Source organism: Atractosteus spatula, unplaced genomic scaffold (genome assembly GCF_055471065.1).
Source record: "Atractosteus spatula isolate fAtrSpa1 unplaced genomic scaffold, fAtrSpa1.hap1 Scaffold_13, whole genome shotgun sequence".
In the NCBI taxonomy this organism is placed as follows: domain Eukaryota; kingdom Metazoa; phylum Chordata; class Actinopteri; order Semionotiformes; family Lepisosteidae; genus Atractosteus; species Atractosteus spatula.
In genome coordinates, this window is record NW_028296686.1 from 22,416 (window position 1) to 166,594 (window position 144,179).

At 40.3% G+C, this 144,179-nt stretch overlaps 3 protein-coding genes and 1 pseudogene across 4 annotated transcripts in view; 3 read left to right on the forward strand and 1 right to left on the reverse strand.

Annotated features, from left to right (window-relative positions):
* The window catches only part of LOC148809453 (uncharacterized), a 22,423-nt pseudogene extending 19,643 nt beyond the window's left edge, over window positions 1-2,780 (forward strand).
* Window positions 2,781-20,775: 17,995 nt separating this feature from the next.
* Window positions 20,776-27,225, forward strand: LOC148809454 (uncharacterized). Its single transcript, XM_088909258.1, has 6 exons — window positions 20,776-20,816; window positions 22,278-22,328; window positions 24,172-24,279; window positions 24,552-24,850; window positions 25,000-25,110; window positions 26,599-27,225. The coding sequence occupies exons 2-5, from the start codon at window positions 22,319-22,321 to the stop codon at window positions 25,093-25,095; spliced, it is 513 nt and encodes a 170-aa protein (XP_088765384.1). The 5' UTR covers window positions 20,776-20,816; window positions 22,278-22,318; the 3' UTR covers window positions 25,096-25,110; window positions 26,599-27,225.
* A 10,352-nt stretch (window positions 27,226-37,577) lies between these two features.
* Window positions 37,578-120,872, reverse strand: LOC148809455 (uncharacterized). 2 transcript variants are annotated; one of them, XM_088909259.1, is made up of 25 exons: window positions 120,586-120,872; window positions 116,153-116,352; window positions 115,465-115,704; window positions 113,500-113,676; window positions 111,301-111,398; window positions 104,235-104,294; window positions 101,654-101,758; window positions 100,614-100,714; window positions 90,776-90,918; window positions 73,158-73,270; window positions 72,542-72,667; window positions 70,725-70,928; window positions 68,306-68,452; window positions 65,239-65,349; window positions 64,206-64,289; window positions 59,980-60,099; window positions 59,510-59,619; window positions 57,885-57,987; window positions 54,048-54,170; window positions 53,299-53,391; window positions 51,038-51,174; window positions 46,212-46,350; window positions 42,014-42,096; window positions 40,777-40,927; window positions 37,578-38,660 (listed from the first exon to the last, which is right to left on the reverse strand). In XM_088909259.1, exons 2-25 carry the CDS (start codon window positions 116,346-116,348, stop codon window positions 38,616-38,618), a joined length of 3,009 nt encoding a protein of 1,002 aa, XP_088765385.1. In that variant the 5' UTR covers window positions 116,349-116,352; window positions 120,586-120,872; the 3' UTR covers window positions 37,578-38,615. The 2 variants fall into 2 exon arrangements, with proteins under 2 accessions (XP_088765385.1, XP_088765386.1); XM_088909260.1 differs by lacking the exons at window positions 37,578-38,660; window positions 40,777-40,927; window positions 42,014-42,096; window positions 46,212-46,350 and adding an exon at window positions 47,424-47,482.
* A 19,612-nt stretch (window positions 120,873-140,484) lies between these two features.
* LOC148809456 (uncharacterized) overlaps window positions 140,485-144,179 on the forward strand; it is a 5,422-nt gene continuing 1,727 nt past the window's right edge. Inside the window, exon 1 of the mRNA XM_088909261.1 lies at window positions 140,485-140,670. The gene's annotated coding sequence lies outside the window, so the exon portion shown is untranslated. The remainder of the gene's footprint in view (window positions 140,671-144,179) is intronic.

The window sequence follows — 144,179 nt, forward strand, 5'->3', positions numbered from 1 at the left end:
ACTGAAGTGTGACCCTTTCCAAGAAAGGGTAAGTTGGAGATGGGGCGAAAATTGTTAAGGTTGTCAAGACCCATTTTAGGCTTTTTTGGCACGGGGGTAATAGCAGCAGTTTTGAGGACCGTTTGTGCAACGCCAGTGCTCATGGACTCATTTACAATATTGAGGACAATGGGACAGAGAGAAGAGAAACAGGACTGAAATAAAGTGGTGGGAATGGGATCTAAAATAGATGTGGTGGGTTTCATATGTGTAACTAGTTTATTGAGGGATGCCGAGTCAAGAAGAGAGAAGCTGGAGAGACGGGAACCAGAGAAGTTGGATGAGGAGGGAGGAGGTGTGGAAATGATATGCGTAGTGGAGAGAATGTGATGTCGGATATTGTCAATCTTGGAGCTAAAGAAATCTAAGAATGTGTTGCAAAGTTGCGATGAGGCAGGTAATGTGGTGGGGCAGTTTGGCTTTAGCAATATTTACTCAAATTACGTAATTACCGATAAAATTACGTAATTATCCTTCCTACTGTGCCCAACATGAAGTGGGTGTGTAAACGCCAACAGCCATATCACCCTGCAACTCACAACTGGCAGCCCACTGAAGCTCAGCAGGTGTGAGCCTGGTCAGTACCTGGATGGGAGACTTCCTGGGAAAATCTAAGGTTGCTGCTGGAAGAGGTGTTAGTGGGGCCAGCAGGGGGCGCTCACCCTGCGGTCCATGTGGGTCCTAATGCCCCAGTATAGTGATGGGGACACTATGCTGTAAACAGATGCCGTCCTTCGGATGAGACGTAAAACCGAGGTCCTGACTCTCTGTGGCCATTAAAAATCCCAGGGTGTTTCTCGAAAAGAGTAGGGGTGTAACCCTGGTGTCCTGGCCAAATTTCCCATTGGCCCTTACCAATCATAGCCTCCTAATAATCCCCCTCTATGAATTGGCTACATTATTCTGCTCTCCTCCCCACGGATACCTGATGTGTGGTGAGCGTTCTGGCGCACTATGGCTGCCGTCGCATCATCCAGGTGGATGCTGCACATTGGTGGTGGTGGAGGGGAGTCCCCATTACCTGTAAAGCGCTTTGAGTGGAGTGTCCAGAAAAGTGCTATATAAGTGTAAGCTATTATTATTATATTAATCAGATCTAGGCTGTCAGGTTATGACCTATTTGTAACCTAGATACTAGTAGTGAATATTTTCTACACCACAGAGAATATAATATCATACCAGCAGGTTTTGATTGTCCATGTTGTCAAGGACTCGCTCATGTGTACAGAACTCTTCCATTGTGCTCAGCCTCTTGATGTGGAGTCCAGCGGTTCTGTACACCTTCCCACATGCCTCAGGTCATCTCTGATCTCTGTCAGGAGACCTGATAGCCGCTTCTGAAACCCTGAAATTATTGTCATTTTGTATCAGCATTTAAAAGGATTTAGGTCAGGATTTTCTTACACCATTGTTACATTAGCATCACGGTAGTGTTGCTAATGTGCTACATGCAATTTATAATCTTGGATAGAGCACATCATTTAAACACATCATTTAAAAATTCCCACATTTGTAGTATTTAATAGTACTGTATTTTCTTCTGCAAGAGGATAAACTCCATCTCCCTTCTCTTCTGGTCTGGGCATGGTCTTCTGCATGGGAGACTCTGAAAAGAATTCAGTTACAGAAAACATTAAGTTTATTACACAAGACATCATTTTTTCATTTAGTCACTTGTCATTGAACTGGGATTCTATAAAACAAAGTAAACTGAACTCCATTGGTGTATTTATTAAAAACATTGCTGCAAATTTTGAATATGTTTCTGTCATTTGTAGCATTGTGGTAAAACACAAAATATTTTAATACTGTATATGAGACCACAAATATTCTGTGTAAAACTATAATATGGGTAGTATTATTTATTACTTTATACATTTATACAAAACAACAATTTACATACTTTTTCAACAGTCTTCTAGGATCATTTCTGCCATTTGGCCAATCCAAGTCCCAGTCCTGGTTTGCTACTAGAAATGAAAATGTTAGTAATAATCTCATACTGATCTGAATATCAGATGATCTGAATATCAAATCTGTCATATGCGGAGGGATCAGACACTATTCTTAATCTTAATAATTTAATTAATATGATGCACATAATGTACTATTTGTCATGTCTACAAAGCCATGTGCTAAAACATTTATGAAGCCATCATTTCCTCGCCGAGACGAAGGTGAGCAGGAAGCTGAGGAAGCATGCTGACTCTGGTGCTGTGTTGGAGACTTTGGTCTATAACAATTTGGACTACCTGGGCTGTTAATGTAATATTTAAGTATGGACGTTAAATGTTCACCAGTCCAGTAATCTTTTAATATAATTTGCTTAGGGTAGACAGTTCTCCAGATTTATGAAAGGACAGTGACATAACCTCAGTCCATGCTCAGTCCCCCGATCTAAAAGGGGTCCCCCTGCAGCGCAGATCGTAGTACCGCTTCTGCCGTACCCCCGCCTGAGTCAGCCGGCTTCGGGCGAGGCTGTGTACTCGCAGCATCCGCTGCTGCAGGTCCTGCTCGTAATCTGGCCCGGCTGGCTGTGCCAGCACTCATCCCGGCGGCGACCCGAATCCCAAATCCACCAGGGTGCGCAGATCCCGGCCCAGCAGAGCCAGGCGCTGGCACACCCCCGCGAACACCTGGGACTTGAAATTCCGCCCCGGTCGCTGTGGAGCTCCTCCGCCACCCCCTGCCTGACAAACATCCCCTCCAGCAGGACGTCTGCTACGGTGGACGTGCTCTGATCTGCAGGAGCTCGTGTTTTCCGGGGTTGAACCTCAACCGCTGGATGGAAGCCAACACTAACTGGAGGTCCACCAGGGCCTGTTCGAAATCCCGGGCATGCATGAGCAAATCGTCCAAGTACACCACGCACTTGCTCCGGGGAACCGACGCTAGCACTTGCTCCATCAACCGCTCAAACGTCACCAGGGCATTACACAGTCCGAAAGGCATGACTGTGAACTGCCAGAGCCCTTGGCCGATGGAGAAGGCCGTCTTCAGGGAGCGGAACCTGCCAGTAACCGCAGCAGAGGTCGAGCGAGCTGCACCAGGTTGGCCAGGTGGTCCAGCGCATCATCCATCCGGGGCAGCGGATAGGAGTTCTTCCGGGTGACCTCATTCAGCTTCTTGTAGTCCACACAAAACCTCCACGAGCCGTCCTTCTTCAGGACTAAAACGACCCGGGAAGACCATTGCCTCATCTCACCTATCTCACCACCTTATAGGTTATGTTGCACTAATACATGTACATACCTGTAGATTGTAACTGTAAATATCAAATCGAAATTTACAATAATTAATAGGAATTTGCTATTATTTTCAAAGAAAGCTATACCTGATGTATGTTTAACTTTAATGAGCTTAAAGGTAACCCAGGTATCTTTATTAGGGTTGGCTTTGTCTCTGTATAGTTTTGTGGCCTGCTTTGCATCATTTGGCCACCACACCACACTCTCTTCGGGCATCCACCCAGTTTGAGGGCAGGACTCCCTCAACCTCCCCCTCCTGCTCTATCCAAACAGTGCGCGTCCACCTCACCTGAAACAGACATATTGTTACGGATTCGGCCAGTGAAACCGAAACCAAGTAGTGAACCCACTTGCGGGAGCCGATAGAGGCAAGTCGTGATCCAAATACCGTAGCCGAAGGAGAGAGCCAAGAGTCCAGGGGAAGCTAGTGATCCAAACAGGGAGAGAGTAGCCAAAGCCAGACCGTAATCCAAAACCGTAGATGAAGGAGAGAGCCAAGAGTCCGGGGGAAGCCAGAGAACCAAACTAGGAGAAAGCAACCGAAGCCGAGCTGTAATCCAAAAGACATAGTAAAAGGGGATAAACCAAAGTCGGAACCAGAATAGTACGAGGAGGTAGAAGGCGTAGCGCAACTAAGTAGCTCGAAAGGGAAACCAATACTGAGCGAGGAGGTAGGGAAAGACTAATGCTTAAATAGCAGATGAGACGGAGGTGTGGTGGTGAAAGCGTACACTGATAGGTGGACTGATGACCTAAGGCTACGCCTTCTTCTGCCTCTTTCGTTGCCGAGAGGCAGGGATCGTAACACATATACATTTTAATTTTAAGTCTTAATTCAAATTGTGGTGCTGATTTACTAATCGAGACTTTTGAATTAAGACTCAAAATGAAGACTCAAACTTGTGTTCCTTTATAATGATTTTATTCAGTCAAACCTAACACATCATGCAATAATAAACATTCTGCATTACATATACATCTGTGGTTAGATGGTATTCACTACATGCAATTCCTCACAAACTTTAAAATAGAGCAGACAGAAGCCTCCTTTATGAATCAATCTTGCATTCTGTACTATGCCGTAGAGAAGTGGGAAAAGGACATAGCCAGTACCATATGGGAGACACTCTTCTTTTCTGTGCAGCTCTTTTACAGAGAGGATTTTCTCCCTTGCATGCACCTCCAGACTGTTAACATATACAATATTAAGCAGTTTTGACTCACATGGTTCCATGAAGAAGGTGCAAGTCTGACTCTGTTGTACAACATCACATAGAAGACTTCTGTCTGCACTTTTCTCCTTCACAAATGCAAAGTCCTCATTATCCAACAGGAAACAGCAGTCTTTTTGTCTTGAGGAAATATACATCTGTGAACCAGATGCTTCACAGTTGCTCTGAACTCTTTCCTTCCTCTTACAAATGATGTAATGCCGATACATCATTTAAGGAACAATTCTATCGTACCACATCCTGATGTAGATGTCTCAAACTGGGCACATTATATACAACAAATGTTGGTCCATACAAATGCTGAACATTGTCCACAAAGGTATCAAGCAGTTTTTGGACATAGTTGAGATAGGCATTTCTTTTTCTTTCATCTGAGTCCAACATAAAGGAAAGAGCAACTGTTAGCATCAGAAAAGGGGTGTATAGTTCCTTTGATACAACACTACGAAGCACAATGGGGCCTGTATACAAAAGGAACTGGCGGAATTCTGTAGCCTTTCATCTGTCAAGCGGAATCTGTCAAATTCCCCAGGCATCTTTCCGCCAAGAATTTCCAAATTCTCAGAAATGTCTTTCCTCTGTCTGACAGACAGTCGACATTTAGGTGGTCCCTGCTTTAAGAAAATAAGAATTCTTTTGCCAACATGAAGACAAGCTAGATGCATGTAGTCAAGGGAGAAATCCAAAAAAGACCAAAACGCTTTGGCAAGTGAAAATCAAAATAGCTGTACAGGAAAGATTAACAAAATCATCTTAAAAAACTTAATTATACAGATGGTAGATAAGTTTACAAAAGCAAAGCTGTGACTTATGTACCCAACTCCAGCAGCAGCTAAGGGAGAAAGTCTTTGTTGATGTTCCTTGTACTCCAAGTTCTTGAATTGTTTGTCTGTATGATCATTACATGCCTCTTCCTCTGTGAAAACAAGTCTTCCCTCCCTCCCAGCTCCCTTTTAATTTTGCATCTTTTGCAGCCGAAGTATGAATTGTGTCCTTTGCAGCTTTTCAGATATGAGCGTGCTGGGGCATCACATATATAAGCCTTCACAGTAACATTAAATACTCCATCTTCAAAATGAATGTCATTATTGGTGAGTCACTTTAACTGCTCTAAAAGTCACTCACATAATCATCAATGGGATCAGGCTCGGTCCCTCCACAACATAATGCTACAATGATTTGCTGGAATTGGTGAGAAGATAACAATATAGGAAAAAATTGCACGGATATAGATTTGAACCCCATCAACATTGATACACAGGTCTACAGAATGCATGCCTTCTTGCAATGTTTTAGAAGAAGATTTGTTTTACAGGATTCCTTTCTTTAATCCAAAGTAAATGTACTGACCACCGCATTTACTGTATCACTGATATGCACTTTTTTAGGTGTTTGTAAGACAGTCCTGCAATCCTTTGGAAGCTTGTGCCCCTGGCATCTCAATATCTCCAGTAAATCATCGATACACTCTCTTTTTCAACCGTGCTTAGCTGACCAAGCTACGAGTTCAGTAGATCAATTTGGCCCTGCTGGGTCAGTCTGTGCCTCGTCTACAAGGTCAGTAGGATTCAGGACTGGGGTCAGTTACATCAGATTCATCAGAGTCAGAAATGTGATCCTCGTTGAAGATTTCTTCTTCAGAAGAAAGAACATCTTCATTGTACCCATAGTCATCCGGGTTCTGATGTGCAGTGTCATCATTGACACTAGCACCCCATCACCAGAAGATTGTTCCACATCCTCATCCTTAGCGTCATCTTCGTGAAAACTGCCGTTGTGATCATCACTGCTGGATTCTGCAAGAGCATTTAGCTCTGCGCTTCCTCCATAGGGATAGATAGAGCTTTGAAACAATGGCCAACTTGATCTGCCCCCTGTGTGCTGATGTGACCCTCCAGATAACTTTAACGCATGCAGTTCGTAAGGACACGGTGACTGTTGTATGTAAGGTATTATAATGACTATGGAATATAAGAATGGGGGGGTGTCCAGGAAATGGTATCAACGTTTCTTAAATAAACAGAGAAAATCTGTAGGCATTCAAACAACATTGTACTACATTTTCTGAGGCAGGAGGGTCAAGACCCCTTCGGAAAACCCCTGTATGCAAAGCTGTGTAAATAAATTATGTACTGTGAAAATCATTTACTGTGTACACTATGCAGATTGCGGTCATACACAATCTGCAGGCCTGCTTGTGTCAGTGCACTGGTGTGTCTCTCCAGATGTGCAGAAAGACTGGGAGGGTGGAGGATCCAAGCTCTGGGAAGCTATTAATCAAAGAGAGAGAAAGGCACACATATTTCTGTATGTCTGACATTCAAAATGCTCATGACAATATTCTTTAAGTAGCTTGATAGCAACTTATGTATAGAATGCATTGCTAATACACTTCCCTGTGTACAAAAAAACAAAATAACATTACATGTAAATTTAATCAGGCAGATATTTTACTCTTCCAGTTTGTGACAGGAATGCAGATGTTGTACGGTGAATCCCAAATGATCTTCTATTGCTCCATCTAGCAAAAAGTGTGAAGTTCTCAGGACCCTTATGGACTCACTAAGCTTCTGTATTTGAGTCTGCAAATGGTGAACGTTTAAAACTGGTCAAAGGTATAACAGGATTGGAGTTGATACAATTCCATTCTTCGAATCAATTCCCTTATTTTCAGACATGTATCCCATTCAGGAGAGAGTCACCGAGTACTGTTGGAGATAACTTCCCATCTTAAACTCAGAGCGAAGGGCACCCTGAGTGCAGGACTCTGTCAGTGCTTCCTCTGCAGAGTGGATTTAATATACTGGGCCCTCTCTCTTCTTGTCCCTCCCATTGACTGCCGCAGGACTTCAGTAAGTGGCGTTCTTGTGTGGCACTCAGTTTTCATGCGATCCAGGTGGGTACTGATACTGTAATTATCCTCGCAAGAATCAGTCTGCATTAAAAAACAACAGCATTATGTCAGCTCTCAACTGATTTGTTGCCCCGGCTTCACTTTCATGCTGATGATATGTCAAAAGACAAAATCACCGTACTTTCTCTGGAGTGTCACCAGTCCTGTAGCACATTTACCTCTGCGAGCCTTGGCCTCTTCCTAAAGCCTCAGTCTAAATTAAAAGGCAAAAAGTCCAAATGAAGCACCAGTGCATATTAAAAGGTACGCTTTCACAGTGCTGATGTGTCAACAGACATACTGTAATCATTGTTATTTATCTTGAATGTGTTGCCATTTACAGCCAGAGCCTCTGGCTTTTGGCTTTGTTAGTCGTTTTTCTTTTAGCATCTCCTGCTATGGCTCCTTGAGAGGTAGTAATGTTATGAATTTTTAATTATTTGTATGAAACCATTACCTGTCTGAGCTCTGCTAAGTATTATGGAGATGTGAAACTAGAGGCCTGTTGCAGCATTTTGATGTTTTCTTATCCTTTGTCTGTCTTATTGTTCTGTTGTATTGTTCACTTGGTGACCTGTAAACAACAACAAAAAGAGATATCGAGTATTGTGCATTTCAGACCGTGAGATGTTGTATTGTGGAATTAAGGCTCCCAATGTGTAGGAAGACATCTGATCAACAGTGATTGTGCACATTTTGATCTCCATTTTGCCCCATTAATGAGATAAAGTCATTGCTTTCCTCATCCAAACCTTTTTGCAAAGCAACAGGAAATGTTGGCAGATAATATACGTTCTGACCACCATGTTTTTGTATTTTATTTGTTTGTAATTGACCCAGATGCATCTGCTGATGAGTTCCTAAAGAAGGAGAGTAAATGCAGGCAGTATCAGACAGTGTTGCATTTTACCCCTGGTCAAACTTATTTTTTTAAATTGATTATTTTATATACATACTCATGAGCAATTTGTGTGCTCTCTTGATCTTTCCCATTTTCCCAGTTACCTTTTATTTTCAAAAATTTTGCTTGGTTCTTTATGTTTGGGCATAGTGTTGCTGTCACTGTTTCAGTCAGATTAATTAGTGTTATCATTGATTTCATTTTCTGTTAAGAAAGGAGTTAGCGATCAAAACAAACAATGCAAAGTTACTTTGCACAATTGCACTGGCATTCTGAATGGCATTATGTTGGGAAACATGAAAATTTCTGCTGAAGTCGTTTTAATGATACAAATTCGGAGAGGGATTGAAAGACATCCTTCCAGGTCCTCATGGGAGTCCAGTCCATGGGGTGCAGGTGTAACCCTCTCTTAAGGCAAGCCGGGTTTTAGAACGAGCTATAGTTGCTCACGTACATCGCATTGGCTTACGAACTACAACACCCACAATGCACTGCTCAAGTTCCTGACAGCATCTACGTCACAGTCCCTATTCTGCCTGGCTGTGGTGACGTCTAACAGGTCCCTCCCAGTTCTGGCAGCTTCGCCGTTGATCGTGCGCAGTCACCAGCGTGCGCAGGAGGAATTCACACAGCACTCCTTTCTCTAAAGTTTGTTTTCTAAAAAAATAGCAAAATCCATAGGAGGGTTTCCAGAGATACGTACCAGTCAGGCGTACAGCAGGCTAGTAGCGAGGGCCTCACTCCCACACTCGTACCCGTTATTTTTCCCTGTTTAAAAAGTTTACTATAACATAACACATTTAAACATAACACAACTTAATAATTTCTAATATTGCTATTACAATACACTTAACTCACAACACACAGACACTTTTCACCTAGCGACTGAACACAATTAGTTAACTAAGTTCTGTATTAGTCTCTGAGAATCCGCAGCCCGCGAATACACTTTTGATACCCTTAAAACAAATATAAACGACTAAACCTTAAAACAGAACAGTGACATCAGCAAACATGAAAAATAAAGGACCTTGTTGTAACAGAAAGAATAAGGTTCTGGATCCCAAGATGAAGTTAAACAAATGAGTTTATTGCATGCAAGGAACAATATAGCCGAAGTCTTGTTTCCCGCAAGACACAACAAAACCGAAGTATTGTTCGATGTGCCGGTACAAACTTTTAGGTTATATAGTCCTTGCTTGCTGCTTCAGACGTCATTCGATGTTATGGTGGGGGGGGTCATAGTATTTGGCCAGTTAAGAGGACCTGGCCAAATGGTCAGTTTAAGATTATGCCCCCAGGGGGTTCCTTGCTCGCATCTGGAATCCTTATCAGTTAACCCCCTTTCCTGCCATAAACCTCTGTTGCTTAGAAGTCTAATTTTCAGGCAGAACTGACTTAAGTTATTAACCCTTTTAACATCTTGTCTCTTACTTCAACCTTATGACTCCGGGTTGACGGGTCTTACCTAAAAAATGAGAAAAAACAATGGAAGGGTTTCCAGAGATACGTACAAGTCAGGCACACACCAGGCAGGGTCTGATTACCAGCCTGCGCAGGGCCCTATTCCTGACTCTCGTGCCCCACACCTCATCACCTGGTTACACAAGCACTTCACCTGCTTTGAGAGAACATCATGATGTTCTTATGCATGGATGCTGATGGAACCAATCGTGTACCATGATACCCTGTAGCCAAATATAGCCTTGATCTTCAGGAAGATGGGAATCTTCTCTGTGTGAGGAGACATCAGTCGCCTTACGCCAGTGTGATAAGATGTGTTGTGAGATGTGATGGAATTCGTTGTTTGCAATAATTCATTTGTGAGAAGTTTGCTGATCTTTGCTTCCAGAGCAGCCAAAACACAAGCTGGAAGGTTCTTAAACAGAACTTCACATGAGCCTAAAGCATGGCACAGTTCATTTCCATGATAGGCCTTCCTTATCTGCTCCCAGCACCATCAGAGTTGACACCTTTTGGCACGTTATAAATGGCAGCGGACATCTTCTTAAAATACTGGTGCTTTCATTCAAAGTACATACAAGACAGCTGAATTAGTGGGCCAGCATCAGTAGAGGGTAGGGCACCAAAAATGAATTTTGTGGATGACTCCATTGATCTAAAGCTGATGAAATGCTGACAAAAAGATGCCTATGTTTTCTTCTAGATATGGCATCTACAGTCTTCTCACCATGATCACATCTACTATATCTTGCAAGTAAGAGGTAGCAGTCGTCTCCCTTTTTTGGATCCTAAGAGGCTAACAACCTCAAATTCATCTACCTAGAAATGTAGGCAGAGATTGTGCGAAGAGAGAGGACTGCTTTTAAACTGCTCTCCATCAGCGTAGTCATCCAAAACGGTGTGTTCCTTTGGCGTGTCCTCCTTGTTCAGCATTGCCCACACATCCTCATTTTGAGCAATCTTCATCAGAAAAGCCTGGAGAGACATACTGTATACTGGAAATGTGCACCATCTTCTTCTGATTGTTGCAACTGCAACTCTGGTGCAGTGAATTCCAGCCCATCTTCGCAGTAACACTCAGGCGTCCACTCCCTGCTGATAAGTCTGAAGCACCCATCAAAAATGTTCACTGATTAAGAAGTTTACAAAGGTCATCATTATTATCAGTGCCAATTTGTTGTGGATTTTGAGGATGAAATTTCATCATCTTCGTGTAGTGATCTTCTGTTCTGAGCTCTCTGTTGTTAACTGCTAGACAGTCTGTATCATCAATGATAGGAAGCTTCTCTTGTCATCAGCCTCCTCTTGTGAACTATCAAGCTCAACATCACAAGCTCCTTCACTACCACTGAGAGGCAGATTTTTTTCACCACAAAGATTCAATACACATGTGAATTCACAGTTAGGATTATTTTGATGATAAAGCTCGGTGTCGAATTTGCTTAGTTCGTGAGAAAGTCTGTATGCAGCAGAATGTGCACTTTGGTGAGTCAAACCTTGAAATGCTGTTACAAATTCTTGATGATTGAGGTCAACCAGTCTGACACTTAGATGGTCCACAGTGACACATCTGTGCTCATCACTAGTAGGTCTGCAGAGAGGATAAATTGGAAGGAAGTAATAATTACTTAAAAGTGGAAGTAGCCAACAGAGTTGTGGCCGATTTCAATTCCAATTGTAAAACCTAGTTTTACAGTAGTAGTAGGGACAGTAGTAATATCTGATTGCACACCTATAGCTCAAATGAATCGAAAATTAAGGGGTGGGGGCACTTTTACAATATGTCTTTGAAGTGTCTGAATCATTGCACTCAGTGAAAAAATATGACTTCAACTGAACTTTTCCTGTTGCTATTTCTTAGCCCATTGTTCTTTACAGAACTGCTTTAACCTGGTGACGTTTAAGGACTGTGAATGAGGGTCCAGGACTGGACGGCTGCTACTGCACTGGCTGTGGCCTTATCTCTGATAAACCCATCTTACTAAACTCCTGATATAAGCAGGAGTTCGGCTTGATAAACTCAATAGGAGAAATCTGTTGATAAATTCAATCTAAAACTTTCCTTGGGCTCCTCATACATAACTTTACAATTCCACAGTTCCCATGTCTACTATCTCCTAAGTTTCTCCACCGGTACACCTTCAGGACTGTTACCCGAAAATCTAAAATGTCGTGTGTAAGCTCCTCCACTTTTCCCTTTTTTAGGTTTTCCACGATGATTTAAACTGTCCTGTTTCAGCACATCCACTACTCTTGTTCCACCACCAGAGGGTGTCCTGTCTTGCTTCCTTCCATGCAGAGCGGTGGCTCTGTGGCTCAGGATCTGCACCTGTGGCTGGAAGGTTGCTGGTTTGAATCCCGTGGCCAGAAGAGGAATCCTACTCCGTTGGGCCCCTGAGCAAGGCCCTTCACCCCAGCTGCTCCAGGGGCGCTGTATAAATGGCTGACCCTGCGCTCTGACCCCAAACTCTTTGTCTGTGCTTCTCATAGAGAGCAAGCTGGGGTATGTGAAAAGACAAATTCCTGATGCAAGAACTTGTATATGGCCAATAAAGTGATCTTATCTTGAATCCAGCCTAACTCAATTTTCAGAGTAGTTGTCAGCAAATGTACTTCCTCCATAATCACATTTTAAGTTTTGTGTTCCTACAGAAACTTCTTTATCTGTATACTGATCATCCCTCCCACTTGCTACCCTCATCTATTTTTGGAGCTTATCCAGCAGAGTGTGTTTCTGTGCAGTCCTTTCACCCTGCAAAACTTCTTCAGAGCACGTCTGTCACAGAACATGGGGAATATGCTTTACTAAATTGACGTTATTCATGTGCCTAACTGCTTCATTGTTAATTCATTGTCAATCTTTAAAAAAAGATAAAATATAAAAATAGTGAATTTTAGTCATAGAATGTAGATAGATACTTTATTGATCCCGTGAGGGAAATTGCAGTGCAACATCAGCTTAACACAGACAACACAGCACAGTGTAACGAATGATACAATAATAATACAATACAATCAGTACAGTGAAAAGTGCACTAAGAAGAGTTACTCACAGTCCAGAACACACAAAGAACAAACCAGAACAGAACAGTACACAAAAAGTCATATTGCACAATATAAATATAAATAAATAAAAAAATACTAGAATATATTCAAGAAATCTGCATATTTAATATCAGTATGCCATTCTGTTTGCCATATTTGTGGTGATTATATTCCTGTTTTGTTCCTCTTGTGGGTTTTTCTGTATTGATGCTTGTAATGATATTTCAGGTGCAGTTTCATTCCGTTATGCAATGGTGTTTTTCTTGCTTTATTATAGTTGGTGCGTTACTTTGTACTTCTCTGCATTTGGCAGCTATTCTTTTGTTTCTCCTATGTGTTTGTTGGTTTTGGTGCTGAACTTATTGGCGTTGAGCAGGTTGGTGTTTTTGGTTTTAAATTTCAACATTCATCTTCATACCAAATCTTCAATGTTGTCATTGGCTTCTTGGATTCATTCTTCCTTTCAAATGTCAGGATGAACATGGCGTCTGTGTTGTGACAGCCTGTCTGGGTTTGGAAGTGCAAACTGCACGCATCGCATTGCAGTGGCTCTGTGGCTAAGTGGCTGTGCTTGTGGCTGGAAGGTTGCCAGTTCAAATCCTGCAGCCAGAAGAGGAATCCTACGCTGTTGGGCCCCTGAACAAGGCCCTTCACCCAAGCTGCTCCAGGGGTGCTGTACAATGGCTGACCCTGTGCTCTGACCCCAGGCTGCTCTCCCTGTCTGTGTCTCATGAAGAGCAAACTGGGGTGTGCAAAAAGATGAATTCCTGATAAAAGAAATTGTATAGGGCTAATAAAGTGATGTTATGTTATTTCCATTCTCCCTCACTATTCTTTACGATTGATCTTCCTTTGCACTTGGGGAGATGGCATTGGATGGAATGAAGGTTATCGCCTGTTTTGTGAGTCGTTGTGTTTGAGAGTATGGAGGTTCAATGCCCTCCTGGGCTTTCCTAGCAGATTTCACATGTGAGAGGTTGTCATCTGGAAGGAGGATGGTAATGGTTTGGCCACCTTGCCCACTCAGGAAGGCTGGTTCTTTGAATGACTTGTCGAGCGCCAGGGTGTCTCAGGTTCAAGGTAGGACATGGGGAGTCGTCAAGTCATCTTGGAAGTTAGTATTGTAGGCTTCTATATTGTCTTAGGTGTCTTTCAAGGTTATGATCTTAGCTCTGGTGTTGGGGAATCTCTTCTCTTGACTTGGGAATCACCTGGCTTGTTTTGTTCATGGCCAAATGGTTTTATGGCTGTGTCTGTACAACTCTTATCTCTCCTTGAGAGAAAGGGTCACAGTTCTCGTAGCCTTTGTGGCACCACAAAGAATTGAAGTGCCCCATTATTCAGGCATGTTCCCAGTGGGGAGTGCATGCAGACTTACTTGTTAGCAAGAACTGAGTACACACCCTAATATAAAATAGCATGACTTACAGTTTGTATATTTTGCTTTATACTGTTATTGTTCATATGATAATTATGGAACATATTTAATGGCAATAAGAAACTAATATAACAAATGCTTAAAAAACATATCACCTTTCAATTCAATTCAATTTATTTTTATATAGCGCCTAAGGTTGCCTCAAGGCGCTTAACAATGCAATTGACAATACATATAACTCTGTCTTCCCATGTGACACTGTCAAACTGAGACAGATTCCCAAATGCCTTCAGCTGCTGTTTCCTTCCAAGAATATATCAGCTGCTCTAGATGCCTTGATTTGTCAGATCGTATTTGATGTTGCCTTTAATTTGCTGATGTTACTCTTTTGTTTTACAGAACAGGCAGTTTTGATTAGTGTTGCCTTGGCCATTCAGCAAAAAAGAGTTTTCAAGAAGTGAAATGAGGACCATGAAGTGGGATGGTGTTTGTGTAAGACTGCAGCCGCAGTGACTTTAGAAATTTGCCAGCGAAGCTGTAAATTTGAAGTTGAAAAGAAGAAATGGTGAAGTACACTGCTAAGAAACAGGCATGGTTTGCTGTGCAAGAGCTGACATGAGGTGTTAGCACCTATAAGACAAGGTAGAGGCTTGGGAACAAGGGGGTGTCTGCTTAGATGCTATAGAGTCAATGACATTGAGTATGTTAGAAAGACAGGACAGAGGCCTAAGGATGAATGCGAATTTTAGTCATGATTCATTCTGTGGCACGTTGTTGTTAGCTCTTCACAGTCTTTCTCTTGCACAAGATTTTCAACCTGACTCACTCCATAGAGCCTAGCTCTCATTAAACACGCACTCTCACTATCTCGATTTCTTATTCTATATTTACAGTACGACTCTCACTCTTCTGTCTTGACTCACTCTTGTTCTTGGGGTTGTCGGAAACTCTTTCTCAGATCCCAGAATTCCTTCTCCCTCCCTCACCCATGCGCCTGCAGGTGATACAATACAAAGTATTCAATATCATTGACCTCATAGCATCTAGACAGATACCCCCTTATTACCCAAGCTTTCACCTTGTCTTACACACCTGAAGAGGCTGAACAGCCAAAATGTTGTGTCTTTTTTCTCATTTTAGCAGGAATGAACCTTTACCTGTTCCTTTGCAGCCTACACTACTTGCACTTCTTCAATTACAAAAGTATTACAAAGGGTTTTATAGTCCAGACATGGTCACCCTATGTTATTACCAGGAATAGGTAATGGCCCAGTGGCTCTTCCTGATGTGTTTGAGGTGTCACGTACAACAGCAAGTGTCTGATCAAAATTCTCTCAGGTCAGATCAGGAGTAATGACCCCAGACCAGAGTCAGATTTCTACAAACCATTGCTGTGAGACTGATTTTTGATGTTGATAAATTTGATGAATGTATCTGTGTGAGAATTATTCTATACAAGATTGATTGAGTTTAATCAATATTGATTAACCCTATTATTATTGTCACGACCACCAACCTGCCCAGACCAGTCCCCAGGAGGACTAATCAGTACCAGCAGCAGGGTGATAATTACAAACGCCCCCACACGTGTTAATTCAACATCAGACGCCCTACCGGGTGGCAGGCAGCGCTATTTAAGCCTCTCCAACCCGCGTATTGCTGCTCGGTATTGAGTAACTCCTCGAGAGCTCTACCTAGCGTTTACTATATCTTTTGTCTTCCTGGATTATCGACTACCCTTTTTGCCTTCGGTCTTCGGATTTCGCCTTGCTCCTCGGATAGTTTGCCACCAGTGTCTTTACCAGATTTCGACCTACCTTTCTCCCTCTGACTACGACCTGGCTCCTTGTTTCGGATTGTTAGCTCCCGTGACTCCCACCTACTCCTGCATCTGCACAGGATCCCTATCTCCTCTCCAGAGTATCGTTACAATTATTTAATGTGTAAACACAGATCCATATATATATATACTGTATATATTCACTCTATATATTCTCTCTTGATTTGGTTTATTTTAAAAACATTATTACTGTATTAATAACATTGTCTGTTGTATTGAATGAAAGCTGTTGTTTTTTTTGTGGCCACTGTTCAGGAATTTAAGTCTAAAGAATGAAAGAACGAGATGAGAGATGAGAGATATAAAAACTTTTCACAGGAGAAATGTAGGAAAGGACAAAGGAAAGAGTCTGAGATATAAAAAGATTATTCTGGATGATATATGACTAATACATTAAATAGTTCAGGTGGGGAGCTGCGTCAGCATGCGTAGGCTACAAAGGAACAAGTAACAGGTTTATTCCATGCTGAAAAGAGAAGAAAGGAAACACAACGTTTCGTCTGTGGAGCCTTCTTCAGGTGTGAGAAAGACAGGGCAGAGAGCAAAGAACATTAATACATGAAATATTCACTCAACAAGAAACATAGCAACAATATACATCAGGCTGAAGGGGTATATTAAATAACAATACCAAGGAAGAGGCAAAGGGTTACAGGTATTAGTAATATGTAAGACCTGAAGATATTCTACTACGTGAAGTTGAGAAAGAAGGAATTATAGGGTTATAGGCCAACAGTAAAATATTCAGTAGCAGCAGGTTTGGAAATCGAGCCGGGGTAGATACATGTGAGCAGGACGGAAAGAGAGCTGCAGTCGACAGTTCTAGTTCGGAAGGAGCCAAGAGACTGGGTGGAGGACTGAGGAGATGGCCGAGGTGTCGTCCTCAGATTGTGGGGTTTGCTGCTGAAGGGGACTTGGAATTGTTGTTATAACTGAGATAGATGAATACCTGAGTTCTGAAGCGCAATGAGTAAGAGTTTTGGCTCAGCATTAAGATAGTGGGTAAAAAGAAAACACGCATTTGGGGGCAGTTACAGGTCACCAATAATCATGTTGGACGCTAGGGGACAGGTGAAGAGAGGCCAGTATGGGTCAGAGAGAGAAGTAAGGAGAAAAGAGAAAGAGACAAATGTACTGGGAAAACAAGTGTGTGGTTGAAAGGAACAGATACAGGAAGGATCTCTTTACTGAAACTATTGCGGGTGAGGAGGAGAAGGGATGTTAGCAGAAAGGGGAACAGAAACAGAAGGACACGCAATGTAGTGACATCAACTCAACACACAGCAGTACACAGCAAGCCTATAAAAAAATTGTCCATGTGTAGTGTGTGTAAGTACCCTTACACTTATAGAGCACTCTCTGAGCAGTCAAAGCGCTTTACAGGTAATAGGGATCCCTTCCACCACCCCCGTGTGCAGCCCCACCTGGATGATGCAACGGCAGCCATAGTGCGCCAGAACGCTCCCCACACACCAGCTCTCAGTGGGGAGGAGAGCAGAGTAATGAAGCCAATTCATAGAAGGGGATTATTAGGAGGCCATGACTGATAAAGGCCAATGGAAAATTTGGCCAGGACACCAGGGTTACTGTGACAGGGCTTTTTCACCTTTTCTCATGTGACTTCCTCAGTCGCCTGCTGGTATATGTCCCTGATTATCAACCCACAGGTTGTGTGTTCAAATCCAGCTGGAGCTGTGACTTTTCTTTTAACAAACAGTTCTTTGAAACAATAGAATAGCAATATTATGGACAATTAATTGACTTTTTATATTTCTAAATATCACAGCATGATCAAATTTAAGTCATTTTTAATAACAATTAATAGTCACCTTTATTGTTAATAAAATGCTTTTATTCATTCAGCAGAGAGAGAGAGGCACACACACCGGTTTTCATTGACAAAAAGTAATTGTTTTTTTACATTCCTGTGTGTGGTCAAAAAATGGCATTAAGCACTTAAAATTAATATGGTTAATAATAGTAAACTGTAACATGCTGTAACAAGATCAGCTAAACTGGGATCTATCGCTTACGCCTGAAATTGGAGCTGCTCACCACGCGGTGAATAGCGACTAATAAGTCTGTCTTTCTGTGGGGGGAAGGGAATCCGATCTGATCTGCAAACCTCCAACAGAGCTGTTCAACCAGTTTTTATCGGGCACCTCAAGTGTCAGGTGTAAGCGATAAATATATTTAGACATTTCGTTTCTCTAGGTTTCGTGAAAATCACATTGTGCTGCTGTTATACAGTTTAAAATAATTAAAAGTCTAAACAGTATCAGCTTATGTATGGGCTGTAATTTAAAAAAAGTCAAAGACCGCACTCAAAATGCAATTTAGCGCTTTCTGGCAAGAGGAGACACCCAAATTAATAATGTAACATGGTACTGTTTGTGCATGAATACAATTATACTGCTATTTCCTTAGACACGCGATTCCATGTTTTATTTTGAATCCCCGGCAGAACCGGGCATCCATAAGAATCAAGTACTGTAATAGGTTTATTCCATGCTGAAAAAAAAGAAGAAAAAAAACACATTCTGTTGTGTATCTTAATAAAGAGCCGTTCTTATATTATTTTAACTATTTTATTAACTACACAGATCACGCCCTTACACCATATAGTCCCGCCTTCTACTCTCTCGTTCTGTTGTCTCGCGATGTCTACTCACTATACTACATCCCTTCCTTTGTTATTTTTAAAGTCCATAACTTTACCATACAATTGTAGCAATTCTATATCAACACACAGTAAACAGTTATTAACTATTACAACAAAATGTATGTAAAACCTTCCATTTCTGTTCAACACATTCAACTTTTTTTACAACTATTTCTATGCGTACCAACTCAAATTTTAGTTCAATTTCTACTTAAGTCACTTCTAAATATCACCTCATTTCTAGCAGTCTAAGCAACATCTACTTAGATAACAAACAAAATAGAGCAATTTAACATTTGGAGAGCTATGCAAGTCCTATATTTTTAAATCATAGATACTTGATTAATAGATATTGATAGATATTGATTGATACTAATATTGATTTGTTAATTGATTACTGATTATCATTTTTGATCATTTTTGTTCTCTTTCCATCCGTGTTTTTCCAGCAATATGCCTGTCCATAAGATCCGGAGATGGAGCTGAGGAAGACTGGAGCGGTGATATTATGGGATGGTGTTTGATGTAATCTAGGGTGGTGGGAGGTACTTGCACTGAGCAACATATCAACCAGTTAGAGTCAGAAAGTTGCAGTAGAGGTGGGCACCTGAAACCCACCTGAAAGTGTGTTTAATCCCAGGTGCTTGCTCCTATTCTTTGAGATTCCTTTGGTTTATGAGACTCCCGTTGTGCGCATTGTGATGTAATAAGATGCTCCTCCCTTAGTCTTTGGTCTGATTCATCTCTGGGGCTCTCCTGACTGCCTGCCTCTGATCCCCACAGACGAAGTGAGAAATCTGGAGGAAAAGGGCCGGAGGTCCAGAGTAGGAGGTGGGATCACAGGGAATATGGACAAATTGGAATCTTCCTGAAAGAAGACTGACATCTCTGTCACTGCTGACCCACAAGCAGGAGTTGTGGATAAGGGTCAAAACGCCTGATGAAAGCTGGGGTCCATTTAAAGACATCAATTCCTGGCTAGCAGTAATAGCCAGTGTAACTGTTGATGAAAGTGAGAATCAGATGTAATTAGAAATTTGTCAAATTGGTTCATTTCGTGCTGGAAGGTAAAAAAACTGCTTTTCAGCTGTGGAGCCTTCTTCGGGTGTGAGGGAGAGCAAGTTGAGAGATGGATACCAGTTCTTTTTGGTAGTTAGTGGTAGGATTCTGTGGAAGAGGATGGTGGGCAGAGGTTTTAGTAAACAACCTCTCTTGCAGGAGATGCTCAGCCTTTACATGGGTGACACAGGAAGAAGACTGGCAGACCGTTTCAGGGCCCTGAGCATCAAAGATCTCTCCAAACCAGTAGTTCCCCATTTCGCATTTCTCTTAACAGTCAGGATCTTTCTGTCCTCTCTGTCTGCGTCCTTACAAAGGGGTTTCGGGACTCCTACTGCAGAAACCAAAATGATTCTTGGACTTGGATCAACGCTGCTGCCTTCCCTCAATAACAGACTCATATCCTTTGACTTTCCATACCTCCCTCGTTCTCACCTGCATTACACCCACTGGCCTCCTGCTCCCGGAGCCTGCTTACAGTACCTCCTCTGTCTTTTGTTCTCTTACGGTTCTTTCTTTCCCTTCACTCCTGAAGAGGGCACCCCAGCCGAAACAGTTTCTCCTCTTGACGTTTCAGCATGGGCCCAACCTTTCCTTCCAGCCTGTGCATGCTGCAATTTCCAATCATGTATCTCCAAAACACTTAATCCTTCATTGTGAGCTGTATTTTAGTCTCCATTGTATTTTGTTGTCTTCTCTGACCTTCTGCTGGCCTTGCTCATTTGTCTTTGCCTGTACATGCAGTAAAGTGTGCTCCTTGGATGGGGTGATTTTTAATTACCTTTTGAACTGAGTATGTAGAGTATGTAGCATTGCAAGTTCACTCAATTCAAGATTATCATGCTGCTTCAAAAGGCATGGCTGTGTACTTCCTCATTTTTCAGGCTTAATCAGGCTGTTTTGGTTTCCCATCACAAAAACTTCGCTGGCTGCAGAACTGACTACCCCCCCTGTAGCTGTGTCTCACATGTTTCCAGCAGGGTATAAATTTAACATGTGGATAAGGTCTGACACTGGCTTCCACACTGCCGCAGGAAGCGAAGTCTTTGCATCCTGTAAGTTGCACTTTTCCTTTGTACTAAAAATGTAAGTCTTTTATGTGCGATACCACATAAGACACTGCAACACACAACACTGTATCATGTGTTTTTCTCCTGCTCTTTATTGTGTTGCTGTCCTGTATGTGCAATACATACTTTATACTGTACTGTGTGAATCTGCACTAATGTTTTGTACTGTTTAGGTCTGCACTCTAGTGTATACTATGTGTCTGTGATTACAATGAGTGTCTATACTGCACTGAACTGTTTAATGCACTCGGACATCCTGTACTTTACTACTCGGAAATGTAAACGAGTAATGTCATACATTCTAGGATCTGACGCCGCCAGGTGTAATACTGAACTTGTAATTGTGGAGCATTCATAGAATGCTGCTGTGTGTAAACCTCCATTTCCATTAATTACAAAACAGCTTTTTGCTGAGACATACCTGGTATGTGTCAGAGGAAAACAAAAACATTGATACTAATAGAAGCGGAGAGTGACTTTAATGTCTGAAAATGAGTTATTAAAATAATAACAATATTTTGAAACTGAAAAAATTTGTTACAGAAAAACTGGTGTGCCATCCAGGGTGTATCATACCTTGCTGCAGGTTGTGTCTCCACCATGACCATGAGCTGGAAAAAACAGTTTATAAAATGGACAGATGACTGGGTGGATTAAAACCTATTTATCAGCATCAACAAAAAATCATAAACTGACATTTTTCAAAATGTGTGTAAAAAACACTAATGACAAGTTCAGTTGTTGCGTGTGTGTTTACTTGATATAGATACATTATCATATAATTATATAATTAGGTTATTGTTACAAATAAGAAATATAAAAGGAATATCATGAAGTCCCACTTCACATGGTTTTCTTGTTTCTCTGGCCCAGCTTGGTAATAACCAGCAACAAACATTAATAGGAAAAACACATATTTATTTATAATGAATTTCACCACACAACACACGGCAATATTATTTACAGATATTTACAGATCTGTGACTCACAGTCCTGCCTTGTACAGACAAAGAAAACACACAGAAACAGGAATAAAAGTACCCTCAGGAAGAAAGTCCAGTCATGTAAAAGGTCCTATTAAGGACTGAATTTCTCTCTAAAATGGATTCAGTCAACTGGGAACTACTAAAAATCCAGTCAGTGCCTCACTAGACAATGAGAGCTTGCTTTTATGCTGTCCTTTATTGATGTTCTAAGGAGGCTATTATAAATATTCAACTGGAAAAAAAGCTTAATCTGGGTTAAAGTAGTACAGCTGTTCTTCAGTCATTGTAACTGTTCTCATTCACAGAATACACTGTCATAAGAAGAGATTTTGCACAAATACTCGATGAATGAAGAAACATAATTTACAAACAGTAATACGCAAACTATACAGTATATAAACATGGCATTAGCAGGTTGTAGTAGGTAAAGCAAATCTAACCTTTATGTTTTGTCCCATAGAGGGATTCTCGCTGAGCTCACGAAGCAAATTTACAGCCAATATGTCCAAAGGTAAGTCTTGTGCACAAAGTAGTAGCAGTACATCGATCGTGATGTAGTAGCTAAGGTATATCTTTAAATATTAAAAAGAGGAAAGTTTATATTATTTATATTTATAGGGTTCCCAAAGTACCAGGTTCTTTTTATTGGATAAGAAACCATGGTGTCAAAGGTCACATCATTCAAACCACTAGGTTTATTCTCAACAGCAAACGTTCTTCTACAGAGAATTGTGCACAAAAGTAACAGGTTTATTCCACGCTGAAAAGAGAAGAAAGAAAACACAGCGTTTCGGCAGTGGAGCCTTCTTCAGGTGTGAAGTGGATTTAGTAGACGCCTGAAGAAGGCTCCATGGCCAAAACGTTGTGTTCTCTTTCTTCTCTTTTCAGCGTGGAATAAACCTATTACTTGTTCCTTTGCAGCCTACGCATGCTGACGCAGCTCCCCACCTGAAGAAAAGAAAAAACGTTACATTTGTGCCAGGCAGTATCTCTTAACTAGTAGCCACAATGTCAAAGAGATTAAAAACAATATTCCTTATAATAGTTATAATATAAACTTTTCCAATTATAAATACACTCTTTATTATTATTATTATTAATGACATTTACCAGAATAAACTATGACAATGTCCCTACACAAACCAATATAAAAATGTTCTGCTGCATACGTTTTCCTTGGTCATGAAAAATCGCTGTTATTGTTATTCGCATCACTTTCAACCGCTGCACATCCAGACACAAACAGACACACAATCTCTGCTGCGTTTTTTTTCCCAATTATTTTTTAAACCAGTTGAGCGGGTCTGGTGCCTCCAGCGGCAGGCCTGTGGTTATAACAGGGCAAGCTGCCAGATGTCATGTCTCATCGCACGTCATACATGGTCAATTGCAACCTGCAACAAGCAGCATACTAACTGGGGATCCCATGGTTAGTGTGCAACTCTGTCCTTTAGGCTAATTCTCAGCTCTGTATTAAAATGTTCCCAATTGCAACACACCTGAAGTAATAACTGCTGCCCTTTAGAGGACACCAAAGTACAGAACTAAGTTAGAACATTTGCTAAGACTACGGAATTTTGTACAATACTAAGGAGGGCACTGGATCATATGAGAACGTTCTGAATAAAGTAGCAACTTACTACAGAAATAATATAATTAATATGTAATGATTTTAAGCATCAGTCACTGTGAAATTTATTGTAATAATCTATTAAAATTATAGTTCAGGTGGGTAGCTGCGGCAGCATATCTCAGTATGTCTCCATAACATGGATCAATGAAAATGAAAGTCACTGCGATATGCCACGTAATCAAATTCAGACAGCATCCAACAGCAGCTGTATTCATTAATTTTATGGTGAAATCTGTAGAATATTGTATAGGTTGTTACAGCGCATGCCTTCATCTGGAGGAGTTTATCATACAAACATGTATTTATTAAAACTAACTAAATTATAATGAGCATTCTGCTATATATGACAATGTAATACATACTGTATATTGTAATGTTGGCCCACATACAGTATTAGCTTAGAGATACAAATAACTCAAATATTCCAAATCAGAGCCCCCTTCAGTTTCCAGTTCCAGGTTAATCCTTGGTGCCAGACTAAGAACAGGACCAGCTAGCCTCCAGCTTTGTTCTGTAGTGCATTTCTTTACAATGGAGTGTACAGCTGGCATGATCCTGAAAGAGTACCATACTGGCTAGCACTTCGTGCAACTTAGTGCAGCACTGGGCTAAATTGGCCAGTTGGTTGCAATTGACCCATAATGTCTAAGTGGTTCATTAAAAAAAATTGTAGTGAAGAATACCGTAACTAATTGCTCTTTTTGTCTGACACATTAACCAGTCAAACCTGGAGATCTGGTAAGGATGAGTATCACAACTACCAGCAAATACTACAAAGACTTTATCATCTGTCTGAATGATCATTCTGGCATCTATCTGAAGCCTTCAAGTAAGTCAAACGTTTTCCTCATTGTATTAGCAAATTATTTTCAGAGACAACACATAACAATTTCATACCCTATACTTAAGAAGACTGCACTTGCTAAAACCTGTTAATTACTGTATACTAATTAATATAAGCCCAACATCCTAAGCAGTACAATACAAAGCACCACAACTGCTGTAGAACAGAAGTCATGTAGTAAAAGCTGATCTCAAAAACCTAAATTGGTTTTGAGGGCCTCTGATGATCCTGTTGAACTGTCCTCTTCTGTGCTCAAGGTGAACTGAAAATAATGATTGAAGACACAGAGAAGGAATCAACTGCCCAGAATGACTTCTGGAGAAAACTTGTCCAGAAGAGTGAAGAAAACAGCCATAAAATCTTTGTGGCACTGGATACTATAGATTTCACTCACGCCCAGAGAATTCCTCTGGAAAAACACCGGGATACAGCAAATTTCCAGAGCCTCACCAAGTTACTCGCCCAAATGGCTGGCACTTCTGTTGACTTTGATGCGTTCGCTAATGGAGAGCACCTGGCCATGTACGTGTGTTCAGACACAGCCTCCTCAGAGCAGGTGAGTCATGGTGCTGGGCACCTTCCCTGGCGATCCCACTTGGCGATTCACATGTTTATTGATTGTTTTTGTTTGCTTTGTTTTAAGAGCACCCAAGTCCTAACCATGTTCTGAATTAACGATTCTGTGTTGTGCCTGTTTTTATCAAGATCAATGCAGCATTCTCCAATGTTCCTGAGAAGGTGTTTAATGGCTACGCCAATCAGGCAGTGCAGAAGCTGTTCTTTTCCTGTACATGTATATAAAACACAGAGGCCAAGGTAAGGTGGTCATCGTCGTATTAACAGTCCGCTCTTGCGGTGTGTTGTCCCTCTAGGAGCCAGGCCCTGGTGAATGGGCAAGCAGTAGTATTCTGAAGTTGACTGTGTGAGTCTGTGTCAGTGTCAGGATTTTCAAAGAGTCCTGACAAATAGAGTGTGAGTCTATGTCAGTGGCAATATGCTCAAAGTATCCTGGAGATCAGTATGTGAGCTCATCTTAGTCTCAGATTGCTACAGAGTCTTACTGTGTTCTGAGGATGTGTCACAGGTAAGTGACCCCTCAAACAAGAAATTATTCCTGCCTCTTATATATAAAGGGTGCCCCTCCTTTCCTCTGTAACAGGTTCTTTAGTCTCCCAGAACCACCTGTGCACCCACAGACCAGACAAGACACTCACTCTACATAATATCCCATTTTATTTCTCTCTCGTTAAACCTATAACACACCAATTTCCATTACTGCCCACTCAACACACACAACGCGTACAACTCATTCACCAGAGGCTGTGACTAACAGTACAAAGACAACTAATGGACCCCCAGTTCCTCAAGCAGACCTCCCAAAAATATGCAGTCCAGCAGCTGAGCCCTCTGCAGTCTCAGTGTTGCTGGTGTACCCCCCTCTACCCAGTTTTGGGTAGGTGGAGTATGAGGGTCCTGGGGTCTTCCTCCACTGCTCCCAGTCCCTTGTGTCCAAGCCAAGTCCTCCTAGGTCCAACTGCTGCAGTCTGTTCCTCAAACATTGCTTCTCCCAAAAGGGGTTGACGTTCTGTGCTGACTGGGGCTAAAGAACTGCCTCTAGACAAAAGCTCCAGACTCTTCCACTGGGGAAAGAGGAGGCTTTGAGTGGGCTGGGCCCAGGGCTGCCCAGGGCTCTTTCAGGAACCGGCTATCCAGACACGTCCAAGTGTTCCATCGCAGGCCCCTCAGTCACAGGTCCTGTCAACTTTGTTTGCAAGCCCACACATGACCCCGGGAGGGTGTGGTAGTTGTCCAGCATGAATCTTAAAGTAGTTCCGGTGGGTAGCTGCGTCAGTCTGCAAAGGAACAAGTAATAGGTTTATTTCAGGCTGAAAAGAGAAGAGAGAAAACACAACGTTTCGGCTGTGAAGCCTTCTTCAGGCGTAAGCATCTTAATGGTCTTTGTTCGAGGCACAGAACTGAATCAACACTAAGGTGTCACTGACCCATCAAGACAATCACATTCCTAAAACCCTCCACACCTGGTGCCCACACACCCATTCATTCAGGAAATGTAAAATGTGCTAATATTACGTGTGGATGAGTATGTGTACCTGTCTAAGTGCCAGGAGGGTTAAGGTATGAACCAGAGTCAATAACCTGGGCTTTGGGAAGTCTTGCCACATCATGCAGAACTTGCGTTCTGATGCTTAAGTTGTATGAGTGTTTGTGTGTGTGTTGCTGTGAGGCCTGCAGTGTTAAATGCCTGCTGCAGTTTCTAGAAGGTATTTCTTTTTCTTTTTGGAGATCATTCTGGTTGGAGCCCCACTTCTGCTTCTTCTTCACTGTGTGTGACACTGCTCCTGAATAGACCTGGGGAATGGGAGATGGCTGATATGGAATACATCACGACATTTGCTTTCTAGGGAGGGAGAGGAGGAGTTGACGGTTATAGAAGTCATATGTGGTGTCAGGATGCAGATTAATCTAATATTCTCTTGTTTTGTTTTAGAATTCTTGGACTGATTTAGTGCTTCAGGGAGATTTGATTTTTTCTTACCTTTTCTTTTTCTATTGGAATGTATTACACACATACAAGAAGTACCTACTCAGTTACTAAATCTAAAAGGAAGAGACACAAGTTATTGTTAGATAATGAAGAAATTTGAGCAGTATTAGAAATGTGTTTTACACATATATTACAGATATGTTTGTAATGCATCCAATATTGATAGCAATTGTTAAAAATAGAAAAAAAAACATTTGTTACATCAACTTTTTTTTACACTTCAATAATATAAATCAACATAGAGGGTAACTAATGTATGAACATATCAAAAAGATAATCCTATCTAGCATTGTAAAAGAAGGGACAACTGAGTGATTGCAGCTGTGTGCCTCTGTAAGAAAAATGAATAAACATATAATTATGGCAGCATCCTTGTTCGTCTGTCCAAAATGAGTAGCAGTTAAATGCTTATCCATCCCTTGATATAACTCAGTGTTCAACAGGCCAAAAAGACAATTGATAAGTAGAATTTATGAAACAGCAGAATCCGTATAGCTCTAGGGAAATGCAGTATCTGCAGTATTCAGAACATCATGAAGGAGGGCATTTTAAAACAACTCCAAAACACATCGCACAAAACATAGCTGCAATCTTCAATAAACAGGACAATGAAAATACTGCAGCTAATCAGGCAATGCTGTATTTCTTACATTACATCGAAACAAGCCCTGTCTGCAGCCTCTAGCTCAGGGGTTGTCACCCTACAGCACACGTGGCAAGATCTGGCATGCAGATGGATTTTTAACGACATGCAATGAAAGCGGCACATGAAATAAAAGACTCATAAGCCACACAAAAAAAAACAACTTAAAAATGATGACTATAAATATAAAAACTTGACTTTTCTGTTATTCTCTACAACACGCAACCCAATGAAAGTTGCTGCATTATTTTTGGTGGGCTTAGGCAATTGTTTTCACATGAAAGATCCAATCAGGCAGTGAATCTCAAAATCAATCAGGCATTCGAACAGGTTATTTAAGACATTTTAACCACTGAACCAGAGCTTTCTGTGCTAACTTTTTATTCACTGTATGATTCCCCTAACAAACACAGAAACCTCAGACTTAGCAGGACAGTGATCGTACTGATCTGAAAAACATTTCCTGTTTCATCACATCCCAGCTACAGGCCCAAGAGTGTTAGTCTGACATTCCCCGAAGCTCACTATTGACTGCTGATTAATCACTGGAGGCTTCTCATAGTAGGCGAATTACAGTATATGTCACGATCGCAACCCCTCCTCTTAAGGGTGCTCCAGCCCTTCCTCGTTTGTATCATTTCTGGCACCTGTTCCTTGTTTCTTCCCTGTTTCTGTTTAAAAGCCAGGCGCTCCCTTCACTCGAGGCTCTGCATCTGATTTCCACATCGTGCGAGCCCGGGACCTGGTTGCGCCTGGCTCCGTTATGTTTTTAGCTTCCTGCTCCTGTCCTTGCTCCCCCCGCCGGTCTGGACCCGGCACCTGATTTTAATCTTCTGTTTGGACGGATTTAACAGCCTTGGACCTTTTGCTTTCGTTTTTGGATTCTCCCTTTTGGATTTATTATGGACTGTTCGCCTCGGCCACACCTCCTCGGATCACCAGCACCGTATGGACACGCCCCCCTGTTTTCATCCCTGTTCCTGCATGACTTTTCCGTAGTGTATTCCTTCCTCACTATTCTGGATTGTGTCGTCCGCATAGTGTCCAGAAAGAACTGTTCGTTACAGTATATAACTGGCAGAGAAACAACATTTCTTTTTTTTTTCTTCCCAGACAAAGCGATGAACAGCATATTCATAAAAATCGAAAGTAACTTTTAGCTTCATGTTCTGAGCTTCAAAAAACTGAAAGGATGCATGCATGAGTTTAACAAATATGCCAACAACATATTTCTGGGTTTTTCTTGTAGTATCTACAGTAAGCAATTCTGAATTTGGGACATGTTTTGTCTGAAAAACTCAAAATGTTCTATGCACAGTATTAATGGACCTTGGGTTTTATTAAAAAAAAGTATTCCATCATTTGTTTGTTTTAAAATTATTTCAGCTCTTAAATTAAGAGGGATTTGTATTTAGTATCACCCATGAACTAAGTCATAAGTTACTCATTCCACCGTGATACAAATGACTGATCATTCACCCATGACTGATCATTTACTGCCGATGAATTCTCCGTATTAAATGAGTGGATAAGGTCAGCACCTTATGCGTGTTGTAGATAGACCCCATCTAAGTCAAGATCTGGAAAAGAAGATTAAAAGGGTTGGCTGACAGCTCACAAGTACAAGGAATGGGCCCTGTGTGGGTTTCAACTGTTAAAAACCTCTAAGCAAAACAATTCATAGACAAGGTCTCGTAACAACCTGAAATCCAGAGCCAGAAAAACAACAAAAACAGAATCCAAGGCCAAAGTCCAAGGTGAGTAATCCAGGAAAAAACGACACAACAGGAGCAGGAAAAACAGCTTGGAAAAAATCCAAGAAGCACTAAGGGAACAAAACAAAAGGACAGAAATCAAGGAGTAGCAAACAAAAGAAGAAATCTGGGCAAGAAGGAAAAATACTAGAAAAAGATTGTCAGAATATGGAGCTTAATGCAGAGATAAACATTACTGACCATCAGGGGTTAATCAGGCCTGAGGAGGGGAGGCATGGTGATCTATGGTGTGAGCCTGGTTGGTACCTGGATGGGAAACCTCCTGGGAAAATCTAAGGTTGCTGCTGGAAGAGGTTTTAGTGGGGCCAGCAGGGGGCGCTCACCCTGTGGTCCACGTGGGTCCAAATGCCCCAGTATAGTGACGGGGACACTATACTGTAAACAGGCGCCATCCTTCAGATGAGATGTAAAACCGAGGTTCTGACTCTCTGTGGTCATTAAAAATTCCAGGGCGTTTCTCGAAAAGAGTAGGGGTGTAACCCTGGTGTCCTGGCCAAATTTCCCATTGGCCCTTACCAATAATTCCCATCTATGAATTGGTTACATTACTCTGCTCTCCTCCCCACTGAGAGCTGATGTGTGGTGAACGTTCTGGCGCACTATGGCTGCTGTCGCATCATCCAGGTGCAGCTGCACATTGGTGGTGGTGGAGGGGAGTCCCCATTACCTGTAAAGCGCTTTAAGTGGAGTGTCCAGATAAGCGCTATATAAGTGTAAGTAATTATTATTATTATTATTATTATTATTATTATTATTATCTAGGAACACTAAGCAACCAGGGATTGTCTAAAGATGTCTGCTTGGTCTGTGCCTCTGCTGCACAGTTGGATTAGACATCAGAGGTTGGGGTGCCCTCTGGTGGTGAGATAGTGGAACCGTAACAAAGCAGGACCAGGATTGGCCTCCACAACCCCACGTCAACATGGCAAAAGAGAGCTGGCACCCAGGCATCAAGTAAGAGGTAAAGAATATCAGAATGGGTTGAAAAGGAAAAGACTGCAGAGAACCACAATGGAGAAAGGTTGTTGATTGCTTATGGTCCACTGGGAGTTATGGGCCTAAGTGAAGTGATTACCTCTGTGCAGTAATGCAGGAGAAATCTAACCCAGTATAACTATTGAAATTCAAGAAACTTGGGATGGTCATTAAATGCTCAGAAATATTGCTAGATATAATAATCCTAGAATCCTTCTGCAAGCTGAATGGGCTCACAGCACAAGTGGAAAAATCACAGCTTTACCATCTAACACAAAGACTCTCTCTTTGTCTCGAAAGACAAGGGAGTTTTGCGCCGTGGTTAGTCAGTTTTTAGATTGGCATCACCTACTGTGACTGTACAGTCCAAGTCTGGAGTGGCAGGTCTTGTTGCAGTTTCCGCAGGTGAAGTCATGTCGCGTTTGCAGACATCTTTGTATCGCAGAGTAGGTCTGCCAGCAGGTCTGGTGCCAGTTCACCGTATAGCAAGTCCTTTGGTTTTCGGCTGTCTTCTATTCGGATGACATGGCCGAGCCAGCACAGGCGTCGCTGTGACAAGAGTGCGAACATCCTGGGGATGTGCGCTTGAGTGAAAACGTCTTTGTTGGGCACACAATCTTTCCATGTGATTCCCAAGATTCTCCTTAGACAGTGAATGTGGAAGGAGTTGAAGCAACGCTCCTGCCGTTTGTACAGGGTCCAGGTCTCGCTGCCATACAGTAGCACGCCGAGCACGTAGGCCTGGTACACCTTTATCGTAGTGTTGATGGTCAGCATCTGGTTCTCCCAGACCTTCGTGGAAACGCGTGCCATCGTGGGTGCTGCTTTACTGATGCATTTGTTGACCTCGGCATCCAAGGACAGGCTGATGGTGGAACCGAGTTAGGTGAACTCCTCCACGACTTCAAGGGTATGTCCCCCGATGATTATGCTTGAAGCACTACTGACGTCCTGACCCATGATGTTGGTCTTCTTCAGGCAAGTGACGAGGCCAAACTCACTGCAGGCACATGCAAATCTGCTTATGAGTCTCTGGAGACCTTCCTTGGAGCGTGTGACCAGCGCAGCGTTGTTGGCAAACAGCATTTCCCTGATCAAAACCTGGCGAACCTTCGTCTTTGCCCAGAGTTGCGCCAGGTTGAAAAGCTTCCTATCACTTCTAGTGCGAATATAGGCACCATCCTCAGAGGGACTGAAGGTGTACGAAAACAACAAGGAGAAGGAAATGCCGAAGAGTGTTGGTGCAAGCACGCAGCCCTGTTCTATCCCCACTGTTGATCGGGAAGGTATCTAAGGTTGAGCCTTTGTGCTGCACAGTGCCCTGCATGTTTTTGTGGAATGATGTAATCATCCTAAGAAGTTTAGATGGGCATCCAATCTTATGGAGGAGCATGAAGAGGCCTTTTCTGCTGACGAGGTCAAAGGCCTTCGTCAGGTCAATGGGCAAGGAACAGTGGTCTTCTCTTCTCCCTACACTTCTCCTGGAGTTGACGCAGTGAGAAGATCATGACGATGGTTAATCTCCTCGCCCTGAAGCCGCACTGAGATTCCGGGTACACATGGGCAGCAAGTAGCTGCAGTCTATTTAGAACTACCCGGGCAAATACCTTGCCAATGATGCTCAGGAGGGAGATTCCTCTGTAGTTATTACAGTCACTACGGTCTCCTTTGTTCCTGAAGGTGAGAGTTAGGGAGAGCAAGGTGGCTTATGGGAGGAAAATGGAGGACAGGCTGAGGGAAAGCAATGTGAGAGAACTGTGGAATGACATGAGGAAGATCTCTGGATACAAGCTGTCCGAAGGCCAATAGAGTGAGAGAGGGCAAATGAGCTGAATCTTTTCTTTAACAGATACGATACAAGGTCTACTGACCATTCACCTCACAGACCTTAACCTCAGACACCCTCTTCATATCCTCAGTCACCACATCATGAGATCCCTCCTACTCCTACTCCATCTTCCCCTGCCCTCCTCAGCCTATCCATCACAGCTGACCAGGTCTGAAGGGAGTTGAGGAGGCTCCATGCAGGAAAAGCAGCAGGTCCTGACTCTAGGGTGCTGAAGATCTGCGCTGACCAACTGGGGTCTGTGCTGCAGTACATCTTCAACCTCATCCTGAGATTAGAAAGGGTTCCGGTGCTCTGGAAGACATCTTGCCTGCTGCCAGTACCCAAAAAGGGGCACCCTAAAGTCTTGAATGACTATGGACCATTGGCACTGACATCACACCTAATAAACTCTGGAAAGGCTTGTACTGGACCACCTCAGAACCCTGGTGAGTACAGCACTGGACCCCTGCAGTTCGCCTACCAGTCACACTTGGGAGTGGAGGACGCAGTCATCTATCTGCTACACAGAGCTAACTCTTACCTGGAGAAGACGGGGAGCATTGTAAGAGTTATGTTCTTTGATTTCTCTAGTGCCTTTAACACCATCCATCCCCCATTACTGAGAGATAAGGTAAGGGTAGCGCAGGTGGACACTCCCCTGGTGTCCTGGATTATAGACTATCTGACCTGCAGGCCACAGTATGTACGGCTACAAAGCTGTGTGTCCGAACAGGTTGTTAGCAGTACTGGGGCCCCACAGGGGACTACCCTTGCTCCATTCCTCTTCACGTTTTACACCTCTGACTTCAACTACAACTCTGAGGCATGTCATCTGCAGACATTTTTGGATGACTCTGCAATTGTGGGGTGTATTAGTGAGGGGAGGGAGGATGAATATAGGAGCTTGACTACCAGCTTTGTGAAATGGTGTCATCTTAACCATCTCCAGCAAGACTAAAGAAATGATCATGGACTTTCAGAGGAATAAGTCTCCACCGAACCCTATTTCCATCCAGGGTGAGGACATAGAGGTGGTGCAGTCCTACAAGTACACCTGGATAAGATGGAGTGGACTGTTAACACTGATGCCCTGTACAAGAAAGGTCAGAGCTGACTATTTTCATAGGAGGCTCAGGTCCTGGAACACTGCTACACATTTATGAATCAGTGGTGGCAGCGGCCATCTTCTATGCTGTTGTGTGCTGTGGCAGCAGCATCATGACAAGAGATGTATTGTAAATAGACTCAAACTCAAGGCTGGTTCAGTTTTGGGGCTGAGCCTTGACTCCCCTGGAGGAGCTGGCGGAGAGAAGATTGCTGACCAAGTTCACAGCCATCATGAACAATGCCTCTCATCTGCTACATGGGACTCCATCCCATACTCCCCTCTCACCAGGTGATTTGTTTAATTCAATTAGTTTAATTTGGAAAACTCTAACACACTATGGTGATCCTACAGTATGTTGTGGAAAGGGACTCTCTCCTGTTTCTCCATGAAACTATCTCAAGATAATCCCTTCAGTTGTTTATTCTTAAACCAACAATCGTGTTTTAGATGCCCACAGTTATAACATATTGGAAACCTCCTGGCTTCTGGGCTTGAGGTCTCCAGTTCTTCCCATTAGAAATTTGATAGCCTCAACCAAGGCCTCCTGACTGATCCACCATTATCTTACTCACCTTACTATTTTCCACATTTTGTTCTGCTTAATCAGCTCTCTTCTTGTGACTTCCCAAGTTCGGTCAACTTACTTGCCTTAACAGAATCTTCTGCAATTACAGCTTTATAGCCACAAACACCTTTTACCCTGTGACAGTATTCCAGGAGTATCACACTCTACAGATCCTGCCTTACATAAATGCACCTCTCAACAGACCCACCTGTCCATCAACTCCCACACAGATTCATCTTTCTTTTGTGAACATGCTGTCATTTTCTCCTAACTCAGACACTTTGATTTAGTCAGCCTACTTCCATCATGTCTCAGACCATTATTTCACACTTATCAACTGTGTCACTATTTGCAATGAGAGCCTTCCTAGTCTGGACATTCCTTGACATTTTTCCTAACCCTCAGGTATCATTTTAGCCCTCAATATAGACTGCATGTCTATCTGATGAATTTCACTTACTTGTGCCCAAAATTCCACTGGATTTTTATACATTTTAGGCAAGTCTTTTACCAGACTTTACACCTCACTCGGCACTTAGTTCTAGTAACTGTTTTCATCTCTTCCGCCCAGTCTCCTTCCTCAAGCATCTTAGGGCTAGCTTTCTCCTTTTTTATCCTGACCATTTTTCCATCCTTGTCTACCCCTAACATACAGTACAGTACACCCTGTAGGTTCCTCCTGTTTCACGTTCCATTGCGACCAAACAGCCCTAATAAGAAATAAGGTTTTAACTCCCTCCACCAGATCACCCTCCTGTAGAGACTCAGTGGGTAATTCAGGATATAATCTTTGACAACCGGGGGGATTATCACTGCTGCTGTTTATTATAATACATTTTTCCAACTCATCGAAGCAAATTCGTTGATATTTCTAGGAGTCCAACACCCTAAGCAGGTAATCTCTTAAGTAGGTTTCTCACCGGTGAGTCCAGTTGTCTGATAACCTTGTACGTACGTATTAACGAATTTCCCTGTGTATCTGGGGTGTCTCCTCTGGCGGATCTGACACTCCAGATCCAGCTGCCCTGTTACAGGCAGATGGAAGATGCTGTTACTGCGCTACTACCTTTGCAACATCTTAACTAAACACCTGCAGCAACAAAATATCTTAGCTAAAGTTGTATCCATGGATAGCTTAGCTTGGCTTTTAACACAATGAAGACCCATATTTCATTATAATATTTTCCTGGGGGTGAATGGTGGGCTCACATATTGGATGAAAGAGTTCCTTAGAAACAGACCACAAAGTCTCCTTATGAATGGTATACACTTTGAGGAAATGGATTGAATGGATGGTCAATGATGGTGTTTCTAACTATCCTTCTGCAAGACTGCGATCAGACTGGTAAATAAACTAAGATCACTTTATTGCCCACATACAATTTCTTGTATGAGGAATATGTCTTTTTTGCATACCCCAACTTGTTCTCCATGAGACACACAGACAGTGAAAGAAGCTTGGGGTCAGAGCACAGGGTCAGCCATTTATACGGCGCCCCTGGAGCAGGGTACAAAGCAATCTGATCAGACCGCGATCAGACCGGTATACTCTTGAGCGGGGTGGGAGCAGACTGCGGTAATCTGATCAGACCGCGATCAGACCGGTATACTCTGGAGCGGGGTGGGAGCAGACTGTGGTAATCTGATCAGACCGCGATCAGACCGGTATACTCTGGAGCGGGGTGTGAGCAGATTGCAGTAATCTGACCAGACTGCGATCAGACCGGTATACTCTGGAGCGGGGTGTGAGCAGATTGCAGTAATCTGACCAGACTGCGATCAGACCGATATACTCTGGAGCGGGGTGGGAGCAGATTGTGGTATTCTGAGTGGACTGCGATCAGACTGCCTCAGCAGCGAGAAGCTGGTGGTCAGCATCTGGGGATCTCTACCCTGGCAAGACAGACCATCACAGATTTGAGCAGCTTCGGCTACAGAGTGGGATCTAAGCCAGGCTTCCAGGGCAGAACAGGACATTCGACTTTGGAGCAGTATCCTGGCGTCAAGAACCACAGGCAGGAATGCAGACAGGCTTCGGGATCCAGGGTGACACGACCACCAGGAGAGGGGTCTGAGGCTACTACTGGGGAATCAGAGTGCAGACGAGATCACACGGGACAGGGATAAAATAAAACTGGGACAAGGGAAAAATAAGTGCAGACGGGAAACTAGGATGGGGGTGAAAATACAATGACGGAGCCCCATTGGGTCTATCTTTAAATAGAGAGTGTTTAATTACAGAAAGAAATGCAGATCACCAGTAGAAAATTGGAATTACTCGATGAGTCCTAGAAACAGTTTCTCAGGGCAACCACTAGGTGAGAGATGGCTTGCAGGACACGATCGTAACAATTTCAAAACAGTTTTTTAACACCTCTAATGAAGCCATATAGTTGTAAAAACTACTAACATCATAATAGGATATATATGTGATATAATATAATTATAGCAACTATTAAGAAGACAAAAATAGCATCAAAATGTATAAAAAACTAATATTTAGATTTAAAATTTTATAATTTAAAAATATACATGTTTTTGCCGTTAAAAATTGTACTTGAAACTAAATGCTGTACACATGTAAAAAATACAATTGTGATTTCTGGGCATCTTTAAATTCCCTTGCTCTTTCTGAGCATTCTGGAGATTGTTGGTCTGGAGGTTAATTTATATCATTACTTTATTATTAGTTTTATTTTAATACTTGGCATATTGTGATAGGTAAAATAATCAGAAATGTGAATATAATGTACATATTATTTTATTGTGAGCAAAAGTCTTTATTATGCCCAAGGGACAATTTATTAAAACCAAACCTTTTTTGGTTTTGACTGGAATCAAACTCAAACCCCATCACATGATAGTGCAGAATTCTACCACTAAGCCACCCATATGTCTCTCTAAATGGTGTTTGATTTTCCACTACAACAGACCTAGTGAAAGGAGCAAGTCAACATCTTCCCAAAATAACCACAGCAAGTGACCAACTTAACAGACGTTGATGCAGAAAATGTTTATGAAGAAGGTGAAATACTGTTGTGTACCTTATTTTTTTTATTTTTTAGCCATACTCTTAAATTAATATTAATCACTTTCAGTGACTTGATTATAATTGTACTTCTGTTATTTTTAGCTACCAAAATTTTCCTTAAGTTGCTTCCATATAATATTCCATATTAGTATTCCCTATTAAGTGGATTTAAAAATGTATTACAACTTTTTTTGAAACAATAATTACAGCAAGCATTCATAGAAAAGGTTAAAACATAGGTTTTTATAAAGTATAAACTTAATAATAATAAGAAGGAGCATGTCAAAATGTTTCCAAAATAACCACAGTAAGTGTCTGAGATAAAGACTTTGATGCAGAAAATGTTTTTGAAGAAGGTGTAATATGGTAGTGTACTTAATTTTTATAACTACTACTACCAGCTATAAACAGTATGTATATTTATATTAATAAATTAATATTGTTTATGACATTCACAGACGTTATACTCCTGTTATTTTCTGTTGTCAGCTACCAAAATGTCCCTTTAGTTACATAATTTCATATAACTATATTCCACAGTGGATTTAAAGATGATAAACAGTAAGAAAAAAGATTAGATGATTTAATTATTTCACTAACATCTAATGCACCACATGTACCACCTATCAATGTTTTTGGACAATGAATCACACACCATAATCACAGTTCCACCAGTGGGTAAAAAGGATTAATGCACGTTCTGAGTGGCTGCATCTGTATATTACCAGGTTCCATGGTGAGGGTGAACTTTTAAATTCCTTGTAAATGAATATTTTTTAAAAAATGACATCATTTTTAAATGAATTTATGGTTTATTTTAAAAATCAAGTCATATATACACAAAACAGAAAAAGATTACTTACTGTATCAGTATTTTCATATAAGAATTTCACTTTGTTATAATGAAATCTGGCTATCATGAGTTTTAAGTATGAGATACATTTTTTATATATGAACCATGTAAATTTGCATGTGCCTTTCCTGATTAACACATAATTCTCACAGTTTAAACAAATACCATTAAACACTGTGAAAAAGAAGTTGCACTGTGAAAAAAGTTTAAAATTAAGTATGTGGTCCAATAAATTTCAAATTTATAAACATCAAACTTGCTGCTCTGTACCTATGGCAAATTACTAAAATTGTAATTCTGTAAATTACTGACATTAATGTAAAACAAGGCATTAACTCTTTGCAAAAATGTTTATTCTTGTCTATAATACTGTTACTAAACTATCTGTGAAAATGTGCAAAGAGTAAAATACGAAAAACTACTAGATGGCAAAGTTATACTACTGGCTGGTAACATTAACCATAAAGCTTTCCCCACCACTTGGTAACAACCACCCCTGCACAACATCTAGGAACTGACACACTGCTTAACACTGCTGGGCTATTAAGGCTGCTACTAACATGAGTATGTTTTGGCAAAAATCGATTTTGGTAGAAGCCACCCTTTTCTCTATTATGCTAATCTCATTCTTTAAAAATGTAAAGATGGTGGGCAATTGCAGCAAATCTGAAAATTGTTCTACAAAGCCTATAATAAACGTACCGTGCTGCCCACAGTATACATAGATATGGAAAATATGTAATGTCTTGTATGTTATTATTTAAATGATTATCAACTGCATGAAAAAAGCATCTGGATTCCTCATTTTTAGAAAGGTCACAAAAAGAAGAATCCCACTGTTAGCATTGCATTTAGTAAAGTAAATAAAGGACTGATTGTATGGCTTACAATTCACAAGGGTCACATTTGTCATAAAAACAAGTGTAAAATATTTGTCTAAAAGCCACAGCGCATAAAAATGCTTCTTTGTCAATAACCTACAGCAGTGTCCTTTTCTTCACTCCTTCATGAGCTTTGTCAACCTGCAAATAAAAAGAAGGGATTAAAATCTACTCCATCCTGACCCACCAATACGAGTTCAAAAAGGGAATCCAAATGTTATGGAAAACAAATCCTGTGAAAGTTTTCTTGCACTTGCTTTACATATCACAATATAGTGAAGGAAAATTTGTCATTTTTTGCATTGATAAACAGTTTTTTTTAACGGTTTTAAATATATATACTGATGGAAAAATGAAACACAACATTTTCTGAAATGAAAATACTAGAGTTATAGCTTATGTACTTTCACAAAAGGTTGTCAGTTTGTTTTAAGCCCTCTGGCCAGCAATACAGCTTGTGCAGTGAGGCATTGCAACTTGCCAATTACACGAAAGCTCGTTAGGTGCATTTTTAACCAACTACTGTAGGTCCAGGTGGAATTATGCCTGATGAGGTCACCTTTAAATAGGCCTTAATTCAAAGCTTAGGTCACTGCAAGAAAAAGGCCACACTTAGTCACTTTTCTGTGCATTCTGTAATGCCTTGAATGACACCAGAAGCAAGGGAAAGGACCACTGGCATGCTGCAGGCAGGCATGTCATGTGCCAACGTTGCCAGGCACTATGGAGTAAGCCACTCCACTGTATCCCAACTGCAGAGAGGGTTTCGGCAGACCGGCAGGACAGATGACCGTCCAAGATCCAGTCGCCCTCGAGTGATCACAACAGAGCAGGACCGACACATCAGACTGGTCCATTTGAGAGATCGTTTCAGATCTGCCACCCGTACTGCTGCTGAAAGTGTCGGCAGACACAATGCCCGCATCAGTGACAGGACAGTGAGACTCCATGCTGCTAGCCTTAGAGCAAGGAGACCTGTCAGAAGCCCTCTGCTCACACCTCCTAGATGTCACACCAGACTGGCTTGGGCCAGACAGAGGCTGTGATGGACTCGTCAGCAGAGGCATCAGGTCCTCTTCACAGATGAGTCTTCAGCATGTTCCACACTGATGGGAGTGTGGAGGTGGGGGTGTTGCATACTTTTTTCCATCAGTATGTATTTTAAATATAAATTAGAATAAAACATATCAAATAAATATGTCTATATATTTATCATACTGTATATAGACAGTTCTTTGTTTTACAAAACTGTAATGAATCAATTGAAAATTCTTAAATGGGTTAAATGAGTCTGAATGTCAGAAAAAGCTGCAAAGAAAACAAAGTTATTCAGTTCCTTAAAGCCAATGCTTATTTGGAGTACCAGCAAATAAACGTGTACAGTGAGCATCATGGTAATGAGCCATTCTTCCTGACAAAATTGCTCTAGTTCTGACTAGGGGGTATATTGGGGATAAATTACAATGAGCAAACCTGGTGATATATTTTTTAAATTCTTTCCTGAATTCAAGGCTCCTCAAGGACATTCACTTTCTTCTTGACAGATCACTTCAGTATAGATTTTGCTTTGAGATACTATGTCTTTGTCCTGCTGAATGGTGAATTTTTTTACCTGGGTTTAGGATCTTAGGAGATTTGTGTAAGTTTTCCACTGGGATTTGCCTATACTTTGCATCATCCATTTGTCTCTCAATACTGACAATTATCCTGGTCACTGCTGTGGAAAAGCATCTCTTAACATGATGCTGCCAACACAACGCTTGAGATTCGATGGCGTTGAGCATCACACTGCTGTATCACAGATTGCATGTAAAGATGGGTTTGCCACTATAAAGTCCCTTTTTGTGCAGTGACCGGGATATAGTTGGCACGTGGCACACTCTTGGAGTGAGAGAAAAAGAAAACAGCTTCTCTTATAAAACAGCAATGCGTGTCTTTGGATAGCTCTGTGTGTGTGGATGTTGGCAGGCTGGCCCAGCAGGAGTGCTGTATCAACAGCAGAGAAATCAACAGCAGCTACAGCCAGAGATGCCACTGGTTAGCTGGAGATTGGCATCTACTGAGGTACAAGGGAACCATTTAGTGGCTAAAGGATTTCTTTTTACAGGTAAATACATTTTTCCACATCTGACAGAATCACTATTTAATATTTTAAACATCACACAATCTGTGTGTGAACAATATAGGAGGAAGCATTCTGGAAGTGTTAAAAAAGGAGATTTTCAGTAATAATAATTTCTCAAAAAATAGTATTTACCACTTCTATCATGTGCTGAAACAGGTCTTTCAGCTGCTTGGTTTCCTTTTTCTGTTCATCTACCACTCGGAGATTTAATGTTGCCGCAGTAAATCGCACCAATATCGGAACCGACTTGTCATTGACAACTCTTCTCTTAAAGCTAACCCACCTGAGAAAAAAATCACATTGATATTTTAATAAGTCAATATTATTATTCAACAAAGTTAGATGGAACAATAATGCTGGGAAACACCTTTAAATACTACTAGCATTTTAGTGGTCAACAAGCTCACTCTCAGGTGATGCACCCACTTACAGTATTGGTTTACCTGCTGTGTCCCTGCAACTAAGAAAGATCCTTCAGCAGAAGGTGAATGAAAGGAAACAGTGGGCTGCAGCTCAACCCACTGGTTAAACTGCTTCAGCCTTGGAGTTTACAACAAAGGGTTAACGTACGGTCAACCTGCTTCATCCTCTGAAGGGAAAACTTATACACTGAATGTTCCGACAGCTCTGGAAGTAAGGACAGAACTGTATGTCCTAATCATTTTAAACTACTGTATACTAAACTAGACAGGGGGATCTTTTTTTTCTATTTCATCAGTTATTTGCAAGCAAGCCCAATCTTAATGTTAAAAAATAAAACTCTTAACAATGTCTGCATAGAGGCATAGAGGCAAAAATAGAAAGCTTCTATAAAGTACAGGAATTTATTTTCAAACAACATGATATGGCTGTTTGAATGTCTACAACCTTTACAGAACAGCAATGTGAAAAACGGCTATATTTCAGTCTGAACTTCACCAAGCAGCTGCTTAGTTGTAACAAAAGCACATTTTTCAATTAGTTTATTCGGGTTACCAAGAATACAAATGGTGTCACTGACTGTGCCTTGTAGAGGAAATGAATACTATTCATTAAGTCTTCTGTGCTGGATTCTGCCTTGCACATTCTCACTGTACTGAAAAAGGCTTGTGTCACAGTAGAAGTTTATGGTCTGTTAATCATCGATTGAGGAAGTTGTTTCCTAGTTTTGTGTGATCAGCACATCCTTTCCAAATGAAGAGTGTGTTATCAGTACTAACATAGATAGTATAGAAGTTCCATTATCTAACCACCTGTTCCCACCTGCAGTTGAATAAATTCATCCAGTGCCTGCCTGCAACAAGGTGTCCTGTGCCCACAACAATTTGATTCATACAAAACACATTAGATCCACAGTATATAACATCTGTGACTGGTTGCACTCATATACCTTTTATTGTGAAGATCTCTTTCCAGGTCAATCCTTAGGTAGTCGCTAGCTGCCATGATAGTACTTTCCAGTTTTTCTGTTACCTGGTCATTACATATGAAAAATAAAATACAGTAAGTTACACCTGGCTAGAAACTGTCTAAACATCCAGGTATTCAATCAATACAAATGATATGTCTTTTTTATTCTCTGCTTTTCCTTTTCTTGCCTTTACACAGATGCAGACACTCTGAATGCTCGTGTCCATGTGAATCCGTGTCTAGTGGACAGTAAATCTTATATCTTAAAGTAGGACAGCCTATTAAATGAACTTCATGTTTTCAGTAACAGCTAATGCACCACCAGTGTCACCCATCGTTCTTTTTTGACCAGTGAATCCGAGTCTGACATGCAATCTGAGTAGCTGCAGCAGTTACCCTTGTCCTCACAAACAGGACTCACTGACTCGCTGTGGACTCACTACTTCACAGGTCAGGTTCTTCAGTTCTAAAAAAATATTGACACAGATATGAAGTATTATGACATACTTCCTCGTGTCCTAGTAGTTACTGTAAATCTTTTTGTAAGTGAATGCAATTGTTTCCTAATGTTTTTAGGATAATATGGGTGTCATATCCAATTCAGTGCTCCTGGAAATCTGTGATCCCCTTTCAAAATGCCCATGCTCAGTGGAAATCTTTCTTTGTTCCACTCTCAATGGTACATGATTTGTCTGTCTGCCTGTGCACAGGAACTGTCTTGTCTGTTGTAAACATGTTGCCTTTCTTTTAGGATTACATATATATTTTCAATTATGTATACGTAACGAACAATATAGACATGCATATAGCCTTCGAATGCATGTGAAAGAACACAAGACCAACAATCAAGGAAGCTCGAGGAGAGTAAAAGAATTTAAAGACGCCCTTAAACAGAAACCAATTAACATGCAAATGAAACGTTGCTGTTTCAGTAAGGTAATGTAGGTGAGTCCAGCCAAAAGAGATCGACTGAGTCAAGGGTCATCCACTCTAACTCCCTGAAAGGGACGATCTAGAGGAAGTGAGAACCGGAGTTGTGTGAGTTGGTGGGTCTTATCGTCCACAAGCCAAGGACTCAGGGACATGAGTCAACTTTAAGTACACAATCTCTGAGGAGATCATAGAGGCGGCCATGGGATGAGTTAGAGAAAGACTGTGAGAACACGAGTAAGAGATACAATGACATGGAGAGTGATATCAGAAGTGCGAGTAAGAACTGAGAGAGAGCAGGGAGAAGATAAGATACAGCAAAGTGAGAAGGACATGTAAGTGAAATTATGCCTCATGTAGTAGTTCTGATGAGGAGGCCAAGTGACAACACCACTCTCAAAAGAAAGCGAGTGTCAAATTGGGGAAAATAGTGGAGCAGGCAAGCATTGTCCAGAGCTGAAATCCAGAACACAGAAGGGTCAAAATTGGGGAGTCACTGCAGTAAAGCACAAGAATGAATATACTGTAATTAAAAATAATAATCTGTGTTATATGATATTATGACATTTGGATTTGTGGTGGCCATGTGGTAACAACATCCTGTCTCAACACAGTAATCATTGTACTCAGATTGTTTTTTTGCTAGTATGCATGCAGTATGACTAGCACAGGAAAGCACTAATGGGGTTCAGAGAAGCAGCCTTCTCAGAGCAGAGGAAAGCTGTCTTAGCAATGTTGGGTTAGGTACTAGAATTTATTGAAGTCTGAGATGTTAAGATGCAAAATAGTCACAGACTCGATTGTTGCTGTGCCTAAGTCACCTTTCAAGGCGCTATATAAAATAAAGTTTATTACTATTATACGGCAGACCTGGCCAGATGGGATCAGTTGAGAGTGGGCTTACACTGCTAAGACTGGAGAAACTGAAAACAGTCTAGGTTCCTTTTCTCTCTCTTACCCCGCAAGGAGAACAGTAACATCATCTGGTTGTAAATCGTGGAGGGGATTTATCTACCCCCAAAGGGGGCAAAATAACCTGGATGGTTACTAGATTGAAAATAATGTGTTTCTAAAACCTGCAGGGGATTGTAGAGGAATAGTAAGATCAAGGTTTCCCAGCAGGAAAAAAAACAAGGTGTGAAAAGCAAAAGCTAGATCTCAGGCATGTTCAAGCTGAGCACAGTAAAATCAACTCAGTATAAGGGACAGAAGAACTGGTTAGGTTATCTAGATGGCAGATTTATTAAATGCTACATTGTCTCTGGAAACTATATTGTGAATAAAAAGGCTATCAGGAATAAAAGATTCTCCATACCCCACAAGGGTTGGGAAAAAAGTTCAACAGGGATCCAAACTCCAGATGGAGTTTGAATCATGTTTTGCTCTTGGGTAGAGTGAGGGAGCATGTTCATCAGTCACAATTCTTCTAGAAGTTGGAAGCAGCTGTGAGTCCATGAGTTAAGAGCTAGGGATGCTGTAGTAAGGCAAGAATCAGTGGAGAGGGACTACTTGTGATTTGGTTACTGAATAGTTAAGCCCGGTTTTTTCAGCAGATGGATGAGTGGTCTCCTTGTGAGACCTGTATAATACCTGACTGTCCTCGGATGAGGTTACCATAGCTAGAGCTGTACAGCCGAGGGGGGGATTGGGAGATTAGCTCTGCTAGGGGGCAGTGAAACTTCATAGATCACTGGGAATCCAAGGATGAAGGATTCAGAGATGTTATTCTACTAATGCTCAGGTTGGGAAGGTAAACTATAACAAGATTAGTCTCAGAGGAGTGTATGTCTTGTAACATCAGGCAGGTTCTTGCTTCTAAATTAATTAGACACCCTGAACTGGGCTTTTTAACAGTTTGTGAACAAAGTTGGACTTGGGGCCGGGCAAGGTTTGGAGCTATAAGTACAGTATATTCATGAGTCAACGAAAATCAAACTATATCGACTCAGGTGATCAAGCGGAATGACGGACAGCTAGTAAGTCACACAATCTCACTGTAAAGAGCAACCTGGCCAGATTTCTTTTACTGTATGTACTGGCTCACTCTCAACCTGATGGATGTGGTATCTGTAGAGAAAGAGGCACTAATAGGTCTATCTAAAAATCAATAAATATTAAAAATGATTGTTTAGATGCAAACATATTGATAACCACAGATATTAAAATATATAGAATACATAATGCTGTAGCCATTTAAAAAAAAGAAGAGGTGTTAATTTTTATTACTCATGGTATCTCTGAGGAATAGCTACTACAAATAAGTAAATATAGTACTATTGTTGAAAACCGTCCTGATTATATAGGAAGCCTTATGTTCAATAAGCAGAGATCTGTACTTGAACTCCTACAATTTCAGAACATAAGAAAAGTTGCAAATGCATCTTAATCTCTGTTAACCTCTGTTTCTTTGATCTTTTTTTAAGGCTTTGCTGTAACTCTGAAATGAGGCTTGAATAACATTTAAGAAGAAAATGACCTGTTTCTTATTCCTCTTCAAAGGACAAGGTTACTATTTAAGCAGATGCTATACAAAAGAGAACTTTTCTCCTTGCTTCAAACTGCAAAATGTTAAAGCAGCAAACATTTTCTTTATATAAGGAATATATATCTTCCACCAAAACTTTAAGGCAACAGTCCCTTTACAAAAACCTAAATTGGTCTCTTCGGTACTTATATTATTTTTTCAATCTTTGTATTCCTGCGTTTAAACTGGATTGAGCCCCATGTTTGCACTGTATCATTCATAAAAAGACTGGCTTGGTGACTAAGACTGATTGACTTAGAATGGCGCAGTCATTGTTCAATATTAGTAATGTTGCCTGGTCACTTAGATTCAAGCCATTGTGGACTGAGTCAATTATAATCAATGAATATTGTATTGACAAAACTCCAAACAATACCCATTGAATTAACTTAAAACTAACTTAATTTCTATATACCACTCATCACATTTAACAATATGATACCAAACATACCAAACAAATGCTTTGGTTATAAGTAATATCCTTATTTCTGGTCAAAAGAATTTGATGGATTCTGCATTCTATGGATTATGGGGACATAATTCTGGATTATATTTTTAATGATACAGTTAGTAAATATTTTCTTGTTACATATTTCTTGACACACTTTCAAACAATATATAGACAAAATCACTTTTTAAAAAAAGAAAATGGCTTTAGGTAATTGCTATTTAACATTCAATATCGAGAGTTTGTTAGCTTTAAAATATTCTATCAAATGTTTACCAGCTTCTTTGCTTCTTCAACTGAGGTGCAGGCATAGGCATTCTTCAGCAGCTTTGTTTTGAAGCACTCCTTGAAGCATCGATTCACAATTTCTGTCAATTTCTTCTCAGCAAATGGCATTTGGATTTTACCCATGTACCTAAAAAGAGATGGATTTATTTTTCAGAGCTATGAAAAAAAAACATCTTAGATTTACAATGGAAATAAACAACACATCTATTAATTGATGCTGACACCGTACAAGCACTGTTATGTTTCTATTGTTAACTGAATACTAGTTCCACTACACTAGATGCTGTTATTGGTCCTCCAGTAGCAGATTGTAAAATCAGTCCCTTCCGGACAGCTTGGTATTCTGGTTTCTTTAGGTATTTTGTGTGTCCTTCTTTTTGTAGCATCACACAGTAATTCCAACTCTGGAAAAGATGCAAAAGGAGCTTTATTTAACACTTGCTCCCTGATTTGTAGTGAACAAATTCATTACTGAGAATGGTCTGGACCTTTTATGTTTAACTGAAATTGTTTTCTGGATTTATCTCAGTCAATTCAGTTCAACTTGCACATTGTTTTACACAAATTTTTAACAGTTGCAAAACAACTTCCTGTTGCCTAGATCCTGCCCATCAGCAACAGTTCCCTTTCCCTACTGCCTTAAAGGTGACATCTATCACTCCTATATTGAAAAAAACCTGGCTTGGATTCTGATATAACGATGAACTAGACCAATTATTTCTAAGGTTTTAGAATATGTTGCACATCAATTACAGGCTCGTGTGATAGCCACTGATTTGTTTGAACCATTCCAATCCAGATGTCACTGTAATCATAGCACTGAGACTGTTCTGGTTAGGGTTGTGAATGATTAACTTATTGTGTCTGATCATATACAGTATATGAGATACAAGTATTCTTATGCTGCTTGATCTCAGTGCATCTTTTGATACAGTATTGCTCAATCGCTTGCAGACATTCTTGTGTATCAATGGCTCTGTCTTTGGTTCTGCTCTCATCTGTCTGGCAGGCAGCATTTTGGATTTTGTCTCCCCCATTCCTCATGTTCCCCCATTGTTTTACCAATCCTGGTGTGCTGCTGAATTCAGTCCTGGTCCACTTTCTTTTTATGATTTATATACTTCCTCTCAGCCAGATTATATGCAAACATGGTCCTCAAGTTTACTGTTTGCAGGTGATACTCAGATTTACATTACAACCTCTTCCTCCTCTGATCTCTCTGCTCCATCACTTATCCCGTCTGCATGACATCAAATTCTCTGAAGCGAAACAGTGACAAAAGAGAAATTCTACTGGCAGGCAGCATCTCAGCGGGATAAACTTAAGGGTTTCACAGTAATGGTGGATGGCTTCCCCATTCATGCGCAGTCAGGAATTTGGGTGTCACACTTGATCCTCTCCTGTCTTTTGAGCCCCCCATGAAAAAAACGATAAAGGTGTCTTTTTTCACAGCAGAAATCTTGTCCGTGTTAGGCAATTTCTATCAATGTCCGATGCTCAGCGCTTGATTCATGCATTTATAACATCAAGGTTCGATTTCTGCTCTGTGGGCTCCCTAACTCTGCTGTCAACACGTTACAATATATCCAAAACTCTGCAGCAAGCCTTCTAACTCACACCAGACCCTGGCAGCGTATCACTCCTACAGTAGGAACAGTTACAGTAAGTCTCTACATTGGTTAAGTTAAGTTAAGTTAAGTTGCAGCTGCCGTCAGGCAGAACTGCTGTCAGAGTCACCAGGCCCTCGCCGCCGCATTCCAACGTGCACTGTTCACCACAATGAATCAATTATCCAGCACCCAATCCAGCAATGATCCCAAACCCAAAGGCAAAGCAACCCTTGAGTGGCTTTAAAAGAAGAAGGTGGAAGTCATTGAGTGGCCCAGTTAAAGTCCAGATTTATGTCCCATAGAACATCTGTGAAAGGACCTGAAGATCGCTGTACTCCACCACTCCCCCAGGGAGCAACATGGGGCAATTCCGCAAGGAAGAGTGGGCAGAAATTAACCTCACAAGATGTGAAAAGCTGGGTACAACACACTGCAAAAGACATGAGCTTCTAACTGCTGCCTCAAAAGAGCAACTACTGTACATGTTAAATGCTTAAGGTCTCAGGGGGTGACTACTTGTCAAAGCTGGATTTTTCAGTTTTTTTTATTTTGCCTTAAAATGTTCTGTCACAATAAAAATGATAATGCCCCATTAAAATGTTACATATGTTTTATTAATCATACAAAAAATCCTGTTTAAATGTGTTACAATCTGATCTTGTAACAGCAAAATGTGGTAGACGTCCAAGAGGGGTCAATATTATAGCTATAATCATATACTGTAGCTCTTTATATAATATACAGTAATAATATTTACCTACATCCTATTCACAAGGTCCTTCTGCATTCACATTTTGAAATTCTCTGTCCCATTATCACCCATGTTTTCAATGAATCATTTCCATCAAGGTCTGAAGTTTTACTTCTGCTCTTCATCCCCCAATTACAAAACATAAAACATATACTCTAGCCTGCTCAGTAATTATCAGCCAGCATTTTTGGCAACAGTTGTGTGAACCATGTCTTTCTGTTTAGGGATTCTAATGATCCGTAACCCCGGCGTCCTGGCCAAACTTCCCATTGGCCCTTACCAATCATGGCCTCCTAATAATCCCCATCTATAAATTGGCTTCATTACTCTGCTCTCCTCCCCACTGATAGCTGATGTGTGGGGAGCGTTCTGGCGCACTATGGCTGCCGTCGCATCAGCCAGGTGGGGCTGCACACTGGTGGTGGTGGAGGGGAGTCCCCATTACCTGTAAAGTGCTTTGAGTGGAGTGTCCAGAAAAGCGCTATATAAGTCTAAGCAATTATTATTATTATTATTAATCTGTTGATGCCTGCTGCCTCTGGTTCATTATCTGTTTGTGCTGTAATTTTTAACCCAAGATAGACTGGTAAATAAATTAGATATGGATGTTGTAATTACTGTCATTGCTTTTTTAGGATTATTTTTAAAACTATTCTTCTATTCATGTAATAGAAAACAATTTGTTTTAAAGGGTTGTTGTTCTTTCTCAACACAGCTAGGTTACATGTTTTTACTATGTTTATGTTCCATTTTGGGTCAGATTCTTCATAGTTATAACATCATCTTTCATTGCTGCTCTGATTACACCCAAGTTCACTTGCACAAAGTGTAACATTACTTAAGAACTATCTGCCTTATCATTCTGCTTAGATGTAAAAAAATCAGATGAAACTGAACCAGACTCAGAGCTCTCCTTATCAACCTCAGTTTGGTTATTGACGGTGCGTTTTGATCCAGATCATGAATATAAAGCTCATGGTAATACTGTTTTGAAGGGTTTTTTTTTATCTTTGTAACATTCCACTTATCAGTAACAGTTATCTTTAGAAAAGTTAATGCATGCTTATTGTGTTTTGTTTTGTTATTGTAATTTAGCACTTGCTGCTGTATCCAAACAAATTCAGCAAAAAGGTTACAGCATGTGCAGACCTCAACTACTCAGACTTTAAGTCAACTTAAAAGGATGAGCATATATCAGCTGCTTGAGTTTCCTTGCATGCACTAGGAAGCTGTAGATTTTAGAATAACTGATTCCTACCTTTAAGTTGAATGGACTCTGGTCTTCTTTCAGATCCCAATATGTGACTCCAGACACTATGCTTTCTGTTCTGGGGCTCCAAGGCAATGGAATGACTACCCAGCCCATATAAGGTCACATTCAAATTCTGTCTTAAAACTCACTTTTATACTCAGGCTTTTAATTCAGTTGACAGTTTTAATTTGCATATGCCCGTGTCTTTTGGTTGACTGTTTTATTATACAATGCCTTGAGATTCATGAGAGGAACTATATGAAATAAAATTTATCAAATATTGTTCAATCAGACTTCTAATTAAGTTTTCATTTGATCATTTTTTTCCATAAATACTTCTAGAATTTGCAGAGACTGTATTTTGACATGTTTAAAAGCAGGACACCTGTCATGTAGCTCAGTACCAAAGGAGTCTGTGTTTAAACTGACTGAGAACATGAGAGGAAGGAATTATATGATAACTGTATACTTCTGGTGGTCAGATATATTCTTTCCAAAGCAGCATTTACTGTATGTTTATCATATCACTTTCGATAATCGCTTAGCCAATTCAGGGTCTCAGTGGCCTGCTGCCTGTCCCAGGAAGCATTTGGCAGGATACACCCTGCACAGGACACCTGTCTATCACCACACACACACACACTCGCACACTCTTTTACAGAAACCAAATAACCGACCATCAATGGACTGTGGGAGTGAAATGGAGCACCTAGACAAAACCCACATGAGCAAAACAAGAACATACAAATTCCACACATATAGTGCCCCAGGTCCCAGCACTGCAAGGTTGCAATGCTAATCACTGCACCACCATATTGCCCTGCTTAAATACACATTCTTCCCAAATATATCCTTCTGATTCTGAAGCTGTTCTTCTTCAAAGTTATGCCATGCAAGAGAACCTTGTTCTTGGTCTTGGACACCAGATTCTGGTTATGCAATCGGAGCAATATTATAGAGAGTGTCTGTCAAATTTATTTTAGGAACGTCTGATTACTAGACCTCTGACTTAAAACCTTCTCTCCTGGAGCCTCGGTCATGAATAGTCTGCCCAACACTGCCTCATTCTCTCTGCACATGGTTGTAGGGTTTGTAGCTGTGATCCACAGCATGAAAACACACAAATAAGGCATTCCAAAACCTAGCACAAATCAGGTAGGTATAAAAACTGATCTGCTATCATAATTTTAAAAATAATTACCATTCTATAGCATCATTTAATTCATACTGAGCTGACTTCAGGACGCAGGCTTTAATCTCATTTTTCATTTCAGGATCAATCTCATGTGCATCTACAAGTTCTTGTACTTTTGTATCCAGGAGTTTCAAAGCGTTGTCCTGCATAAAAAAAGAAACCGCATTGTGTCAGTTTTGAGAACTGTCAACGCTGCACATTTTCACCATGATGGGTTATCCATTGATGTGCTGTTTCCAGCTTCTGAAAGCCACACAATTCGATACTGTGTGATTCCCAGTTGAGCTTGTTTTAATATTTCCAGCACTGCTTGATGTCCCGGACCAAGGAAACACATTCGATGAGATGACGGACAATGATGGGAAAGACAGAGAAATCAGAGCAATATGAATTCTAATCTCCTGAACTTTCATTTGCAGTTTATTTTCAATAGCTTCAGGGAACCCTATATATTTTTAATCTGGACTGATCACCTGTTGACGAAATGTTGATCATTTATAATCATTTTGCAATTGTAGTGTTATTACTGTTATCACATGGTGCCTGAGACAGCACTATGTCATTGCAGAAAGGCAGTGTGCTGATGGTGCTAATAAGAACCAGAAGCGTATTTCAGAAGAAGCAGCAGTTGAAACCAGCTGGAAAGAATAAGTGAACAGTTGGTCAGTAGAGCAAGGACAGTGAGAGGAACAAGGGATTTACAAGCCAACTCAATATTTATTTAATTTGGACCCCAATAAAATCAGTCACCTACCCTACTTGGTATACCCATACTTTGTATGTTCTTGATCTTTTTATTCTAGTTTTGCTTAATTTTATTTAAGACTAAGAAGTGAGATAAGCGTGCTATAAATTAAAAGATTCACTGTCAGGTTTACTGTCATGGCAAAGCTGTGGAGTGAGCCAGCATTAGTCATGATAGGGCACCTGGTACTGTCAGCTGTCTCACGCAGCGTGTGGGTTCATCCTACTGTACATCTATCAGTACAGCAGCAGGGAACTTGTGCAGCAGTGCACTGTCCGGGAAAGCTGAGCAGTGGTGCGTCTGCCCAGAGCCTGGCCTGAGTGCAAAGAGGTGTGGACAGAGAATCTGCAGGCTGTTCAACTGTGCTGAAGTGCCGGGAAAGTTGTGCACACAAGTGGTGTGGTTCTGCAGTTGACTAGGGACTCACTGATGCAGTAGAGCAGTTTATCAGGTAGTGTAGTGGAAGGGTTGGTGTTGGCTGGTTGGTATTAGCAGCATGTTTGAATGTGACCATGAATGGTGTGCAGTATGAAGGTGAGCAGAAATACAGCAGGAGGAGAAGACCAGTGTGTGATATCTAAGAACCCAAAAGAGCTCGGACGGAAAAGAGCTTTTGAACTGAAGAAGGTATTCTCTTCTATCCTGTCATGTACCAGTGACAGAAATACAGTATGTGCACAACAGCCAGTGGGCTGGGCTGGCAAGGGAGGAAGTGGTCGTTGAGTTTGTGAAAATGGGCGATGCAAGTGTGGGGGAGATGGTGATGAACATCGGGCAATGGTGTTTCCTGCTGAAATCAGGGATCAGCTGATTGGAGATCAGGAAGTGTGGTGTGAAGACAGGGTGTGAAAGAAGGGATAGTTAGTGTGTTTGAGGACTGTGAGTGACTAGGTGTGTAAATAAAAAAGAGTGATAGTGAGTAAAAATATACAGTATGTGCAGTCATGTCTACAACAGGCTCACAGAGTGGTGGGGCCTGTCTGTTACAGTCACCTTGCAAATCCTGAGTTCAATGATAATTTTTCAGAAAGTTTCAGAACATTTTACGATGACAGAAAAAGCAAACAGTATATTATTTTCAGTAAAAATTCATGATCACTGAATGAGTCACCTCATTACTTTTTCCACGTTATATGGTGTTTATCTGTTGAATTAAACTAATTGCTATATGTGTATGTATATTGACTAATTAGTTGAAATATGAATGAGCTGTCTCTCTGTGTGAAAAGAAGAAAAAGAAAAGAAGTTTAAAAAATTCTGTTTAGTTTATGAAATTGAATAACTTACTGTTTTTATTTTAATTTCCTTAAGCCATTTTACACCCCTTTATATCCTAGATATGCAACAGATGTCCATAAAGCCCATAAAAAACACAATATCATAATCATAATAATGATTTTTTGCTTAGTGTCCATAAGTTTAGGGCGAAATTCTGTCAAGTTAATGTTATGCAGGTCTTATTTCAGAAGCAAAAGCAAAGCTTTGAGTGGTGTATCTTTGCATTGGCATGGCAATACAGTACCTTGTAGTTCTCCATGACTTTCCTAGTATCAGCCAGAAAATTACAGAAGTTCAGGTCTTCAATTTTTCCAAAAGCCATGTTAAACAACTTCAGCTGTAGGGGAACACACAATAAGAAACAATCTGTAAAATTCCTGTAATCAACACTCTTCAAGTGACTTATAAAGCATGCTAAAACAATTTGATATTTTCTAAAATATGTCTTTTGAGCCTGGAAAATTCATGAAACTTTCTCCTCTTTTTTGTCGTTTGTACCCTGATTTGAAAACGCTTAAGAGAAACTAACATTAATAAAGAGAATAGCAGCTTAAGTGTTAAATAATTGTACAACCTAAAACTTTCTCCTATGAGTTCAGTGGAATACGGATGGAAACATGTTAAAAGCTAATTTCAAAGTAAATCACAGTAGTGACGATGCTTTTTGATGCTTTTTGCTCTTTTGACCATAGTCTTCAGGACAGTGAGCAGCACTGTTAGATCCGTTCTTGTTATTTACTTTTATGTTTATGCCGAGATGTTAACTGATGAAAGAATCCGCAAATAATGTTGTTAAATAGCATGAAATATTTTATTTCTGTCACTTTGTACGGTAAGTGCAATTCTGACATATTTATGTAAATTGCTTGGCTCCGACCTAAGATATTTTCCACTTGTCTGCACTTTTGGTGAAACAACAATAATTAAAATGTTGGGCTAAGAAGTGAACATGATTACGACATTTAAATATTTAGGAAATACAAAATATACTACCTTATAACAGGGATGTCTTCCACTGTAGTAGGGATTAAATATCCCCAGATTATGTACACTTGCTTTGTTTTCATCCCACTGTGATTTTGCCTCCAGGGCACACTGACCCAGCAAACTGGCAACCTATAAAATAATTATAAGGCAAACATCAAAAATATAGCTGAAAGCAATATATTTATTCCAAGGTAAAACAAAAATCCTCATGTCAACTAAATGAAAGTGCAGCGTAGTAGCCAAGTCTAAAAAATATACCATATATTATGTTAAGTGATCAATGATTTTGGTGTGGAGGAAGGAAGAGTAAAGTACAGAATACAGGCCATTTTTCTGGCTTCTCCCAAACCTATTTCATTGAAATGCTGTTTTTTCTTAACTCTGAAGTTGATAAATAAACTGTGGTTATTCAGCATGGTGGTCACACAACACGCAGCAAGACCAAAGGACCCCTGAGCCCTTGAATCACTGCAAACCCAGGACAGCCCATTCTTCCTTCTTCCTATGTTTGTCATTCTTTCTCAGGCGTATCTGTTTTGTTTCTGCTTTCTCTTATTTTCCTTATTGTCCCGTCTAAACTCACTCTTCTGAATCTCAAGCCTCATGCTGTATCCTTTCCTTCTTTCTTCACGCCCGAAGAAGGCTCCACAGGCAAAATGTTTCTTTTCATCTCTTTTCAGCGTGGAATAAGCCTTTACTTGTTCCTTTGCAGCCTACGCATGCTGACACAGCTCCCTGCTTGAACGTCTTTCCTCCATGTTCTTTAATTTAATCTTGCCTCTTCTCCTGCTTCTGTTTTCCGGCGTCCGATTTGGCCCCAGGTTCCTCCCTCTTGTCCTCCGTTGCTCCTGTCAACACCTCCTCGGCCCAGGGTCTGTACGGTGTCCTACCTCTGGCTCAGTCAGCAGCTGCCCAATGACTTGGAATCCTGTCTTGTTTGTGCTTCTATCCTCAGCGTCCTCAAGTTCATTCCTCTTGTCCTCTGTTGCTCCTGATGCCACCTCCTCGGCCCCTGTTCCACTGTGGCTTTACCGAATTTCAGGCAGGCAGTGCCAAGCCACCTCTGCTTCTGGGGCAGTGTGGTGTCTTCTCAGTTACAGCATTACAGCTTGAATCCAGGGCCGGTGCCCAAACCCAATAAAATGTCTAGCTGCCCTGAGGAGGGGCATCCATTGGGCCAGGACCCCCAGAGTTTTTCTCCCAATGTGAGTTTTTGTTTTTCTCTCTCTACCCAGCAGTTAGTCCCCCACACTTAACTCACACCAGGAGTTTGCAAAGTCAACTGGTTAATATAGCTCAGCATCTCCTTTGAGCTGGCCGCTCCATTCCTTCACTATACAGTAGCTCCCTTCTTTTGCACTTCAATACCCGTTTAAACCACAGCCCAACCCACAACAGTAGTCTCCATTATCATGCCAGGTGTTCCGCTGCCTCATTACATTCTCATTTCCACTGACCCTACACTCTCTGCCCCATGACTGCATCCCACTGTGCTTTCCACCTTCTGTCACTCACAGTGGTGTTAGAAAGTTTGTGAACCCTTTAGAATTTTCTGAATTTCTGCATAAATGTGACCTAAAATATGATCAGATCTTCATCTAAGTCATAAAAATAGATAAAGAGAACCCAATAAAACAAAGATCACACAAAGGGTTATACGTTTTCATTCATTTATTCATCTAAAGACTTTGGGCTTCACCAGTCCACTGTCAGGCAGATAGTGTACAAATGGAGGAAATTCAACACCATTGTTGCTCTCCCCAGGGGTGGTTGTCCAACAAAAATCACTCCAAGAGCAAGGCGTATAATATTCCAGGAGATCACAAAGAACCCCAGGTAATGTCTAAGGATCTGCAGGCTCTCTAGCGCTGGCTAATATCAGTGTTCATGAGCCCACCATCAGGCAAACACTGAACAAGAATAGTGTGCATGGGAGGATAGCAAGAAGGAAGCCTCTACTCTCCAAGAAGAACACTGCTGCCAGTTTAAAGTTTGCTCAAGACCAGCTGGAGGAGCCAGAAGACTACGGGAAGAATGTTCTGTGGATGGATGAGTTGAAAATAGAACTTTTTGGCTTAAATGAGAAATGGAATGTTTGGCAAAAACCAAACACTGCATTCCAACATAAGAACCACATCCCAACCGTAAAACATGGTGGGGGCAGTATCATGGTGTGGGGCTGTTTTGCTGCCATGGGATCAGGATGGCTTGTCATCACTGATGGAACTGTGAATTCTGGATTGTACCAGCAAATTCTTATGGAGACTGTCAGGGTATCTGTCCGTGAACTGAAGCTCAACAGAAGATGGGTCTTGCAGTAAGACAACAACCCTAAACACACAAGTCTGTCAATGGCCGAGTCAAAGTCCAGACCTTAATTCAATAAAGATGTTGTGGCAGGACTGAAAGCGGGGAGTTTATGCTAGAAAGCCCCCCCAACATTACTGAGTTGAAGCAGTTCCGTAAAGAGGAATGGACCACAATTCCTCCAAGCTGACGTGCAGGACTGATCAACCGTTACCGTAAACGTTTCTTTGAAGTCATTGCTGCTCAAGGGGGTCACACTGGCTATGAAAGCATAGGTTCACATACTTTTTCCGACAAAGACATTTAATGTTGGATCATTTTGATCATTAAATGAATGAAAAAGTATATCCCTTTGTGTGTTCTTTGTTTTATTGGGTTCTCGTTATCTGTTTTTATGACTGAAATGAAGATCTGATCACATTTTTGCAGTCAAATTTATGTAGAAATTCAGAAAATTCTCAAACTTTCTAGCACCACTGTACGTTCTCCACACAATGAACTTCTGTCTCTGCTGAGTCACCTCAACTATGCCATGGAGGTTATACCCCACGGGTGATCTTTTATTTCATGTCTTTTCAAACTAGCTTCGGTAGTGTGGTCCTTACACCTCTCCTACTTGCAATTTGAAGTAAAAACCCTTCTTAGTCCTTAATTCTACCAGGATCTCTGTCCAGTTGCTCTTTATTCTGATTTTTCCCCTGAATTCCCCTTTATATCACTGCCTCCAGCTAACTTGAAATACTACACTATCTGGGTTTACACCTTGCACCCTCAGTTCTTCCTTGAAAAAAAGTTTTCAATCTTTCCACCTCTTCTCTAATGTAAACTTAACTTAAGATCTGAGCATAACCAGACCAAAGTCCACCTCCATCAGCCCTGACTCGCTCTGTTGGTAGAGCATGAGACTCATCATCTCAGGGTAGTGGGCTTGTGTCCCACGCCGGGTGCCAGGTTCTCCAATAACCCATATTGGGCAGCAGCAGTATGGGGCGGTGCTGACGGCACATTTCTGTGACAACGGCAACAACACTCACACTATCTGCACCGAAGAAATGCCTGGCGATCTACTTCCGTATCCTGCCATGAAAACTCTATGGATAGTGACGGGGGAGCTGTCCATAGGGTCGCCATGAGTCAACACCGACTCGCTAAGAGCTAACTGTGCTCTCCAAATGTCCAAATCCAGATAGGGAAAGACGGTGTTATAATCAACAAGCAATATTGATTAAACAACACATCCTGTCCTGAAACATCAGGCTTAAACATGCACGTAAAGGAGGTTTTGTCTGTGGGACTTTTATTGTATGTATTGCTGCTGAAATGTCTTAAACTTCCTAATGCCATCGCTGACGATTGCAGAGATGAAGACCAGCTTTTAAACCAGAGATTTTAGGTTTCTTTTAGAATTTATAGCAAATACAAAACAAACATCAATTTGCTAACAATAAAACTTATTACAACAAGGAACACATTAGATAAATGCATTTTGCATGGAAAATACTGCATAACAGTGCAAAAAAATCCGATTTTTTTTACCTCTTTAATGAATTTCTCTCTTGTTTCTTTCAGACTATGTTTAGTTTCTATCATTATTTGTTCATGCTGGTATGTAAAGTTGTCCTCCCAAACCTGTTTGAAACTAAACAAAGGGAAATGAACCGGAAAATGGGATAGCAAATTAGATTTGACATCATACACCACATTTTGAGCTTTGTTATAACATCATAAAAATAATATGCGAAAAAAAGTCCAGTCTGTAATTCCCTGTGTTCTAAATCACTCTTTCTCAAAATCCTACACTGTCACTATACTCTTAATGCTTTATCAATGTCTATATTCACCTATTGTTTTAATTGTCTATTTCCTGAACACAATATGGTTCCGTAAACAGCTGATTGTTTTAGTTGTACAAACAACAAGGAGGCCAATGGCCTGGATTTCTTGCATACAGGACTGGGAAAGTACTTTGGAGCACACGACAAACAGATCTGTTTCTGCCGAGTGTGTGACAAGCAGGTGGCCGGTGACATGTTCCTGAAGTATATGTTGTATAACAAAGAGAACACTCTTCCCATTATTTCAAAGTGACAACTGTAATGACCGGGCCGGGACCGACGTGTGTCCTGCTGTTCCCACGAGCGCTCAACCTGTCATTCAGACTAGGCTGGGACATCTTTCAGTCTTTCAATCAGACTCCTGATCCAGTTCCCAAGCACACCTAAATCTGTTCAGAACCCAAATCTTTGTGCCATCATTAGAGCTAACCGTTGCATACCTAGCCTGCACATTCCCCTTATAGTCTAGTTTATCCCTTTTTTTCTAATCTTTCTACTCCTATTCTTCATTTCTAAAACATTTTCTCCGTTTTAATTTTTCCCTTTTTTTTTGCATCGACTCGCCAGCCTCTTTTTTCTTCATCTCGGCTGGGAGCCAGGTGTCCCTTTTACTTTGTTCCTTTTCTTTCCTCTCGTCCTTTAAACCGGCACAACCTTTATTCAAAGGCCTGCAATCGATCTGTTTTTGTTCCCTGACCATTTAGATAACCTCACCTTTGCCTATATCTCCAGCTGCAGAGCCGTATTTCCAACTTTCTGCAGCATTACAACAACATACTGTACAGTATGGGATACTGGACATTCCTGATCCCAAGTTCCCTTCCACTCTATAGTGTCCTTCTTATTAGAGGTGTCATGTTCTCCGCAAGGTCTCCAAGTGCTTCGATTCTCTTTCACCTTTCAAAGATGTGCTAGTTGGTAAACTCAGTGCTCTCTAAACTGTTCATTGACACCTAAGGTGAGGTTCTCCCTTGTACCTTGTGTTCCTGGGACAGGCTTCTCTTCACCAGAACCAGGATTTACCATCTTTCTGATCCTAAATAGATGCCTGATATAATAGGGGTCTTTTCAAGGACAATATACATTAATACAAATTGCATATGATGCTATGTAGCTGTATTTTCTCATCAGATTTGTAATTCAGCTACTAAAAATTAAACTGAAGGTGCTCTGATTCGGTCAAAAAGCTGCACAGGGAGGCTTGTCATATTTATTCACAAGAGCTGCTGAAGCATGTTCTCAAATGGATGAAGATCAAAAATGATTATGAAATGATAACCATTTTAAACAATAATCCTAAAAACAAAGGAAGTAAAAAAAAGCCACCTTCTTCTTTTTAGCTGATTCACCAACAACTGCACAGCATCAGATTTCTTTTCGTAGAAGTGTGAGTATTCTCCAGTTTTGTTCAGTAATTCGACCAAAGTGTGCCTTGCCTAGAAATCAATGAATAAAACATTTAAATTTAACATAATGAATCAATTAAATGATGCACTGTAATTGTGCAATCAATACAATTTAATAATAGTCAAAAGTACAAAGAGAGTTTCGTTGACATGTTTTAATTTTTGTTGCATAAAATTGTACTGATGCTGATTTAAGATTTAAACATTTCAGAATTTTTTTTCCCTTTAGTTTGTTTTTAACGTTTTCCGCATTTTTTAATACTGGTAGATGTTAATCCTAAGTACAATCCATTTGAACATATAAACACCACAAATAATATATTATTATAATATATTATAATGTATTACACATATTAAATATATGTGTGCTAAGAGCACACCAAGACTTACATCTTTCAAATAAGTCTTCATATTGTGAAATGCAGGGCGGTCAAGTTCCTCCATTATCTTATATATGCCTGTTTGTTGAAGTTTTGTGTTGAAATGTTCTACAATGTTATCTGGGTCACCCTATAAAAAAAAGGCAAAACACACTAAAGCACACACAGGATGCCATCAATTGTATAATGATCATATTCGTATCACTATTAACACATGCATTTTAGAAACTGTATATCACTGTACTGGTTTGAAATATTATAATTGAAGTTGGAAATAATATCCCGAGTGAAATACAGTACCTAGATATGCACACATTTTACACCAAGAATAACATAGGGCCTTCTAAGCACAACCATGTTTGTACTTGGCAAGTGCTAATTTGTCTCTTATTTCACTTCATTTTTCTTATCACACAGTATGCTTTGTGGCTCTATTCCTTGTGGAGGTTTAAGTACACGTTCCTTTAACCCTTACCCTACAAATAACAACGAACTCACATTTTTTTCCGGTGGAAATTAAGTACAGGGAATAAAAGCAAACAAAAAAAGGGAACTAGTGTTATAGTTAAAGATTTCTACTTTGACAGCTGTTTTTGAAAACAGTTAAGTAATGTAAAGATACAGTAAACATTTCGATCTTTCAGAATGAAATACAACACAAATCATCTCCCTTCTGTCTGCCCCAGTGTGACTGTTCATATGTATCTCACTCGTTTTTATTATTGTCACTGGGAGGGGTGGGGGGGATCACTTGCTCTCTTAATTGCCCCACCCAGATTGTTAGGAGCAATGTTTGACGGCATTTATGTAGCTGTCTTTGGTCCAGGAAGCAATTAAATATGGAGGAAGATGAGCAAATGGAGCACGAATAACTTACTAAAATTAACTTTACTGCAGACCACCATATTTTGTACTCTGGGCATCCAGGAGCCATTCCTTTCTGGAATACAAACATTCCGGAATCTCCTGAGAAGTACAGACAGGCCTGATTCACTGCTGCATGTGAAGCTAACCTTTGGGCCAAGTCTCAGACAACAGATTTTGTTATCTCTTACTTGGTAAACACACTAGAAAGAAATATTTAAAACCGAAAAAGAAGCAACACAAGCTGTTCACTTTCTATCTCCAGAAGTATTTTTTTTTTCAAATAATAGCTAATGAAAAGTCCTAGAATTAGCCCAGCGCTCCTCCGATATGTTTACTGCTTTGGGTGAATATTTAAAACTGACAGAAAAACAAAATCTGAGTTGATTAGTTGTTTTGACTTTTTTTTTGTAAAGTCGGGGCATGACATGGTCACCTTCCAAAATAAAATAATAAAATTATGATAACATTATAAAAAGCACAAAAGTTCGTTCCATAAGCTTTATTGATATTAAGCTTTAGGCAATAATAGAGCAGCAGATTTATGGTGTTTAGGCTTTAAAAACAACTTTTCTAGCCTGTAGGAGGCAAAGAGATCAACAAAGATCGATTGACAGTCAATAAAATAGACAATAAAACTTTTGTTTTTCCTTAGGCGTTCTCTTTAGCCACCTATAAACCTCTCCTGAGTCTCTGAATGCTCAGAATTCACTGAATCACAGCTTGCTTTGCCCCAGGGCAGCCAAATTCACAAAGCTAAATTGAGTCTGTACCAAACACTCCTTACCCCTTTTCTGTACAACTACTACAATAACTATCAGCTTTCTTTTAATTGTTATTGAACACAGTATTAAGGTAAGGCTTAAGGTTCATATAGTTTCGGTTTTACTTTCACAATGATATTTTTAGTGATAGCTATTTTCACATTAGTAAAATTTAGTAGTGATGAAAAATAAGGGGATATCGCAGACATGGTGCTCAGTAGGAGAAAAAAAAACCTTTACTATTTTAAAGGATGGGGCTTTTGTAATAATTTTTTCACTGTACCCTCTTATTGGTCCTGTCTTCCAGAGCCAATTTCCACCTGGAATTTTCTGTCCTTAAATATTTTGTTATATTTCTGCAGCAGAACACAGCAAAGGCCTGGTTCAGGTTTTGAATTGAAATTTCTTTTCTCTCTCACTGTGTCCACTCACGAGACAAAAATATACAGAAAAAAACAGCAAACATTTTTTTTATGTCTTGAAAGATCATTTTTTTTCAATTTTGGGGCCTAAGTGTCTACTAGCATGGATAGAAATTTGGGACAAATTAATCAATTAGAAAAAAATGGAATTAAATTTCTTGTATCACCAGAAAATGTATAAAAATGATTGAAATTCAATAGAAATCTGTAAAAGCTATTGCAGTTGCTATAGAAAGCCTCTAGGCACTGCTGGAGACTTTTTCTGCTGTTAGGCAGTGACAAAAACCCTCTAGAATAGCCTCCAGGTGTGAAAGGAAGACAACTGATAAGAATCTGATTGATTACAACCTGCAGTGTCAATAATTGATAGTTGGATTACAGCCAGAATACAGCCAGAGGCTCCCATCTGGCCACAATGGTGCCGTTCTCCTGTGTAGCTTTGTCCTTAAACTACTCTACTCAGAGGAAGTCCCATCCCCAAGGCCTCCAAATGGCTGAAAATACAATGAATGACAGTGTTTTCAACTAATCAGACCAGCTTTTTTGAGGTGGTCATTTGAAAATTCAGGACCTTTCAGTTTCCTCCAAGCCTGGGGAGGAGTAAATTTAGACTTGGTGGATACAGTATAGTTCTGCTCCTACAGATGTCCCTAACAAGGTAAAAACATGGGATATTACGTTTGTTTTTGCTTTTGCGGTCTTGTTTTGCTGGGTTATCTACAGTATTACTTATCGACCCACTTTGAAAGTTTGCTGAACTGCGCCATCTCAAAAAAAAGTGTTATTGTGATCGATTGCCTTGGTGTATTTTGGTCCTGAACAAGGTTTTGTGAAGCCCCAGTTTTCTATTTTCGTTTGTTATAATATATAAGGTTTTCTGGAAAGATTTTGTTTTTTTTTGGTGAAATATTATGAAATGTGCTCTGTGGGACTTATTGTTTATCACCGGTTTATTATGACGAAGGTTTGTAATGGTGAAAAAAAGCCTTTTCTGGGTTCTGCTTGCATGGTTAGATCCAAAGGATATTAGAGAACACTTGTAAGTTGTTAAACTTTGCTGCTGGTGTTTATCTTCAGTAAATATTGAAGACGCTCAGATCTGCCGGCGGTTCTGCATACCTGCAGGCTCTTAGGAGCTCAATGTCGCAGCATCGATCTAGTGGAGAATAATACCTTGAATAGGCTGATTAAAGATGGGAAAGATCGGATGATCGACACACAGACTGGTGGCCAGACCTCGTTTCCGCAGAGCAGGCCGGAGGCTGACTGCTCCTGCAAATGTTGCTGTCTCCATGGCAACAGCAGCCCAGGCGTATCACTGCCCCTCCCAAACCCAGCCGCAGGGACCTGAAGCCCTGATACCCAAACCCCCTCTGGGATTGTGAACCACATAACCGCGAAAACGGCTAACCTTTTTTCTTCTCTCCTTGACCTAATTAACAAATTACCTAACCTTACTGGTAGTGAAACCTGTTTAACCTAACCTATCAGCTGGTTAAACAGGTAGCCAGTGTCACAGCAGCAGTCGTGTTTGCTATTACTTTCCTTTTAACTACCTTGACAGGGTTCCTATCCCCCAACATGTCTCGCATGGCTCTCAACATGTGGGTGTAAACACCTTGTCTATTTTCCACAGTGGACAGGCTGGTTGTAATTCTGTTCTTCCAGTGATCCCCAGGACCTCTAACCAAGAGAGTGTTCATAACGGGGATAAGTCTAACCATGAGCCCGAATTCACCTATTTAAAGACACTTGCTTGCCAAGATAGGCTCCAGCTCCCCTGAAGCACTGAATTAGAAAATGAATGGACGGGTTAAATGGATAGATGATATACTGTATGTCTGTGGCAGAACATGGAAGTGAGCATATTAGTTTCATCTTACTTGCCACTAAAGCTCATTTCTTGTAGTGCGCTGAGATAACTAATTTGATCATTGGTGAAGGGCGAGTCACTCTCTCACATGGTTTAATTTAGCCTAAGTTTCAGAAACAAAATGCTTCACTGTAATAGTTGGTGTTCTGGTTGTTATCTTACTAGGTACTGTATTTCATTCGTTTGTACCTAGAAAACTTTGAGCAGTACTGTATATGTATCTTTTCCCAGTGGTTTGTCCATATGCTCAGGACTAACAAGTCACCTGAGGAGAGGTAGGCCTCTAGAGAATACAATCCAAATAAATCATTACCTCCTGCATCAGAAGAGAAGAATGAAACACTGGCAAAACAACACTTGAAGAAATTCTCTTTTTGGCTGCTTCTGATAATTGTGTCTGAAAAAGAAAACCATAGTTTTGCTCTTCCTTTATTACAGTTAATGATTTGAACAGCAGACACAATAGTAAACATTCTGTTGCAATTGATCTTTTTCTCTTGTGGCAATATCAGTCCTGAAAAAGAGACTGATAAAACTGATTAATCTGTTTTACTTCAATTGAATTGGGGAAAATATTTTTCTATTTTAATAAGCACTCAATGTTCTATAAATGTTCAATATATGTATAATGTATTCAATATATTCTATGAAGTTCAATAAATGCTTAGTGGTCTGTTTTTATTCTGGATTCGATTCAACAGCATTCCACAAGATCTGAAAGGGAATAATAACTCTTTTACCAGAGGAGACTTGCACACCACATGGTGTTACTTGCACAGTTTATATATTTCCCTTACATTTCATTATACATATCACTACAATCTGTAATGGTTTGTTAATCTTGACTAATTTAAAATATGGGCATGCTTTTATCATTATACTCTCCTATATGGCTTGGTTGGTGTGATTGTGATGCCCTAATTTTGTCCTGTGTGTTTCTGTTGGGATACAGTATCTCCCTGCAGCTGTTGGCAGTTTTTCATGAGCTCATCCATTGACTGCAGTCTGACAGGAAACTCTCAAAAAAAGATGATTGCTTAACAAAAATGTCCTATCATGCAGCACATCAACAGAATTAATGTTTTTTTCCTTCCTGTATATTAGACAGCTGTATTAACTTCCACGTTTCTCTGTTATTCTGATGGACCACATCTCTTGCCAGAACACGATCAATTTGGATTGATTTCTAGTAAAACTGGCCCTCTAGGATTTTATGACAATCTTTTCTTGAAAGAAAATGCAAAATATACTATTCATGCTGGCATTGAACTGTACTGACATATCAACACTATTAAAATTCTTCAAATTTTGAAGTAAGTTGCTGAAAAAAAATCAGGTAAACAAACCTCAAGATGCTTATCAAGTATCTCAACCTCCATCTTTAATTTCTGCGTTTGTGTTTTCAAAAATGGATAATTCTCAATGTCATCCTCTTCATTAAATTGCATGTAACTGTCCTGAAAAAAAAATAGATTGAAAAATTACTCAAGGACCAGAATGGTAGGTAAATGTATTGAGGGAGAGGCTGAAACGTTGAAATAACTGCAATAAAAGATTACTTTTACCACTCGTATTGTACTTGTCAGCAGTCCATGTTCTATCTCGGTGTATGTAATTATCTTCACAATAAATTATATTATTGCAATTTAATTTACCACATAAACTGAAAATACATGTATTCACCTTTTTAAGTACAGCTTCATCAGTTATCCTTTCTTGGTTTTGTGAAGATACAGAGCAGTGACTAAATACTAAAAGTAATCTTCTGGGATATGTCAGTTGTAACAATCAATAACACCTATAATGTTTTTATTTTCTGGAAAATGGGTTATTGCTTTGAAATACAATTTGTTTTACAGCTTTTCCTTTCTGACTCAAGATCTTTGGGTAGCATACAGTATTCAGTGTACAGTTAAGTAAGTCTGTGGGCTGATGTGAATTGTTTTTAACTTTGGCTTAGGGGTGCTCCTTTGATCTTATTTCTGATATCATTTCTTTGTTTGTTTTCAAAAAGCAGCAACAGAAAATACATTGCATCACTACCCTGCTATATTCAAACCAGACCTAAAAATATGGATTGGAGAAGATTTCCTTGTTGGACATTGTTTATTCTGTCAAGTATTTAGAGTTTTATCAACGATAAGTAAAAATAAATCATCTTTGCTCCTGAGACTGTTTATGGCTGTCCATAAGATGGTAGGGGATAGGGAATACATCTTACTGGGTTTTCTTACTTCTTCTGTGGTGTGTTTTTGCTATTATATAACTATCAGGTTTTGCTTTTGTTTTATGCCTTTTTTTGTTTGTTTTCCACAGTCCCTATACTACACACACAGTATACCTACGATTTTATATTGCTACCATCCAGCAAGTATGCAAAGTCTAGTCGTTTCTCCATGGGATGTTTGAAACCCGATCAGATATGCGCCTGGCCAGGTATTTTCAATTTCAATGTTTCCATTCAGTTTTGTCGTTTTTGGATTCAAGAAATAAGCTTATAATACAAAAAGTAAATGATAAACATAAACATTTACTTGTCTGTTGAGTATTTATGGAGTATTTATGAGGCTCAGTACACTAATCCCAGTCAATGTAACTCTTGTAATGCTTGAGTGAAATTTGTGTCGCAACAGACTGATATATATATGGTAAAAAGTGTCTTAACTGCAGCTACTTTCAGTTATTAGTTGTCGAGATGTTTTTAAAGTTGTGACCTTAGTTTCCTCTTCAACAATTAAAATGCATGCTGAATAAGAGACACATCAGGAGACTGACTTGACCAGCTCAAAAGCAGTTCCTCTTGATGAACTCCTTGGTTAAGTGTGATGCACATTTTGGGTCATTGAGTTGCTGCAGGGTGAATTGCCGACCAATGACTTTGGACCATCACCAGTTGCTCCGTAAATAAGGATCAGAGAGGCAGTCATGCGTGTCAAAACTGTGACACTACTGTTCCTCCTCCTTTCACACATGACGTCCTCTGCAGAGGAACATTGCATTTTCTCTATTCCTTTCCATCTTTCCTTTACTTTGTTATAAGGTTTATCTTTGTCCTGTAAATAAGTGTTTCTGCCAGACCTGTTGTGCTTTAAAAAATGAGTTTTTCATCCTGCACTGTAATTGTCCTGTTGATGTTTTTTCTGCACTGAGACACTTTCACCACTGCACTCTATAGAATGCCTATAATCTCTTCGGCTCTTATTTTAGGGTTTTCTTCTGTGCTCTAAAATGTTTTTATCTGTTATCAGCTGCTGTCATCTTTGCTGGATGACCTGGTCTATGTGAATTGTTTACTCCTCAAGTACGTAGTTTCTTTTTCAAGGAATCTCAATATCTAACTCTCTCTGCAACAGCTCTAATTGGATTTTTTGCCTCTCATCTTCAATACATCTTGGTTTATGCCTTCCCATTCAAGAGGCAGACCCCCAAAATAAGCCAGTCAGTCTGAGAGTGAGAGCTGCAGTCTGTAGACAGAGGGAAGGGGCTCTGTGTGGACCAAGTATCCAGTGTGAAATGTAATCTGTGTGACACTGAATTTTGGTTTATTTGATACAAGTAAACGGCTTAGCTGCCCGGCATGTTAGCCCCTTACCTGAAGAAGTTTGTAAGGTGCTCAAAAAGGAGCTACTGTAGACTTTTTTGACATGTGATGGTTTGTGGTGGTTTTTTCTGTCCCTTCACTTCATAATAAAAACATTGTTCCCCAACGAAATTCTCACCTTCCAGATTATTCAATTTTTACCAAGTGATGCAAGATTTCTGAACTTTGTATGTACGTTGATGGACATTAGGAGGCTGTAAACGTTTGTATATCATCTCCAAACTTCACAGCAGTGGATGAAAGAAAACTGACTCATGTTGAATTAGAGTGACGGAATGTTCTAGAGCCTTTATACTCTGCAGAGTTGAGATGGGATTTTTGTTTGCCCCAATATTTTGTTTTGAACTCCAGCACAAGGGAACCATACATTTCTTTAACAATATTAGTATAACCACGGGTGGCACAGTTGTGCAGTGTTTAGTATTGCTAAACGCAACATTATTGCAGAGGCCCTATGTTCATTCCTGACCTGGATGGAGTTTGCATGTTCTCCTTGTGTTCAAGTACAGTAGGTTTCCTCCAGGTACTCTGGTTTCCTCCCACAGTCCAAAGACATGCTGGTGGGTTAATTGGCCTTTGGGAAAATTGGTCGTAGGTGTGAGTGTGTGTGTGTCTGTGATTTACTGGATTCCTATCCAGGGTGTACCCTGCCTTGCATCTGTTGCATGCCGAGATAAGATCCAGTCCCCCCGCAAGCCTGAATTGGAGGAGGTGGCTAGACAATAGATGAATGGAATAGTACAACCCCAAGGTACGATTAAAATATAATATAGGGCCTCATTTAACTTCTGTAGTAAATACAAAGTTAGTACCTTCTCTGGGTAAGTCATGAAAATCAGACTGTAGTCATTAGGATTTTTTTCCAGGTTCCTTAAGAATTGACTGTTGCAAAAGATGTCTTTGACTTCAGCTTCAGCAATAATAAAGGATGACTGTGACATAAACAGAACTGTGTTGGCCTGAAAAACAGTGTAAAAACTCAACAAGGTTAATTTTAACAACTAAATCACTGTGTTTTAAAGACACATCGCAAAAATGTTTACTGAGAATGGAGAGTCACACCATACTGTATGTATTTACATTCTTTCATTTTATATAGTTACAAAATATGGGGGACAGGATAACAGAGCAATTTAAGAAAATATATTCAAGCCGTAGGTAACAGTTTGAGGCATGCAAGTTTGTATATTTTCCGGCACACTTCTGGCAGAAAAATAATCAAATCAAAGCCAAACTTGACATCCAAATTATTTACAATATAATAACACATAATACTAAACAAAAATGCGTATATAGATCTGTTTTCCAGAAACCTACATCCTATAGACCCAGAAACTCTGAATGTCAGCTCTGTGACCTGCAACACAATAGAACCTAAATATGCCAAAAAGAGACCAAACCTGGGTCCTAAATACAAGAACACAAATCTCCCTTCCTGCATGGATATCCAACAGTGAATGGGAGGCAACCACCCTATTCTAAAAATGCAACTCAGAGAGAATGACTATAGCCTGAGGATTCACAAATTAAGGAAATTAGAATTTCCCAATATCCTCAAATAAACAGGATAGCAAGCTCTCTAAAAACAAAGTTATGATTCATTTACCAGAATTTGGTTTCTAACACTAATCAGAATAAGGTCATCTTGCATGGCACAAGCCTGGAGGAAGAGGAGGATGCTGGTATTCCTTAACTCTGTCTGCTCTTGGTTTCTCTCTTCTCCTTTTCTTTCTTTTCCTTCTCTGTGTTTCTTTATGCTGTGTTCTAGAGCTGATGAAGACTAAATGATTTACCATGAAGTTAATTAACCATAATAAATAATCAGAAGAAACACCCTGTGTCAGAACTCACTGATGCCTCACACAACTGATGTCCAAACTGTAAAGCCTTTCTTAATGAAGCCTTCAACCGCATGATTACATTTCTGGAATCAAGAAATCCTTCCAATTTAGCATGAAGCAACATCTAATATGTGCCTTCACTATTTTGTATTAGTGTGGAATTATAATTAACTCATTTTGTAAGGGTCTTCCAGAAACAATACATAAATAAGAAATAAGAAAAATCTGTTGATTAATTTGGACAAATAAGTATTAGTCTAGTCACAACACTTAACCCAACCCAAGCGTTGATTTATGACAGATTACTGAAAAATTGAAAAAACGTCGAGATTGATGCTTCTTTTAGATTTTCTCATGCTTTCTATAGTGGCTTGGTCAAAGCTTGACTAACTTAGAAGTAACTAAAGAAGGGGTCAGGGCCATGGGTAGGTCAGGTCAATCATTGTTTTATTCACTTTTGTTGTTTATATTGCTTTAATATCTGACATACTGTGATATATAACAATAATAAAAATGTAAATACTATTATCATATTTTATTATATTCTACTTTAGGAGAAAGGGTCTTTAATTATTCAAAGTACAACTGGTACCAGGAGTTGAAAATTCTAAAGCAAAGCATCACTCTGGTTGGATTAAAAACAAATTAAAAACAGCAGGGTTACCTTTTTCATTTTCCACAAGACTTTTAATGAAACCACAAGTGTTTCATATTCCATTACAACAATCAGGATAGCAAAACGTAGTTAAATGTTGTCAAAACCAAAATAGCCACAAGGGACTAAGTAAAAGAATTAGATGCAGATGTTTATGCAGAAAGCATAATATGCTACCACTATCAGCTATATAAATAAATTGAGATTCATAAATTAATATAATTAATGATGTTCAGAAATAATTTTCATTGTCTGCTACCATTGCTACCAAACTTTACCTTAAGTTTTATGTTTCCATATTAATATTTCATATTAAGTAGATTTAAAAGAGGTTCAACAACAGATTAAAAGAAGCCAATGTTTTCGCTAACATCTATGGCACCACAAGTGCCAGAGAAGATTCTTTGAGCAGTGTGATGAATCACACCGTGGCACAGAAAAGCCAGATAAATTCCCAGATATAGAGAATTTGCCTTGTCTGCAAAGAGGTCCCAATCAAAAACAAGCTATGCTCATGAGGACAGCTATAGATCAGATTAAGGATCTTATGCCAGATGCAAGCAGACAGGTATCCTATATGAGAGATGGCAGAAAGTGTCCCACAGAACTGCGTGGGAGTTGGACAGGAAAAAGAGTAACAAGCTTAGAGTAGACCTGAAGTACAGTACAATGCAATAGAAATTAGGACACAATAATGAAGAACAAAAATCAAGGGTTTGGAAATTGAAGTCTTACCTCTGCAAGTACATCTTGAATGTTTTTGCGAGCTAAAGGGTCTGACTCATCGGATCCAGGCATTTCTAATAATTCCTTTCCCCCATCCAGAAATCTGCACGGCGCATACACCAAGATCGTTTTAACAGCGGCAATTTTCATTTTCTGAAGCTCCTGCCCGGATTCATCTTTGCATGTCATTGTTACATGTTCAGCCAACTTCTCCTGGAATTAAATCAATTGAGTGATGATTCTTCTATCCCAGAATGAATAAAGTCAATTTTTAATAAACACACTGGTCGGCAAATCTAAAGGGATAGCATATTTCATTTAACTCACCTGGCAGCCTTATCATTACCCCCAAAAGGATCCTTGTGTTAAACATTAAATATGCACAAATTATGCAGTTAGAACTTAATCTATTGAACATTAGATTTACAACCATTTACCCAGGCCAGACCTCCGTGTGTGCAATTAAGGCAGTTGATAATTTCATTTTTGATGGCATATCCAGATCCATGAGTCTGACATCCTTACTCCTGTTTTCCTTTTCAGAAGGAAGTATAACTATTTCCATGTTCCTTGCATTGCCTTTCTCCAGCTCATTGTATTTCACTCTGGGCAGCCATGTCAGGGTCATATCTTGGGAGTTATCATATCTTGTCAGGGTCATATCTTGGGAGTTATCAGGCCACAAAGCAGTGTTGCATTCAGAATGCATAAGCGTTCTGATGATTCAAACCCCAAATTTCAATCCGTTGTGTTTTGTTTGACCAAAGCTGATCCCACTGCATTTGGCTATTGTGTAGTGGCAGATCATGTTTAGTCCATCTTTCCTATCACTCGGAGGTAAGCAGAGTGGATCCTGAAAAAGTGCTGAAACGCAAAGGCTTGTTGACCGTCAGTAACAGCTGCCTCCATTCCAAGTCATGAGTGGGAAATTCTAGACATTGCTTTCCTACTTCTGTTGCTATTAGTTGGTCACAGAAGGACCTGGAGAATGTGCTGGAGATGGAAAACGCCTGTGTATGACATCTGTGACTGTGACTTCTCTTACAAAAGTCAGGTTCCATAAATCTCTTGCGAAATGAGACCTTGATTAAATGGCATGGAGAGAGACAACTTGAGGTCTCATTCTGCCTTCGGTATTGTTTATTTGAATAAGTTTTGCAAAAAGTGGAGCATCATTTTTGTCCCTAAAGAATTAAATGTATCATTGCAAGTAGCCATATCACTCTGCAACTCACAACTGGCAACCCACTAAAGCTAAGCAGGTGTGAGCCTGGTCAGTACCTGGAAGGGAGACCTCCTGGTAAAAACTAAGGTTGCTGCTGGAAGAGGTGTTAGTGGGGCCAGCAGGGGGCACTCACCCTGTGGTCCATGTGGGTCCTCATGCCCCAGTATGGGGATGGGGACACTACACTGTAAACAGGCTCTGTCCTTCGGATGAGACGTAAAACTGAGGTCCTGACTCTCTGTGGTCATTAAAAATCCCAGGCTGTTTCTCGAAAACAGTAGGGGTGTAACCCTGATATCCTGGCCAAATTTCCCATTGGCCCTTACCAATCATGGCCTCCTAATAATCCCCACCTATGAACTGGCTTCATTACTCTGTTCTCCTCCCCACTGATAGCTGGTGTGTGGTGAGTGTTCTGGTGCACTTTAGCTGCCGTCGCATCATCCAGGTGGGGCTGCACATTGGTGGTGGTGGAGGGGATCTTTGAGTGGAGGGTAAAGCACTTTGAGTGGAGGGTCCATAAAAGCACTATATAAGTGTAAGCTATTATTATTGCATCATCATTTGTATGGTTAACATTAAAAATATCAATTTTATTTACCCGGATAAAAATACGGTCTTCATCCACATCCTTTCCATCTCCAATGTAGTATTTAGTTGTGCCAGTGAAGGTAAGCTCATCTTTTAATATGATGGCTTCTGGTTTGTCAATGTTCCTAATTAACTCCTGAAAAAATGATATAAAAAGTTGTTTTAGAAATATATCTGGACTCTTTAGCCAAACACTATATCAAAACTTTCTTAACTGTAGAAACCAAGAGACTCGAGCCTGAAGTGTCCGTTCGTCAAGACAAGCTTTATTGTATGCATGCAAGGAACCATAATAGTATAATAGTATCTATAGTAGTTCAAAGGGGATATGGCTCTACACAGCTTATATATACTTTTCTCTACACCCTCCCCCTCCTGTCTTTGAGGTAGCTTTCTCAAGAAACTCCAGGACTCAGAAAACACTTAAAACATTATCAGGAGTTTAGTATAAACATTCCGTCCCCATCAGGGAGTTTAGTACAGAAGATGGGAGTTCAGTACAGGAGGGGAGAAGCATCTGTGCTCAAGCAAGCGTGAAGGTTTGTGAATTCAGCAGTAGTTCACAGCTCCTACCACTATATGGGTACAGAGTAACATACAGATTCTGCTAGCAGGCTCCATCATACCATATCAATGATACCATTGTGAGAATGTTTGGTAAGAATCAGGAATCTTTCCTCCAATTCAGACTGTTTTTCTCTTTCTGCCTTTGTATCCTTCATCCCAGCTATTTCTGATCCTACAATTACCAAATGAAAAGAAAAGGTTAGAACAGATTCTTTCCGGTTCAATGTCCAGGGAGCAGAAATGTACAAAAAGGAAAGATCCAGTAACATGACAAATCTACGGTTTACAAGGAATGAAATCATAGGAACAACAATTGACCCATCAATCCACTAATCTGACAGCCATGGATTCCTGGTAAATCATCTCAGCCTGGAGCACAGCCCACCAGGCAGGACTATACTCGAGAAATAGAAGATGACTGAGAAAAAAAAAACAGGTAAGCATCACTATTCATTAAAAGACAGGGATATTTGGGCTAACAAAGCATTCACAGTAGCTTGATAAACACATTGACAAACATACAGTATATGATAAACACAAATGAAATTACTACCTAAAAACAGTGTTTTTTTGGCTGAATCAATGGCTTATTCTGTGTTTTTGAATAAGACAGTAATTGACTCAAGGATTGGAAACTGAAATTAAGGGCTGGTATCACTTGCATTTGTTTGAACACTATGGTGACAGTTCAAACATTTGGTATGGCATGTCAGACCACTATAAAATAAAACTAATTAAAACAATCCTCATTTATGAGGATTAGCATTTTATCTAAAATCTCTTAAAGACTAAAATTTCTAGGGTTTAAAATGTATAGATGACACTGAAACCCCTACAAAATTTAATACCGTGAGCAAAAACATTCCCAACACCATTAGCGTGAACCTGGGACTGCCTTTACTCAGTAGGTATGCTGCAGTAGATATTGTGGTGTCACAGACTCAAGTGCGGAATATGTTTTTTTTACGTTTTCAAATAATCCAATACAGGACTGCACTGCTCTGTAAAACTGCCAGGATGCGCAGTAAATCCTTAAAGTACCACAGCTGCAGACTAATTGGTACAGTATTAAATGTTTATTAACTTATTAGTGCTTTCCTGTATTAATCATGCTGTATACATACAGTACTAGAGACAAGTTAATTAAATACAATGATTACAGTTGTTTAGGATTAAGGCTTTGAGTAGTGATTTGAATGACTTTGTCATGTACTGTAATTTGCATTGTAGCTTATAGAAGTCTTTTGAATTCCATATTATGAAAAACTCTTTAGATTACTTCTTCGGTTTAAAAGAAAATACTGACTCCATTACAAACTATGATGACATGATGCTTAAATCTTTTTAAAGAAAATGCAATTGTTTCCTAATGTTCCCTTTTAAAAGGCTAAAACGGCAACTCTTGTAGTTATACTGTATTCATATACTGTAAATAAGCATCAGGAATAAAAGGGGTTTATTTCTAACACTTATTACAAAGGAGGAATAAAAAGGTGCGAGGACATTTTTTTAGACTGTGAGCTTTCACATGAAAGTACATAAATAATGGAGATTCATCCCTGCAAAACAGTTTGTGAGTCCTGCTTTTCACTAGTTGCTGGCTAACCACGGAATTGAAATATCTAAATTGGAAAACTGACTTCTACAACCATGTGACTGCAAGCAGTCCAAGTCAGGCCTTAAACTTTTCTCCAAGACACCAGGAAGACAACGCAAGGAAAAGCTTTCTCTCTCTTCTGCAGCTACGGACAAACCCAGTTATTTACCAGTGTGACGTTTAAACTCATCAAAGATGTTTGGACAATGGATCTTTGAGTATTAAATTTCATTATTCATATTAGAATTCTGCAGAACTGACATATTACCCCAAACACGTTTGACATTAAGTTCACGTTAATAAATACATATTCACTTGTGCCTGAGAATATAAATGTGATTTACAGTTGCAGCCGCTCAGAACATGTGTTAATCCTGATTACTGCATTAGCTGTACCGCATGGCATTGCAGCAAGGCAGGATGTTTCACAGGCCAAAGACGATCGATAGGCGGCACCTGTCGTGTGTTAGATGTTAGTGAAAAGATTGCTTCATTTAATGTTTCCCTACATTAATATGGAAAATGAATATGAAATTATGTAATACAATTTTGGTAGTTGAAGATAAAAGCAACAGAAGTATAATGTCTCTGAATGTCATAGGCGATGTTAATAATATTAGTAGTTCAGGTGGGTAGCTGCGGCAGCATGCGTAGGCTGCAAAGGAACAAGTAATAGATTTATTCCATGCTGAAAAAAAGAAAGAGAACACAACGTTTCGGCCATGGAGCCTTCTTCAGGTGTGTCGTGAATATAAACATATTATACCTAATGTACATGCCAGCTACCAGTAGCTGGTAGTGGTAGCTAAAAATAAATGTAAAAAAATAAAGTACACAACAGTATTCCACCTTCTTCATAAACATTTTCTGCATCAAAATCTTTAAGTTACTTACTGTGGTTATTTTGGAATAGTTTTGACGTGCTCGTTCTAACTATCTTAAATGGAAACCGACAGGTGAAGGTTCAAGGGGAGAAGCTGGGAGCACTCCGCCCCTTCCTCTATCATTCAATTTTCTCTTTCCCATTTAAGCCCTAACCCCGCTAACATGCACATCTAGAGTTTTGAATTCCCTCCTCCTCCTCTTTCTGTCGTGTTGCCTCTGCACACAGGTTCCCTCTGGGCGGTCAGTGAAGCTCTACCTCAGGCTGGCGGTGCCAGCTTGACCCCTCCTGGGGAGGTTCTGTCAGCGTGAGTCAAAGGGGACCCCCGGCCTCACTGGCCTCACTCAGCAGCTCTCTCTCTTTCCTAGCGTTAATCCCGCATCAGCAGGGTCCGCTTGTCGGCACACCAGTCTCCATTTGGTGGTTTGAACCAAATCTTTGAGCTGACGTTGCCATTAACTGCGACCGAGAAATACTCCAACCGGCGCGTCGCTCCACCTGTCATGGGAGTGGGAGGGGGGGCGGAGGAGAACAAAGTAATCTAGCCAATTCATAGAGGGGGATTATTAGGAGGCATGGGAAATTTGGCCAGGACGGCGGGGTTACACCCCTACTCTTTCCGAGAAACAGCCTGGGCTTTTTAATGACCACAGAGAGTCAGGACCTCGGTTTTACATCTCATCCGAAGGACAGCGCTTCTTTACAGTATAGTGTCCCCATCACTATTCTGGGGCATTAGGACCCACCTGGACCACAGGGTGAGCGCCCCCTGCTGGGCCCACTAACACCTCTTCCAGCAGCAACCTTAGTTTTTCCCAGGAGGTCTCCCATCCAGGTACTGACCAGGCTCACACTTGCTGAGCTTCAGTGGGTTGCCAGTTGTGAGTTGTAGGGTGATATGACTGCTGGCCCTCACTCAGCAGGTCTAACCTACTGATTCCCCTCCTCTCCAGCTCCCAGTCGTGAGGCAGCGCCTCCAAAGCGACTCTTTCACTTCCTTCTCAAGCAGCTTTCTCTTCCTTCTCAATGCCTCTCAAAGTGATTGCTCCAGTCAGGGGTTCTTTCTCTGTCCCGTTGAGGGATTCGTTCCCAGTCGCGAGGCAGCGCCTCTCGGTGAATCAAGGGGGCATGTTTATGTTTTCATGCCCCGGAGGCTTGGGTTCTCCATGCAGTCCGGGTGCTACTTGTCTCTGCTACACCAACCCCTGCTTCTCCACTTGAAGTTTATGTACTTTATAAAAAGCAAGAATTCTTTAAACTTTTCTATGAATACTTGCTGTCGTACTTTGAAGTACGTTTTAAAATGTACTTAATATGGAATCATGTAACTAAAGAAATTTTGGCAGCTGACAATAAAAATAGTTTCTGAATGTCATTAATGCTATTAATTTATGGACCTACTGTAAATATAATATGTTTCTACAGTTGGTAATAGGACCGTATTTTCTTCATACAAATCTGCATCAATTTCTTTGACTTGTTCGCTTGTGGTTATTTTAACTTCATTACCAAGTGACGCTTTGGTACAGTGGTAAAGTACTCACCTGTCAACAAGTCTGATTCCCAGTCAGGGCACAAGTGTTATTTTTAACACAATAAAGACACCTCTAAAAATAAACTAGTAAATGATATGTACACTATATTGACATTTTATTACTTTTAGATATCACAACATGCTAAATATTAAAAATAATATTATGTCATTAATGAGTTACCAAACGTGAATACTGTCAATAGCAGGGAGTAAAAACTGGTTTACAACAAACCTTAAAAGGAAACGGTACACATGTATTTCATGATTGTAATTGTAAAGTAGCATAACAAAGTGGTATTAAAAAGACCACTGAAAGAAAAATGAAAAAAAAATTAGACAAGGCTGAATCTCTCTGAGAATGAAAAACTACAAAAAAGTGGAGAAGAGTGGTAGCTAAAAATAAAAAGAACCAAAATACAGATGCAGCCATTCAAAGTGCGCGTTACAGACACGTACCGGAGGTAATTGGATACGGCGTCGCACATTGTGACGCAAGATGACGTGCGGTACCGCGGTACGTGATTGGTTGACCGACAGGGGCACTCGTGGTCCGTTGGTCTGTCGTAGAAAGACTTACAGTAAACGTCTTTGCTGTGCCCGTTGTAGATATTGAATTTTACCACTGAAGGGAAATCTTAGTAGCTGAGCATAAAAAGAATAGGAGCATACTGTAACACGTGTGAAGGCCATAAACGATATTAATTTTGGAACATAAACATACAGTATATGGCTGGTCTTGGAACTTTAAAGAAAAAATACACACCAGTATTCCATTTCTCCCTAAACATTTTAAGCATCGAAGTCTTTAACTAAAGAGATACCGGAGTCAACAAGCATACTTTTAGAATTTGATTAAAAGGGAATATAATATGGAATCGCGTATCTAACGAAATTAATAACGATATAATTATATTCATGTACCGCAACACAAGAATAGTACACGCTGTACATTGTCTGTCGATAATGTTTCTGTAGTGCTTTTTCAGCACTCTGCATGTGACTGCGCCGGTGGCGCTGTGGGTTAGGTTCCTGACCCCCATGTCACACGGTCTGTGATCGAATCCCACTGGAACTATGAGGTTTTTTTTTAACAAACATTTCTTTGAAAAAATGAAACGTTTCCCTTGGTCAGAGATTAAATAAAACCTCACTTGCACCAAACAAATTTATATTTCTAAATATCACAACATGATCGGATTTAAGTCTTTTTAATAACAATGAATAGTCACCTATGCGTTACAAAATAAACATTTATATTGATTTGAATCGCTTTTTGATTTAAATCGTAAACGCGTGTTTAAATATATGTGTTTAAAGGCGATATACTGTAGAAAAGCGCTGATTCTTATGGAATGTGTTCCGCCGGGGATTCAAAAAATTTATTTTTTTTAATCGCGTATCTAAGGAAAATTGCAGTATAACTTTGTTCATGCACATCATTATACAGTATCTCATTTTGTATTTCTATAAAAAAAAATCGTTTGCCCAGCCACTATTGTTGTTATTGTTTTTATCCTGTAAAGCGCTTTGAGGAGCACAGCTTTTTCACCACTTAGATTACTTTTTGACACCATCCTTACACAAAGCAGAAACTGATTGTATTTTCCGATGACATACTGTACAAGTGCAAAGAGTACAGATTTTAATCGTCTTTTTTCTGAACCAGGGAAAATCTGATCATGTTTCTCTATAACAATAATAAAAAACTTTATTTTACATATCACCTTTAAAAGTGGCATCTCAAAACAATACAGTAGATGTAAACCACAGATTACAAAGTAAATACCCAGACAAACGCAAACGCGTTTTTAATAAAATGCTTTCATTCATTCAACAGAGAGAGATCGTAAAACCTGGGTGTAACAGCTGTTCCTTTTTCTGATCACTCGCTCTCTGAGATACATGAGAATCCAGGCTTTTTTATCAACGCTTTCTTTTCCGTATACCAGATATTATGGAACCACTTCAGAAGGGTGTCAGCCAGTCAGATTCCAGGAATCGGTACTTTAAAGGAAAAATACACACCGGTATTCCATTTCTCCCTAAACATTTTAAGCATCGAAGTATTTAACTAACGTGAAATAGCGTGTGAAAAAGTGGTAGTTTTAAGCTTTTCTGCTAATATAATATGGAATCGCGTATCTAAAGAATTTAATAACGATATGATTATATTCGTGTACTGCGACAGGGCTGTGTAGGGCTGTTTCGCTTCTCTCTTCATGCGACTGTACCAGGAAGAGGATTTCTTTCTATTCGAAACGTGTATTTTAAAAGTTTAAGAAGTAAAAACCTTACAGCGTACACAGATTTCTAAACTGACAGGATCGTTATCTTTGTCTTATGCATAATAATGTTCACCGCTCTGTCCAGCAAATTAATAATAAACTTTATTTTATATAGTGTTTTAAACGAATAAGTAATTAGATTGCTCATAAACCTAATCACTTGCTTTTTCTTTTTTATTAGGCTCAGATTTCAACTATAGATCGTATTATTAATAACCATAATAACAACCAACCAACAAAAACAACCATATAAACATAATACCAACCAAAAACATAGATAACAACCACAATACAAAATCAAATATATCAAACCATTATACTCTCGCAAATTCCTCCAATTATCATAATCCCGCCCCTTATGCAAAACCAAACCCTCCTCCCATCCCAGTTTATCCTCTTTATCATAAACAAAATCCACCTCAATTTTCAACATAAAGCATTACACAAAATCAATACCTCAACACTCCATACCCAACAACGATAATTCACAAACAGCCAGAACATGTAACTCCACATTCCCAAACAGACCTCATTTCCATAGCCCCGCCCCTTATGCAAAACCAACATCCCTCCCCTGTTCTCTCTCTCCCCTGGCATTTGTAATCGTTTTTATTTTCAAATAAATTTTAGCAAAGTCATGTGTTTTAAAAATCTTAAGATTTTTATATTTATGTCTTTATTTAGTGGTTTCATTAGTGACAAAGGCTAAACTTTCTTGGAAAAATGTCTTTTATGTAAACCATGTTTGCTATTAATTCATTCAGGGCTAAAATATGTTCATTGTCTTCAAATGAAAGAAGGGTTCCTTTGGCCGTGGTCGGGTTGAAATTAGAAGCTTGCCACGCCCGGACTGTTACACCAACGTATTAGCATGTTAAAGCGATTTCATTGAGGAGCCTAGCCTTTCTTAACTAGCACTGTACTTACTGGGTTTTTGAGGGGGGGGAGGTGTCTTTCGCTGTGAAACCAGTTTAATTTGTCACAGCCAGCACTCCTGCAGAGAGGGGGGTTGTACTTGCAGTGTATACAGTAGATGGGAAAGCCAGAGCCGACCTCTACGCCGCCCACGTGTTATGCTCTTCCTTAATGTCTAAGCCGGAACACATCATTATATCTCATTTTGTATTTCTTAAAAAAAAAAATCGTTTGCCCAGCCTAACAGTATTGTTGTTATTGTTTTTAACCTGTAAAGCGCTTTGAGGAGCCACCTTTAAAGGCACCATATACAATAAAGTTCATTATTATTACTATTGTTAATTTGCTGGACAGAGAGGTGAACATTATTACACAGAAGACAAAGAAAGCGATTTACGTTGCATTGTGCATTGTGCTGCTGTAATACAGTTTTAAATAATTAAAAGTCTAAACAGTATCAGCTTTGTTTATGGGTTTTAAATAAAGGCGATTTAAACGCGATTTAAATCAATATAAATGTTTATATTGTTACACCTAGGTGACTATTCATTGTTATTAAAATGACTTAAATTCGAACATGTTGTGATATTTAGAAATATAAATTTGTTTGGTGCGAGTGAGTTTTTTTTCCCCCAACAACTTTCCAGAGGAGCTATAAATATTTTAAATAAATACACACAGTATTGCTCATAAGGTCTGCTATTTGAGGTCCAGTTATTTAGATGCATACATCTTATTTTATCTGTGAGATACACAGATCATACATAAACAATGCAGTAAAAAAATGTCTCATCAAGTATTTAATCATTAGGTATAACAGTTTCCCTTTAGGCCTCTGAAAACACCACCTTCTACCTTGTGAATACCAGTACCTCCTAATTGTCTAAAGGCTTTATTTAAAAATTTTTAAAAAAAACTGATGTGCTGAAACAGTACAATTAAACACGCTCTGCAGAAAAGGGGATGGTTGTTAGGTCAGCTTCAGTTTTACACGTACAGTACACATTTGATTTCATTAAAATTATGAGGTACCCTGTATCTGCAGGACTCAAGAGGCTCACAGTCATGTCACTTTGCAGTTGATGTCTCCTAGAGGTTTCTAGATTCTTATTGTAAATAAAAGGAACAGCATACAGTGGGACTTTTTCAAAAACGGGGAACAAATTTCAACATCCGACTGCACCGAGCACACAAATATTGGTTCTAGGCTCCTGAATCACCTTTGGTCCCTGGATCATTGCTTTTAACCATTTACACAAGGTTTTTACTGTAAAGCACTTTCACAGCTCAACATAAATGGACCTTCTGGGGCACAGACTTTAAAGGAGCTTTTTAAAAAAAACAGACTTTGCCTTTCCTGTTATAAGCTATTCTTTTAGCATATGACAAGCATGCCCTTATTATGGCGATATCCTCCTAAACATTGGAGAAATAACTCTAGAAGTTCAATTAAAACAGAAATGCTTCAAATCACTTGGGATACAACAAAAAAGTGGTGTATTATAAAGTGTGTTAAAAATGTAGCTAGTTTGTTTTCATACCTTAGATTGTAATAAAACCTCACCATTTAACACCAACAGGTGTTTTCTTGAAGTCTGCTAGCTTCAAAGTTTATGGTTTGGCTTTTGTGTATAACGACAGTGAACTGCATTGGAAATGTAGGAAAGTAAGCATTAATAAGCAGGAAAATTAAACCAAGAAACACCTAAAGTACTGGACTATATTGCAGATAAACTACCGATCTACCTTTTAAGCCTGTACAACCTGCAGAACTCCAGCTTTAACTGATTGGACTCAACAGCCTAAGTTTTAAGGTTATCCTTACAAGTGTGGAAAAGCATGGGCGTAATGTTGCAGCCTTCACTGTTGTTTTAGAAGTTGTTTTTTCCAGCTGTACATGGACATTTCTGTCTTGAGTCTTTCTTAACAATATGGTGTAAACAGTGTCTGGTTTCTACTGTGATCATTATTTCATTACTGAAGTAGCCTTTTGATATTTGCACAGTATTTTTTGTTGCTATGGCTGTTTTCATATTCGTAGTTTTCTTCTGTTAAAACTTAAAATCTCTCGCATTAAATTGGCTACAAATGCAAGAATTCAACCAGATATTCTTACTTGTAAAATGTCTACTGTTGCATTGCAGTTAGTTAATGTAGTTAGTCCATAGTCAGCAATCTAAACTTTATTGTTAAGCTTTAATGATTTATGTTGTACCAGTAACCTTTAGAAATACTATAGTACTTCACAAATGCTTTGTGTGTTTGGAAATCTTTTGAGTAAAAGCCTTATAAAAATAGGTTTAGTTTTTACAGGACATCACAAAGAAATAGGATGGTATAATTCTTATAATTGCTTAGTGATTGTATTTGGAAGATTATAGACTAAACAGACTTCAGGGATGCCAGTGGATCATTGTGCTATTTGGAATTATTCCAAAAATCAAGTGACCTCTTTGCTGTAGTATCTTTAGTATTATTTATTTAGTATTAATAAAGAATAGATTTATTAAAGTCGTGCGATGTGTAAGCGGGATATGTAAAATAATGTAAAATAAAGTTTTTTATTATTGTTATAGAGAAACATGATCAGATTTTCCCTGGTTCAGAAAAAAGACGATTAAAATCTGTAATCTTTCCACTTGTATGTCATCGGACATTAACGAGTACAACCCCCCTCTCTGCCGGAGTGCTGGCTGTGACGAATTAAACCGGTTTCACAGGTATTTTCAAAGTAGGAAGTACAGTGTTAACTAGTAGCTAGGCTCCTCAATGAAATCGCTTTAACATGCTAATGCGTTGGTGTAACAGTCCGAGCGTGGCAAGCTTCCAATGTCAACTCGACTCGATTGGAAGACAATGAACGTATTTTAGCCCTAAATGAATTAATAGCAAACATGGTTTACATAAAAGACATTTTTCCAAGAAAGTTTATAATTATACGATCTATAGTCGAAATCTGAGCCTAAATATAAAGGAAAAGCATTTTCAGAGAGCAATCACGCTGTGTTTATGTAGAATAAGTGATTAGGTTTATGAGCAATCTAATTACCTATTCGCTTAAAACGCTATATAAAATAAAGTTTATTTAAAGATGAATGATAAGTGTCGCAGTTTAAATAATTTTCGTAGTAGGGCTTGGACAGATTCCAAGTGCATTTTTGCAATTTACGTTGCATTGTCCAATGTGCTGTTGTAATACAGTTTAGAATACAGTAAGTCTAAACTGTATCAGCTTTATTTATGGGTTGCAATTTAGAAAAAGTCAAAAACCGCACTCAAAATGCAATTTAGAGCTTTCTGGCAAGAGGAGACACCCAAATTATAATGTAACATGCCACTGTTTGTGCATGAACAAAGTTATACTGCAATTTTCCTTAGATACGCGATTAAAAAAAATAAATTTTTTGAATCCCCGGCGGAACACATTCCATAAGAATCAGCGCTTTTATACAGTATATCACCTTTAAACACATATATTTAAACACGCGTTTACGATTTAAATCAAAACGCGATTCAAATCAATATAAATGTTTATTTTGTAACGCATAGGTGACTATTCATTGTTATTAAAAAGACTTAAATTCGATCATGTTGTGATATTTAGAAATATAAATTTGTTTGGTGCGAGTGAGGTTTTATTTAATGTCTGACCAAGGGAAACGTTTCATTTTTTCAAAGAAATGTTTGTTAAAAAATAAAGTCATAGTTCCATGGGATTCAATCACAGACCGTGTGACATGGGAGTCAGGAAACTAACCCACAGCGCTACCAGCGCGGTCACATGCTGAGGGCTGAAAAAGCACTACAGAAACATTATCGACAGACAATGTACAGATTTGATAAAGCTATAAAATAATGTAATTAGGCACAGAACAAGTTTACAGCACAGTACAATAATAAATGCTGACCATGACTTTAGAAGCATAAATTGCCTTACACTCAATTTAAACACAAGCTGTCTTTAGCCCTCTAAGCTGGTTCATACAGAAATGTAGAGATCCAGGCTCAGAACACACAGCTTCATTAGCGAATACATATGCAGGACAACTAGAGAAGACGTTTTACAGAGGATGGATTTTTAGAAACATCCCATCAGTGACATCACTGAAGTCAACTCCTAGGTACTGTAACTGTCGTGTGGATAGTTTCACAAGAATCAGACAAAGGTTTAAGCATCGCTTGTTCTAGATAAAACTGCAAAAAAAAAAACAACAACCCCTAATGTACTTCTTTGCGGCTCTGTTTGCCCAAATCATATATTCACAACGTGAAATTAGAAAATAATATTACGTAACCAAAATCCGCAATATGGAAACAGAATCTGTGTAATTGTTGACAGATGATGTACTCGTAACATTTTTACAAGACGAACTACAACATTTAAAAAATGACTTGTATGTACTTGATATCTCTAATCAATCCACTGCACTGCATTTAAACAAAACGAAAACTAGAACGCCCTGGGCATACCGTTTCGCGCTTCTTATCAGTTGCTCAAAAGTAATTTGACCGTATGAAATGCATAATATAAACCTAGAAACATATACGTGAGCAGTATTTATGTAGTATCGGTGTCAAGACATACCTCTCAAATACTGTAAATCAAGTTAAAAATATCTCAAGACCGATTCTGGTCATAATGAAACCATGTTTCGTGTATGTTTTCTTTAAAGTACCGAGACCAGCCATATACTGTATGTTTATGTTCCAAATTAATATCGTTTATGGCCTTCACACGCGTTGCAGTATGCTCCTATTCTTTTTATGCTCAGGCACTAAGATTTCCCTTCAGTGGTAAAATTCCATATAAATATTCAATACTTAAACGGGCACAGTTAAGACATTAAATATACATATACATACTGTATACAGTACAGTTTGCATACGGTAATATGTTTATGTTCCTAAATCAATCTCTTTTATGAGCATGTAAAGGCATGGTGAATCGATTCTCAAAAATTACCGTACTTTGCATGATTGGAAAAAAATGCGTGATTGCGAAATGCTGTGGTGTTACTTTTACAAAGACGGTCAATGAAAAAAATAATGTGGACCAGGGCAATACTTTGAGTTTACAGCTTGTCCAAGGTCATTTATTATTAATACTATTAGTAATATCTTCGTTAAAGACTTTGATGGCTACAGCTCAAACATGAGAGGTTGAGCTTTATTAGCTCCACCTTGCGGAAATTCCGGATACTATTATTTTGCTAGCGGTATTTACCGGTAACTCGCGGTAGACTGCGTACAGCCTACCGGAAAATAATGCGGTATCGCCCGCGCATTTTGAATGGCTGCATCTGTATAATGTTTCTTAATGCTTTGAACTTTCTTAATATTTATAGTATTAATTTATGAATAATAAATAATTTCAAACTGCTTGTTTTTTGTTCAGAGTGATTTTTCACTGTTTTCAAAACCCTCTTTTTAAAATGCCCATGTCTGAGGCATGATGTTTTACTTGTCAAGAACTGCGAGCAAAACACACAGAGCCTTCAAACCACGGGCACTTTAACAACCTCTATATGTGAAAATTTCCACAGATTTTAGTTGAAAAACATCTAGTATCTGGTTTTAGAACCCTTTCTTTGCTTATTCGCAATTACACCTGGTTGGATTTTTAGGATTTTAATGTTCAAAAGCACACCAATGCTACTGTACCTGAACTTGAACTTTATTGCCATATGTACCTGGTACATGTACTGGTACAATGGAATTCTTACTTACAGAAAGTCTCTCGATTGTTAAAAAAGTTCTAAAACACAAAGTGCAGACAGTGCATCAAGACATTATACAAACAAACAGTAGACAATGTACAAGCAAACAAGTAAACAGTTTGAATGTAAACAATGACTGCAGATAGGTGTGGTCCGAGGGGCATGGCCAAATGCATTCACCAATCACACTGCTTGTGGGTAGAAGCTATTAAAGAATATGGTGGCAAGTGTACGTATGCTCTTGTGTCTCTTGCCTGAGGGCAGTGGGGTGAAGAGCTCATGCCCGGGGTGGTGACTGTCCTCTGTGATGGACAGAATTCTACCACAACAGCGATCCTCATAGAGCTGGTTAATCTCAGTGAGACCACAGCCGATGATCTTCTGGGCCATATTCGCCGTTCTCTGCAATTCCTTTCTCTCTCGAGAAGAGGTGTTGCTATACCACACAGTGATCCCGTTGGTGAGGACGATCTTGATGGTGCAGCGATAGAAGTTCACCAACGCAGATACTGGCATCCCCCATTGCTTGACCTCAGGAAATAGAGGCACTGCTGAGCCTTTTTCAAGATAATGTCCATGTTCACAGTCCAGGTTATTAGGAAGTACAACCTTGGACACAGAAAGCAGCCTTGTGGGGTGCCAGTGCTCAGGGTGAGCGGTGTTGATGTTTTATTACCTATCCACACCACCTGTGGTCTCTCGATTAGAAAGTCCAGCAGCCAGTTGCAGACAGAGTTGCACAGTCCTAGTCCCCTGAGCTTTGTCACCAGTTGGCTGGGTATGACTAAATTGAATGCTGAACTGTAGTCCACAGACAGCATTCTCACATATGAGTTCTCAGTGTCCAGGTATTCCTGTACTGTATGTAGAGCCAGGGAGACAGCATCTTCCACTGATGTGTTGTTCTGGTAGGCAAACTGCAAGGGGTCCAGGGACTCTGTGATGGAGGTGTTCATGTGTGACAATACCATTCTCCAGGAATTTCATCACCACAGATGTTAATGCTACTGGGTGGTAATCTTTCAGGCACGTCACTTTTGCCTTTTTGGAGAGTGGAACAGCAGTGTTCTTTTTAAGCAGGTGGAGACAATGGACTGCGACAGGGAGGAATTAAAGATGTCCGTAAGCACTGTGGCCAGCTGGGCTGCACATGTCCTCAGGACACGAGGTGGTATCCCATCAGGCCCTGCAGCCTTATGGGTTTTCACCCTGCTCAGAGTCTTCCGTACATCCTGCTCTGAGAGTTTCAGAACAAACTCACCCTGCACACTTGGGGTCTTCTCAGCAGTGCCCGTGTTCAGAGCATAGAAATGGTTCAGCTCGTCAGGCAGGGATGTTGTTTGTGTCGATCTCCTGGCTGCAGCCCTTCTAGCCTATAAATTAATGTCCTAATTTTCTTTTCTGGTACACAAATCTTGGTGCAGTATTTAATATAGCTGGTGACCGCATCTGTATACTCATTTAAATCTGTGTTGGGAGCTCTGAATGCATCCCAGTCTGTACTATCAAAGCAGTCTATTAACCTGCTTTCCACCTCCTCAGACCAACAACACACTGACCTGTTCGCAATGGGAAAGGTTTTTAGCTTCTGTTTGTACCCAGGAAGCAACAGGAGAGCGATGTGGTCCGACTTACTGAAACTTGGTTTGGGAAGCGCTTTGTATGCTCCTTTTATTGTTGTGTAGCAGTGGTCAAAAATATTGCCTCCTCAGTGACATGCTGAAAGTATTTTTGCAGTACTTTCCTCAGATTGCAGTGGTTGATGTCCCTGACTACAACTGAGACGGCTGCCAGGTGAGAGTTTTCGTGCTTAATGATAATGTCATGGAGTTCGCTGTGTGCTGCTTCCACGCGGGCTTGAGATTGAATGTAAAGGAACATAATAATGGTAGTGGAAAACTCCCTCGGCAAATAAAAGGGTTGACATTTTATGGTCAGGTGTTCTAGATTTGGTGAGCAGGATTTAGAGATTACCTCCACGTCTGTGCACCATTTACTGTTGACCAGGAAGCCAATGCCTCCTCCTTTGTGTTTGCCGGTTGCTTGGTGGTTTCTGTCCATGCGGTAAACTGTTACGGTGCGGAAGAAGGACCCTAAGCAGAATCCTCTGAACTCAAATGTACCAGCAGGAGTTTATCCAAAAACGTGGGTCAGGAAGTCAGGGTTGAAAACCAGTAAATCCACAATAACCCAGTCGAGATCCAGGAGACGAAGTCAGAGACAAAGCCAGTGGTCAGAGCCAAAAACCTAGAAATCTTGCAAACAGGGAACAATGCAGTTCTAGCTAGGTAAAACCCAGCAAGGAGTGGTGGGTCAGGTTGGTTTAAGTAGGCAGGTGGGAGAGGGTGTGTCTGATTAGTTCTTTGGAAACTGCACTGGAATGTGCAGGAGTTGATTTAGGCGATGAGTTCTCCAGGGGTGTGACATAATATAAACGGTGAACCCCTTTGGCTGGATGGTGGTGCCCAGGATGTACTGTACGCATTCAGCCAGGTTTCAGTGAAGGTGTACACGCAGCATTCCCTCAGGTCCCTTTCCGCTTTGATCCAACAGTGTAGCTTGTCTATCTTATTGTCCAGTGACTGAACATTAGGTAACAAAATAGACGGCAGTGGTGGTCTGTGCGGACACCTCCGTAGTTGCGCTACTATGCCACCTCGTCTCCCCCAGCGTCTGTTTACCGCATCTCTGTCCGGTCCGGTCAGGTATGTGAAAACAGTTGTTTGATGACCCTCAGGAGTCTGGCCCCAGGTTTAAAAGTGTTTTTTCTGCCATAAGTAATGACAGCCATTGAGTGCCCAACACAAAACAAGAGTATTAATGTGTAAATAAACGTTTAAACAGACACACAGTGAGAGAGCTTTCTGTACACAGTCATCATCTTGGCGGTGCCAGAAGTATCTGTAGGACGCACCCCTACCTTAACAAAGCCAGTAATTAAATGAGACTGTAAATCTCTGTGCACTGAAACCACAAGAAGTCTGGTCTTTTTCAATAAAATCCCATCTAAAAAAGAAGGTTTGGAATCTAGATTTGATAGAGATCCGAGACGATGGCTCTCTGATATCCTTAGGTAAACCGAGCGACTAAAGAAACCCACTGTCGATAAAATATCTGCCTTGTACCATTTCTTAAACTGCTCCAAAGTCGTGCACAGAGTAAAATCCTGTAACCTGAATGGCATGACAGACACACCACCAATTACCCCAACAGAGCACCTATAGTATAAAATAACCTTCGGTGCACTGACACAGAAACTGTGTACAGATCGTGTGCATCTAATCTTGAGTACCTCACTATTAAATGTCACCCTCTTTGCCTACTGTGGGAATTTAGGGCTGTTATTATGAACACTGTGCTAATGCAACATGCTAATGCCGAAGCAGTACTCAGCGAGTTGTACAGTGTCATCAGCAAGCATGAAAACACGCATCCAGAAGCTGTTTCTGTCTCATAAAGTCTGGTTCTGGAGTGTTCTGGCTGCCACTCCCCTCACCAGTGTTCATTTTTTATCATCTACTTTTCATTATTAACTCTCTCCAGGGTATGGGTTGTTTGACCTCCCTTGTCTTTCAGGCACAGGTGGGGGATGTTTCCAATGCCATTTTAAATCAATACATTTGTTTCCCTAAAATATATACGTTTGAGTCTTAACACAGTTGACAAACATCCATCTGTAGAATTCTGCCAGAATATCAGCTGAAACAAACTTCACAAAAAATGGCACAGAAGAATAAGTCAAGGTGTTGTGCTACAGAAAACCAATAGAAACCCACACAGTAAGTGTCACGAATCGCACACGGGCATGTAAGCGCTCCCACATTCCCACGAGCTCTTCTCTCCCTAAATGTTCATGCACCGATCTTCTCAGCACTATTTAAACCCTCACTAGTCTTCCCTTCTTCGCTCATGATTGAGATCTCCTCCCTGAGCTGTGTATTCGTATGTTTCCTACTTTTCTTGTTGTTAGGCCACCGGTATTCCGACTCAAATGCCTCCCTTCGACTACGTCTTCGCCTCCCGATTTGGTACTTACGAACTCTTGACTCCTTCCCGGATTTTGGACCCCTGCTCTTGTACTCGACCACGCCTTCGCATACCGACTCAACTCCTAACCTTCGCCATTGGAAGCGCCTCACATAGGATCCCTATCTACTGAAGCCCGGCCATACCTGACAGTAAGGGAGCTGAGACTTGAAAGGACTGCACTTTCACACTCTATCACATCATTTTTTCATCTTCTTTTCACTAATACAATGTTTCCCAAGGTCACAGGTCTGCCAGCAGCAAACACCGTGAGATTATCCACTGTGTCACAGCAACCAATAAGCTTCTAATCCGACAGTATGAAAGTTCACTTCTCCCTCTACAGGAGATTGGTCTCCTAAAATATTCAATTAACATTTTCTATACCTGTAATTCTTGGGTTTTGTTATTCCTAGTGAATTTAGAAATAAACTCTCAAATAAACAACTGCAAAAATGAAACATGTGTGAGTGAATTATGTGACTTTTAAGCCATTCATTATACTTAAAACATTAGTTTAAAACTGATTAGCATGTGAATGAAAACTATGAGTACAGCTTTAGTAAACAAATACAGCTACAGAGTGGAGATGTGTAAACATGTTTAAACAAATTATAATTCAGTACAAATTCATAAATTCAGTTATGAGATTAAAAACACATCAGTAGTTAATAGATGAGCATGAAAGAAAAACATGAAGGAAATAGATTAAAAACGTACCTTTCATCATTAGGACCAGCTCATAAAGCTGATTCTGGAGACTCTCCATAGTCATATAATCCACTTTCATCTGGTACAGTTTGCTATACCGCAGTTGCACTACACACTTAGTTGTCGATATGCATGAGTTCTCTGGGCCTTTTCTAGAAAATAAGAATACAGATAAAAATATTTTTGACAAATATGTAACTTTTTATTGTCTGTGTTGAGAGGTCATGGTAGATAGAGCAGCTACTGTATACTGATGCAGCCCCTCAGAGCATGCATCGTTTCTTAATACCGTGTTTGTGGCACAGTGGCATGTAACAGGGTGTGATTCACTGGCCAAAGACAATCGATAGGTGGCACTTGTGGTGCTTTCGATGTTAGTGATACTATTATTGTTACTCTACTGTGCATCTTTAAATCCACTTAAAATGCGATATTAACCTTGAATTATGCTAATTTTGGTAGCTGAATATAAAAACAACCGAACTATCATTTCTAGGAACATAGTGTAGCGCATTCTCCCCGGGCAGAGGCAGAAGAGCGCCCGGCTATGGTACACGGTGAGGGGCAGGACAGGAGTGGAAGTGGTCAGGGCGGGGTTTAGGAAGGCCGCTGACCAGTGTGGCTGTCCTACAGTGAAGCGGGCATACAGTCTGGGGAGGTGTCCGTTTTCATTGTAAATAGTTCCCTGCTTCTGCACCCCTGGGTGTTACTCTCTCCCTTTCTTTTCTCTCTCTCTTTTCTCTCTCTCTCTCTCGGGCGCGCGGGCGGTGTGGTAGCTCGCGCTGTTGGGGGTGGGGTGTCTGTCTCTCTCTGGTTGGGGGCGTGGGAGAGCCGGCTGGCAGGTGGTGACGGAGAAGAAAAATAAAGGCAGCTTTTAACTCCGCAAGTCTGAGTTCTTGTGTCCGTCCTATCCGAACCCGAAATCGTTACATTGGTGTCACAAGCAGGAGGATGGACAGTGAATGGCCGATGTTGTGAGACTCGGAGAAGCGCCGGATCCCCCAGCAGCTGAGTGACCCCCTAAAGCGCCTTTTGGGGGTGAGCAGCAGCCGCCAGGGGCCAGGACGACCCCTCAGCGCCGCCAGTGGCCACAGCCCTTATCAGGGCTACCCAACGACGACCCACTCAGTGGAAGGGGGGCCCTTTCCCGGGTCGCCTCAGGCCATGTGGCAGGAAGGAGATGCCAGACCAGCAGGGTCCAGCCCACCACCCCTGTTCCAGCCTGCGCCGGTGAGACTGAGCCGTTATAATGGGGAGGTCCCATGGCAGATGTTCGAGGCCCAGTTCCAGATTTGCCTGGGCAAACGGCTGGTCTCAGGTGGAGATGGCGGGCCACCTCGCCGCAGTCCTGGAGGGGAAGGCCTGCCAGGCGTTGCTGGATGTACCCGGAGACCAGCGGTACAACTACGCGGTGTTGGCGTCGGCCCTCCGGAGGCGTTTCGGTGGGGGAGAGGAGGCGCCGGGATTGCTGCGGGCGAGGCTGGTCCAACACCGCCGCCTAGCGGGAGAGCCACTGGGTCCTGTCACCGCGGACGTAATCTACTTATCTCGCCAGGGTTACCCTACTCTCCTGGAGGAGGCCCACCGGGAGATAGCGCTCCAGGCGTTTCTCCGGGCCCTGGCGCCAACTGAGGTGCAGCACCATGTGATGCTGGCCGCGCCGGTTTCCTTGGAGCAGACCCTGGCTCTGGCTGAACAGGCTGATGCCATGTTCAAGGAGACCGGTGGGCACCAACGGAGGGGCACTCCCTGCCGGGCAGCGGAAGCGGCGCACGGGGAATCAGATGGGGAGGAGGAGACGGCCAGCGCGGCGACACAGGGGGAGCGACGACGGCGGGTCATCTGCCACTGCTGTGGGGAGAGGAGGCACATCGCCCGGGAGTGTTGGGCGCCGGAGCCCCGGGGACTCCGGAGACCGTCGGGAAACAGGAGCGGGACGGCCTAAAGGGGGAAAGGCCGTCCTTGACCAACGCTACCCCCGCTCTGGAAAGCCAGAGGGAGCGCTTCACCCCGTCTGCTGCTGTGGGAAGGGTTGACCACAGTCGGGGCTTATTTCTTCCGTGCCTCGTCGAGGGCAGACCCTGCCAGGCCCTCGTCGACACCAGTTCGACCATCACCCTGCTGCGGCCTGGTGTCCTGCCGGGCACCGAGGCAGCGGAACCCCCAGGATGGGAAACCACCAGTCTGCGGCTGAGGACGGTGACGGGGCAGTGTGCCGAGGTCCTCGGCAAGCGGGCACTCACCATGCAGTTTGGGGCCGCGAGGGTGAAACACCCCTTCTACCTCGCCCCAATCCGCAAGAACTGTATCCTGGGGTTGGACTGGTTGCAGCAGGTAGGTGGATGCCTTGACTTGGGCCGGCGAGAGTTGGTGAGGCAGGGGGAACGAATCTGTCTCGCGGCGGGCGGGGCGGGAGGTGTCCAGGGCGCGTGGGCTGACTGGAGCGGGAAGCAGAGGCAGCAAGGCAGTTGACAGGGCGGCCGCTGGGGGGAATGCGGGGACCAAGCGCAACGGTGAGATAGGGCGTGCTGTGGGGGAGCTGTTGCGGTGTAGCAGCGAGGGCCTCACTCGAGGCCAGCGCCGGCAGCTGCGGTCTCTCCTTGCTGAGAACGAGGATCTGTTCGCGGTGAGGGATGAGGACTGCACCCGCAAGGCTCTCACGCAGCACGGGATCGACACCGGGGATGTGTGGCCCATTCCCGTTCCACCCCGGCGGATGGCCTACGTCAAGCGGGCGGCCGCGGAGGAGAAGGTTCGGGAGATGGCTGCAGCAGGAAGACAGCCTTCTCCATCGGCCAGGGGCTCTGGCAATTCACTGTCATGCCTTTCGGACTGTGTAATGCCCCGGCAACGTTTGAGCGGTTGATGGAGCAAGTGCTGGCATCAGTTCCCTGGAGCAAGTGCGTGGTGTACTTGGACGATTTGCTCGTGCATGCCCGGGGTTTCGAGCAGGCCCTGGCAAACCTCCGGTTAGTGTTGGCTTGCATCCGGCGGGCCGGGTTGAGGCTCAACCCCGGAAATGCGGGCTCCTGCGGCGGGAGGTTACTTTCCTGGGGCATGTGGTCGGGCCGTGAGGGGTGACCACGGACCCGGGGAAGGTTGCCGCGGTGCGCAACTGGCCGGTGCCCCGCACCGTGACGGAGCTCCGCAGTTTCCTGGGGTTGGCGTCTTATTACCGGAGGTTTGTCCGGGATTTCGCCAGCCTCGCTACCCCGCTGCACCGCCTCACGGAGAAGGGGCGGCGTTTTGTGTGGGACGCAGACTGTTAGGGGATCTTCCAGGTGCTGCGGGAGGCACTGGTGGGGGCCCCTGTCCTGGGCTTCCCGGATCCGATGCTGCCCTATGTGCTGGATACGGACGCCAGTGCTACGGGGGTGGGCGCCGTGCTAGCACAGGAGGGGCCAGACGGAGAGAGGGTCGTCGCGCACTTTAGCCGGGCGCTCAATAAGGCCGAGAGGAATTATTGCGTCACCCGGAGGGAGTTGCTGGCTGTAGTCTCGGCGGTCCGCCACTTCAAGCCCTATCTGTTCGGGACCCGTTTCAAACTGCGGACGGACCATGCGTCCCTCACCTGGCTGCTCAATTTCAAAGAGCTGGAGGGTCAAATGGCGCGGTGGATTGAGGTTCTGCAGGAGTATGACTTCAAGGTCGTGCGCCGTGCAGGGTCTCACCACAGAAATGCAGACACTCTCTCGCAGAGGCCCTGCAAGGCAGCGGACTGCCGCTATTGCGGCCAGCGGGAGCAGCGTGAGGAGGCCGCCCGTGGCAAGTGGGGAGCGAGCACCGCGGCCACGTCCCTGAGCCTGGGTGTGGGTGTGGGCCTGGCAGACCTGGCGCAGCAGCAGGAGGCAGACCCCGACATTGGGCCGGTGCTCCGCTTGAAGGCGGCGGGGACCCGGCCCGTGCGGGAGGAGCTCGCCCTTCACCCCAAGTCCGTGAAGGCGCTTTGCGCACTTTGGGAGGCCTTGGAGGTGAGGAACGGGGTGTTGTGCCGGGGGTGGCGGGTGCCCTCCAGCAGCGAGGTAAGGTGGCAGTTTGTGGTGCCGCGGTCACTCCACAGGGTGGTTCTCCAAGCGGTGCACGGCCAGCCGGGTGTGGGGCACTTCAGCTCCGCGAAAACCCTGCGGCGACTCCGAGGCCACTTCTATTGGGGTCTCTGTCACCGGGACATGGAGCGGTTCTGCCGGACGTGCGCGGTTTGCGTGGCCCAGAAGGGTCCGCCCGGGCGCTCAAGGGCGCCCCTCCAGCAACATAAACATTTCACGGGGTTTAGGAAGGCCACTGACCACTGCAGCTGTCCCACAGTGAAGCATTCATAAACATTTTCTTCATCAAAGTCTTTAACTCGGACACTTGCTGAGGTTATTTTGGAAATGTTTTGAAATGTTCATTCCAACTATTTCAAGTTTATATGTTTTCTAAAAAGCTATAGTGTTTTAACCATTTGTATGAATACTTGCTGTCATTATTACTATAAAAAATGTTGAAGTACATTTTAAGATCCACTTAAAAGGGAATATTAGTATGGAATTGCATAACCAAAGAAATTTAAAGATGCCCTTAAACAGAAATCGCAATTGAGTTTTTTTCAAGTTCATACAGCATTACTTTTAAACACACATTTTAATGACACTATGTATATTTTTAAGTAACATTTTTTTTTTGCTGCCCTTTGTTATATCAGTTAATATATTATTAGTAGTGTTTAAAAGTATTTGGCTTCATCTGAGTTGTTAGAAAAAGTTGTATAAATTGCACTTGTGGTGCGTGGCATGTATTTAATCTTAACCTTTCTGATGTCGCACTAGAGGGAGTGTTTTGTAGCACTAGAGGGAGGGAAGCTGGGTGTGGGTTTTTATTTTTACACTCCGTCAACACACATTCACTGATGTAGCTTTAGCTTAGGAACTCCAGTTCTCATGAGCCCCACAGGGCCTCCTGGCATGTCTCCAGTTACTAAGTAAGGCAAGTTACTGTATTCAAAGCACTCTTCAGATATTCGCACGTATGTAAACATTCATCTGTACTGTTTGTCAAAACAGACCACATGGCTTTTCTTAAGAGATGGACTATGGCCACAATTAACAATCACTTTCATGCCAGATAATGAAAATGAAAGTCAGCAAGAGACATTGTAGAGCATTGTATTGAATTTGTATTGACATTGTATTGAACAGGCTACCAAAAATAAACTATTTTTTATACATCAGGCTGAGTGACCATGTCTCAGGGTGCCCACTCACTGCACAGGTTCATCCATGTTATTGCTATTTTTATTTTCAATATTAATTTAACTGTTTTTTACTTCCACCGTTTACAGTATTTAAGTTTTGCTTCATTATTAATATTATTTTAATATTTTAACATACTGTAATATATAAATAAAGAAAAATGTCAATATAGAAAACATACGTTTTATTACATTTTACTTTTAGAGAAAGAGTCTTTATTTGTTGAAAACACAACTTGTGCATTGGCCAGGAATCAAACTTCAGACCTTTTAGCTGGGAGGAGAACATTCTATCCCTGAACCAAAGCCTCACTCAGTTTGGACAAGTTAAAATAAAAACCATAAGAGTTACTTTTTCCATTTTCTACAAGCATTTCCAAGACACTATAAGCATTGAATTTCCCATTATAACAAACTGTAACTAAAACAAGCACTTCAAACTGCTTCCAAAATAACCACAGCCAGTCACCAAAGAATTTGATGCAGTTGTTTATGAAGAAAGTGGAATACACTACCACTACCAGTAACACAGGAGTGCCAGACTCAGAGGGACCAGTCAGCCCCCCTGTGCCACCTGCTACTGCGCTAAGCACTGAGAGGAAAGCTAGAACAGGGAACCAGGAAGAAACTCTTGTAGATTTCCGTAAATGGGTAAGAGAGAGCCAGCAGGCCCCAGCGCTGGTGCAAAAGAAGAAAGAGCTCTATGTTGTGTGTGAAAAAATGGACTTGTGAAGCCGTATAAAAAGGAACATTTGCTCTGTCTGTCTAGGTGGTGATGTTGTGAAGAGGTTAGGAGTAAGAGAGAGAAAGAAGGAAAAGTAGTAGAAGTAGTAATTTTAGTTTTGGGTTTTGTTTAGTATTAGACTGGGGACTAGTGGGACAGGGAATATGTTTTTAGTATCATACTTTTGTTATTTTTCTTCTTATTGAGAAGACATCTGTAATCAGTAAGATTATTGCTTTCCCTTTCCGGATGCTCGCTTAGCCCTCCTTAGAATCGCCATATGAATCCTGTACTGCTTAAATCTGTGATCCCTATAAGGCTTCGAAATAAAGAGTTTGTTGTTTCAGAAGCTTGCCTCTCAGATATGACCTTATCTGGAAATCTATCAACTAGCTGTTAAGGGTCACCTTTAGAGCCTTGCAGGAGTACTGGGGGGACTATGCCAGCTCTGCCCAGAGGTTTTAGGGTCTGCGCCCCGCAGGGGTAGGAGACTCAATAGTGCCAGGGAAGCATCCTCCTCAGTATCCTTCACCAGGTAACTCCTGCGCTTTGCTAGTTGAGCTGCAACAGAGGCTTCCCAGCACAAACCCCCTAATCTTGACCTTCAAGGTAGAGTGAGTCCATGTGCCTCAGCGTGAACTCTTCCCTGACACCAGGTGGATATGACCAAAATATTATGTTTTCTCCAAGTCAACTAACAGCTTTCTGTCCTGACTGCTGTTATGTCAGGGGCAGTAGTATTGCAGGTTTAATACCAGTCCCTGGCGAAACAGGACTAGCCAGGTCTAGTACAATCCCATACCATGCAAAATTATCTACAGTTCACCACGTTATACCGCACTACGTGATTGGCTGGCCAACATGACCACTCGTGGTTGCCTTATTTAATCTCTTTACTGTGAACGTTTAAATCCGCTTTATATTGATATTGGTATTAATATGGTATCTAATATTTTATAGCTAAAGGGAAATTTTAGTAGCTAAGCATAAAAATTAAAGGAGCATAACGCAGTCTTAAAAAATATTAATTTAGGAACATAAACATGTAAACTGTATATGGCTGGTATTGGTAGTTTAAATAAAAAATACACACCAGTATTCCACTTTCTTCCTTAACATTCTAGGCATCAAAGTCTTTCATTCGGTTACATACTGTGGTTATTTTGGAAAAGTTTTTACGTGCCCCTTCTGACTGTATTAAGTTTATATACTTCATAAAAATTTATAATGTTTTAACCTTTTCAATGAATATTTGTGCTCGTTATCGCAGTAAAAAAACACATACTTTTTAGAATTTGATTAATATAGGGAATATAATTATATAATAAAATAAAATATAATCTAATAAAATTAGGGAATATAATATGGAATCATGTATCTAAAGAAATTAAGAACGATATAATTATATTCATATAGCTCAAATGATCAAATCAATCTGACTCATTCACCCGCGATTACTTGGAAACGTTTTGCCTGCCCTGCTGAGTTAGAGCTTAAGTTGTCAAGCAGTGCGTTGGAGTAATGGCTTTGGTGTGTAATTCACAACGCGAAGGTTGGGGGTTCGAACCCAGCTCTTGCCATGAGTCTTCTTTTAACAAGTAAACATTTCTTTGAAAAACTAAAATAGTAACTATTTTTACTATAACTGTTACTCACCCTAACAGGGAAAGTAACATGGCTGAAGAGAGGGACAGAGCTGGTCCTTCCTCAGCCTATTAACTACTTTCCCCATTCAAGGAAAAATACGGGTTCATGTATGCAGGTCCCCCAGACCACACTACCAATTAGGAGAATCTGCTACAAGGACCTACGCATATTAACTAACACCCTACTTGCTGTAACCTGAACATTAAACAACGGGGATCAAAGAAACCAGGGCTGAAGCTGGTGCAATAAACATTCCCAACCGAACTTGACCCACTAGGTTTCTGCTTTGTTCTGAATCTGATGACAGGAAGAGTGAACTACGCTTCTCCCTTGTAACCCTTAACCCTTTACCTCTTTTACCTACAAGACAGCAAACTCACATTTCCCCTTAACCTTAAATCAGACCTGTTTTTCTGGGTCTAACTATAATCCTGTAACTTGTCAAACTTCATGACTATATGATTAGACAACTTCTCCTCTGGTCTTTTCCAGTTTAAAGAGAAGTGTATTCTATTCAACATCAACTCATGTACATCAACTCATGTACAGTAGATGTCTGCACTTATTTTTGACTGGATTCTGAGCTGCACACCCACAATACATTCTGAGATGCTCCGAGAAAAGGCTGCGCATTACAGACATCTAAAATCCAGTCCAACAGCTACAATTAAGCTTTGGACTGCATCAACAACAGCTCTCCAAGCTGAAGATGAAGACACTGCAAAAGGCAGCAACAACTTTTCAGCTTCAGTCAGCGCCAACTTCTGAGAAAGACCAAGATCAGAGTCAACAGTCTGCAGAAGGTTTCATTGAAAACAGGGAATATCACTGTTTATAATAATGAAAACAGAAAGAGTTTCTAGAGAGCCAGTTTCTAGAACCTAGCGATTTGTTCACACTCTTAGGAAACATACTTTCACATGCATTTGGAGAGTCCCTAAAGCACCTTCAGAGAGTACACAGAGGACTAGCTAGTTGCCCTTTTTTATAATATTACATTACTATTTATTATTATTATTAGTAGTAGTAGTAGTAGTAGTAGTAGTATTACATAATGGATTTACTCTTCAGGGGATGCAGCAGGCACACATTGCAGAATAGACATATAAGTACAGTGGAGGAGCCCCAAAATATGTAGAGTGATTGTAAGTCCTGGAACTAGTAAAGACCATCATGATAAAAGACTAAGATAATTTGTTCATCACTCCAATGTACAATTCAGTGAAGAAAGTGAGTTTTTGCGTATTGACTCCACTGGTCATTATCAGGGGTTCATGTCCTAGTGACACATAATATGGAGTCTAAGTGAACAATTAACAAATAACATCCATGTTTGGTGCTTAGGACATTTATTTCGTCAAGTCACTCAACCTCCAATGTCCCTGCACGCTTGTGTCTCTGTTATAAGAAGAAACAGGGTTACTTCAGGCAACACTCAGAGAGTCAACTTAGATTAGCAGACAGACTTGAAGTAGAAAAACTTTAGGCAAGGGTTAGCCTTCTTCTTACAGACAGGTTTAGAGCTCCTGTCTGTCATAGTAATAAAAGAGAATGCAGCTCTCTGAGGAAAGCTGTCATAGCACTGTTGGTTAAAGTGCTAGGTTCATTTAAAGATTAAGAGACAGAATTAAAATAGTAGCCGATCTTGTTATTTTGTTATTTTGTCATATCAGAGTCATCAGGTATGCACTTATGACCAGAGACCCTGACCAAACTGCACCTAAAAGCAGCATCTTACACTGCTGATCTGCTGATGAAAGATAGGATAGGATAGTGGCACAGTTAATATCATCATCTGGGTATATAAATTAGAGGGGATCTGAATATTCCCTGTGAAGGGATTAAATCAATTAAAGGATGCAAACAGGGTGAGTATGAGTGGGGAGACGAACAGTACTGTATATTTGTAAAGGGCCTCAAATCATTCATTAAAGAAATGGATGAATGAGATTTTCATATTAACTACTAATAACTAAATGAGCAAGTTGAGATCATTTTGAAATCTATGCTGTTAGATACGGATATCTTTGTATCCGTGGATTTCATGGTGTCAGCTGAAAGAAAAGCAAATTTTCTTTCTACCTGTTTTCATAGCTGGCACTACAGCTCACCTAGACCCAGAATTCCCTGCTAAAATATGAAAGCTGCTTATTATTTACTTTTCCATGCATCAGCAGCAGATTACAGTATGACATCTGGGGTCGGCATAATTTAAACTTTTTTAAATTGACCTGGAGTTTACTTACTCTGGAAGCAGAAAGGGCTGGACCTTCCGAAGATTGCCTCCTTTGCAGTACTTCTTCAGCACTTCAAATGAGTCTTCCTCAGCTTTTTTCAGTCTTATCATCTATGGGGCAAAGCAGTTTGTATTAAAATCCTGGAATTACTCAGTAATGTATTACACCTCCTAGATCTGATGAATCAGACTTTATTGAAGTATTGGTGTTATGAGAGCACAGGCCTTTCTAGACCACATTCCCCAGAAAGACCTGAGGAAGGAGCTGCTGCTGTCTGTAACTTCACTCATTGCAGGAAGTTGCTGGATGTTTAAAAAGCAGGAAGAAAAGGCTACCTGTGTCAGTGAATTAATCTGCCATGTGCAGAACAGAAAGCAGAACCTCGTTCTCCTGCCAATTCAAAGGAGCAAACTTGTACTTTTTGCGGAATAAAGGTACTTTCGGGTAGAGAGATCTTTAAACGTTTTGAGGAGAGTCTCGGTGCGAGACTAAGGTGCTGTTTTGAAGCCAGTAAGCAGCTAAGCTGCCCAGTATGACAGGTAGGGAAGCAGTGGAGAAGTTAAGTCCGGAGCTCAAAGAGGAGCTAAGATCTTTGTTTGGTGTTTGTTTGGTTTGTAGTGGAGTGTTTTTTTTGTTACCTGCACATGGGTGTTTTGAACCTTACAGCTGTGAATGTGTGGGTCTGTTGTCCAGGACCCACCTAAGATAAAAAGCATGTTATGATACGCCAAGTGGTCTGTTAATGTATATGATTTGTGTGATGCCAAAGTTACAAAAGCCTATTTTTAAACACCTAGTTTGAAAGCAATGATTTTGCTCCCTGCATGGAGTACTTTGTAGTTTTATTATGAATGTGAAGTTGCTTCTGAAAGCAAATCAGCAAGTAAAATACGAAAGTTATACTGGAAAATGCTTTCAGTTCATAGGTTCATTTTCCACAATATTAAACTATATTTTCTGAATTATAACCTGGATTGGCTTGGTTAGAAAATGAATGGATGGATTTTCCTATTCTGCAGACAAGTTTTAAAAACAAATCAAAATCATACCTCTTCCTGAGGAAAAGATGATTTGTGGGAGGTATTTCTAGTCATTTTCTCCAGTGTTTCTTTCTTGTTTTTTTCTTGTTCTTGGTTTTCAAGTTCTTCCTTGAACTAGAGAAAAAAAAGAGATCTCTCTCAAATTATTCAGAAGCAGTCTATTATTTCTGTGATACAAGATTTAGGAGTGGATGCCTCCGAAAATAAGTTGCCTTAAAAATAAGTCATAAGCTTTAAATAATTTTTACTATTCAATTCAATTCAAGGTGCTTTATTAGCATGACCGATGGGTACAATCAGTGTTGCCAAAGCAAATAAAATAATGAAATTCACATGAAACAAAACAAAAATAAAAGTAATATAAAATCTACAGACATATTACAGACATTTACAACAAAGACATATTATAATATATTGACATATAAACAGAATATATATATATAAACAGAATATAGAATATATTGTAAACAGAAGGAGCATTATTGAGACGTACAGTCTAGATTAGAGTCTACATTATCTAGACACACAGTAGATAAATAAAAAAGTTAGGTAATCTGCGTGTGAATGTCACATAAAGGTTCAACATGATGAAAATATAACAATAAAACAAGTATTTAACAGCACTATGTCAAAATATAATATTTTCTGTGCCTTCTCCTCCATACCTTTCTCCCCCTGTTTTCCTCCTCCTATTTCTCCTTTCTCCTCTCTCCCTGCATACTGTTACTGTGGCTGTTGAATCCTTTATTATGGGTTTTAAGCATTAATTATGAAGTTAATTAACCAGAGTTAACCACTAGTAACTCCCTTTGATCATTTACTGTAGGTGTACGTGCCTCTTAACCCACCTGCAGCTAAGTGAACAACTCCAATGATACCCATAGTTTTAATCTTTCTGACTAAGGGCTTGAAAGGTGGAATTAAAGAATCAAAGTGTGAACTGCAAACGTAGCTAAACTTTGATATCATTTGCTCTTGACAATGGTAATATATCCACTGCTTTCATAAATTACTTTTATAAAGTGATTCTATTGAATGGTCAGATAATATTGTCATATATTTTGTTTGGGCATGTTGTTAACACAAATATGTTCATAATACATTAGAATGTTTTTTTTTCAGCAAATCAAAATCTTCTACAGCCATACTCCAAATTGTGGGATTCAATGTCCATTTACCTCCAGTCTTCATGAGATCTCAGTCCTTGTGAAGCTACTGAATGCCCTCTATGTATTTACAGCAGCATTTCTTACCTCAGGAAACACCTTTGGAGTCCTGTAAACTGTATACTGTATAGTACTGACTACTCTGTACAACGCTTGTTTTTGCAGTAAAATATATATTTTTTTTAATTTGTCCCTATTTCATCAATGGTATGATGAAATATGGGGGACATTATATATTCCTCCATTAAGGGTATGACATGCTAAAACAAAACCAGGCCACAGACTGCAAATAGACATTATTTATGTACAGTGTGCCATTGTTAAGTTCATGTACTCTACGTCTTTTACACCACGATATTTTAAAGATACATTTCTTCAGGGGTTTTGGGGCAGGAATCTGGTGAATGGATATTATTCTAAAAGAAGGTAACTACAAATTGTGTAACTTTAAAGCGATGATTTCCAGGTTAGTCTGTGATTTCCAGATACACATAATAGAAATAACAGCTGTAGCATGTATTTTAAAATCACATTAACTGGAGGCATACGCAGCACCTACATGGCTGGTGCCTATGTTGACAAGTTGTGTCAACATCTCTGGTGTTTCCAACATACTGGGAGCAAAAGACAATCAACCCCCAGATTTCTTGGAGTAGCTGCACAGAAAAGGAAACACCAACTATATGAATTATGAACTGTATGAATCACAGCCACATATCCCAAGTTTATCTGTGACACTTTCACGCTTTCATTCTTAAAACAGCTGCATTTGTAACCGGCTGAATGAAGAGAAATGTTTTCAGCTTCCAGGTTCAAGCATACAGAATGTAATGAGGACAGGCAGGAACTGCACGAGCATTCGGATTCACAGAAGTTTGGCCTCTCTGTTACACCCAGACAGGGAGCAGCTCGCAGCCCTCTGCTACAGGAGACCAGGACATTCCCAAAGTGCTCAATCAGGCGGCTGATCCAGCAATCAACCGCCCTGATTAATCAACCTATTTAAAGCTCAAGTGTCCAGTGGACCAGCGCTTCGACATTGAGCTTCCCTGAGCACTGTGTTCGCCTTACGTCTTCTTAGTAATTTCATCCTCAAAGCACTGATCCAATGGAAAAAGTTTCCTCTTCAGGCTACTCTGGGATGCCTTTATTCAACTGACTCTGCTGCCTGCTACTCTGAGCAGCCTCTTCCCTGCTACCCTTCAGTGTCACTCTTCTGCTTCTTCTCATCTTCCCTCAGATACTCCAGCCCGCCTGCCATCACCTCTCCAGTCTGGCTTTTCTGTCGCGCTGCTAACTCGACTTTCTGAGCCTCCTGAAGTTCTGCACTTTGACCTGTTTTGACCTGACAGCTCGCCATGGCCTTGCTCTGCAGGCCCTGAACTGTGAAGACCTTTAGATAAAGTGGAATACTGGTCACTTACGACTTCTGGCAGTTTCCTCCATTCTTTGTCTTTCAAAGACTGGGAGCAATCCAAGGCACGCTGAAAACAACAAAAAAAGTATGCAATCAGTTTTGGAAACATTCTCTGTGTCTACAAATTATACATTTGTTCTAAAGACAATAGTGTAGAATTTTTTTTCAGTGTAGAAAATAAATCACATTACATGAGCTGATAATCCTCTTCAACAATATTCAAATTTCAGACATTCCATAGAATTCTCATTGAATTTTTAGAAGACATTGCCTGAAATCTTTAAATGGTATACAGTACTGTAACAAGAAAATCAGAGGCAATAAACCTTCAATTAAATCTTCTTAAGGAATATCTTTCAAGAAATTAAAAAAGAATGTTTTGTGTTTTGCAAAATATTTAGTGTCCTGAATACACATCAATAGAAATGTGCTGATTGCACTGCACTGTTGTCCCATCCAGGGTGTATCCTGACTGCACAGGATTAAGGAGTTAGAAATCTTATACTTTTTCTTTTGACCCTGATACCACCCAGAGTAACACTCAGAGAAACTAATGCTTTCTACCATTTTCTCCCTCAAGAAACAGATGATCCTTTCCTGAGGAAGGCTCCACGGCCAAAACGTTGTGTTTTCTTTCTTCTCTTTTCTGCATGGAATAAACCTATTACTTGTTCCTTTGCAGCCTACGCATACTGACGCAGCTCCCCACCTGAATTTTTTTAAGACATTAAAGTATATATGTACAGAAATACCCAGAAATGAAAGGTGATGTTCTGTACTTTTCCTCATATTAATCTATTCATCTCAAATCTAAATTGCTTGAGTCCCAATACTTATGGAGGGCACTGTATATTAGAACATTTTCTTTACAAGGTACCTCAGGCAAAAGAGGTTCTTTCCAGGTTATGATTCATTTTTAGACTAGGGGGATTCCCATTCGCTATAGAGAATCCACATATTTAGGAAGAGGATTTTAGCACTAAGGTGTATTCTGTTTTATTTAGGATGCAGTTTTACAGATGCAGCCATTCAAAGTGCGCGGTAAAGACACGTACCGGAGGTAATTGGCTACGGCGTCGCGCATTGTGACACACGATGACGCGCGGTACCGCGGTACGTGATTGGTTGACCGACAGGGGCACTCGTGGTCCGTTGGTCTGTCGTAGAAAGATTTACTGTAAACGTCTTTACTGTGCCCGTTGTAGTATTGAATATTCATATGGAATTTTACCACTGAAGGGAAATCTTAGTAGTTGAGCATAAAAAGAATAGGAGAATATTGTAACGCGTGTGAAGGCCATAAACAATATTAATTTTGGAACATAAACATACAGTATATGGCTGGTCTTGGTACTTTAAAGAAAAAAATACACACCAGTATTCCATTTCTCCCTAAACATTTTAAGCATCGAAGTCTTTAACTAAAGAGATACCGGAGTCAACAAGCATACTTTTAGAATTTGATTAAAAGGGAATATAATATGGAATCGCGTATCTAACGAAATTAATAACGATATAATTATATTCATGTACCGCAACACAAGAATAGTACACGCTGTACATTGTCTGTTGATAATGTTTCTGTAGTGCTTTTTCAGCACTCTGCATGTGACCTTGCTGGTGGTGCTGTGGGTTAGGTTCCTGACCCCCCCATGTCACACCGTCTGTGATCGAATCCCACTGGAACTATGAGGTTTTTTTTTAACAAACATTTCTTTGAAAAAATGAAACGTTTCCCTTGGTCAGAGATTAAATAAAACCTCACTCACACCAAACAAATTTATATTTCTAAATATCACAACATGATCGAATTTAAGTCATTTTAATAACAATGAATAGTCACCTATGCATTACAAAATAAACCTTTATATTGATTTGAATCGCGTTTTGATTTAAATCGTAAACGCATGTTTAAATATATGTGTTTAAAGGCGATATATAAAAGCGCTGATTCTTATGGAATGTGTTCCGCCAGGGATTCAAAAAATTTATGTTTTTTAATCGCGTATCTAAGGAAAATAGCAGTATAACTTTGTTCATGCACAAACAGTGGCATGTTACATTATTAATTTGGGTGTCTCCTCTTGCCAGAAAGCTCTAAATTGCATTTTGAGTGCGGTTTTTGACTTTTTCTAAATTGCAACCCATAAATAAACTGCGACACTTTAAACTGCGACACTTATCATTCAACCTGAGCTCGAAATATCACAAGGACCCTCAAGAGCACAGCAAAGACTGTATTAAAAGTATACTAGTGACAAACTAGTATACTTTAGATCTTTTTTTCTGAACCGGGGAAAATCTGATCATGTTTCTCTATAACAATAATAAAAAACATTATTTTACATATCACCTTTATGTGATATCACCTTAAGGACAGCACATACAAGGATTAATTGCACAATGAACCACTCCAAGAAATTTAAAATAGTCTTCTTTAGGTGTGAGGGTAGGAGTGGATCGCAGCAGGCATAATCAGCAAACCAGGAAAACAAAGAACAGGACAGGTGAGACGTGTATCCAGAAAGCGAGTGATCAGAAAAAGGAAATGGTTTTACGCCCAGGTTTTCGACCCAATTGTTTTAACTTGCTAATGCATCAGACACATTTCCTGGCGTATTGTGTTTTAAATAAAATAGGAATGTCTTTCCCTGGTATTAGCTCATCGGTATGGTGTAAGTTTTATCTGTACCATACCATACAGTATATAGGTACAGAATTCAAGCTGCACCACTGTATCGCTTTGGTAAGGAGACGGACAATGGCCAAAATCATGAAGACTGATCTTCACATTATCACACCAAATAATGAAGATGAAAAGAAACGGGAAGTCAACACAGGACATTGTACATCATTTGGCTTCGATGGACATCTTCGTTTCTGAAAGCACAGTGAGACGACATTATAAAGGGGAGAGGAGGCACAGAGAATCTAAACTGAGGACGATTCAAAGGTAAATACATTTCTAAAAATACCTTTCTTGCATGTAAATACAACTACGGACATTATTTTTAAAACTAACTGTTGATCTCTTTTTTTCAAGTCCTATTGTGCGAGCTATCGACAAACTGACTGATAAAAATGATGAGCTACCGGCGATGCAAGTCCAAAGACGGCTATGGGCTGACCTCGGTGCGACCGTTAGCCCGACATCGATAAGAAGAGTACGCAGGAGGCTTGGATGGAGATACAGAAAAACCAACACATGCCCCATGATAAGGCTAAAAAACAAAGAGGAAAGACTCAAACAAGCGCTCCAATGGATTGAACAGGGGGAGGCATTTCAGGATGTACTTTTCACCGACGAAACAACAGTGGCTCTGGAAAAGTTTTCAACAATGTCATTTTGCAAAAAGGGGAGATATGTGGACAAGCCAAAGCCCAAACATCCACTGAAGGTTCACGTCTGGGGGGGTATATCTAGAAGAGGCCCGGGACCACTTCTTATTTTCGAAGGAATTATGGACCGTGAATTGTTCGAGGATGTCGTGGTCACACAGCATGCCGCCCCATATATCAGGGAGCAGTTTGGATCAAGGCACCGTCTCTTTCAAGACAACAATCCGAAACACACAGCAGCAAGGGTGAGGCTTGTAGCAGAAGGAGTGAACTGGGTGAAAACTCCAGCCGAATCCCCAGATCTAAATCCGATAGAGATGGTTTGGCATTCGTTGAAAGACTATGTTCGGAAAACTGCTAAGCCCATCACAAAACAGGAACTGATCGATGCGATCTATAAATTCTGGGAGGAAGAACTGACCGAACAAAATTGTAACAATTTTATTAACAGGCTGTTTCGTGTTCTTCCTAGGATTGTTGGCCGGGGCGGGGGACATTCGGGAATGTGAGTCTGAGAAAGACAGTCTCATGTTTGTGGACAGTCTGTCCACAAACAAAACATTCCTGTTAGACAAGAGGAATGTAAAAAAAACAATTACTTTTTGTCAGTGAAAACCTGTGTGTGTGTCTCTCTCTGCTGGATGTCTCTCTCTCTCTCTCTGCTGAATGAATAAAAGCATTTTATTAAAAACGCGTTTGCGTTTGTCTGGTATTTACTTTGGTCCCTTTTAACTGTTTTTCCATCTACTTTATTGCTTTGAGATGCCACTTTTAAAGGTGATATGTAAAATAAAGTTTTTTATTATTGTTATAGAGAAACATGATCAGATTTTCCCTGGTTCAGAAAAAAAGATCTAAAGTGCTACACCTAACTTTCTTAATTCGATGTATTTAAAGCAGTGAACTACTGTAGGTGTAACATAACATTCAGAAATGCAATCGAGAATAGTTTTGTGGTGTTTGTATAGATGAAACGTTCCTAAAACGTATAAGGTAACAAAATTAAAGACGATAAAAATCTGTAATCTTTCCACTTGTACTGTATGTCATCGGAAAATACAAGAAGTTTCTGCTTTGTGTAAGGATGGTATCAAAAAGTAATCTAAGTGGTGAGAAAGCTGTGCTCAATGTATTTAAGGGACTTAAAAGTTAAAGGAGATGCTTCATATTGCTTGACTAATTTTAAAAACTAAGTTATAAATGCAGACGCTCCCTCGGTGCCGCGCCGGGTGTAAATATCTAAATATACATTCGTCCCGGGCAGAGGCCGAAGAGCGCCCGGCTGGGGTGCGCGGGGAAGAGCAGGACAGGAGTGAAAGTGGTCAGGGCGGGGTTTAGGAAGGCATACAGTCTGGGCAGGTATAGATTACACTTTTCTAAAACGTATTTGAAAAATAAAAACGATTACAATCTAATCCTTCCACGTTTGATCCCAAAATCCCAAGAAAAATAAATCTAAACGGGGAGAAAGCTATGCTGAAAGTTTATTAAGATACTTAGAAGACAAAGATACTGTATCAATTTATGTTGCATTTGTCTGATTATGATTAAAAAAAATACATATAATTAAACACGCGTTTGCGATTTAAATCAAAACACGATTTAAATCAATATAAATGTTTATATTGTAACGCATACTGTCCAGCCTCCATTTCTCTATAAAAATTTACTCTATTACAAATTTACAATTTGTTGATAATAGAAATGTTAGGTTCTCTAAAGCTTTGTGATAGTTGACCCACCCAGGCAGCAAAAGATCAGCTGCACTGGTAAGATGTGACACCAAAGATATGATTAATAACCTTTTAAATCTGAAGGGAGATCTGAAGGGATCCCCCCCCACACACACACACACACAATAGAAGCAGGAAGCAGAAGCAGGGACCGTTGTCAGAAGGGAAGAAGGTGACTATTCATTGTTATCAAAAATGACTTAGATTCGATCATGTTGTGATATTTTGAAATATAAAAGTCAATTGATTGTCCATAATATTGCTATTCTATTTTTTCGAAGAAATGTTTGTTAAAAGGAAATTCACAGCGCCAGCTGGATTTGAACACACAACCCGTGAGTTGGTAATCAGGCACGTAGACCAGTGGGCTACAAGGGAAGTCGCATGAAAAGAGAGGCGAAACAGCCCTACACAGCTCTGTCGCAGTACACGAATATAATCATATCGTTATTAATTTCTTTAGATACGCGATTCCATATTATATTAGCATAAAAGCTTAAAACTACCACTTTTTCACACGCTATTTCACATGTTAGTTAAATACTTTGATGCTTAAAATGTTTAGGGAGAAATGGAATACCGGTGTGTATTTTTTTCTTTAAAGTACCAATTCCTGGAATCTGACTGGATGACACCCTTCTGAAGTGGTTCCATAATATCTGGTATACGGAAAAGAAAGCGTTGATAAAAAAGCCTGGATTCTCATGTATCTGATACAAGTATCTTTTAATACAGTCTTTGCTGTGCTCTTGAGGATCCTTGTGATATTTTGAGCTCTAGTTGAATGATAAGTGTCACATTTTAAATAATTTTCATAGTTAGAATTTATGAAACGCCCTGTTAAAAGCAAGGGAGTTTTTATGTCCGTTGAAGTAAAAGAAAATGCCTGACAAAGTAGGGCTTGGACAGATTCCAAGTGCTTGTACAAATGTGCTAAAGAAATTATACTTTGAGTATACAGCTTGTCCAAAGTCATTCATTATTAATACTATTAGTAATATCTTCGGTAAAGGCTTTGATGCACAAATATTTCTGATAAAGGTAGGTTGTGTACTTTTGTCCAACTGAGCAATCTTGCTTTCATAAAATATACCAACATTTTAATGACTGATGATTAACATGCTGTAACACACAGTTCAAATTTAAAAGCTCAAATGCTGTACATGAGAGGTTAAGCTTTATTGGCTCCCCCTGGCGGTTTTACAAGGTGATGCCGGACCTTTCCGGCATGACGTCAAATGACGCGATTAACCCTGTGATACTGCGTGATACCGCGACATGCCCACCGGGGTATACCGCGAAATACCCCACCCATTTTGAATGGCTGCATCTGTAACTCTCTTGCTGGCCAATGAGGCACAACAGAGGATTTCTGATTCCTGGGTTAGCCTGTTTTCTTCTGGTTGATCAGGATGTAGGCCTCTAAGATGCTGTGTTTCTAAATAGGATAACTTGAATGTTTTTTGCTGTGTTGTGTGTTGTTTAGTTTGTGTTAGTGTTATTGTTAATACAAATTTGTTTATCCTAGTTTGCTGTCTTTACCTGATTAGCTCACTTTAAGCAAGTTGCAATGGCTAAAAAGCCATTGTGATGAAGCAAGTACTACTAAACATCAACATGTTTAAATCATTAGGTCAGCTGTCTTAGAACTTCAATATTTAGCAGTGACCGGATCATCATAATGAGAGAGATCATTAATCTAGCTTTCATGGGGATGGGACATAGGATTAAGTACTGTAGATCTCAATTCAGGATAAATAGGACACACAGTAAACAGGGAGATGGTAGATGATCTCACAGGAGAGAGGAAAGAAGACTGGAGACAGGAGTAGATCATGAGAGAGATACCTTCCTCATACACACTAAGAAACCTCATTCTGTCAAGATAACGTGAGCACTATGTGAGGAATATATTCAGAAGAAGGACAACACATTTATCTATACAAGATGGGTTGAATGACCTTTCCTTGTTTCCTAATTAACTCAGCCTTAATTACTTACCTGTGGTAGGTACACTTCTTTGTTATTTACTGCATATTCATCGAAACTGTCGCTTGTCAGCGTAAGCATACGATTCAGAAAAAAACTTTTACCTTTTCCTGAAAAACAGAAAACAGACTTTAAAACCCTAACCACGCCATAACAATATGAGAACTAAAATATTTTTTCAAGAGTATAATTATGGACAAGTGGGCAATGAGTATGAAATTAAAATATAACCATAATGCAGACATGCAAGTTTTAGAAAATACCACCAGCATAAAACAATGGCAAACGCATGACTGCAGTGTAATCCCTCCTCTTAAGGGGGCTCCGGCTCTTTCACATTTAAGTTGATCTTTAAGTGCACCTGCCTCCTATCCAGCCCCTCCTTATTTAAGCCAGACGCTCACTATTCTGGGCTCAGTATTGGGAGATGGACGTCTGGATGCCCGCCTACCAGAGGGTCCTGGATAGACCCGACGGCATCGGGTTCACCACAGCGTCCTGGCCTTCTGGGTTCCGGGCTTGGAGAGCGTGGCCTCGTTAACCCACTTTTATTCCCCGTCTCTTCACTGGATCCGGGTTTTTAAACCTTGTCTTGTGTCTGTCTTGGATGGATCACCTGGCTCTGGGCTTTTGGACCTCTCCCTGGATTACCCCCTGGCCTCCTCTGGACTTGTTCACCCTGGCCACGCCCCCCCAAGCACCAGCGCATGGTCGCCACGCCCCCCTGTTTGTCAACCAGCCCAGTTCCTCATCGTCTCCTCCCCATGTCCGTTTCCACTTACTTCCGGATTCTACCGTCTGCACAGGGTCCTGACCAATGCGTCGCTACAGTGAAGAACACTAGATAATGTGATAACGGATTGGGTCAGATTTTATTTGATAACCATACTGAAAAAAGTTGGCATTTACGGAAAATACCAGGTACATTGATTTGTCAGGGGAGGATTTCAGTTAACTGCAATTGGTTTCAAAGGTAAATATTAGCTGTGGAAGAGAATTTGGAATATTTGACAGACTTCTGAAAAAGAAGAGACAAAGCAAAATTTGACTTCAGTGCCTCACCTGGCACATCACAAACTTTCAGAGTTAGAAAAGAATATTTTCCTTTTGAAATTAATCAAGCATGAGCACACAGTGATACAGTGAGTCTGATGATAACACAGAGGATGAGTTGTGAAAATGAACAACAAAACAGAAAGGAATTAATATGCCCATTATATAACTTTAGGCTCATGAAGCAACACCTGAGGTAGACTCTAAAGCTTTAGTCAAGGTTTTGTGTAGAACAACCAGATGAACATGCTTGTGGCTCAGGAGCTGAGAAGTAGTTCCAAGTGTTATGATCTGGGTAGTGTACAGTCAAAAACTCCATTTCAATGACAGATAGCAAACTGACCACCTAATACTGCACTGGCTAAGTCCTCACGTCTTTCCCTTCATCTGACAGCAATGGGACAGAATCCCAAAAGAACTATGAAAAATGTGCATCCAGGTAAAAAAAAAGTTTTCTTTTGGTTTCTTTTAGTTATAGGTCATTAGGTACCTATAGGTAGTTTTAGTTATAGGTAATATTTGTTATTTCATGCACAATATGTACTGTATAGTGCATTACTATACATAATAAGATATCAAATGTCTCTTTAAGTTTTAGCATAGAACACAAAATATCAATTCATTTAGAAGAAAGAATAATAATAATAAGAAGAACAACAACAACAATATAAGAACACTGTTGTGACCGGTGTCCTGTGGCATCTCTTGGCCAGCAGTTGCTCCAAGAAACCATTGTATCTGCCCAAACTGGATCATCTTCTGGTCCTAATAAACAATGTTTTCAATTATAAGATTTACTGGCCATATACAATTTATTGTATTTGGAACCTGTCTTTTCACATACTGTACCCCAAACTTGCTCTCCATGAGACACACACAGACATGGAGAGAGAGCATGGGGTCAGAGCACAGGGTCAGCCATTGTACAGCGCCCCTGGAGCAGTTGGGGTTAAGGGCCTTGCTCAGGGACCCAACAGAGTAGGATTCCTCTGCCGGCTGCTGGACTTGAACCGGCAACCTTCCAGCCACAGGCACAGATCCTGAGCCACAGAGCCACCACACAGCCCCGGTTATTTTATTGCTGGATCTCTATCTAAGGCGGAGGCACCACTTTAATGTAAAAGGAACCGTTAATCTTGCAATTGAATGTTTTTTTACCATTTTGCGATAAAATTGACACTTTTGTTCTCGACTCCGACTCCATACTGAGTTCTTCCATTTTCTCTGCAGCATCTCTTAAGTTCATAAAATCCTCAAGGTCTGGTGTCAGCTTTAAAGCTTTTTTTCTTAGTTCTTCCTGCAGCCAGCATAGAACAAACTTTGCAAATTCTGAATCTAAAACACAAAAACATCATACATTCAAGAAGTAAACTACAATCATTGAAATTCTTCCTTTTATTTGCCCACTGATAACAGGTTCCATTGCTACACAAACACAATATAATGTTTAAAAATAAATGTTGGGAGCAATTTGATTTCTTAAATACCAAGTAATAAATAGAATGTAAACCACTTTTTATTTTCTTATTAAAAATAAGGTATTTTTATAATCGCATACAAACTAAATACTAAAAATATGGCCCAATGTGTTACTTCACAGGACACAAAACAAATCAAAACACTCTGCTTGGTATACAAATTGGTATACAATTAGTTGTTAAAGCAGCAGTCTCAAACTAGAAAGCAGGTATAAAGACTCTGGCTTCACTGTTTATCAGCAGGACTGGAACTTGCATCAAAATGGATGGGAGACCTCCGGAGAAAAACTAAGGTTGCTGCTGGAAGAGGTGTTAGTGGGGCCAGCAGGGGGCGCTCACCCTGCGGTCTGTGTGGGTCCTAATGCCCCAGTTTAGTGACAGGGAGACTATGCTGTAAATAGGCGTCGTCCTTTGGATGAGACGTAAAACTGAGGTCCTGACTCTCTGCTGTCATTAAAAATCCCAGGGCTCGTCTTGAAAGGAGTAGGGGTGTTACCCTGGTGTCCTGGCCAAATTTCCCATTGGCCCTTACCAATCATGGTCTCCTAATAATCCCCATCTATGAATTGGCTTCATTACTCTGCTCTCCTCCCCACTGAGAGCTTGTGTGTGGGGAGTGTACTGGCGCACTATGGCTGCTGTCGCATTATCCAGGTGGGGCTGCACACTGGTGGTGGTGGAGGGGATCCTCATTAAGCGTTTTGAGTGGAGTGTCCAGAAAAGCGCTATAATAAGTGTATTATTATTATAAAATACATATGGTCCTGGCATCAAAAGAATCATAGTTTTTCTCTGTCAATGTCATCAATAATGGGCAAGGTAATCCTACACAATATTTATTAACAAACAGTAGGATGTTAGATCCAAACAACAAATCCACCCTCTGCCTTCAAGGAGCAATGTCATGTATTTACTATTACTGCAAACCATAGTGTAAATGGAAAGCAATCTCTCCCACTGTACACTCCCAGAGAAAATGGTGAACTCTTGTTTGTCACTCCACTGTGACAGACATGGTGCATAAAATGCACTCTACAGCCTAAGGCCTTGATCCAGTTCTTCCCCACTGGGGTGTAGAAGTTTTTCAGCTGTTGGATCCCATGTCCCAACAGTAATCACTGGATCATTGTGTTTGGTTTCTGTGCCATCTTCCCTCAAATATGCTGCAATTACTGTACCCCTGTGCTAAAAACATATTGGAAGCCTACAGTATTGCTAGTTTCAAACCATCACTTCCTAGCCAAAGTTCGAGTGGTGAAAAGATCTCAAATGCAAAATGCTTTAAGGAGAAGAAAAGTTCTTCACATGTTTCAGACTTCAGACAGCTCCTTAGTGCTGAAGCCTGCTCCCTTAACCTCTGATTGTTATCAGAGTAACAAAAATCAACTTTTGTTAAGAAAGTTCCACTTTCCCTTATGCTGCACTGAATCTTTTGAGAGTGATAAGGACAATATAATTTTTTAAATTATAAAAAATGTCATAATATAGCAGCATCTACTATTGCAAACTTACTGAACTCTTCTCCATATTGTAATCTGTGTATCTTGATCTGCATTTCTTCATAACAACTTTGTAAAGACCTCCCATTTTCTCACATACAATTTGAGCAGGTATTAATAAAAGGGGTTAATGAAAAATACTGTACCTTGGAGAAGTGGTTCCGGTGCATTTTTTATTTTCTCATCTAGCACTTTGACCACAAGATTTGCTTTTACTGGTAGTAAATCTTGGAGTCTGGATTTGAGGGATGTCCTAAATTCTTCCAATTGGTCAGATGTGAGAGGTGGATCTGCAATCACTTTCACAATTGTACTTCCTGGTATACACTTGGTTTTGAGTCCAGCACCTTTTGCAAGCTCATTAATCACATTCATAAATTTTGAAACTAACAAAAATAAAAAAAAGTTACATCAAACACATTGAAGAATTTAAGTTCTAAACAGCTACAATAGTATCAGTGAGCAATTTCATGATTTCATTATTTTTTTAATGTCTTTTGCACATAAAAGTGTTCAGTTTAAAAAGATTAAAATATTTATAAAATGTGCATACACAATTTGTAATTCAACAAAATGGACAAACCTGGACAATGGTTACTCATTCTGCAAGCACTATATATAAAATGAAGTTTATTATTTAATTTTAGGAAGAATGGGATTTAATGCAATGCAATGAATTGTCCAGCAGATGTGACATGGTTATATATAGTCATACATTTGTGAATGAAACAACCTAGTATATTTGATATTTCGACACACACACAAAAAAATAAAAATATTTGAAAAGGAAAATAATCCTGTATTTTATACCACAGTAGACACATTATTCCTTACCTTTTAACTCTCTAAGCATCATAATGCTTGCACCAGAACACACCACCACCTTAACAATGTCTCCAATGGTACGCATAAAACCATCAGATATTCTTAAACTGAAATCTCTATAATGCATTTCCAATCCTTCTCCTTTATCATCATTGCTTTTGGTTTTAGTCTTTTTTGAAGGTGGTACAGATAAATCTTCAGACATTTCCCTTAAAAGAGATACATGTTTAAATTAAGACATTAACCTAACAAAATCTTTATGCTTCCTCAAAAGGAGGCACCCAAGGGAAGATAATTTTTTACAAAGCACTTTTAAAATAACTCCTCTAAGGCTCAGCCGTCTTAAATTCCAGTCCAAGTCAAATCCTTTTCTGAAAAATGTATCATGAAATCTTTTAAAAGATTCAAAGCAATTGATAGGGATTAAAACATGTTTGTGGATTGTTGAGGTACAGGTAAGTTACAGTATAGTTTCAGCTACTGGACTGAAGATTGTGACTATTATTAATATGAACTAATCTTCTAACAACACATTCATGGTAAAACATATGTTCTAATGTCAGTTGGAGGTGGACATCCCCTTAGTTTTTAGGCTATCCACTGACACTACAACACACAGAGTCCCAAACGCACTGATCTGTTACAGTTCTGTATTTCATAATTGATGTATTCAAAATGGCCCTAATGTAAAATATATCTGCATCTTATTTCTGTGTTCGACTGTGTTTTCAGCACTGGTGAATGAATGCAGACATTAGAAAAATGGTTCACTTTGGTATAATGAGAAAATAAAAGGCATTATCCAAAAATAAAAAAAAACAACTATGCAGGGGATATCCTGATGTTTTTGGACTTAATATGTAACTGAAAGACACAATATTCTTCACTGAGCTTTCTTGTTTTATTTTGCCTTTTATACTATTAATTATCAGGAAACTAAATACAGGCGTTAGGTCAATTTGTTGGGATTATTATGTGTTTAATTTTTTGGTGTAGTGCCTGTTATTAAATATAAACAACCTGTGGAGAAATACATTATTATACTCAATGAATAACTATTTGATCAATAATTCAAAGTATTGATCAAGAAACAGGATACAAATATCTTGTATTCTGTCACATTTTGCATTTTCTGACATCCAATCTATTGTTTTCCAATTTTAAACCTTTTTTTACACTTGGGTTCTAGTGAAATATGTTTATGGAAGGGTGAAGTTTTGAAGTTATTTTTTTCTAAAACTGACCAAGCTTTTTTTAAAAAAAAAAAATATTTTAAAGCTTTTTTAAAAAAAATATTTTTGCACTAAACAAAGACTAAATCCTGAAGATTCCTGATTTTAATGAAGAGATAAGGGAGACACCTGGGAAGTGAGATATAATTTTTGTATTTTTGCAAACTATGCAGTCTAGTGGCTTGGAGTTGGCTTTGCGCCCAAAATATATAAATGTGTTGCCTGTCCTTGGTCGGTAAGATAAAGGGCATGTATGAGGCTGTGTGCCCAGAACATACTGTATGAAAGGAACTAACTTTTGTCTAGTCTGCAACTTAGATATGATTAATAACAATACTGGCATGTGTTGTTGTCTTATCATTCGTTTAGAATGTGTCGTGGTAACTTGTTTGTTTCGCGGTATTAAAGACCATCTTTAGTGGTTGCAAGCCGTTCTTCCATTTGCATATGAAACAAAGAGACTTCTACCACACAGACACCTGAACTTTGTCATTTGTATAACACAACAGTAATGACACTGTTTATGTGGAATAGTTATTGAAATGTTATGTTTGGCTGTAGCCCAGTTACAGTAAAGCCTCAATATTCACTATATTTTCTTTTTCTATTTCTATTTGTAGTTCACGCAACAGGCCACATTTTTTAACACTTGTGGACCACAATTGCCTATTGGTTGGCTTCACAGTAGTAAAGTAAATTTGGGCGTATGCATTTCATCGATCTACTTCACCCGACCTGCATCAGTCTCAGTAGTAAAGGCTGGTTAACAAAGGGGTTCTGATGGAGCGCATCGTCGGTTTTGCTTTATTCAGTTTCCATCAGGAAGCATTAGATGTGTGTTGTATGGAGACCTGTTATCAAAATAATGCTTGTATATAACTTACTGTTGTAAAAAAACAAGAGCTGTTAACAAAAAACCTAAGTGTCCCCTATGTTATCAAAGTCTCAGTTCTTGTGGAACATTTTTTTTTCTTAAAAGTTTTTTAAGAAAGAGAATTAGACAAATTGCAGAAGTGGGAGTGAGGTGGTTGAGAGGGAAGGAACTGAATCTACTTAAATTACTTTCTCCAAATTTCGAGGCTTCACTGTACCTCTATAAAAAGATGTGCTTATGGGCAATATCAGTAGCGATGTTTAGTCACAGTGGTTTTACATGCCCTGTCTAGGGCTGTTCTCAGATATCTTAAGGTAACAAAATCTTTACTTCAGGATCCCAAATGTCTTGTAAAAGCCTTGTGATCACAAGAGCCTGATTAAAGGAGGCCTGGGCTTCAGGATCTGCAGGACCAACTTCTATCGCCAAGAAGAACAACCCACACAGTTGTTAAACTGACCTAAACCACAGGTGAATGAAACAAAATATAATTGCTACACAACAGACTGCACTTTAAATCAATGATTTATTTTGCTTAACACATTGCTCAGTTCGCAATGTGGACTCTCGAAATATCCAAAGTCATATTTGAATATTTGAGCGTCATATACAGTGGACTCCATAATTATTGGGCACCTCTTGATAGATATGAAGAAAAGAAGTATAAAACAAATCATGAGTTCATTAAGCACTGAAATATATTTCCAACATAAGGAATTATTTATCCTGAACTAATGATTCAATGGAATCAACCAAGACAAAAAAAACCGAAATAATTATAACGATTAACGATTATTGACTCCCCCTGTTTTTAGTACTTGGTGGAGCCTCCCTTGGCAAGGATAACGGCAGTTAGTCTTTTCTTGTAATGCTTCATCAGGCTGGTGAACACACTGGGAGATCCTAGACTATTCCTCCATGCAGACCCTTCCCAGATCCCGGAGGTGTGTAGGTGTGCGCTTGTGGACAACCCTCTTCAGCCCAGACCACAGGCTTTCAATAGCACTCAAGTCAGGAGACTGAGACAGCCATGGCAAAATGCTAATTGTTTTTTCTATCAACCATCTCTTTGTTGATTTTGAAGTGTGTTTAAGATCATTGTCATGTTCAGTCCGACCAGAAATATATCTAAAAAAATGTTTTATTATTGTAGCTTGTTGTGAACGTGATATGTTTTTTTTCAGGTTTTCATCTGTATCAAAACAACCGGTATTCCAGCAATACATAATTAGGAATCGATTTCACTTTAGATTTTGATTTATGGGAAAATATATTTCACACATACTGTACTTTAAAACCAAACTGTGGCTTTAAAATGAGATGGTGTCATAGTATATATACAGGATATTTATACAGTATGCCATTCATTGTTTGCTGTTGTTCCAAAATATCTGTGGACATGACTTCATGGGATTTGCATGTGTGGCACATTGAGGAATGTTTACGTATTCGGTTCACGTGCTCGAAGAGTAGTTTTTAAAACTTCAGTACACACTGTGAAGGAAACAGCCCATACCATCTCACAGTAAAAATGGAGTTGGACTGCCCTTAATCGCCCAAACAATGAACTGTTGACTGCAGTGTTTGTGCTGCCAGTAACTGATCTTTCAATCTTTCAATCTACTAATGTAAAAAAAGACTTCTATTTGTGTTTTTCTTTACTTTTTCAACAGGCACTGAAGCCAAATAATTATAAATAATTGTTTACATAATTATAAAAATAATTACATTATAAAATAATGATAAAAAAACTACTAACATATTTATATGCTATAATTATAGCAACTACTAAGAAGAAAGGCCAGTAAAAAAAATATCTAAAAAAATAAAATTGAAATTTTATCATTTAAAAATGTACATGGTGGCATTAAAATGTGTATTTAAAACTAAATTTTGTATACACATAAAAAAACTAAATTGTGATTTCTGTTTAAGGGCATCTTTAAATTTTTCTCTTTCCAAGATTGCTCTTCTTAGAGACTGCTGTTCTGGAGGTTAATTCATTATTACTTTATTATTAATCTTATTTTTTTTTACTTGTAACATAATATAAAATATATTTCTTTTTGATATAGAAACAGTTGGGAAAAAATCCTGATAATCATAGAATCCTTTAACAAGTTCAAAAGCTTGTTTCAATTCTACATAATTGCTTTAATTAAGTTTGGATCTCAAGCAAAACTAAGAAACCAATAAGAAGTAATCCAGTAATCCAACAAATCTTTCAAATCATTTAGATCCCATCTACACTTTACATGTAGCTGCAGTGTATTGTAGTCCTAAAAAAGTCAAACTCAATTTTTGTTCTAATATACTGTACATAAATTGTTACTTACGGTCTTGAGTGTTCTTGGAGGCTTTTCACAAACAGAAAGTCTTTAGAAATGTTAGTAAAAGTCCAACAACGCCCGGAAGTTGGTGATTTTAAATTCACACTGTGATTATTTCAAAGTATTTTTTCAAAAGGCTCTTCACTCTACTCCCAGTAAAAAAAACAATACGCAGCTTTATAACTTATGGGTACAACTGTAACTTACTTCAGACTAATATTTATTTAGTAAAATGGCTGTTCGTGGCCAAGTTAATGATTTTAACTACAGAGAAAGACAACACAGCCTGCACTGCAAATCTAGAACAGGAAATTGAGGTTTATCTATGTGTTGTGTGTTTAATTTCCTGTGTTTCAGTTTCTATATTACAATAGTCCACCTCCTTTTAAATGCAGTTGGCACTATTTGCGCTAGATCATTGTTTATTAGATCAAACAATGATCTAGCGCAAATAGATCATTGTTCTAGATCATTGTTTATTAAAGTCCTAGATCATTGTTTATTAAAGTCTATCCGTTGCTCCACTGATATGGGATGGTTTTCATCATTATTAAAAAAATACTATACTTTTATCTAGACTTTTGTCACATAAAGTACTAGACTTTTATGAAGTAAAATGTGATATAAAATGTATAACTGGCACAGAACAGTCATTTCTGAGTAGATTTTCTAACAAATAACAGTAAAACGCTCTCCCAGAACTGATAAGAATGATCACATCTTGTTTCTCTCAAAATTCCACACACAATAGCCGCATTGTTAACTAGATGGTAACGAGTGAATAGTTGTGCATGTGTTTCACATTATCAATATAGGTACAATAAGAGATGGAACAAAAGGAACAGCCAGTACTTTAAAAGACGGGTACTGGCTTGTACAGGCTGGGAGCACTCCTGCCTGTGGTTCTGTGATTTCCTTCTCAAACCAAGTGTAATAGGCTTTCAGCTCCTCCGGTAGAGAGAAATCTCTATCAGTGGCTGGAACACTCGTTTGTTACAGACAGTTCAGGTCCACATCAGCTAAAACACCAGCCCTGTACAGTGGTCCAGGTAAGAAGCCCCTGTATCAGATCGAGTTTGGAGAAGACCATCTAACACTGAAAAGAGGAAATGATTTAGAAGCAAAAAAACAGTTTCATTAAACAGCACATGAAAATAAAAGTATTTGGGGCTAAAAGGGACTGAATAAACCCCCTACCTGAAAGTATATTTCATACCGGGTGCGTGCTCCAATTCTTTGAGATTCCTGTTGTGTGCACTGAGAATCAGAAAATGAAGGAAGAAATTCTCCTCACTGCTGTCTTCAGTTTGATTCATCTTTGATTCTATCCTGACCGCTTGCCTCCGAAACAGTCGTTCAATTCAGGAGTTCTAACTGAACTGGGAAACTAGGCTGGCTGGCAAGCTTTGTAGCCTAGTGAGCTACAGTATTATGGAATAGACCAGTGACTTGAGTGCAAACATACAGTACTGCAGGCAATATGATTGTAAATATCTTTACTAAAAACAGATGCAAAACACTTTTGCAGATTCCCATTTGCAGATGTGACAAGGTCCCAAGCAAACTTCTTCCAGCTCCAGACCTAAACATGAAATCGAGGCAGAAGCAATTCATTGAGAGAGGTGTAAAGCCAAGATGCTGTGGTTCTGGACTCTACGTCCTAGAAATCATGTTTTCCTCAGTCTTGTGACTATTAACTGTAAAAAGCAAAGAGGAATTGACTGCATACTTTTTTGAAGAACAAGCTCATGGACTGCTATTTTTTTGTGCTGGGGTGTTGATTTCAAAAAAGGGGAAAGGGAACACAGCAGCTAGAAAACAGGCTGGCTACAGCCACATTGAGTATATAGTGTAGCAGACCTGGGGAGGTTCAAGGAATTGTTTTTAGATGGATCCTGGCGAAATGGACAGACCCACATATTGTAGCTGTAAGTTAAAAATAAGTGCTCTTTGTTTACACTAAATGGAAAATATTTTAAAAAGCATAGAAAATAGCATCTCTTCTTTTAATCTCTCCCAGTGTTTCATCAGATTCCTTTCTAGACAACCAGGATCCGACACAGATTTTTCCAAACCCAAAAGCCGGCATATTCTAGTTTACTCAGACCAACACTCCCACTCCCCCTCGCACGGTCGTGTCCCAGGTGTCACACTGCGCCTGAGCCCCTGCTCCAGGTCCACCCCTCTGTGACACAGCGCCAGTGTGATCTCAGGAGTGCGAGCATTCGGGGTCCGGCTCAAGATGGCGGTCCAGCAGGTGGTAGGGTTTAGTGGCTGTGGAGAAAAACATGAGTATTTCATGCCTCGAATGTCTTTTTCATCACTTTTGTAAACTACAAAAGCTACATGTGTGATTCTAGTTTGCTTTTATTGCAATATACGTTATCAGTTACGTATGGAAGCCCGTTTCCGCCAGGAAGTAAAAAAAACGCGCTATGGTATCTCGCAATTGTGACTTAGTATCTCAGAATTCTGACTTGGTATCTCAGAATTGCGACTTAAAAACTCAGAATTACGACTTTATGTCTCGCAATTGCGACTTCGAAATAGCTCAGCTGGCAAGACCCAGGTTCGAGCCAAGGCAGTGAGGCACGAAGTAGGGTGGGAGCGGCGAGGGCACAAGCCCTAGAACCCGAATCCGTTACAATAACAAGAGGACAGACAATAAAATATGGGCTATTTCGAAGTCGCAAACGTGAGATACTAAGTCGCAATTGCGAGATACCATAGCACGTTTTTTTTTACTCCCTGGCGGAAACGGGCTTCCATAGGTACGTTCTAAGTTTGCAAGTTTTAAAATAGGAGCAGTTCTGTGAAAAGAAAAGAAAGTGCTGCATCAGCAAAAGAGAAGAGTCAGATTCCTCAGGCGCTCGTGTACAGTGCTACACGAACTTCGAGTGCAACTAGAGAACAGACTGGAATTACTGCGGCAGAAGTGCAGGCGAGAAGGGAGATGCGAGTGCCGGGTGCAACTGGAGTCTCCGCCCGTCACAGCTGTGAGGACTCCAGTGGCCAAGAGAGGGAAACGCGACCTGGCGCTGGAAGACGAGCAGGCAGACGTTTTTTGGCACGATAACAAGGACTAGAAAGAAATGATAAGGGACAATGCTGTGAGAATTGAGACTTTTTAAAGAAATCTGTGGATTTTGGGGGTTTAAAGAGGCCAGTGACTTAAAAGACAAAGTAAAGGCTCTTAGACATAAATGCAGAGCAAGAAACAAAAATTAATGCTCTTGAACAAAGAGTCAGTGAAGCTGAAAGACACTGACATAGAGGTAACTTAAAGCTGTATGGAGTTCTAGAGCAAAAAAATGAAATGCTAAAGTTAAGGACATTTGTAAAGCAGTGCTGCCGGTCCACGAGGAGGAATTAATCTATTGACACTGTTCAACGCGTCCGGAGAGCCAACATGTCTGGACTTGCAAAGCCCAGAGCAACCATTATACGATTCATCAGAACGACGATGAGGGACATGCTGTGGTGAGCAGCCAGAGGGAACAAGTTTCTGAAAGCCAAAAACCTGAGGTTTGCAGAGCATCTGTCCGCCGCCGACAGGGACACCAGGAAACAGCTGTGGCCCCAGACTGAAGCCGCGTGAAGGGAAGGCAGGAGCGAGGAAGGAGATCCACGGCCAGTGACTGTCCAGCACAGGAGATCTCAATGTAGCTTTGTAGTCACTTTTAAGGGTTGTTATTATCCAGGTTTGAAAACTCGCAGTTAGTTTGGGAGTTTTTTTTCAAGAGTTTTTTCTGTGCTGTTTATGTCTTTTTCTCTATTAATGCCAAAAGTATTCGGAATAGAGTTAAAAGAAAGGCGATTTTTCTGTTTCGTAAAAAGAAGAGACTTTCATTTTCATTTCATTTCATTTCAGACTTTCATTTTTTTCAAGAAACTCAAGTCAGTCTGATTTTCAGTTTTGGAAGAGTCAATGTGGAGATGACATCTGGATTTCTAGTGGTACTAATCACTCAACTGGTGTTGCCATCTTAAAGGGAATTTAAAGGGGAAAATTATTTATTATAACGGACATCACTCTGGGTGGTGGATATTATTAGTAGTTGAGAAAAAGCAATATGTAATTGTTAATGTATATGCTACCACTAGCAAATCACAAAATAAACTTTTTTTTTCAAGATTTAGAGATGAAAATAAAATAGGTCTTAGATTTTCTGAAGCAAAGATAATGTTGGGAGGAGATTTTAATACTGTACCTAATGAGTCCTTCGATAGATGGCCCCTAAGGGTTAATAGTAGTTTGGAGTCAGTGGAATTGGAAATCTTATGTGTGGGTTTGGGGGTAATTGATATTTGGAGATGTCTGAACCCAGGAGTAAGTGGTGTAATCGTGATTTTTCACAACAATCCAGAATTGATCTGTGGTTGATTTAGAAATAATTAGAAAGTCTATCTATTGATGTATTGACTGATCACAAGGGGATCTTTTTATCGGTTTGTATGTCTGGCCCTTTGAAACCTAAAAACTCAAATTATTGGAAGTTTCATAAGAATCTCTTGGATGATGAACAATTTGTTAAGGATGCTTCTTCAATTATTAGAAAGAGTTATGACGAAGCTTCACGGGATAAATCATTTTCTAAGAATTGGGAATTTATTAAGTTCAAAATAAGACAACTTGCAATTAAAAGAAGTAAAGGTTTAGCTAATTCTAAAAGAATTAAAGAAGATACTATTATTAAAGATATAGTTGATCTCACTTTAACTACAAATTATAATCAGAAAGTTTAGGATAAACTAATTTTGCTTCAGTTGCAGTTAGACCAGATTTATGAAGAGAAAGCAAGAGATGTGTTTGTAAGATTGAAACGAAAATGGCTGGAAGAAGGAGAAAAAAAATTCTAAATACTTTTATAATTTAGAAAAAAAGAAATCTGAGTTTAATTCGATTAACAAAATAAATATTAATGGTGCTATTTCAGATAATCCTAGAGAAATAGCCTCTTATGAGCCTCACACCTGAAGAAGGCTCCATGGCCAAAACATTGTGTTTTCTTTCTTCTTTTTTTCAGCATGGAATAAACCTATTACTTGTTCCTTTGCAGCCTGCGCGTGCTGACGCAGCTACCCACCTGATGATACTAATATATTTCTTAAAGATAGTAGAAAGTTGGCTAAGACAATAGAAGACATACAGTAGGTACATTTTCTTTGGTGTCAGGATTATATCTAAATTTTAATAAATGTGAATTATTCTCCCTTAAGGACTCGGAGTTAATTGTTGCTGACACTATACCTGTAAAAACGGTGATGACTTACTTGGGGATTACAATTTTGAACCTAAGACAAATACTTTATGACTTCATTTGGAAAAACAAACCCCATTATATAAGAAAGTCTCTTCAAACTCAACCTAGGAATCACAGTGGATTGAATGTCTTAGATTTGTATATATAGGTCAATATATATATATATTTCAATATATAGGTGATCTCGAATTTTTGTTAAAATGTAATTTTGATATTAATAGAATTCCTCTTAAATTGTCGAACTTTCATAAACAAGTTTTATTATGTTGGAATTTAATATATAAGCATAACTTTTCACCACATACTGTACATATTATATTTGGAATAATAAAGATATAAGGTATATTTTTTCTGACTTGGTATGATAACAAAATCTGGCTAGTGGCCCAATTGTTAAATGAAGAGGGCAGATTGTTCACATATACAGAATTTTTGGAAAAAAATAAGATTCCTATCACTCTCTATGAATATGCAATAGTCTTTGATGCTATTCCTGAGAAAGTGGTGAGGCTGTTTAGAGCTAGTTTCGGCCATGCTAATAGAGTATCTTCTGATTTCTCTGATAATTTATTTTTGAATGGAGTAGATATAAAAGATACAAAATGCAATAATCAATATATTAGGAACTTGTGCAATTCATATTTTATACCTTCTTGTATCTCCTTTTGGAATACTATGTTTAGGAATATAAATTGGAACTTAGTTTGGACATTTGCTGATAGATACTGTCTACAAATAAAATTTAAAAAATGTCATTAACTATGAACATTCAGATTGTTCATAGATTTTATCCTGTTAAATTGACACTTTCTAGAGTTAAACATGAACAAGATGACATGCATATTTTGTAATAATGAGAAGGAATCTTGGTTACATTTGTTTAACTGTATATATACTGTATACAAAACTGTTTTGGATAGATTTGCTAAATGTTATTGTTACAAATTCAAAGGTAACTGTTGAATTGAAAGATTTTGATATTATTTCATATTTTGTTAGATCTGATTTGGATAAAGGATATGTTTTTATTATTATCTGTTAATTATTTGGGCTAAATACTTCATCCACAAATGTAAATGGTCCAATACCGCTCCCTCTATTCATGTTTTTAAAGTTGAATTCTTTTTTTATTTAAATTCTATTAGAAATTTACAGAATCAAAAGGCAAGGCATACAATGGAAAAATATTTTTAGCTTTTACAATTGGGAATTCCTCTGGCTGTGAAGTGTCTGTTTTAATATTCTGTCTCCTGTTTTATATTTCTGGTGTTTAAATAAAAAGTTATTTTAAAATAAAGAGGATTCGGGTGCGCTGTTGCAAACGGGGGGATGGACACCTCGCGTGACGTCACAGCGCTGCCTGCTGTTCGTGCTTGTCTTCAGGGCATGTCGGCAGGTCGTTTTCAAACGACTTTGTTTTTCATTCTCCGCTCGCAGTTCGAGGAGATTGAATTTCATCTTGTCTATGCCTGCACAAAAGTAGTGACGCTTCGTGTTCATGCATAGTGAGCAGTCTCGAATCCAAACGGGCGAAGTAAACTAGGGAAAACTTGACAATACCACCGTTTACTCACAGCTCTGTACTGCTGAATGTATTTCCCCCGTACGAAAGTGACAGTACGAGGAACATAACACGTTCATTCAAAGTAAGCTAAATAAGGTAAACCTCAAAGCTTTGTAATATTAAATACGTGTACTATTAAATATTCCGTGTACAAAATACCCCGGAGGTAAAGAATATTCACCAGTCAAATGGAGGTGCCGAAATAAGAGCTTTTTGTCAAGCCTAGAATACACATACTGTACACTGCAGTCCGTAAGTATGCGGACAGTGACACGGTTTGTGTTGTTGTGGCTCTATACTCCAGCACATACAGATGTAAACACCGTCCGATTAAAGCTGACATTCTTCATAGTGCTTGTTCCCCTTCAAATCCAACCTGCTGGAGTACAGAGCCAAAACAAATGCACTGCAGTATGAATCTGTAGGAGGCTGATGAAGTTTGGTTTTTGCATAAAATATTTTGACCAACGCCTGAATGTTTTATTCTCCTTCTCCTCGCTTTGATGGGCTGGACCGTGAGACGTCACCGTTCAGCGAGCAGTCCACTGCTGCGAGCTCGCTGACCCCAGTTCTCAAGTTCACTCTTCCCCTTCTTGACATGCTTCCGAAATCCGTCAGGGAGACGGGCACACGCTGACGTTTAAATTTACTGAACGAGTGAATCCAAATGGAAGACGTTCAGAAAGGAATTTAAGGTTTAGTATGACATTCTCTGGTGTTGTTGGGATTTAAAGCTATCGTGGCTCCAGATTGGAATAAAGTGCAGAAACGTAAATTGGAATATTTTGAAATTCCTGGGTGGAGCATCTTGACTTATTGTTGAGATGCCAGATGATCTTCTGCACTGGGATATTTTATTGCAAGTGCCTTTATCTGCAGTTAGAATGGAACTATCAACTATAGCTAAAAAAGGTTTGGAAAAGATGGTGGTTGTTGTATACATTTTTGAAGTCTTCCTTGAATGGAGCAGAAAAAACCCCAAAAGAGAATGATCCTTGTGTTTCCCCCTGCTCTGTGTGGGACAGCGAGTCTTCCCCAGTGACTGCTGATCACTGTTCTCTTTTTCTGCCAGCTGTCAAACTGAAATGTGCCTTGAGGATTCACAAAAAGTTGATAAAAAGAATAACAAATGTAAATAAAACACTAAACAACAGAGAGAATCTAGATGACTGCTAGAGAAATGTTTTGGGTATAAATAATTGGTTGGCTTTGGAGTCTCTGTTGCCCTTTTCTGTACTGATTTATCTTTTGCATTTTAACAGCAGATGTTTCTGTGACAGAATGTGGGTCGGGGTTACAGAGGGATTATACTTTGGCCTTGTGAAGTCTTTACCCTCCATAAGCCTGTCTCTTGTTTTCCTTGTGCAGAGGATTACATTCCAGTGAGGCAAAGGGGTAACTGGCATTTTATTTCCAGTCAAATGAGCTGGTAAGGTGGGATGGCCAGACATTAAAAGGCATTTAAGAGTTTTTCTGCCTTCAAGCTTACAGTATGTTACTTTAAAACATAAGTCAACCGCATGTTTTGATACTTTTGCCTGTGTTTTTCTTCACATCTGGGATTTCATGACTCATGTTTATCTCTGCCTTGACTTATGTTAACTCCTAGTGTCTGTTTGGAATGGACCTGATAATACTATACTTGCAAATACCTCTGGCTCTTTTCTGATTCTCACACGTGTTTAATTGTCATCTTGATATCTCACAGTATATGCACGTCATCGTAATTTCTCTACCCCAGAATAAAAAATAATACTTGTGACATGGATTTCAGATGGTCACCTCGAGGAGCACAGAGTCTTGCAGGTGCAAAGGCAGGTGAAGACACAATAGCAATGTAGTGGGCTGCCTGGCTATGAGATGCTATATGTGCAACCAGCTCTGGATGTCTCTCCAGCTTCTGCCCGGTATGAAATAGTAGTGTTTGGTGCCTCGGCTTCCAGAAGACAGCAGACCGTTTCTAATTCAGGATTTCGACACCTTACTTTCAATGTCTCGTATAAGCCATTTCTTAACAATGATTTCCTGTTCTTTGCTGTCGTAGAGAAAAGAGGTTGTGAAATATGATTGAGGCAGTGCTGTGAAAGAGCAAATCTCTTTGTGGCTGTGATAACAGCAGGCCACAGCACACCAACTGTGTTGAAGTCTTCTCTCCTTCCTTTGTGGTTTTGTTTTGGCTGTTTTTTCAAGAACAAAGCTTGTACTATGAGCATGTGGCTGGAGAACATGAAACAGAAACCCTTTTTGAGTTTCCCTCACTACAGTTTTATTAGATTTGAATATCATAGTATACCAGTTGTTTCGGTATACTTTCTATTAACACCTACAACTGTTATTGCATGTTTTAATATGAAAATCCTATTTTTTTATGTGTAAGAGGACCTAAAGTCATGATGGCGACTGTATATAATTCACTTCCTCTTCCTTATCTTTAAGGGTAAAATTAAATGCTTCATCCTTGGTCTCAGAGATTTTTGTGTTTTTCAGACTCACTTGTGCTCTTGTACTCTTTTCTGCAGCCTGAAACGGATCCTAGTTCCAGGATAATTCTGGTTTTGGATGTCTTTTTGCAATAGGAGTTCTGAAAACCCTCTGTGACGATGCAGACAGAGAGATCAGTATGATCATGGCTGCTAGAGGTGAAATGGGGAGCTATCGGTTTAGAGAGATCTTTGGTCTTTGATCCTCTCAGCTCTGATGCCAGAGCCAGGTCCAGACCTGTCCGATTCAAGGACTTTATCACGTTTGATGTCTTTTGTTGTGTTTGTCTGTTCTACTTCTGGCAGTCCTTTCTTTGCAAATAAGAAGCCACTCTTCCCTTGTGTTGAAGAGTTGTGTTCTTTTCATTTTCTGGAGGGCTGGGGTGTTATTTTGTTGTGTTTTTGCCATTTTCTGTGAGTTACACAATAAAGAGCTGACATCTGTGAAACCTGGCTGCCTCAGTTTTTGGTTTTCCAGGGCATAAGAGTGACATCTAGAGGCCAAGGGCAGGTGCTAAAGAGGCAGACAGCTTTTGGACCATCCAGGAGGTTTGATATATGCACCCTTTTTACTTGCTGTCGCAGAAATATTAGTCCATGTAATCAAAAGGCCACTGATAACAAACAGGCCTCCAATCCATCATTCGGTTTAGTTTTTCTCTTGCCTGTTGCAGCTTGCTCAGCTGAGTGCTCCCTAGTGAATTATGCTTCCAGTTTCTAGACTGCTGCTCACCAGATCAGTCAGTATGTGGATCTTACATTTGGTGCTGGGATGTTTCACAGATCCGTAGTGAGAATCAGGGCACATGACATAGAGGTTATGGCATCTTCTGTGTGGTTCTTCCCACAGTTAGTGAAGTTGTAAAATGCATGCATGACCATTTTAATGGAATTATTATTGAATTAAGTATAAACTCTTACCCCATAACTGTATTATTCAACCTTCTTTTGCTTCCTTTCATGTATATTTTATTTTAATTAAATGGGCCAGAGATCTGCATGCTGTAGAGAGGCCGAGGGCCCTGTTCCGATTCCAGCTGATAAAGACACCAGGAAAACACAGTCCGCCCCTGAAGTCTGATTCTGACCCGAGTCCAGAGCCAGGTAGGTAATCCAGGAAGATGACAATAAATCAGCATCTACAGTCGAAGTCTTGAAACAGGCCAAAGTCTAAAAACCTGGCAAGCTGGGAAAAATGAAACACCAGGAGAAGGGAACAAAAAACAAGGACAAGGAAGTGACGGGGACACTATACTGTAAACAGGCGCCGTCCTTCAGGTGAAACGTAAAACCGAGGCCCTGACTCTCTGTGGTCATTAAAAATCCCAGGGTGTTTCTCGAAAAGAGTTAGGGGTGTTACCCCGTGTACCCCGCTATTAGCCTCCTAATAATTCCCTATCTGTGAACTGGCTTCATTACTCTGCTCTCCTCCCCACTGAGAGCTGGTGTGTGGTGAGCGTTCTGGCGCACTATGGCTGCCGTCGCATCATCCAGGTGGCTCCACAAAAAAATGCAGTTTTGTCACGGTTAAATAAGGATGGATTCCCTGGAAACAGAAGTAACATTACTAATACTTTAACGTTGTCTTCACATTCACAAATTCTCCATTCACAGGAAGTGTCTCGACTTGTCCTCAGACACCCTTGTCAGAGTCTCCACACAACCACACACTCACCGCAATTAACCTCTTATCCAACCACTCTTCCTCTTTTTTCTCTACTTAAACCTTTCTACTGCACCTCTCCATGCTCACTATTAAGTTCTACTCGCCTGAGCTAAACCACCTGATTGTCTCACTACCTCGGATTACAGATTTCGCCTTCCCATCGACTACAGAACTCCCTAACAATTTGGACTTCAGTTATCGGACTCGACTCTCTGGTTTTCGGATCTCTGCCCTCCTTCTGACCACAGAACTGCCTAACGATTTGGATTCGGTTATCGGACACTCTCTCTCTCGACCCTTTACTCCAGCCCCGCACAGGGTCTGAATCTGCCACCTACTGGTCTCTGACATGGTGTGGAGGGGAGTCCCCATTACCTGTAAAGCACTTTGAGTGGAGTGTCCAGAAAAGCACTATATAAGTGTAAGCAATTATTATTATTAAGAGTGCTACACGTGTTGGCATGGAGGGGAAAAAAGGAAAAAAACTAAAAGAAAACATGTTTCCCAAGAATCAAAAACCGTTGAAAATTCACTCTTCAGGAGAACAAAGGCAAAAGCCACAGTAATCTGACAAGAACAGAGTGAATGAGCCTGACTTGATTGAAGATTGCAGCCCATTAGTTATGGCCAGAAACCTGTCAGAGGAGCAGGTTTGTCAGGTGATGAATAAAAAATTCCTATCATGCAAAGCTGACAGTAGTAATTGTTCCCAAGGGTTTCAAAGAAGTAATGACTTAGTGTGGTGAACACTGACTACATACAATAGCTACATTTACTGTAACTTTTTGGCAGAAGATTCAATATCCATCACACATAACAGTCTACAACCTAATCATTCCAGTCTGGACAAAAACTCATGAAAATAGAATTTACCTGTAATTCATGAATGTGACATTATATGGACCCAACTGCTGACTCCCCCAAAAAAGAAAAAATTAAATAAAACCAAGAGAATTCTGCTAAATGATCAGGCTGGTACAGTGGTGCAAAGGTGTGCGTTGCTGCCTCTCTGTGCTGAATCCCTGGGGTCAGGTCCTTACCTGGGGTGCTGTCAACATACGGTCTGTTCTCCTTGTGTTGGTGAGGGTTTCCTTTGGATACTTTGTTTTCCTCCCACAGTCCTACATTTATACTGCTAGGGTAATAGGCTTTTGGGAAAATTGGTGTATATGTAAAGTGTATATCTGTGTGTTTGCTCCCCCACAACCCTGTATTGGATAAAGCCATGAGAAAATGGATTGATGAACTGATAAAGGAAGATTAGGTGAGGGTTGGGGGAAAACGTATTTTTGCGTTTCCCTTTGGTATCGTATTGAAATGGCCCATCAGAGACATGTCACTGCACCAGAAATCCCTGCACTTGTTTTCAGGATATCTAACTTACTGTATACAATGACTGTTTATTGCTAAAAACTCCACCTCCATCACCTAAAGCAGTGTCCAGACCAATCATTCCTGTTTGAAAAAATAAAATATAATTTACATGGAATGTATTAACATGAGATTATTAGCAGAGGTTGGATATGTTTGCAGTGTATGCTGAACAAAGAAAATGAAGAAAAGTGAACAAAACCACTAAAATTCTATTACAGTCTCAACCACTATGTCTTTCAGTCTGTTGTTTCTTAGTGGTTAGAGAACTTAGTCCATATATATATATATTAGTCCATATACTGTATATACTGTATACTGCATGCTAGCAGTGTCTGTTGCTGTGAGTGTTGGTGCAAATGCAAAACCCGAGCTGAAGATGAAGATGAAGGTGACATAATAGAAAAAATGAATGCAGCTCCGTCAAATTTAGGCACTAACTTTTAATAACTTTGAATTCCTGGAATCTTACTCATTGTGAATAAAGTAAATTGAAAATATTGTATTCATGGTGAACTAATAAAGCAGGGATGACTGTGTGCACTGGGACATGTTTGTTCATGTTTTACTATTGGCATGACATTGAAGTGACACATCAGGTCTTAAAACCAGACATGTCAGGGTGGGCCAGAAATCCCTGCAGTTTCTTTCGTGATATTTAGCGATTCTGAGGATCCATCCTTTGTAAGAAACGCACCTGTCCCAGTGAGGCTTGAGACTGCAGCTCAGAAGCACAGAAAACAAGGCAGGACTGAGAGCACCCAAGTACTCTTCCTGTGGATGGGCAGTTAGCTGCAGGAACATGAGGAAAGTCCAACAAACCTAGACTGTGTTCCATGAAACCCACAAACATTGAAAAGGGTTCGAGATGGGAACAGAGGAAAGAAGAGGTGTGTGAAGCGACATGAAGTCAATGAAAGTGCAAACAGTAAACATATTCCAAACTGAAACAAGAAACAAGCCTTGATTTGTTTAAATTATAGTCTATTTTGGGTATTGCTTATTTCAAATTATTGTATATGATCTCATGCATTCATCCAAAGTAATTCAAATGCCATGCCTCTGAACTGTAAAAATGTACATAGTACATATACATTGAATTCACCAGTTTGCCATTACTGTATGTTTACACGATATAGGCTTCAAACTGTGACTGCTGCTTCTACTGCCGCCTACTCACCAATGAAAGTGCTCAACTGCAGACTTTTAACCACCTGCTACTGCCTTGATTCCGAATCTCCTTCCCGTTTTTTTGTCACAGATTGTCACAGATTCCGCGAATATGCTTCTGAGGTACTCCTCGCTGCAACTGAAACTGAATTATTTCCTTGAAAAAAAAACATGTATGATTATTTCTTTCCGTTTCTTTCCTTCGTCCACCTGCGGAGCCTCTTATCCCTGCCTCTCGGTGCAAGGCTGCAAGATCATCCCGCATCGGCGCCAACCTCAAAAATATACTACCTCTACCCTGCCTAGAACCCACTCCGCTTCCCCCCAGATCCCCGAGACTGGCCAGATCAGCACTACTAAACACCTGCGTTGTGAAACATAAGGCTCCTCTCTTATGTGATTTAACGAACAGTTCTATCCGGACCCTATGTGGACGACACGATCCAGGGAAAAGTGAAGAAAACACGGGGGGAAAGTCATGCAGGATAAGGGGTTGAAAACAGGGGGCGTGTCCATGGTGTGCTGGTGTTCGGGGGAGGTGTGGCCGAGGCAAACGATCCAGGAAGAAGTCCAAAGGAGAATCCAAAAGGAGGCGAAAGTCCAAAGCCGGGCGGTCTATCCAACACAGATGATTAAAAACGGGAACCGGGTCGGAACCAGCAGGGGGAACGGGAACAGGAACAGAAACCTAAAACCTTAACCAGGGGCTTCCAGGTCCCAGACTCGCCTGGTGCAGAAACCAGAGCAGAGCCCGGATTAACGTCAGCGTCTGGCTTTTAAGGGGGGCTGGAAGGAGGCTAGAACAAGGGGCAGGTGCACAAAATCAGGTCAGAAGTGAAAGAGCCGGAGCGCCCTTCAGGGGGAGGGACTACAATCGTGACATGTGACTTTATTACAGAAAGAACATGTTGAATTTCTGTGCTTAACCGAAACCTGGCACAGACAGAATGATGGTCTCCTGTTCAACCAGCTAGCCCCTCCGGGATACGGGTTGTTTGACCTCCCTCGTCTCTCAGGCAGAGGCGGGGGCATCATTGTTATTTACAATCATTATTTACTCTTTTCTTTTGAGTGTCTTGTTTTAAATGTCTCTGTTCCCCACTCTCCCATCATTGCCACGGTTTAAAGACCACCCAAACCTAATACAGCCTTTTGAGGTGAGTTTCCTGATTTACTTTCATTTTTATGCCTCAGGTTTAAGAGGTACTTATTTTTGTGGACTTTAATATACACATTGACTCAAGGTCTTCCAGTTTAGGTAAGGTGTTTCTTGCTCTGTTGGGATGCTTTCATCTAACCCAGCCTGTTCGTAGTCCAACACATAACAAAGGACACAACCTTGATTTAATCATTACAAATGACTCTTTTGTTTCTCACTTCTATTCCCTCTCTGACCACATAGCTATTCTGTTTCTAATACTTCCCCCTCATGCTCCACAAGTTTTCACAACTGGCGATCGTTTGATCAGCCTAGATTCACGTATTCTGTTCTGTCCTCCTTATCTTGTTTCTCTTCCTCTGACCCTCAAGAGGACAAAATACATTTGCTCAATAGCACTATTTTATCTACCTTGACATCTTTGCTTCTCTAAAAACTTGAAACACCTCTTTTTCTCGCTCTGCTCCCTGGTACACCGACCATCTGCGATTTGTGAAGGCAGCCTCCCGCAAACTTGAGCATAGGTGGCGTCTTTCTGGACTAAATTATCCAGAATTATCCAGAGTACATTATCAGGCTTGGAGAGATTACTTGTCTGAATATAAGGATATGATAGAGTCTGCTAGATCAACCTTCTTCTCTCACAACATTGAAAATCACCATAACAACCCCAGACATCTTTTCTCCACCATCAACAGACTGCTCAAGCCAAACTGCCCCACCACACTGCCTGCCTCATCACAACTCTGCAACACATTCTTAGATTTCTTTAGTTCTAAGATCGACAATATCCGGCATCACATTCTCTCCACTACGCATATCATTTCCATACCTCCTCCCTCCTCATCCAACTTTTCTGGTTCCCTTCTCTCCAGCTTCTCTCTTCTTGACTCAGCATCCCTCAATAACTAGTTACACGCATGAAACCCACCACATCTATTTTAGATCCCATTCCCGCCACTTAATTTCAGTCCTGTTTCTCTTCTCTCTGTCCTCAATATTATACATCAATCCATGAGCACTAGTGTTGTACCAACGGTCCTCAAAACTGCTGCCATTACCCCCGTGCCAAAAAAGCCTAACATGGCTCTCAACAGCCTTACCAATTTTCGTCCCATCTCCAACTTACCCTTTCTTTCTAAAATTCTAGAATGTGCTATCACACTTCAGTTACATAACCACCTCATGACAAACAACATTTTCGAACCCCTCCAATCTGGCTTCTGTCAACTTCACAGCACAGAAACTGCCCTGGTGAAAGTCACCAACGATCTTCTAATAGCTACTGATTCTGGTTCTCTTTCTGTACTCATCCTTCTTGATCTCAGTGCTGCTTTTGACACTGTTGACCATGACATCTTACTTTCTCGTCTTGAGACTGTGTTTGGAGTTTCTGACACTGCTCTCAAATGATTCAAATCTTACCTCACTGATCGCTGTCACTTTGTCTCTCTGGTGCTCTTCAGCATTTACATGTTCCCACTTGGTCAGCTTTTAAGATCACATGGCCTCAGCTATCATTTCTACGCTGACGATACTCAAATATACATCCATACCCAACCTGACACTGATGTGGCTGTCTCTATTCTATCTAATTGCATCTCTGACATAAAAATTTGGATGACTCAAAATTTCCTTCATCTTAACTGAAGTCATGCTTGTTGGCATGCCCCATCAACTTTGTAAAGCCAGTCCTGTAACCTTATCTGTAGATGGTTCTGTACTTGAGCTTCAATCTAAATTGAAAAACCTGGGAGTGATATTCGATTCTGGCTTAACATTCGACCCACATGTGCAGCATATTGTCAAAACATCTTTTTTTCACCTCAGAAATATCGCTAGACTACACCCTATGCTATCACTAACTGTGGCTGAAAAGCTGATCAACACATTTGTGTTCTCTCGAATTGACAACCGTAATGCTCTACTCGCTGAGGTATCTAAATCTACTTTGAACAAACTGCAGTATGTCCAAAATTCAGCAGCCAGAATCCTGACCAGGTCTAGTGCAAATGATCACATTTCTCCCATCCTGGAGTCCTTAAACTGGCTTCCTGTCAAATTCCGTATGGACTTTAAAATCCTCATGCTCACCTACAAGGCTCTGCATGGCTTGGCACCTCAGTACCTGTCTGAACTATTATCACCCTACTCCCCACCTTGCAACCTTCACTCTTCTAATTCTGCTCTCCTTACTGTCCCCCAAGCCCATCTACATTGTATGGGTGACAGGCCCTTCTCCTGTTATGCCCCCAAGCTCTGGAACTCTCTCCCCAAGGATATCAGAGAGTCACCCTCTCTAAACTCCTTCAAATCCAGACTCAAAACCCTCTTCAGAAAAGCCTTTACTTAACTGTTCCATTCTTCACCCCTCTGCTCTTCTTAGTACCACCATCCACGGTCTCCACTGTGTGTTGAAATTGTGTTTAATCATGTGTATTCTTCTTATTTATTGTTGTTGTCATTCTGTAAAGCGCTATGAGAAGGCACCTTTAAAGGCGCTATAAAAAATAAAGTTTATTATTATTATTAAATACTGGCTGGTGGAGCTCGGCTAGCCCTGTCCGGTCAACAAGAAAAAACAAAGGCTAAGGCATGAGAGTCCAAGGACAGGACTCTGTTGAACACTGCGCCTCGTGTGGAAAAAAGAGCTGGCCTAGTGCAGCGGCGAAGCTGTCCACCTGGAGCCTCGGCCACTGCGGTGTCGCTCTCATGGCTGTGGAGCAGATCCCTACGGCCAGCCTGCTGGTGTCTTCCACGGTGCAGGCAGACTGAAGCACAGGAAAGGGATCTGCAGGAAAAACCAGGTGCAAGACAGGGATGAGCCACCAAAGTCCCCTGCTGTGCTCTGGCCAGTAGGCGTCTCTGAGCAGAGGGGTCTGACAGGAAACTCCAGTCAGAGGGCTCCAGGCCGACTCAAGATCCTTCCACGATTCGACCTCATGGGGCAGGTCAGGCATGCGCTGTCAGCACAGTTTCCCAGAAGACATCACTCCAAGGAAGCTCCCGGATGCGGACGGAACCAGAGGCCCAGGTGCCATTAGGACAGGCTGACGGAGACATCTCATGAGAACGGGTCCCGCTTCTGACCTGTCCTCTGGTCTCGTCTCAGCTCCCAGACGTAGCCTGAGAAGGGAACGAGAAGGGCTCAGCAGGGGGCAATTCAGGTGGAGCCCAAGAGAGGCAGGCCAACGCCACTGAGAGGATCTGCGTGCTCTGAGGAGGCGCTCCTCCCGAGAGCAGGCCAGCGCATGCTGTAGAGGCTCTGCCGGCAGCATCAAGCACTGAGACCTCCGTTCCTCTCGCAAGGGGACAGCACAGAGCTCCCAGACAGAGCCCAAGGAACAGACTCCTGGAGGCTCTGCTGGGACCTGGAAGGCAGCCCTAGAAAAGAAGAGGAGAAAGGGTGTGCGCTGCACTGGAAGTGGGTTAGGAGTGAGGCCGAGGCAGCCTAAGATGAGCCCTAGGTGCCGGATGGTGTGAAGGCAGTCCACAGAGAACACAGGGAAGGACTGCTTCAAGTGAAGGCTGTGCTTGCGACAGGGCTAGAAACTCAGCCCCTTCCCTGTCCTGCACAGGTCTTCTACATTCTTCCTCCATTCTGCCCATTCTCTTCACACTGTGGCCAGGAGACGGGCTTCACACAAGCAGGTTAAGCAAAGTCGCCATGACTAATAAACAATTTCAATACACGTAAGTCTTGAGTGTTGGTACTGCTAGTGAGCAGGGTGCTAACAATAATATGCACCCCCTGTCTGAAGCAGGTTTAATTCTTTTTGCTATATCTTGTTTGCAATGTTCTTGCTACAGGATTCCTTACTCTGTTTCCTTACACACACAAGTGGTCCTTCACTACTGAGGGTCAGTAAAAACGCAAAGTCTAATTTTAGAATTAAATTTCAAAACTTAAAAAATACAAATTAATTTAGATGGTATGCAGAAAGAAACGGACTGCACACACTGCTGGGTTATTTCAAAAACAATATTCAGACCAATTATACAAATCAAATGAGATTAAATATCAGAGGGATCAAGATGTTTTTAAATGCATTCATTTTTCATATGTCTGACAAAGGAGGAAAACATATAGCCATATAGTAATCCAAAGTAAAACCCTGGGTCCTGGCCAAATTGCCCCCTGGCCTTTACCAATAATCATCTCTGAATTGGCTTCATCACTCTAGTCTCCTCCCCACTGATAGCTGATGTGTGGTGAACATTCTGGCGCACTATGGCTGCCGTCACATCATCCAGGTGGGGCTGCACACTGGTGGTGGTGGAGGGGAGTCCCCATTACCTGTAAAGTGCTTTGAGTAGAGTGTCCAGAAAAGCGCTATATAAGTGTAAGTAATTATTATTAATTAAAATTTACTGATGGCATGGATCTGTACTTTTGGGAGCACGGCTTCTAGCTTTGTACAATGGATGTATAATTTTATCCATTCTTCCTGGGCAAAGCTCTATAAAGTTATTTGGGCTTAACTGATGGACTGCAATGTGATAATATAATGTAGCCAACACTTTTCTTGGCTGGTTTAATCGTGCTGGTGGTTTTTCTGGCTTGTGCCAAAACAATGCAATTTACAGGCCTCTAATCTTCCTTATGTTTTAAATACTGTCAGCAGCTGTCAGCCATCTTGTATAGATTACTGTATGTCCTATGTCCTATTGAAAACTGTCATGATTACAAGCTCCAACAGAAAGAAAATGTGGGAACTTCACAAGGGAGAATATTTTTACAAGGCTCTGTAAACAGATCTTTGGATCTTTTAAACCACAGTTAACTGTGACAGGGTCACTTGGCTGAAAAAGTGCCTTTTGTTTTCAGGTTTAGATGCATTTCCACTCCGTCTCCGCTGGTGTCCCCTGCTTCACTGTTTATTCTGAAGGCCACCCTGTTGACTTTAGCAATGTCTTTGAAGATTTTGGATACGCTAGTTCTCGATTTACTGTCAGATGCGCTGAAGTTGAATATATTCTCACCTACTGTAATATATCTCCTGTCTTTCTCACCTAATATATCTCCTGTCTATCTCACCTAACATATCGGCAGAGTTTGCTCTTTCACAGTCTCCACCAGTTCAGCTGTCATCCTCTATTTTTTCCCAGCAGCTGTCTCATCTGGGGCTTCGGCTTACTTACTTTAATCCCACAGCTTTCTCATGCCTTTTCCAATCAGGCTATTTTTGCTCCAGCACTCTCGCTGCAGTTTACAGGCAGACTTTCTGCCACTGGAGCAATCTTAGTCTCAATATCTGCCTGCACCATCTCTCTGCTTTAACACCCTCACAGAAACCACTCTGGAAAAACCCGAAGCAGCACCCTGATCTGAGATCTGCGCTTGGACCTCAGCCGATCATCACACTGCCACTCTATCTGACAGCAGAAGCAGTGTAACAGTCTACAGCTGAAGAGAGGTCTGTTATATCTAACAATCCCTTTTTTTTAATTCACTAGTTAGGGGGAACCATCCAGTTCTAGACAGTTTTGGGAAAACAATAAAAAGACTGAACTTGTTAATCATGTAATGAAGAAGAATAAATTATAGCATGCTTATGCTTTGCCAAGGAGGAAATAGCCCAGTGTTGCATTAATGGACTATTTCAACCTGGTGCATCTCAGGGTCCGGCTGTTAATAAAACCTGAAAAATTCAAGTAGATTGAATTGATCAAACAATACAGGCACTTAGGTGGCTAAAATGATATATAGGAACTGCATTTTGTTACATCTAAACATCGGTGTATTTAGAATCACCTACTGTACCACATTTGGAGATAATGGGGTAAAACAGTCCTTTGACAGGAGCAGTCTGTGTAAAACATCATGTTTTGCCAATAGCAGGTGTCCATGGGAAAAGTATTACAACACATTTTGAAGGGAAAATCACAAGTACTGTAGCTTATATGGTTCTTAAAACTGGCTTCACTTTTAATAAAATGATAATAACGATTCCCAAAATAGAGGCATGGTTTAAGCTTGGTAATGGTTGTGAGGATTACACAAAGGACTGGCAGCTTGTCTGCTGCTGATGGTGTGTCCAACATGATACTGAGATAAATAATCACAGAATAAAATGTCTATGGGCTACATACAACATCCTACCTCAGTACTAGAGTTGTAGAAGCCAGAGAAAACATGGTGATTAGGTGATTAAAGACACTTTGGAAGTCCAACACTATGATGTTGAAAGGATGTATGTTGAATCCTATACAATGTTTAGCTCCAGCTGTAGTCGATATATAATCATTATGCCAGCTGTGTGGACCAGAGATCTCAAAGTCGGTTCCTTGAAGGCCTAGCCTTTTTTGTTCTTTTTTGAGTAATGAATTAAACTGTTAATATTTTATTAACAGTAGGCAGACACCAGGTAACCTGGATCCTGGTTAGAAATATTCCAATTATGCAGTTCAATTAAATGCCAACTATGAACAGATGCAGCTGTTCCAAATGTGTGTCAAAACGTATTGCTTCAGTTAGCTATAAGTGCGCTGTACTGCCCAGAGAGTCGATCAAAGGGATTGATCATCTGTGGTGAGTCAAATGTTAGTAAAACAGTAGCTTAATTTAATCTGTTGTGCTACTTCTTTACATTTATTTAATGTGGGATATTAATATAGAGTGATATAACTAAGGGAACATTTGGGTAGCTAAAAAAGAAAAATCAAAAGTATGATAAAGATTCTGAACATTATTAATATTAATTTTAATAATATAAATATATTATATAGTTGGTTGTGGCACCTTAAAATAAGGTACACAACAGTATTCCACCTCCCTCATACACATTTTCTGCATCAGATTCTTTAATTTAGTCACGTGCAGTAGTTATTTAGCAAAATGTTTTGACATGCTGGTTCTAACATGAACACTTGCTCTCATTGTGATTCCAAAGGAAAATTTAACACTTGCTGTTGCTGTTGCAAAAGACTGTAGCAAATGGAAACAGCAATGCTTGTTTACCAAACGTAAATACTGCAGTAGAGAGTAAAGAAATCCAGTTAATGTTTGGGGGAGGGGCTAAATATAAAATAAATATAAATAATAATGATAAGATCATTCATGTTCAGGATTTTGTAATAAATCCAATCATTTTTAATTATTCATGACATAATCTGTCTTACATGTTTAAAGTTACATTGTTAGACTTTATACTATCGTTTATACTATAGTATTCTTAACAGACTCCTATTATTTTAAAGTCAAAATAAGAGCAAAAGACTAATTACTACGCTTTATGAATTAGTAATTTCTAATTACTTAGTAAGGGAAGACTAATTATATTCCATATTTAGTCAACTAGACTAAATTAAAAGTAGTGTTTAGATGTTTTAAGCGACCTGACTAAGACAATGACTAAATCTTAAACTGGTGACTAAATTAACATAGCCTGGGTAAAACATGTGAAGGACTTTTATTCTCCCAAATATGACATTTCATCTCCTACAGGTGACTTTTCTTCTCCTACACTGCACTTCACATACTCCCCTTGTAGACAGCAGGCTTCATCAAACACATATGTGTCCAGCCCAGTAAGCAGCATAAACCCTTGCTGTTTAGAAAGAGGTTACTTTCCAAAACTATTTTGCATACAAACAGTTGTAGTTGCAGACATTTTCAATTAAATATGTCATGCACTTAGCTTAGTATAGTGCGACCCGCTGCATTTTATCATCTTTAGTTAACTCCAAAAGGTGGTGTATCTCAACAACAGACCATGTGTTCACTGTACAGAATGTTATTGATTGCCCTGCTTTTCAGAAATTCATTTAAAAGGGACACGTGTGTCAAAGAGCGATATGCCAATTCTTGGCTGGCGGCCAAGTTGCTTTGTCGAATACAGACACTCCCAGCTTCATTTTTTTTTTGCCTGCAACAGCCCTGGGGTTACAGTTTTATGCTGGTTTCCCTGCTACCCCAAATATAAAATCCTGGCTGTGCTACTGCTGACAGCTGCTGAAATGGGCAATTAGAATAACAGGTTTCTGTGCGGATTTACACGATAAAGACACCTTAGCAACATATTGATGGGAGGTAGGGATATGCTAAGATTCACGGTTTTGTAATAAATTGCTTTTTTATATATTCATGGCAAAATATGTCTTACATACTTTTAAGTTACATTGTTACTTAAGCATTAAAAGAAAACATCAATTATTTAATGCGTATGTAAACCTGAAGAAAACACATCACATTCACAACAGACTGTAAAAAAAACAATTTTTTAGATATCTGGCTGAGGAAACACGCTTTGTGAAAATGCCCCATGGTGTCAGATTTTCTACAGTAACTCTATGCAGGTAATTACTGTTATGTATATTATTATTAATTTCATATTTAATATACTGTGATATATATAATGAATAAGATGTCAATACAGTATACATATTAATGTATTTTATTATTAAGAAAATAGTCTTTATTAGCCCTAAGGGGCTATTTGTTAAAAATACATCTTGCACATTGGCTGTGAATCGAACTCAGACCTCCTACGTGGCAGGTGAGAATTCCACCACTGAACCCTCAAGGCATCACTCTGTTGGGAGGGGCTAAACTAAAAACCACTACATTTCATTTTCCAAAGAAGCAAATGTACCTGAAGTTCCTTGATATGACTGAATGGAAACTTATACAAATTTACTGAGAAACACTGGAGGTTTTCCTTGAAGAAACCCTTTCATGTTAGTTCAGAGCAGTTTAGTTCAGTTGTATCGGCTCCAGTGCAACTCACAGCACACAAATGCAAGTCAGTCTTTGAAAGTCATTCAGGTTCCTTCTAGTCTTTTTTTTTATGTGCCTACAGACTAAGTCTGGAGCCGTGGCAGTTCAGACGGCATGGGCGGGTTCAATTCCAGGTAGGGGCAAGCCATGCAGCTTTAATTCCTTCCAGACGGCTCCCAGGTCCACTCAAATGAGGGGTTAATCCTT

What these genes read in the sequence shown, in the direction of transcription:
- LOC148809455 (XM_088909259.1), bottom strand. Translation starts at nt 116,348, where the DNA reads ATGTCTGAAGATTTATCTGTACCACCTTCAAAAAAGACTAAAACCAAA. An exon ending in TCATGACTTACCCAGAGAAG is followed by an intron (nt 65,350 to 68,305) that starts GTACTAACTTTG and finishes TTTTTTTTTCAG; the next exon opens with GACAGTTACATGCAATTTAA. An exon ending in GAGAGAAATTCATTAAAGAG is followed by an intron (nt 54,171 to 57,884) that starts GTAAAAAAAATC and finishes ATTATTTTATAG; the next exon opens with GTTGCCAGTTTGCTGGGTCA.
- LOC148809454 (XM_088909258.1), top strand. An exon ending in CATCTATCTGAAGCCTTCAA is followed by an intron (nt 24,280 to 24,551) that starts GTAAGTCAAACG and finishes TCTGTGCTCAAG; the next exon opens with GTGAACTGAAAATAATGATT. An exon ending in ACACAGCCTCCTCAGAGCAG is followed by an intron (nt 24,851 to 24,999) that starts GTGAGTCATGGT and finishes GTTTTTATCAAG; the next exon opens with ATCAATGCAGCATTCTCCAA.